The 121,896-nt window shown below is 36.5% G+C and overlaps 1 protein-coding gene across 2 annotated transcripts; it reads left to right on the top strand.

Moving 5' to 3' along the window:
- The first annotated feature begins 1,042 nt into the window (after positions 1-1,042).
- LOC144450437 (microspherule protein 1-like) lies at positions 1,043-98,220 on the top strand. 2 transcript variants are annotated; one of them, XM_078141037.1, is made up of 14 exons: positions 1,043-1,144; positions 4,422-4,559; positions 20,548-20,819; positions 22,266-22,322; positions 28,143-28,217; positions 32,132-32,241; positions 40,858-40,966; positions 54,257-54,395; positions 62,860-62,935; positions 68,993-69,021; positions 74,181-74,273; positions 78,854-78,936; positions 88,050-88,265; positions 97,453-98,220. In XM_078141037.1, the coding sequence occupies exons 2-14, from the start codon at positions 4,439-4,441 to the stop codon at positions 97,537-97,539; spliced, it is 1,467 nt and encodes a 488-aa protein (XP_077997163.1). In that variant the 5' UTR covers positions 1,043-1,144; positions 4,422-4,438; the 3' UTR covers positions 97,540-98,220. The 2 variants fall into 2 exon arrangements, with proteins under 2 accessions (XP_077997163.1, XP_077997164.1); XM_078141038.1 differs by lacking the exons at positions 32,132-32,241; positions 40,858-40,966.
- The last annotated feature ends 23,676 nt before the right edge of the window (positions 98,221-121,896 follow it).

The following is a 121,896-nucleotide window of genomic DNA, read 5'->3' as shown; positions in this document are numbered from 1 at the left end:
TAGGACTGGCCAGTTCACTGTCAAGTATGCAGGTGCTAAACTATGGAATAGCATCCCTTACAACTTAAATAGCAGAAGTCATTTCCAAACAGAGTTCAAAAACTATCTCCAATCATTGTAAACTAGTTCATAGAGATTGATTACCGTTTTCTGTATATTTAAGTAGGTCATTTGTTGTTTCTTTGTGTTTGTGTATTTGTTAGTCCCCGCCGGACGAAGTCCGGGACGGGGACCGTATAGATTGGGCTCCGTCTGTCCGTGCGTCCGTGCGTCCGTCCGTCCGCAGCTGTTTCTTGGAGATGCCTGGACCGATTTTTTTCAAACTTGGTACAGGGGCAACATACAATGGCATACATATGCACGTCAATTTGTTTCATGATACGATCCAATATGGCTGCCTGGCAGCCATTTTGTTTGCGAATTTTCCATGTCCAAAGCCATAACTCAGACATGCTTGAAGAGATCTCATTCAAAGTTGGCATTAGGACAGTGTTCTATGACATACATGTGCATATTTATTGTTGTTGTGATATACGATCCAATATGGCAGCCTGGCAGCCATTTTGTTTGCAATTTTTCTATGTCCAAAGCCATAACTCAGACATGCTTGAACAGATCTCATTCAAAGTTGGTCTTACATGTCCATGTCCATTTTCGTCGTGATACGATCCAATATGGCTGCCTGGCAGCCATTTTGTTTGTGAATTTTCCATGTCCAAAGCCATAACTCAGACATGCTTGAACAGATCTCATTCAAAGTTTAGATAAAACGGAGGAAAAAAAGGCGCGAGCGACTGTCGACAGTCTACAGTAGCCCCAGTAATTAGTAATTCCTAATAACTAAGATTGTAAAAGGGACGGACTCGACTATAGTTGCAAAGACAACTATTTTTCGTCTCCCTTTCCCAAGTTGAATACTTCATATATTGTAGAATTGTTATATATGTATATATATTTCTGGGAATAAAGAAGATTATTATTATTACTAAAGGTGAGCTTCAGGAGCGTCAAGTTCGGGGATCGAGCTTGGATTTATTTTAAACAGCGCCACCATACGATAGACGTATATACATTGGCAAAAATAATCACGAACAAACAAACAAGCGTGTTTATTGCGGAAGTGTGTGTGTTACACGAAAATAAGGTGAGATTTGTTTATCCTTACTTATATAGATGATCTTTATATTTTAACGAGAGAAGCCCAACTAAATCTATATAAAGTAAAATATACATGTGTACATTGGCAAGAGAATACTGATACCAGCGACTCTACCGTTCACACAATGTATTTTCCACTGCATTACCTAGTTACTCTTTAATCCACTAGGCACTAGTCCTTGCCACAGGCATTTGTTTCCCGAGTTATGGCTCAGAATATTTGTATCAGAATACAATAAAATGATGATAATATCGTTAATATTGACGTATTAAACCAACACTATATGAAAGGGGTAAAATTACACTTGTTTCTGTGATCGTGCAGTTTCACTAAATGCGAAGGAGTGTCTTCCTTCGCATTTAGTGAAACTGCGCGATCACAGAAACAAGTGTAATTTTACCCCTTTCATATAGTGTTGGTTTAATACGTCAATATTAACGATATTATCATCATTTTATTGTATTCTGATACAAATATTCTGAGCCATAACTCGGGAAACAAATGCCTGTGGTCCTTGCATACGGAGTAAGTCGTCCCTTCTTTCTCCGTCCTGCGAAGAGCCAGCCGCGAAACCTCGGCTTACCAGAAATGCTGGTAACCTTGTGGTTAAATATCATCAATAAATCGTCCCACCTGAAATTACAACCGGAACTGGAAAAGTTCCGATTGCGACTCTTTTTTGGATCTTACGAGCGACTACTATCGTCAAAGAGCTGTAAAATTAGTACATATTCGACCGATTGCTAATATTTGATCGGTGGGGATGTAATTCTTTGGTAATTGGTTGCTTCCGCACTCGAAATAGGCTGAGTACATTGTTTTTCGTAGGACGGTGTTGAGGGTCATGTCAGTAATCTAGACCTGTGCACTGTCTTCGAGCAGGACTACCACAAACCCCCAAAACCTAAACTCAAATAAACGTTGTGTCGCAGCATTGTGTATAGATTTTTTATATTTCCATTTGTCTATGGATTGTAAACAAACGGTGAAGACTCGGACAGTGTTCGATGGGAGACTGAGTGTGGGTCGCCCTAACCAGTTTACATGGCTATTACTATTGGTAGACTACCGTAAGTTGAACGGTGACGCGTCTACCATAGCTGGTACTATGGTAGATCACCTAGATTACCTTGTCTCAATTTCAGTAGATCAGATTTGTGGGCTGATTGCTTGTTTTTATTTTTCATTATGCGTTTAACTTAAAAAAATCTGGTTTTCTTACCAAAACAATGATGGGATAATCCAAATTGACAGTAAATATAGTGTGGACGCATAATGCTTCTACGTCTACTGTACATCATACATGTAGGCTTCTATCTATGCATTCCTGATTTTCATACATGTACCTGTACATGTAAATCATATCGCAAAGATTTGCTAATTACTTTACTATGTGGTTTTGAAAAGGAATGAGATGAGTTGAAAATAGTTAATATTGGGACGAGTTAAAATGGGACAGTTTAAAATGGGATGAGCTGACAATGGAAGAGTTAATATTGGGAGGAATTGAAATTGGGGCAAAGTGAATTGCAATTGACTTTAATACTACCATAGCCCTGTTGGCGGATGGAGACAAGTACAGAATTTGATTGTGACAATGTCCCTAAAGAAGACAAGAGAACTCGGCCAGTAGGAGAACTCGAGGCAACTGTGTTAACTTAATAGTATTTATTAATCCAAAGTATCCAGAATCTGTCAAGATATCTATATCATGTACATTTATGATATTTGTCACTTTTGGTGAAACTCTGTACCAAGACAATTCAGAATGTCTGGATCTGTGTTTTGTCTCTGCCAGCATATTGCTATGTACATGTATCAACGTAATGCTTTGAGTGTACAGTTCTGATAACATCAAATTGCCATGTAAAAGAAACAACAAATTATATATCTTGTCTTCAGAACTTTTTGCTTGTTTACATTTATGACAATCGTCAATTTTCCGGTTCCAAGATACATTGTGCTAGATGATGTTAATTATGTTGTTACATTTAGTCTTATTTTGTCTATGTAGTATGTACATGTGAAATAACATTTTCATCAGGAAATTATGGAAACACGTTGACCTCTTTGATTATGAGTGATTTTAAAGAATAAAGACTAAACACCATCACTGACATACACTATGATTGTACAGGTAAACCCAGGGTACGGTCAGGTCACAACCATCTCCCTGAGTAGTGCGTGCAAACCCCTCAACACACACATACACATTACATGGCATTGTGTGGGGAGACACGCAATACATCTTGGAACTGACAACAGGTCTATTGTATTGAAATAATATACAGTACAATTGAATGTATATTCATTTGCATTACTGGCTGAGTTCTCTTGATACCTCCCGAATTACCAGACATTGTAAGAATCATTTATATTTAACCAGTTAATGTTCATTAGAGGATTTTGACAAATAGCGTCGCGAAGACCAAAATTAAAATGAATGACAATCTATGTATATTTACAACACCAGTCTTGACAATATAATCGATCAAAAATCTAGCTGAGTCACCTCCTGGGGAAAAGCAAACATCTCAGTAACAGCACATGTCAGTAGAAATCTATCACACTCTCACTGACAGATGGTTGTAATTTGTTGCTTCATTGAGTTTACTGCAAACTCAACCTCCAGTCTGAAAGTCATGTGAGGACGTCACATGATAATGGCACATTGGCAGTTATATGAATGCTTTAATTACATTAAACTACTGCTGTCAGCGGTAAAAACAGAATTTTGTGCCAGATAAAGGTATTAGTCTATAAAATTGAGAAAGATCATCAAGCCAAACCTATAGAAACAGTCTTACGTTAAATACTTAGTATTCACATGTAGCAATAATAACTACATATGACTATCTAGTAAATTAAATAAGGACAGTGGTGCATGACCAACAAAGTCATACCTCAACTTTTATGTTTCCCATCTCAGTGTATACTTAAAGGGGAACTACACTCCAGGAAATAGTCATTTTCAAAAACGATGGGTTCTGGAGAGTCATTTCATCATGTTACATCATCTACTATTATTTGCGATTGTGCATTTATTACAGTATCTTTACTATGGACTATTGTATCATGGTAGGTGGAAGTAATATATTCAAGTTGAACACTAAATATTCATGAGTCCCTGAGTGCCTATACCTTTTAGTGTAAAACATCTCATGAATAGTCCTTTCTCGACATTTCCTGGAGTGGTGCTCACCTTAATTCTTTAAGTAAACTTACCACAAAGAATTGTTCTTGTTTTGTTTCCCCATCTCAGTCAATACTTAAATTATTATGGCTGAAGATATGTCAAGGAATACAGGATTGAAAACAGAACCACAGAAGTCCAGCACCACTACAACAACTACATCAATACTGAAACCAAACACCAGTACTGTGGTACACACAGTTGCAGGTAATGTTGTTTTTCTACATGTGCAGTGCTAACACTGACTGGGCAGCCACTAACACCTCACCAGAATGTGTATGCAACTGGCCACCAACCCAGACTAGCTAAGTTGTAACATTAGGCTGGCATTTACTACCTCACCAGAATGTGTATGCAACTGGACACAAATCCAGACCAGCTCATTTCCAACATTAGGCCATAGGGTAAAGGACAAATATTCAATTTTCTTCTCATGGTTTCAAATATTATTTTGACTATATTTCATATAAAGTTTTAAAGCCCAAGGTGCAACCAGGCTATGTGCCGACGCTATGGAAGTAGGTTTATGCATGTGCAACAGAATATGTTTGTTTATCTGGGAGGACCAAATGTCGACGCTAGTGTGTACGTGTGGAACTGTAATCTAGTACCTTGTACAAATGATACAAGTAAGTTAGTTCGTACCCAAGAATATCAGTTTACAATTTGAATTATACAAATTGTCACTGTGTAATAGTGTTTGGATTGTGTTAGAACAGGTCCCTCAAATTATAATTGTTCGGGCTATAATTTTTATGTATAAGTTTATAGAGATACGTGTTTCACCCAGACTGGGTGTCTGGTCGTACGTATGCACCGGAAAAAAACGTAGCAGAAACACTGCCACTTGAAAAAAATATAACAAGGGACTCTTCAGATTAGGCAAGAACTACATGTAACCAATATGTGTGAACAGCCACTAATATGTTGATAAACTACCTGGGTCAGATTTACCAAATGCTCCTCCCAGATAAACAAACGTATTCCGTTGCACATGCGCAAACCCACTTCCATGGCGTGGGCACATAGCCTGGTTGCACCTTGGGCTTTAAATATTGTTTCCTCTCACCTTTTTTTCCCTATTTTCTTTTGTTATCACTGTCTTATCAGAGTTTACTAACTTTGCATTAATTAGTAGTTGCTAATCCTAGAACAAACTGAAGGGCTAATTGCCCAATCAACACATTGCACAGTGAGTGTAAACATCTATTGAGCTGAATAATGACATGGAAAGGGATGCAACTCCAAAATGACGTGTCCAGAAATTTGCAAAGAAATCAACTTTCAAATGTTATTATGATGACTTTATAACCAGAAATCCTAAAGCACAAATGAAGGGAAGCATTGATGAAGTTACAGTATTGAAGCTTGTCTGTAAGTGTCCTACAAATGTAACACTAAGCCAGGCCTACACACTGGCTATGAACCGATCATATCCATAAAGCTGGAAGTCAGAAGTTACAACTGTATATTGTTATACTTCCATGATCCTACTGAATGATACATTGTTTTGTCTACACTACAGACTTTTGGGTTTTCAGTGTGTCGAAAATGTCTTCTCCTCCAGCATTTCTTCAAATATGTTGGGTTTTTAATTTGAGAAAAAAAATAACAATAATAATACTATTTCCAGTAACAAGGCCTCATAGAAAAGGGTAGGTAGGTCGGGATTATATTTTCTTTCATCTTTTTAATTGAAAAAATGTTGGTCAGAATACCCCCTCTGTGATAGTTTGTACACATGCATCACTGGGAAAATAAAACAGACATGTATGAAGGTCATGAAGACAAAGAATAGCTGCACAATTTCATTTCTTTTACACGATAGAAATATTATGTTTTCCATCGTACCAAAAATGACTTTAAATCATGCAAGCATTTCTTCATATACGTCACTTTTTTAAATATCATTCAGGCTGCATGATTACATTTTTTGTCAACACCTAAAATGTCTATCTGCACGTATTTCTTGGACTACATCAGCTTTTTAAACATGTCAACCAGGCTGCACGATTACATTTTTAGCACTACTGAACCTCTCTGTCTGTGTGTGTGTGTGTAAAAAACTTAAAGTCAAAAACTGCTGAACCGATTGCCATGATATTTGGTTGGTCCATTACCTTGGGTGTCTAGTTGGGAAATTGTTCAAATCAAAATGATCGCATCACGGGTGTGTGATTTGGGTAAAAAAATGTGATTTTTGGTCAAAAAACTTAAACTCAGAAACTACTGGGCAGATTGATGTGAAATTTGGTGAGAAAACATTCTTAAAGGGGTGTAAAGTAAGATTTGTTCATGACGGGATGATTCCATCAGTGATATGCAAATTAGGGCTAAAAATGTGTCTTTTTGGTTAAAGATCTATAATTCCAAAACTGCTGAGCAGTTTGGGCTGAAATTTAATGGGAATGCATTGCAATGCAATGTTACATTGCTTTGTCTACAAGATAAAACATGTTTGATTTTCATCTGTGCCAGAAATGTGTATCAAGCATTTCACAACTTTGTCGCATTTCAAAAATGCCAACCATGCTGCTGTATTATTACATTTTGGCATAATCCCTCTATGACTGTCAAATAATTAAGAGGATTTACGGATATGGTCAGGACACATCCTTTTGAAGTTGCTCCCTTTCTGTGTACTTCCACAGACAAGTAAGAAGGCAGATTGGTAATGGCTATGGGTCAAAGGTCTGATAGTGTTATTTTCAACCGGAAGCCTACAATTTCTGAGGAAACAGCTTGAAAATCATGTGAGATTTAGCAGAGTTATTGCCTTGTAAAACTTGTTTGTTTGGGCAGTCAAAATTATGAACATATTTGATTTAAAAATTCAGAAATATGGAATTGGTTGCACACTGTACAACCCACTGGGATTTTTGTAAGAAAACTACATATTTTATTCAATAGTCGTAACATTTCCGATGTTTACATGAGGGTCTATGCATTCATCACCCATGCCAAAATGAACACACAGGCTGTTAAACATACAACATACAACTGGCGGCGCCTGGGACCCTATTTTGCATATGACTGACTGTATGTTTGGCGGTGGAGAACTTGTGATGACTCACTGGCAAGTAATCACCAAAATATAAACATTCCCTATATCTGGGTTTTTCACATGCAAATGCCGCATATTTGAATAATCCTGAATGACACACAATCAAAGCAGCTGTTTGCAGGGGAATTTGTTTCATTTGGAAAGTTTTTTTCATTCTATGAAACAAAGAGACTGATTTTCAACTAATTTTTGTATCAAGTTACCATCCTACGACATTCACAAACAATTTGTACATGATACATGACCTGTGTGTTTCTCGGAGCACAGAACAAATGCTGAAAACAAGACCCAGAAGCTAGTGCTCTGTACAGCAGTTTGAATTTCCCGCATTTGCATAGGTTAGCCATAATCCTCTTTATATAGGGCAGTTTTGTCTTTAACAGGTTCCCCAGTGTTCTCTCCAGAGGGTTTTCACGTATCGGGCCCGATATCCTTTAACTTTCATCGATACGCTATCAGATTGCTTAGGGTTCGATAAATTGCACGTTACATTGTTCATCTGTTATTCTGTCAGCTGACGCCTTTGTTGTTTTCAATGTATACTCGCAACCATTGTATTGATCCTTCACACATAAGCGACAAGTAAAACTAAAGAGTTTCTAATTAGTTCAAATGACTATTCCACCCTCTACCACTCCCAGACAGATTTCATTGAAGTTTGCCATGAGTATTATTTTCGATAGGAATAAAATGCTTAAACCCGCTAACGGTTGTGTGATTCACACTACGGTACAAACAAAAACCAGCCTATCCGTAATGTCGGTTCAGTTGTAGAAGCATGTCTGAACTACCAAATTTTCACAAACAAAGGATGCCGTGCCATTTTGCTATAATAAAGTATAAAAGTTAAACAAACACATGAAGTTGGCATTCAGTGTCTCGTTCGAGTCTGTCTCAACCCAATAGCGATTTGTGTTGTTGGTTTACTCCCATGTCGTGAAAAGAGTTGAACAGACTAATGTACCTTTCGATAAAGTGGTGATGTTATCTCCGATTATCAGTTTCATGTTCAATTTTACTCCGAAAACACTTTTAGTTTGTAGTTTGACATTGTAGACTGGTACATCGTACGACTACGATGAATGCATGAATTTTCCAATATGGTGGCCATGACGTCACAAACTATCGCAAGTTTTTGAAGTCCTCAATGGGGAAGTATAGTAAGTCTCATGTATCACGAAATTTCAGACTAACACGATGTCTGCAGGTAGCTAGCTGTACACAAACTTTTCGTGTTTCAAAAGTCTTATTTATCTGTGGACGTTTAGATTGAAATAATTTCAGCTTTCCTAAGAATAATAATCAAAAACACTGGTTTTAAAAAAACTGTTGGGAGTTTCTCATTGGTGCTAATATTTTGTAGTAATAAATTGGCCTTCAACTTTCCTTTGGCCACATATACATGTACTACTTGTTTGATATTATGATTTACTTTGATTTTATCATTATGCTACTCAGGAATATAATTATTTTGTCATTTAAATTTATGCTAATTTATGCTAATGACCCAATATCCTATCAACAAATCCTGGGGAGAACACAGGTTCCCTGGTTAATTTACCGGAGCAGAGTTCCCACTGATCCCACAGTGGTAAAAGTGTCGCCATGATCAAAGTGAAACTGTAAAATGGAAAACATACAAAATGCTTTGAAGATGATGTTTTAACTAATAAAGAAGGCACGCTAGCTTCACATCATAAAATATCTTCAGTATGATTGTAATTTGTCTTGGAAAACAATGCATTGTCTTATTGTATGTTTTGCTTTCCAGTATGGTACTGAGAATTGATTGTTTTTATTTTGATTCATAACATGCATGTACCCCTGTCACAATCAACGTAAAAAGCCTCAACACTAACTTTTGTTGCAACAGTGTTGTGTCTACTGTGACCTGGAAAGTTACCTGCATCATGCCAAACACATGTATATAATGTCAGTCGACAGCACAAGATGGTATGTGTTTATATGTCAACGATAGTTGATCTGAGTCAGCTTCAAGTTTGTATGAGAGTTCAAGTGCCGATATTGATTTGATGATTCTATCAGTAGGATAGCAAACTTAATATCGTGTAGTATCGTGTGGTTTGTTGATTTATGTGAGACTATGTTGAATAAAGTATTCTCCGTCTTGCGGCTGATCTCACGAGATATGCAAATATGCCTAACAACAGTTGTCAAGGAGGTCTTGCCATATTGTTTACATGAAGGTCAATGCATTTGTCTGAAAAAAATACTCCCTTTTGTGACCATATACAACCGTAAGTTGTCATGGAAAACATTGACAAATTGAAAGTATCAGAACTAAAGAGCATGTTATGAAAATATGGTGTGTCAACAACAAGTCACACCATCATGTGTCAACAACAAGTCACACCATCATTTTCAAATTGACTGTCATTTCTGGGAATACATTGTCAGTGTCAAACTTATGCAGCATACTAGATGGCTATAATATTTCAATCTTGAGAAATGGTAATTAATGACAAGCAGAATCGAGTTTTGATTATTAGTACACATGTACATGGTGGAAGCATTTCCTGTCACCAATTTTCAGTAGTACTTGTAGTATTTAGTACGCTATGCACATGAATTGTAAATAAGCCTTAAGCCCTTATGTACCGTTGACATTTACACTGTTGAAAGCTAAAAGTCTTACACATTTTTTAGAGAACAAATGTCCTGTTTTGGTCTTAGAGTTCAGAATTGAAAAGTTCTTAATTATTGAGACAGGTCGGGAAATCATAGTCAGTTCTTGACAATCGTATTCTGATTTTACCATACATTATCTTCATACAATACCAGTCTAGTTCCTGACGACCGTATTCCGAATTCCGAGGGGAATAGGAGCAGGTAAATTTTTTCTAACTACCTATTTTGCATATTGTCCCTAGACCTTTATATAACAACAGTACACATATTACATGTTACGGCCGATAGCGACTCTCCATTTACCATGTAAACATCGATATCCAATGATGTTCTCGGAAGGTAGTTAGAAAAATTTATTTGCTCCAATTCTCCTACATGGCATCAGAAATCGGTTGATATCTTTGGTAGGTATGGTCCAATTGTAACAACGACACGATTTATCGAAAGATTATTAAATTTGGGAACAAGGAAGTGACGGAAGGTAAAATCTTTGAAATGTTTGCTGATTAAAACAGCCGGTTGAAAACTCATGTTTAGGTACGGTAATGGTGGCTGCCGTCCAAACCTTGTGTCTTCTGAGTTATATTCTGAGACATAACTCGGGAAACAAATGCCTGTGGGCAGGAACTAGAATAGGAAATCACGATATGTGAAACACGTGTCAGCAGCCATGTTTATACTTGAATTCGATGAATGTGTTGTAGAACTCAGTCCAAATTCGTAAAAGAAAACGACATGGTATCTCTAAATTTTAATTTGAAAATACATATATATATATAGCTGATTTATAAATTATATGATAAAATCAAAGACAGTGAAAACATTTTTCACATGTTTTCAATGTTTTTAGTGGACGCGGACAATTTAGCTGACGAATTACAGACTACAAATTACATCATTGTTAACTATTTAACTGCTCGTTAAAGTGAAGTGACCGTGTCCTCTTTGTTATGTGTTGGTTTTGAGATGATGCTCCGTGACATATAAAGTCTTAGGAAAAGTTATGACATTGTATCAAATTTTAGATGTTGTTTAAAAATAGGAATACAATACATGTACAACAATTTCGCTGCCTGGCATGCAAGATTAACCATAGGGCCTGCAATCCCTCGAGTGGATCCAAGTCTAATTCAAAATGTAATATTTTAAAGTTTGTGTTCAACCGATTTCAAAGGTAACACTGTCAATTTCAACCACTCTTCATCTGCACCCAGACGGCCAAAAATCACCGTAGTAATGCAGGGGGGGGGGGGGGGCGCATGCCGGCAACTTTTACATACGCACATCGTTTTTACAACCATACTTTAAAAGTTTGATTCCCTTGATCTATCATACTGTTATACTGCACTGTACGTACGATTACGTTGATAACAATGGTGTTGCTAGCATTTGACACTACAGCTTGACCACTCTAACGTGGTTGCTGTGGTGTCTCGTGGGATCTCGTGAGATCTTCCACGAGATGGATTATGCTTTATTCTTACTTATTCAACTTATTCGTCAATCCAAAAAATCATACTATACTTCACTAGTGGAAGACAACAGCAATGACCAAAAAGCTCTGTTCAAAATCTTTTCCACACTTTCAGGATCTTCAAAGCATAACAGTAGTCTACCGAGTCATGACTCACCACAAGAACTCGCTGAACATTTTAGTGCTTACTTTATCGACAAAATTGCAGATATATGCCGTAACTTGAATTCATTTGATTTTGGTGAAACCCAGGCTACATTTAACATCACGACCAATGTAACCTCCACATTCAACGAATTCCAACTTTTCAGCCCAGATCATGTACACAAGATCATAACCAAATCGCCGTCTAAGTCCTGCAGTATTGATCCTATCCCAACATCTTTGTTCAAGAAATGTATCACAGAACTGGTACCGATTCTTACAGAAATCATAAATTCTTCTCTCCAGCAAGGCATTGTCCCTGATTCATTCAAATCGGCTGTCGTCACACCATTACTGAAGAAATCATCGCTTGATTGTAATAACTTGAAAAACTACCGTCCAGTATCTAATTTACCATTCTTCTCCAAGATCCTTGAAAAGGTTGTCGCAGCACAGTTAAATGCATACCTCTCAGACAATGCCTTGTGTGAACAATTCCAGTCCGCTTATAGAAAATACCACAGCACCGAAACAGCGTTGCTCAAAGTCCATGATGATATCTGCACTTCACTTGATGCCGGCAAGAGTGTTCTGCTTGTCCTCCTCGATCTATCGGCGGCCTTTGACACTATCAACCATGATATCTTACTATCACGATTATCTGACATCGGCATCAAAGGTACCCCCCTGAACTGGTTTGCATCATACCTCTCCAATCGTCAGCAATCTGTTCTAGTTAAGGATACTGTCTCTACCCCAACTCTTCTTCAATCAGGTGTTCAACAGGGATCGGTACTTGGTCCTCTACTCTTTTGCATTTACATCTCCCCACTTTGTCAGTTAATTCGGCAGCATAATCTTAACTTCCACCTATACGCAGATGACAGTCAACTCTACAATGCTCTTACTCCATCAGACATCTCTCTATCGGTTAGAAACATGGAAGCTGCTGCTAATGACATCAAGATGTGGATGACCAAAAATAAGCTCAAACTCAACAACGACAGAACTGAAGTCTTACTCATTACATCGAAAATCAGTCGACCTCAAAGTCCAACTATTGATAACATCCATATTGGCGAAAGTACAATTCAACCAGCCGAAACAGCTCGTAATATTGGTGTAACTTTCGATTCTCATCACACGTTAAAAAAGCACATATCCACAACATGTCAATCAATCTACCATTATCTCAGGAAAATTGGCTATATCCGTCCTTACCTCTCCAAATCTACTTGTCAGAAACTCGTCCAGGCATTAATATCAAGCAAACTTGACAATGGTAATGCCCTACTCTATGGCTTACCCAACGATCATATCAAACCACTCAAACATGTTCAAAACGCTGCAGCAAAAATCATCATGCGAGCCAGGAAATATGATCATGTAACACCACTTCTAAAGGAACTACACTGGCTACCAGTTCAGGACAGAATAAAGTTCAAACTTTTGCTCATGACATACAAGTCCCTCAATGGACTCGCTCCAAGATACTTATCAGACCTTCTTCACTGGAAAACAGCTACGAGAACACTGCGATCAACAAATAAACATCTCCTATATGTACCTAAGTACAAGCTGGAATCTTATGGAGGAAGATCGTTTTCTTCTGCTGCGCCTCGTCTGTGGAATGAACTACCAATTGAAATTCGCGAACAAGTTACAATTAGCACATTCAAAAAACACTTAAAGACTTACCTGTTTTCTAAAACATTTTGACTGTACAGCGCCTTTGAACTCTTGTCATAGTGGAATTGGCGCTATATAAATTGCATCGATTGATTGATTGATTGATATTCGGGCAGATTCACGCGTTGGAAAGTTATTTCAATGACAATAGAGTAATGTTTACCCGAGGCTATGATCGAACAATGGGAGGAGGTTTGTGACCAATCTGTCTATACTTGTCTGTGGTACTTCCATTAGTCAGATCAGTAGATGTTTACAAATGGTACATTCACTGTGCAATGTGTTGATTGGGCAATTAGCCTGTGAGTTACAAGGTCTAATTACGATCCCAAATTTCGAAGGGCCAGGCCAGACTACATTACAACATGTCACGTGCAAGGAGGGTACTACATGTACATACATAAACAAACTGGTGTGTGGGAATGTGAAGAAAATTACAGGCCTTCGCTAGTTTTCTGTTAAACATTACATGTAAAAGCCTGCAACCCTTAGCAATAATGACAGCATAACACAGAAATAAAGATATACTGTGTGAAATTACGATTTAATACAAATTACTCAGCTTGGAAATACAACCCCATCTTGACATATTCTTGTCCTTTTCAGTTGCGCTGACATTTACAAACATGTACATGAGCTCTACATACCTTTTGCTATGAACTATGAACAAAGTTCAACTTTCCTTTCTTGGCAGTGTAAATCATATTATATATATATAATACATCCGGGTACCAGTTCTTCTGCGAGTTCGAATTCCATCACTTGAATTTCCGTTAAAATTTAGTCGTCCGAAGATCGCATTCAAGTGTGAAACTCTGAGTAACGGCTCCGTACCATAACTTGTGTATTTTGTGTAATACAGCTCTACTTCTCAGTATTGAGCGCTTTTCCTTCAGTTTATGACTTACCTCTTACACTGAATTAGTATATATATATATATATATATATATATATATATATATATATATATATATATATATATATATATATACAGTAAAACGTCGATTATCCGAACGTCGAATATCCGAATTGATCGGTCATCCGAACTGACTACGTGTCCCCCGAAAAAATCTATTGTTCCGATGTCAAAGTAATGTTTCGGTAAAAATGTGAAGTTTGATGAATGACGATTGACATGTGAATGAGCGCGGTTTGTCTTGGAGCTACAGTGTGTATTGTTTGTAAACAATCACTGTCCACCACTTGAATGACGTGATGTTAATGACGTACGGTAAAACAAAAGACGACTACATTGAGTGTGTTGGAACGAAACACCTTCAATAACATCTCAATAAAGTTGTTCTCCTATTGACCGCCCGTTGTCTTTTGTCTTTTGTATGATTCATAAAAGATTTGAAATGATTGTGAAATGGTGAGAACGGCATGTCACACTCTGACTAAAGTGATGACTTTCAAACAACTTGTCGGCATGAGATGTAACGCAACCGTAGTTGCGGCATTGCTACTTAGACCATTGACTGTGATACCGAAAAGATGATTGTCGGTCAGAAGTGAAAGGAGTTTCGTTTCTTTTTCCAATAAAGATTTTCAAAGGTGTAAAACTTTTTCAGCTTTGGCCTACCTATAAATCTGCGATGTCTAGGAAGGAATCCTCACTTGATCGTGAAACTGAAGATAAAGAAAACGATGTCCCGTGTGAACCAGTACCATCGCACGGCGAATCGGCAGCTATGTTTTCTCCGTGTTTGTTATGGCTAGAGTCGCAGCCTGATTGTGAATCTACCCAGTTGTTATTGCTCCGTAGTTTACACAGAAAAGCAGCAGACAGCCGTGCAATGAAACAGAAACCCCTGACTTCATTTTTCTGAACTTTATTTTTTTTCTAATTGAGTGGCTAAATTGCGGACACATCGTTTGTACACATTGATACAATTTGATTACATTTACATGTCAGTGAACACTATTTATAGATGCAACCATGACAACAGTGCGTTCTTATCAGCTGTCCACCACGTCGTCGTCTTTCTTGTAAATACGTCTTTTGATTTCTTCTACACACATTCAATTCACAATGTCGTTTTCCTATCATATTCAACTCTTTATTTAGTTTTAGTATTAAATAAGTACAGTTCATTAAAAAGGTTTCTATGGAGTACGGTACGTTTCATTTGTCTGAGAGTGCATGTAACATGTGTAAGTGTGATATGCAGCGTACGTGTACGTTCATTCTGTATGAGTGCGACCTTTTGACCCCGCCCCATCCCATCTCGATGCAGATCGCATATCCGAACTGACCGCATATCCGAACTAAATGCATGTCCCCGTAAGCGTTCGGATAATCGACGTTTTACTGTATATATATATATATATGACGAGTGATTTACTCACGAAACAGGCTTGTAGAGACGAAAAACCCGACTTGATTTTCTTCTACCCTCAACATATATATATATATATATATATATATATATATATATATATATATATATATATATATATATATATATATATATATATATATATATATATATATATATATATATATATATATATATATATATATATATAATAATAATAATAATAATCAGGGCTCGAAATTAACTTTTTTAGTTGGTAGTCACTTTGACTACCACTTTTTAAAACTGGTAGTCAACAGGGAAGATTTGGTAGTCATTCCTTTTTTCAGCATTTAATAATTTATGCATAAACAAAACATTAAGTAATAAACGTTCTGATAACACCTTTTTTTTCATGAAATTAGTGACATTCATATTATGCAAACATTTGACCTGTCCTAAAATAATACATGTAATATCATACTAGTATCATAGTAAGTAAATATCATATAAATGATTATTGTGTGTACCAAGCTGTTATTTAGCAATGTCCACTTGGAAACCTCAAACTGACAGTGACACAAATTTTGGTATAACACGTAAATAATAAATATACACATATTTTACATTCATTCAGTCACACACACATATATACATGTACAAACATCCCAAACCACCACCCCCCCACCCCCACCCACCCACCCACACACACACACACACACACACACACACACACACACACCAAACAGTTACTGGCCTCAAACATATATACAGGACGTGACTGAGAGATTGACAGAAATAAACTTCAAACACTAACTAAATCGCTAGTCACACAACAAAAGTACGCACTTTCCATGTTGTAGTTTATTTCACTGAATCAATAACGGTGTGAGGTGTAGAGTTACATGTAATGATTAGTGGCTCATTCCATTTCAGGTGTGTGGGTTGCTTGTCAAACATATAACACAAATGGTCTCAAATCTGAGCATTTATGCTATTTATTATTATTTACTTTGTAAAAGATAAAACGTCATATGATAAAAAATACACACGGTCACCATCCATTTCAGTTTCCCTTAAATTAAAAAATAACATGCTATGACCCAACCCTAGAGAGAAATGGTATGTGCCAAGGCACGTCCCTCAAATCTTATCTGTTACTAATACTATCTATAAACACAGGAAGTCATTCTGATTGTGTCTAGGATTTGTCTCCTCCGCTAAGGGCTTCGATAAACGACATAAATTTTCATCCTTCCACTAAAGTGAGGTATCCTAGTATTGAATGACTAGTTGTAAAATACTATTACATTCGCGATTAGTGGTGGGAGAATGATTTTATTCCGTATATTTTCCTAAGTTTTGTATCATTTTGATCGCAACTGTGTGACATGGAAAAGACAATGAAACAGTCATTAAATCAATAGAGTGTTGCGTTTGAGTAGACGTTATGGCGTTTGTAACATCACATATCTGTCCACAACCATTCTAAACCTGTTATACATATATATATATATATGTACACGTATTACATAAAATTCAATTGAATATATATGACATGGTCGTGATGGATAAAGCGATGTAACATTCGATTATGTAGGTCTTTGAGTAAGGTCCGGTTTGACACAACATTGACACTCGTGTACCAAAATATCCATCCTAAGTTGCGTTCAAGGAAACCGTTAGTTGCGTTATGATTGAACACAGTGCCGCTGCATATAGTTGAGGATGAGTAGCCTTCCATGCCTTCCATTTTTAAGGGAATATTGATAAATTATCCATGATTTCACAGTTGTGTCACCTTCAAGGTTGTGACCGTTTATTTGCATTGTTTTAGTATGCACGTGCTATGCAGATGCACATGTAAACACCTTGTGAATGTGATACAATGTTACACAGTGTAACAATATCATCATGCCTGGAATGACACATGTATATCACGTGCTCTCCACCACATGTATGCCATACATTTCATAATTTCACATACATTTTAGCATTCGGATTAATATATTATTACATGTTATCGGCTATTCATGAAAGTGCCAGCACAATGACACTGCATTTTCGATTGCTATCAAAATCAAATAAAAAACCATACGATTTTAGAAGAGATTCAAATGACTTAAAATCTCAAAATTGTATCGCAAGTAACGCGAAGATAAAAAAATTTAAATCAAGCGATTGTAGGAGTGCGAATTTGACATTTAATTGTGAATGCTATGTCAGATTTCCCATAGAAAAACAATGGCTGTGTTCTTTTATAACAACTGAACTTTGCTCACGTTCAACTTTTTCAAATGCACACCAATCGGTCTGAAAATTCATAAATAGAGATCTGAGGGGTTATGTAAAAAATCTCTTGGTTTTAGGTTTGTCATTGTTTAAATTCTTTTCTGGAAAATGATGTGCTATCGCTGACTATGTTGTTAAAACTCATTAAGAAAACTATTGTAATTTGTAAACCGGCACATTATACCATGTGTACATAAATACAGACCTCTAACTTCGTTTTTCTGTAAGTAAATTACACGTAATATATACAGACTGACCTTGCATTTGCTTTCACAAAAATCAGTCTTTTAATTAGTCCCCGCCGGAAGAAGTCCGGAACGGGGACTTATGGAGTGGGTTCCATCTGTCCGTCCGTCCGTCTGTCCGCAGCCGTTTCTTGGAGATGCCTTGAACGATTTTTTTCAAACTTGGTACAGGGGCAACATACAATGGCATACATATGCACGTCAATTTGTTTCATGATACGATCCAATATGGTCGCCTAGCAGCCATTTTGTTTGCAAATTTTTCCTGTCTAAAGCCATAACTCAGACATGCTTGAACAGATCTCATTCAAAGTTGGTATTAGGACAGTGTTCTATGGCATATATGTGCATATTCATTGTTGTCATGATATGATCCAATATGGCCGCCTGGCAGCCATTTTGTTTATGAATTTTCATGCCCAAAGCCATAACTCAGACATGCTTGAACAGATCACATTCAAGTTGGTATTAGGACAGTGTTCTATGACATACATGTGCATATCCATTTTCATCGTGATATGATCCCCCATACCCGACCAATCCTTTATTGTTGTAGGCATGTCCATCAAGCAGACACAACATATCTAAGTCTGTTTGATTTAGGTTCACAAGTGTTGTTCCGTGATCAGAGTAGTGATAATTCCTTAAAACCCAAACATAGCGGGTACTATGTCATTCTCAATGACTTGTTTCATGAAAGCTGTGTGGCAAATAAAATCGAGAGTTTCGAGTTATTCCATATACTTTAGATTAATACCCTTCAGCAAATAATGCTATCAACAGGTCAGCCATATGTGTTTTACGGACACTCACCACGGTCAGTTCAGTACAACTGTATCCATATCAGAAAAACTTGAAATCGATATTCTTTTCACTAAACTTTGCAACATTATTTTATGACAACTAAACTTCTCTTAGCTCATGTTCAACTTTTTCAAATGCACACCAATCTGTGTGAAAAATCTTAAGTAGAGACCAAAGGGGTTTTGTGAAAATCTGAGTCATCGCTACCGCTACCGCTACCGTAGTTGTCAATCAAATATTAGTGCCAAAATGCTTTGGGAAATATTGGACAATTGAGATCTTTGCTGGGATGCAGTGCTAGTGCCAATTTAGTCATAAATAAAATAATATTGTTATACTTTTATTCATATACATCAAGTACCAAGCTCCCAATTGTTACGACTTGAAGCTTGAATGGGAAATGTTGCACAATTAGTTGTGGGTGTAAAACGTCAACCTTTACGTCTCATACACAACAACCATAAATGATAATCCTCTAAAGTCCTCCCAAAATTGTTCATTATTTAAACAATAATGTACGCCCTCCCAGCCCATAATGGACGAAAGTAAACGAGGCGACAGCCAAGCCCATTATGGAGTGCAAAGTTTGCTTGAGTCCATTATGGACTGGGAGGGCGTACATTATTGTTATTATTTTATAGTTTTGCCAATTCCAGTGAATTTGTAGACCGAGAAACGCAAAACAACGTATAATATACATAGCGCTGAACATCGTCTGCCATGTTCGGCCCGGAAGCTGAATACTAATCATAGCAACACACGTATGTCACGGTACACGTACACACACACATATACACTTCAATGAACTGCTGTGTGAACACAAATTTGTTTCATGAATGCCGATGCGTTGTATTTTTAAACAGTGGAAATGACAATCATAAGAAACATACATTTCGAAATAATACCTAGTCGTATGAAGAAACAGAACAAATAAGCTTGTATTGTTATGCTCGTTTCCGGGGCCGCGATGCCCAATATAACGGAGTACATTATCAGTAATAATGTAAAGCGATGACGTCACAAAATTCACTGGAATTGGTAATGCTATAATATAATATATAATATTTAAACCCCTTCACTAATAATAATAATAATGATAAATTCTTATCAGCACATTACGCATCAGCCTCAATGCGATTTACAAAACTAAAAAAAGGTTAAACAGTGAAAGTGTCCAATAAAAACAGAAAGACCTGTTAAAACCTACTATCCTAATATTTTTATCCAATGCATATACTTGTATATTATTACCAAGCCATCGGTTCTCAGGACTAACAGTCTTCAAGGAGAATGTCACGCCCTGTATTTTCATAAAGTATGGGTTCTGGAGAGTCATCACCTACTTTATGAGAGATTTCAGGGAAATACCAATTTGAACTTCTACATCAACTGGGGATTTGAACTGTCACATCTCCTCATTGCCACATTGCCTTGTTGGGAGTAAACAGAAATGCATATGCAATTATAGGTAAAGTGAATATTTATGATTATTACCTTCTGTACATGATATTGAAATGTTGTCTTGTTTGAATCACAGGGAGCAGTTCATCACACAAGACATCAAAACTACCAGCACCTCTTGCCCCACCCATCAGATCAACTCCTTCTAGACCCCCGTCAACCAGACCAATTTCTGTCCCAAGTCCAGCTGTCACACCTAGAAGAAGTTCTTCTAGGTCAATAAAAAGAAAGAAGTTTGATGATGAGGTTGTGGAAAGTAGTCTAATCAAGTCTAACAGAGGGAGGTTACCAGTACCACCACTTGAAGGACAGGGACAACCAGAAACACAACAACCAGAGAAGAAAAAGGTAAATTTTAGTATGATCTCTTCAGTCAGGGACAATATACAGTTTTAATGGCTGGAGACCAATAGTAGGAACACAATTATAGTTGGGTTGGGGGGGGGGGGGATTTATAGCTTTAGTGATTAGAACCAATACAGTCATATATTTCAGTCAGGGGCAATATACATGTACAATTTAATGACCTCATACCCCAGTCAGCCATGGGTAATAAAAATGAATTAATGACCTGATACCTCATTCAGCCATGGGTAATAAATGAATTTATGACCTTATACTTCAGTCAGCCATGGGTAATAAATGAATTTATGACCTTATACTTCAGTCAGCCATGGGTAATAAATGAATTAATGACCCGGTACCTCAGTCAGCCATGGGTAATAAATGAATTTATGACCTGATACCTCATTCAGCCATGGGTAATAATTGAATTAATGACCTGATACCTCAGTCAGCCATGGGTAATAAATGAATTAATGACCCGGTACCTCAGTCAGCCATGGGTAATAAATGAATTAATGACCTGATACCTCAGTCAGCCATGGGTAATAAATGAATTAATGACCTGATACCTCAGTCAGCCATGGGTAATAAATGAATTAATGACCTGATACCTCAGTCAGCCATGGGTAATAATTGAATTAATGACCTGATACCTCATTCAGCCATGGGTAATAATTGAATTAATGACGTGATACCTCAGTCAGCCATGGGTAATAAATGAATTAATGACCTGATACCTCAGTCAGCCATGGGTAATAAATGAATTAATGACCTGATACCTCAGTCAGCCATGGGTAATAAATGAATTAATGACGTGATACCTCAGTCAGCCATGGGTAATAAATGAATTAATGACCTGATACCTCAGTCAGCCATGGGTAATAAATGAATTAATGACCTGATACCTCAGTCAGCCATGGGTAATAAATGAATTAATGACGTGATACCTCAGTCAGCCATGGGTAATAAATGAATTAATGACCTGATACCTCAGTCAGCCATGGGTAATAATTGAATTAATGACGTGATACCTCAGTCAGCCATGGGTAATGATTGAATTAATGACCTGATACCTCAGTCAGCCATGGGTAATAAATGAATTAATGACCTGATACCTCAGTCAGCCATGGGTAATGATTGAATTAATGACCTGATACCTCAGTCAGCCATGGGTAATAAATGAATTAATGACCTGATACCTCAGTCAGCCATGGGTAATGATTGAATTAATGACGTGATACCTCAGTCAGCCATGGGTAATAAATGAATTAATGACCTGATACCTCAGTCAGCCATGGGTAATGATTGAATTAATGACCTGACACTTCAGACAGCCATGACTAATACATTGTAAATGAATTACCCAGAAGTCAGTGAGAGTCATTACTTGAAATCTGTTATAGCTTTTGTACACATATATTTATTTGAAATTTATTGTTTGATTTGAAGCCATCATCAAAGTCTTCTTCATCATCATCATCAGCTAAGAGAGCCAAGAAACAAAAAGTAAGTAACACTTTGGCATTAATGTAAACACAATGTCTACCTATTGCACCATAATGTTATCTATGTACGGTTACAATGATCTCCCTAGAGTAGACTATAAACACAATGTCCACCTATTGCACCATAATGTTATCTATGTACAGTTACAATGATCTCCCTAGAGTAGACTGTAAACACATTGTCCACCTATTGCACCATAATGTTATCTATGTACAGTTACAATGATCTCCCTAGAGTAGACTGTAAACACAATGTCCACCTATTGCACCATTATGTTATCTATGTACAGTTACAATGATCTCCCTAGAGTAGACTGTAAACACAATGTCCACCTATTGCACCATAATGTTATCTATGTACAGTTACAATGATCTCCCTAGAGTAGACTGTAAACACAATGTCCACCTATTGCACCATAATGTTATCTATGTACGGTTACAATGATCTACCTAGAGTAGACTGTAAACACAATGTCCACCTATTGCACCATAATGTTATCTATGTACAGTTACAATGATCTCCCTAGAGTAGACTATAAACACAATGTCCACCTATTGCACCATTATGTTATCTATGTACGGTTACAATGATCTCCCTAGAGTAGACTGTAAACACAATGTCTACCTATTGCACCATTATGTTATCTATGTACAGTTACAATGATCTCCCTAGAGTAGACTGTAAACACAATGTCCACCTATTGCACCATTATGTTATCTATGTACGGTTACAATGATCTCCCTAGAGTAGACTGTAAACACAATGTCCACCTATTGCACCATAATGTTATCTATGTACAGTTACAATGATCTCCCTAGAGTAGACTGTAACCACAATGTCCACCTATTGCACCATTATGTTATCTATGTACGGTTAGAATGAGATCCCTAGAGTAGACAATAAACACAATGTCCACCTATTGCACCATAATGTTATCTATGTACGATTAAAATGATCTCCCAAGAGTAGACTGTAAACACAATGTCCACCTATTGCACCATAATGTTATCTATGTACGGTTACAATGATCTCCCTAGAGTAGACTGTAAACACAATGTCCACCTATTGCACCATAATGTTATCTATGTACAGTTACAATGATCTCCCTAGAGTAGATTGTAACCACAATGTCCACCTATTGAACCATTATGTTATCTATGTACGGTTACAATGATCTCCCTAGAGCAGACTGTAAACACAATGTCCACCTATTGCACCATAATGTTATCTATGTACGGTTACAATGATCTCCCTAGAGTAGACTGTAACCACAATGTCCACCTATTGCACCATTATGTTATCTATGTACAGTTACAATGATCTCCCTAGAGTAGACTGTAAACACAATGTCCACCTATTGCACCATAATGTTATCTATGTACAGTTAGAATGATCTCCCTAGAGTAGACTGTAAACACAATGTCCACCTATTGCACCATAATGTTATCTATGTACGATTACAATGATCTCCCTAGAGTAGACTGTAACCACAATGTCCACCTATTGCACCATTATGTTATCTATGTACGGTTACAATGATCTCCCTAGAGTAGACTGTAAACACAATGTCCACCTATTGCACCATTATGTTATCTATGTACGATTACAATGATCTCCCTAGAGTAGACTGTAACCACAATGTCCACCTATTGCACCATAATGTTATGTATGTACGGTTACAATGATCTCCCTAGAGTAGACTGTAACCACAATGTCTACCTATTGCACCATAATGTTATCTATGTACAGTTACAATGATCTCCCTAGAGTAGACTGTAAACACAATGTCCACCTATTGCACCATAATGTTATCTATGTACAGTTAGAATGATCTCCCTAGAGTAGACTGTAAACACAATGTCCACCTATTGCACCATAATGTTATCTATGTACGATTACAATGATCTCCCTAGAGTAGACTGTAACCACAATGTCCACCTATTGCACCATTATGTTATCTATGTACGGTTACAATGATCTCCCTAGAGTAGACTGTAAACACAATGTCCACCTATTGCACCATTATGTTATCTATGTACGATTACAATGATCTCCCTAGAGTAGACTGTAACCACAATGTCCACCTATTGCACCATAATGTTATGTATGTACGGTTACAATGATCTCCCTAGAGTAGACTGTAACCACAATGTCTACCTATTGCACCATAATGTTATCTATGTACAGTTACAATGTTCTCTCTAGAGTAGACTGTAAACACAATGTCCACCTATTGCACCATAATGTTATCTATGTACGATTACAATGATCTCCCTAGAGTAGACTGTAACCACAATGTCCACCTACATGTATTGCACCATAATGTTATGTATGTACGGTTACAATGATCTCCCTAGAGTAGACTGTAAACACAATGTCCACCTATTGCACCATAATGTTATCATTGTACGGTTACAATGATCTCCCTAGAGTAGACTGTAACCACAATGTCCACCTATTGCACCATTATGTTATCTATGTACAGTTACAATGATCTCCCTAGAGTAGACTGTAAACACAATGTCCACCTATTGCACCATAATGTTATCTATGTACAGTTACAATGATCTCCCTAGAGTAGACTGTAAACACAATGTCCACCTATTGCACCATAATGTTATCTATGTACGGTTACAATGATCTCCCTAGAGTAGACTGTAAACACAATTTCTCACGTTCCTGCTAGCTGAGAATGTGGCACAGCTGTTTTGCTGCTTTATCCCCGGTGACCTTGAAAATGGAATGTAAACTTGATATTTTTTAATCATGGTCATGATGTTTGAGAGTGCACCATCGCATTGTGTGCCTTGGGCTCTGGTACGGTAACAACAATAGAATTTTCGGTCATACATTGCAACAAATTATTAAACTAATGTTTACAAATTTAGCTTGTCTAGTACCACAAGTAGTTATGTACAATAGAGTATTTTCCGTCTCGCGGCAGATCTCGCGAGATATGCAAATAACCTAGCAACGGTTGCTACGGAGGTCAAGCTTTGCGGAGTGGCCATGTTGTTCATATGAAAGTCAATGCATTAGTCTGAAAAAAATACTACCGTTTGTGACCATCTACAATCCTAAGTCATCATGGAAGACATTGAAAAATTGAAAGTACACGAACTAAAGAGCATGTTGCGAAAATATAGCGTGTCAACATCAAGTTAAAAGAAAAATACGCCAGTGTCACACTGTCATTATATTTCCGAACTGACTGTCATTTCTGGGAATACGTTGTCAGTGCCAAACTTATGCAGCATACTAGATGGCTATAATATTTCAATCTTGAGAAATGGTAATTAATGACAAGCAAAATCGAGTAGTTTTGATTATTAGTACACATGTACATGGTGGAAACATTTCCCGTCACCAATATTCAATATAAGTATATTAGAATGCAATGCACATGAAGTGTGGCGTAGTACTACTACACATCCACCAGCCGTAAGCCCTTATGAACCGTTGACATTTACGCTGTTGACAAATACGGACGAAAGCTAAAAGTCTTACACATTTTTAGAGTGCCAATGTCCCGTTTCGGTCCTAGAGTTCAGAATTGAAAAGTTCTTAATTATCGTCACAGATCGGGAAATCATAGTCAGTTCCTGACAATCGTATTCCGATTTTACCACATGTTATCTTCATACAACAATATCTACCAGTCTAGTTCCCAATGACCGTATTCCAATTTTACCATACCTTAATAACGTAGAGTAAAATCGGAATACGGTCGTCATGAACTAGACTAGTACTGTATGAAGATAACTTAGAGTAAAATCGGAATACAATCGTCAGGAACTAGAATTGGGAATCACCGGCGATGCGTGAAACACGTGTACGTGTCAGCCATGTTTATACTTGAGTTCGATGAACATGTTGTAGAACTCATAGTCCAAATTCGTAAAATAAAACGACATAGTATCTCTAAATTTTAATTTTAAATGCATATATATAGCTCATTTATAAATGTATATGATAAAATCAAAGACAGAGAAAAAAAATCTCAACCGATTTCAAAGTTTTTAGCGGACCCTGACGAATTTAGCTGACGAATTACGGACTAAGAATTACATCATTGCCAACTATTAACAGCACGTTATACAGTAAAGTGATCGCGTACACGTTGTTGTGTTGGTTTTTAGACGACGCTACGCGACGTATAAAAAGTCTATGGAAAAGTTATGACATTGTATCAAATTTTAGACGTTGTTTAAAAATAGGAATACAATATTCGCGACCTGACATGCAAGTTTTCAACCATAGGGCCTGCGATCCTCGAGTGGATCCAACTCTAGTAATATTTTCAAGTTCATGTTGAAACTGTCAATCTCAACCGCTCTTCATCTGCGCCCAGACGGCCAAAAATCACTGTCACGTCTGACGGCTAGTTATGAATTTCACATACGCACATCGTTTTTACAACCATACTTTAAAAGTTTGCTTCCCTTGATCTATCATACCATGGAAGTATACTTCCATGATCATACGTATTGCACTGTACGTGACGTCGAGAACAATGGTGTTGCTAAGCGGTTGACACTTCAGCTTGACCACCCGAATGTGGTTGCTATGCACTCAATGGCGTCTCCCGCGAGACGGGTAATGGTCTATTGGTCAATGTATTGTACATCTGACAATACAAACTTTATACAATTGGTGAATGTATTGTAAATCTTACAATACAAATTGTGTGTGTACAATTGATGTATTGTACATCTTACAGTACAAATTGTGTGTGTACAATTGATCAATGTATTGTACATCTTACAGTACAAATTGTGTGTGTACAATTGATCAATGTATTGTACATCTTACAATACAAATTGTGTGTGTACAATTGATCAATGTATTGTACATCTTACAGTACAAATTGTGTGTGTACAATTGATCAATGTATTGTACATCTTACAGTACAAATTGTGTGTGTACAATTGATCAATGTATTGTACATCTTACAGTACAAATTGTGTGTGTACAATTGATCAATGTATTGTACATCTTACAGTACAAATTGTGTGTGTACAATTGATCAATGTATTGTACATCTTACAGTACAAATTGTGTGTGTACAATTGATCAATGTATTGTACATCTTACAGTACAAATTGTGTGTGTACAATTGATCAATGTATTGTACATCTTACAGTGCAAATTGTGTGTGTACAATTGATCAATGTATTGTACATTTTACAGTACAAATTGTGTGTGTACAATTGATCAATGTATTGTACATCTTACAGTACAAATTGTGTGTGTACAATTGATCAATGTATTGTACATCTTACAGTACAAATTGTGTGTGTACAATTGATCAATGTATTGTACATCTTACAGTACAAATTGTGTGTGTACAATTGATCAATGTATTGTACATTTTACAGTACAAATTGTGTGTGTACAATTGATCAATGTATTGTACATCTTACAGTACAACCTTCAGACTGACCTGGTATTTTGCTACTGAATGCTACATGTATAACCTCTCCAGCACATGTTTGCAATATGAATGTTAAATGCCAGTACTAGTTGAGTGTTAACACTTTGGTAGTACAGTAACATTGTTAATACAGACTGGTGCCGGGGTAGTAGTATATTGGAAGGGAATTCCTTTGCTGCACTACAGTCAATAAATTAAAACATAAATACCATCCATGTAGTGATGTACATTCATGTTGCTGTGTGTTGATCTGATAGCTATAATGTATATTGAGTCATTGAGTTTTTAGAGAGTTCACAGTAGAGCCATTCTTGTCACAATGAAAGAGGCACAGTGGGATACTGTAAATCAACAGAATTCTTAATCATTGACTTTGTTTGTTGCAGCTGCCACCAGCAATCAAAGATTTAGGAAGGTGGAAACCTCAAGATGATCTAGCCTTAATTTGTGCTGTACAACAGGTTAGTCATACATGTTGTAATACTGTGAACCCTCTCTGCAGTACACCTTGCTAAGTTGCAGTTACTGCTATGTTGTAAATGCCACTTTGGTTCCATTTTTAGCACAACTAAACTGATAGGTTCAGCAGTGCTATACATTGTGCAGTGTCAATCTGATTAAAATCTGATGTGGTAAAAGTGGCTAGATGTCTTTACTTACCTTTATTTCAATTGATTTGTGTTGTTTGTTTTGTTATGGCTTGATCATCGCCTACTGGGCAGATTGGTCTGAAATTTGGTGGGAACATTCCTAGGGGTGTGTAGATTAAGGTTTGATCATGACATGATCATTCCATTAGTAAAATGCAAGTAATGGCGAAAAATGTGTCTTTCTAGTCAAAAACCTTTAATTCCAAAACTACTGATTGGGCTGAAATTTAATGGGGATGCATTTAGGAGTGTATACTGATCTCAGCAGTGATATGTAAATTAGGTGTAATCACACAATAATTGCTGGAATGCAACAGAACATAATGTGATTAGTTGTGTTCAAAGTATGCTCCATATTTAATTGAATTTGCAGAGTATTTTTTAGCACAACTGAACTGATACTGGTTCAGTAGTGTTATAGACATGGTGCAGTGTCTGTCTGTCTGTGTGTCTGTATGTATGTATGTGTGTGTGTGTGTGTGTGTGTGTGTGTGGACAACTTAAGGTTGAAAACTTTTCTTTATTGTGCGTCTTCACTGTGCACGTAAAAGAGTGTTCAAACCTAGAGTAGTGAGTACGCGTTCACTTGTGGACTGTACGCATGTACAAATATGGTTTTACATACCTTTGACTGTCTGGCATTCACTATTGTTTTAGCCTACATCTGAAGAAAAATGGTCTGTAAAGGGGCTGCTTTATTTGTTGCAGTGTTCATATGGATTTATAAATCGATTTATGACAGTGAGTTTACCTAACATTTTTCAGACCTGGCCAGTCAGGGAGAGCGATACACCAATCACTGTGTATTGATCTTGGCATACACAGAGTATGGACATAGCAAGTTTTGGGACTGAAAAATCAGTAATTGTGGGTTAGAATTATTGTGTTTTGATTAAATGTATTCTGGGGTATGATTAGGAATTTTCAGATATTGGGCTGCGGGATCTAAATCTATGGTTTTACCTCGGAAAGGCTATATTTTTGCCTCAGACAATATAATATAATTAGAACTCTCCCCAACACTACTGGTATCTCAATGATTACAAAGTTGGCGACTCCAACTTCGAAATGATCTGAAAGTTAGCGAGAGGCCTGTACGTTGAATTATAGAACTTGATGTTCTTGCCGAGAAGTTGGAGAGGCACAGTGATTGTTATTTAAGACTGACTCTTACAAACTATGTAACGGAGACTTAAACTTGGGGCATGCCAGTCAATTTTATCTCAGACCACTAAAAATACAGACTAGAAACACAGCTTTTCCCTTGATGTGATGTTGTCACTTATTTGCTGTAGCTATAATCTTTTAATCCTAATTAGGGGCCATTGTTTATGTATGAAATTGCGATGTTACGTTTTATCACGTAAAGTAACGCAATATTTGGGCATGAGTAACTGCAATAAATTGTAGTGTTTGATTTGATTTTGAAGATTTTTTCTTCTGTGTTTGTACTTTTTTGATTTCGATGTTTAAATGGAAGCAAAGCTACAATTCCTGCATAAAACGTAAACGTAATTAGACAGAAGCTATTCAGATCTGAATCGCAAAGTTGGGTGATAGAGGGACTGTGGTTGGGTGGATTATTCTGCTAAATTATGCTTTGCCTGCCAAAAATTCAGACATCTCCTAACTCCAACATTAATTACGAAGCCTCCAAGACCCAAGAAGTGTTCAGAGGTACCCCAATTTCTGTCAAAATCGGCAAATGTAGCACCCCAATTTCCATACGGCAAATGTAGCAACAAATGCAGCAGGCAGTACACTGACGTCCCAGGACTGACATATCGCCCACGTTTTCAGCATGATCTTGTCTATTTGGGTTTAAATAACATTACAGGAATTTGTAGCATTTGCTTCCTGTTAAACATCAGTACGAAAAAATGGGCACAAAAACAAAAAAATTAGCTTTCAAAATCACAGCAAACCCTACACTCAGCTAGGGCCAAAGATACGTCCCACCCGGATGTTTGCTTGGTGTTTTAGTTCATATACTTGTACTCTGACATCATTGTTAGAAGCTTGGTGTTTTAGTTCATATACTTGTACTCTGACATCATTGTTAGAAGCATGGGTGTTTTAGTTCATATACTTGTACTCTGACGTCATTGTTAGAAGCATGGGTGTTTTAGTTCATATACTTGTACTCTGACATCATTGTTAGAAGCTTGGTGTTTTAGTTCATATACTTGTACTCTGACATCATTGTTAGAAGCATGGGTGTTTTAGTTCATATACTTGTACTCTGACATCATTGTTAGAAGCTTGGTGTTTTAGTTCATATACTTGTACTCTGACATATCATCACTATATATGACATGCTACTTTTTAGTCCCCGCGGACGAAGTCCGGAACGGGGACTTATGGATTGGGTTCCGTCTGTCTGTCCGTCCGTCCGTGCGTCCGTCCGTCCGCAGCTGTTTCTTGGAGATGCCTGGACCGATTTTTTTCAAACTTGGTACAGGGGCAACATACTATAGCATACATATGCATGTCAATTTGTTTTATGATACGATCCAATATGGCCGCCTAGCAACCATTTTGTTTGCGAATTTTCCCTGTCTAGAGCCATAACTCAGACATGATTGAACAGATCTCATTCAAAGTTGGTATTAGGACAGTGTTCTGTGACATACATGTGCATATTCAATGTGTCATGATACGATCCAATATGGCCGACTAGCAGCCATTTTGTTTGTGAATTTTCATGTCCAAAGCCATAACTCAGACATGCTTGAACAGATCTCTTTCAAAGTTGGTATTAGGACAGTGTTCTATGACATACATGTGTATATCCATTTTCGTCGTGATACGATCCAATATGGCTGCCTGGCAGCCATTTTGTTTGTGAATTTTCATGTCCAAAGCCATAACTCAGACATGCTTGAACAGATCTCATTCAAAGTTGGTATTAGGACAGTGTTCTATGACATACATGTGCATATCTATTTTCATTGTGATACGATCCAATATGGCTGCCTGGTAGCCATTTTGTTTGTGAATTTTCATGTCCAAAGCCATAACTCAGACATGCTTGAACAGATCTCTTTCAAAGTTGGTATTAGGACAGTGTTCTATGACATACATGTGTATATCCATTTTCGTCGTGATACGATCCAATATGGCTGCCTGGCAGCCATTTTGTTTGTGAATTTTCCATGTCCAAGCCATAACTCAGACATGCTTAAACAGATCTCATTCAAAGTTGGTATTAGGACAGTGTTCTATGACATACATGTGCATATCCATTTTCGTTGTGATACGATCCAATATGGCTGCCTGGCAGCCATTTTGTTTGCGAATTTTCATGTCCAAAGCCATAACTCAGACATGCTTGAACAGATCTCATTTAAAGTTGGTATTAGGACAGTGTTCTATGACATACATGTGAATATCCATTTTCGTCGTGATACGATCCAATATGGCTGCCTGGCAGCCATTTTGTTTGTGAATTTTCCATGTCTAAAGCCATAACTCAGACTCCATTTTCATCATGATATGATCCCCCATACCCAACCAATCCTTTATTGTTGGAGGCATATTCCATGTCCAACAAGCACACACAACATATCTAAGTCTGTTTGATTTAGGTTCACAAGTGTTGTTGCGTGATCACAGTAGTGATAATTCCTTAAAACCCAATTATAGCGGGGACTATGTCATTCTCAATGACTTGTTTTATGAATATGTTAACAATTCTCTCTACTCCATGTCAATTTAACTTTCAGACTAATGATCTGAAGTCTGTTCACATTGGTGTCAAGTTTAGTTGTCGATTTACATTGAATGAAATAGAAGAAAGATGGTATGCATTGCTGTATGATCCAGCGATATCAAAGTAGGTTATCATTATCACTCTGTCTGTACTCGGAAAAAAATAAAGTTTTTGTTTTGACAGAATAACACATACAAAACAATACAATACAATACACTATATTACAATACAAAACATAACAATACAATACATTACAATACAATACATACATCTTTATTGTCCGAAAATGGGCAATTCTTTGTGTGATAGTAGAGAATACCAGATTTAAACAATGCCTCCTGTAAGGGCAAATCCATAGATATTTAGGCCTACACACATTGTTGGAATGCAAACCTCTGAACAATAGCTATTATACAAATGTACATGATGTACCACTTAATTGGAAAATTAATGATACGAAACTGTATGAAGTTTGAAGCTTACATAGTTAACATATTGTCTAATTATAAAAACATCATTCATTATGCAAATTAACCAGTTAGCTTATAATTTACATCATCAAGCTTTAAATGGCGCACACATGGCTTTAGCATAAATGCATGTACTAAATTATCTGAAATTTCAAGTTTGCATTCTAAAGATATTGCCCAGTTGTGGAAATGATTACTTATGGAAATTACACATCGCAATTAAAAACTATACAAGCAACTACATCAAAACGTATGATTTTTTATGGTTGATGAATGTATCACGTTAAATGAAATTTGAAGTTTGCATTCTTAAGATATAGCCTAATTACCTAAAATCATTACCGGAGTTTTCCGAAAACAAGCCCATCCGTAAAGTTGCCCATGGGCTATCATTTGGCAGGTGGGCGTCTATTGGGTTTTTCAGATTCACTACGGCAAGAATTTTGCCTTGTTATATTGGTAACGTTAGTTTTTATTTAGTTCGAATGTTCCGTTGAAAAAAACCCCATAAACTTAGAATGTCAATAAAAAAATGGGCATTTTTTGCACGAGAAGAAAGTGATCGTGAAGGTAGGTAGGTACAGACACCTTTGTGCTGAGCCTGGTCGGTCAACAAGCCGGCAGATGACTCATGGAGATCCGCAGACGTCACTGTCAATGCGACACACTGCGCCTTTGGCAAATATCACATTACAGTGCTAAAAAAAGATACTTCGTTGACTATCTGTAACTCTAGAATCAGACTGTTCATTTTGTGTCATGCTGGTCAGTTGTTTTCCTATAAATCCATAGCTCAAAAGATTGATCATTTTCCGTGTTGTCCATTTAAAAGTTTACAGCCGTTCGCATTTCAGATTATTTACGAGATGGGTAGCCACACCGCAAATGTACTCGAGAAATGGAACACTGTAGCTTATTTGAGAGGTAGTGTGGACGTCCTATGTTTACAGATAGTAACCATGGTAACATAAGATATGGTGGGAAATGCCTTGCGCATACCATTTCTCTCTAGGGTTGGTTTTAGCACATTAATTTTAGTTACACCTTAATTGCATGTAAGGAGAAAATAAAACAGGTGGTGTATATTTTTGATCGTGTAATGTTTTATATATTACAAAGTAAATGATAATAAGCAACATAAATGCTTAGATTTGGAATGCATTTTTGTTATGTGTCTAACAAGCAATCCACACACCCGAAATGGAATGAGCCACTACAAGCCACTACACACATGCATTGGTGGGAGACTTCATTTCATGATAAATCATTTGATTGAAAGGTATTCTACTATAAATCATTTGAAGCTCCTTTATGAATAAAAGCAATAATACAATCAACACTGATAGAATGATAGCAAATAAAATGTTTCATTTGATATATTTGAATTATTATAAAATGGAATTATTATTCTTGTCTTCTTAATTGTTGTGTCCCTAAACTGGTATGTCCCTATTAGTAATGATATGAGCCACATGGCTGTTGAGTGTTGACTGCCAAATAATCGCCCTGAGCTTCGATTTAGTTCCTCTGTTGTGGTATCGAATTTGCCGATTTTCCGAATAGTGGCCCAGGGCTAGTTTTCGGAAAACTCCGGTAATTGTGCAAATTACCCATTAAGGTTGAGATGCAGGTTCGTTAGCTCATTTTTCCTCCATCACATTTCACAGTAAAGACAAGATAAATACACCATTTTTTTCATTAATTATGTCGAGTCTTTATATGAAGTTGTGGTTTCTGTGGTGATTTTTTACATTTTTAACCATATTATTGATCTGTACCCAAAAACTGTGTTTTTTGATGATTTTCACTTAAAGCTATTTAACTTTTACAAACAGTTGAATATAGTCCTCTTTTCGACTTTAAATGAAAGCTATGTTCATAAACAAAAAAACGTTCCTCCGGATTTTTTATTTTGTCTCTCATTGTCTTGTTATAATCATCCAAAGTTGTATTTTTGTGTTTTTTGCATAAATTACCGCTTTTCACACTTCTCACCGCAATATCTCTTGATTCCCTCAAAAACTAAACAATCCGGAGGAACCTTTTTTCAACACACTGTCTCCGAGTATTGTCTCCAAATTTGACACAGCTGGGACGTTCTGACGCAAAGTTAAATAGCTTTGAACTTCACACAGTATACAAAATAAAGAACGTAGAAAAATGCTAATTTACACAATTGGACTCCTTCCGCCCGACAAAAGCTTTCAAATTCGACAGACATTTCCTTGCCATTTGGTTGTGTACGTTGCTTTGCTACAGACATGAAGAAAATCGGGTATTTTAGGAGTCTCATGAAATGCTACAGATAGAAACGTGTTTGTTTCCCGCGATAAAGGTGTCATGTCATCTATTATTCATCTACTGGTGGAGACTTTGGTTTAATCTTTTAATACGGTACGCGTGCCATTCTCGACATTACATAGTATACTTTCTGGTTTGGATTTGAAGCCCTTGCTCTACGCAGTTGGTGTTCGTGTTTTGATTCGAATATGGGCTACGTTCCATATTCCTGCTCATGTATTAGGCATTGCTACGTTGTTGGTGTTTCGTTGAAGACACACAATAAGAAAAAGTTAACCGTTTCCCTGAAATCAAATTTCCACACCACGACACCGTACGACATCGGGAATGTTATACAAATTGTAAGGAGTGTTACAAAACTACGGTATAAATAATGGTACTTGACGAACTCACGTCAACAGTTTTTCTTCCACTGCGAGTGACGTTTTATGATACTCGGAGTCGTAGTAGACATTACCTCATTTATTTAAACTACTTGTACCTTCAAAATCTCCGTTTTATAACTTTAATAGCCTTGAGGATCGCTCGGTGCCAAATTCTTTGCCGTTTACGTTCAGACAGCGTCATCGTAGACGCAAATAAACAACGCTACGCACGTATACTACTACATAGCTGCAATAATTGTAGCGCCTTGTTGTGGTTTTGTGGGTTTTTTCGTCTGTTTTGGTGACTATTTAAGTTTTAGTGTTCAACCCGCACCTAACGCTACAATTCCTAGTGCAGGAATTCCAATCAGCTGATGCGACGCGGATCTGCATCGCACGTATCAATCCCTATTTTCGCCAAAATATCGACCTACCTACGGAAAATCTGACATTTCCTAACCGCAACACTTCTTAGGAAGGTCGTTGATCACGCGATACATTTGCCGAGATCTCGTAGCCGCGAAAGTTTTCAAAATTGTCAAGTCTCGCATGTTCAGCGGCCGTTTTTGATGGGGGAAAGGGCAGATCAGGGCGTCGATTGTGCTGCGGGGGATTCCTAAGAAGTGTTGCGGTTAGGAAATGTAAGATTTTCCGTAGGTAGGTCGATATTTTGGCGAAAATAGGGATTGATACGTGCGATGCAGATTCGCGTCGCATCAGCTGATTGGAATTCCTGCACTAGGAATTGTAGCGTTAGGTGCGGGTTAAACACAAAAACTTAAAAAGTCACCAAAACAGACGAAAAAACCCACAAAACCGCAACAAGACGCTACAATTATTGCTGCTAACTACTACAGTACATGTGACTCGGTGTCGACGTGCCTCGAAAGTTCACGAAGGATCGGGCCGTGATAAGCCGATCGTTAGAGTGTGGTTGCCACACTCAATTTATAGGACCTTAACCCTAATAATATAATATAGTATGTGAAGAGGACGTTGTCAAAATCCACCAACACGAAAGTTCAAAGCTAGTCTACAGCCACGTTCTGTGAATCTTACAGAAACAGAAATGTAATACCCGGAAATTGCCGATGCAATGTCACGCATCTGACGTGAACTCTCAAGTCTCGAAGATAGCGTGGTTCATTTTCGATGCGCCAACGTGTTGATTAAATCGTTTTATTTTTGTAAACATCAATTTTGGTTTCATTTTATGTCATTCTATTTCAGTAATAATGTATCATTTTTATGTACCGTTCGCACATGTGAGCTTGATTATAGGCAAAAGATCGGGCTAATAGAGTGCACACAGACTCTTTTGTTAGCTTGTATTGTTTGCATTTGGTATTTGGCATTTCACACCGTTGTTTATTTGCACCATTCACAGTGTCTTATCATGCTTTGTGCATGGAAGTATAACCCACAGGAAGAACAACTGAGTTAATCCCTTTAAAAATCCTTTGTTTAGAGTTAATCCCTTTATATCCATTGTGTGATATCCCTCTGACCTTAGGTTGAATGTCGCGCTGGCAGTGGGTGACGTTGGTTACCAGGGCGTGGCTTTTTCATGTGAGCGTTGCTAAGCCGTCTCTGTTACGGGCAAAGGTCACTGCATATGCGCAGAACGTTTCATTGAAAAGATAGCGTCTTCCTGAGGTAAACAGTGTTTGTTGTAACGCGATCGAGTAAGATTGACGGAAGTTACACCAATTTCTAGTTTGCACACTCGTCTTTGTGAATGTTTTTCAACTCTCGATTTCAATATGTGGAACAAATCAGAACAAAAACTGTCTTTGAAGAAAATGAACCGCAGATTACATGCTTTCCAACGGTATTTTTGTCTACATGTTCCGGTTTGTTCCGGAGTGTGCAGACGCGAGTTGAAAATTTTGATTTCTTGACATCACCACGTACGCTCGTGTCCCCTTTTTTGTCATTACAAATGCGCTGTGTGTTGCACAGGGAAGCATTTCCTTACTTTTTAGGTGGTTTTGGTGTCAGTAAGACTATTATTTGACTGCTGTAGTGGTTGCTAAACTTGTTGACTACAATGCGACTCTTCATTTCCCTTACTTTCTATCCACAGGCATTTGTTTCCCGAGTTATGTCTCAGAATATTTCTATCAGAATACAATAAAATGTCGATAATATCGTTAATGTTGACGTATTTAGCCAACTATATATGAAAGGGGTAACATTACACTTGTTTCTGTGATCGCACAGGTTCACTCGCCGCGAAAGAAGACACGAGGTTTGAAAGGCAGCCACCATTAGTACCGTACATAAACATGAACTTTCAACCGGCCGTTGTAGTGGGCAAACATTTTGATTTTACCTTCCGTCCCTTCCTAGTTCCCAAATGTAACAATCTTCCGATAAATCGCGTCGTTGTTACAATCGGAGCATGCCTACCAAAGATATCAACCGATTTCTGACGCCATGTAGCTAGGGAATTGGATCGGAGCAGAATGTTTTTCTAACTACCTATTTTGCATATTGTCCTAGCCCTTTATGTAACAGCAGCACATGTTACGGTCGATAGCGGCTCTCCATTTACCATGTAAGCATATCCAATCACTTTTTGGGAAGGTAGTTAGAAAAAAAATATCTCCTCCAATTCCCCTTATAATTTTATTCTGATAGAAATATTCTGAGACATAACTGGGGAAACAAATGCCTGTGTTTCTACCTCAGACTTATGTGTAACGAGTATCCACGACAACACCTGAACTACGTCATTAATATGCTAAGCTCGTTCCGGACACCCGGAAGTTGTTCACACATCGTTAGGAAAGCCAGCTTATCAAGCTTAAAGTAAGCGGTTAATGATTGCAGTGCAAACAGCGGCATTCAACATGTGCTGTTTGATCCCTCCCCAGTTGTTCTTCCTGTGGGTTATACTTCCATGCTTTGTGTAACTTGTAAGCCTAATTGACAAGTGGCCAACGGTTTTTACTAGACAAATTTGAAACAAATTTTGATGGTAAACCTGCTATATTGGCTACCAAACTTAGTTCAAGTCAGTTATTTCTACTGATGTTGCATCACTATATATTTACAAACAGTATATATGAAATATGAGAGCCATGTGAAACTTTTTCAGTGCAAAATGGGATGAAGATATGAGGGCAAAGTTAGTGCTCCTTACAGCAGTTTGAATTTCCCGCATATGCATACATTACCCATAATCCTCTTTATATAGTGGACATCTGCCTTTAAGTAAGTTATTTCTCTGTGACATAAAATTGTTCCGGGTTGATTCTGGCCATTGTGAAAATCAGTTATTTATGCAAATGTATTTAAATATTCAACTGGACTCCAAGACAAAAATCAAAAGTAGGTTCCAAAGAAAGTGAATGCCACATTTGCTCATTTTGGTGCCTTATTTCCGAGAAATGTGGGATTTCTCAAGGGTGTTGGTGGCCATTTCTAATTTAACCGATTTCTGCAAATTGATGTAAATATTCAAGAAGGCTCCCATTCTAAAATCAATCAGTAGGACCTAAGGAACATTCATGCCAAATTTGGTGCTTTTATCTGGCGTGTAACAGTAATCTTCAAAACTGGTGTTCAGCCACCTGACTAATACCGGTAATGTTGATGAGAGAGTAAAACTTCAAATTCCTGCTGAAGGGAATGCTGATTGTCATGTTCCTTAAAATTGCCTTTGCTTAGCTCAAAACTTGACAAGATCAGTCTGTTGCACCCCAATAATAGTGTTACAGCTACAGAGTATGTATAGTTTAGATGAGTTACATGTTGATAATTCCACACAGTGTAAATGGTAGTTTAGATGAATTACATGTTAACAATTCTACACAGTGTAAATGGTAGTTTAGATGAGTTACATGTTAACAATTCTACACGGTGTAATTGGTAGTTTAAATGAGTTTCATGTTAACAGTTCTACACAGTGTGAATATGGTAGTTTAGATGAGTTACATGTTAATAATTCTACACGGTGTAATTGGTAGTTTAGATGAGTTACATGTTAACAATTCTACACAGTGTAAATGGTAGTTTAGATGAGTTACATGTTAACAATTCTACACGGTGTAAATGGTAGTTTAGATGAGTTACATGTTAACAGTTCTACACAGTGTAAATGGTAGTTTAGATGAGTTACATGTTAACAATTCTACACGGTGTAAATGGTAGTTTAGATGAGTTACATGTTAACAATTCTACACGGTGTAAATGGTAGTTTAGATGAGTTACATGTTAACAATTCTACACAGTGTGAATGGTAGTTTAGATGAGTTACATGTTAACAATTCTACACAGTGTAAATGGTAGTTTAGATGAGTTACATGTTAACAGTTCTACACAGTGTGAATGGTAGTTTAGATGGGTTACATGTTAACAATTCTACACAGTGTAAATGTTAGTTTAGATGGGTTACATGTTAACAATTCTACACAGTGTGAATGGTAGTTTAGATGAGTTACATGTTAACAATTCTACACGGTGTAAATAGTAGTTTAGATGAGTTACATGTTAACAATTCTACACAGTGTGAATATGGTAGTTTAGATGAGTTACATGTTAACAATTCTACACAGTGTGAATATGGTAGTTTAGATGAGTTACATGTTAACAATTCTACACGGTGTAAATGATAGTTTAGATGAGTTACATGTTAACAATTCTACACAGTGTGAATATGGTAGTTTAGATGAGTTACATGTTAACAATTCTACACGGTGTAATTGGTAGTTTAAATGAGTTTCATGTTAACAATTCTACACGGTGTAATTGGTAGTTTAGATGAGTTACATGTTAACAATTCTACACAGTGTAAATGTTAGTTTAGATGAGTTACATGTTAACAATTCTACACAGTGTAAATGGTAGTTTAGATAAGTTACATGTTAGCAGTTCTACACAGTGTAAATGGTAGTTTAGATGGGTTACATGTTAACAATTCTACACAGTGTAAATGGTAGTTTAGATGAGTTACATGTTAACAATTCTACACGGTGTAAATGGTAGTTTTAATATAGATGAGTTACATGTTAACAATTCTACACAGTGTGAATATGGTAGTTTAGATGAGTTACATGTTAATAATTCTACACGGTGTAAATGATAGTTTAGATGAGTTACATATTAACAATTCTACACAGTGTAAATGGTAGCTTAGATGGGTTACATGTTAACAATCCTACACAGTGTGAATATGGTAGTTTAGATGAGTTACATGTTAACAATTCTACACAGTGTAAATGGTAGTTTAGATGGGTTACATGTTAACAATTCTACACAGTGTGAATATGGTAGTTTAGATGAGTTACATGTTAACAATTCTACACAGTGTAAATGGTAGTTTAGATGAGTTACATGTTAACAATTCTACACAGTGTGAATATGGTAGTTTAGATGAGTTACATGTTAACAATTCTACACAGTGTGAATGGTAGTTTAGATGAGTTACATGTTAACAGTTCTACACGGTGTAAATGGTAGTTTAGATGAGTTACATGTTAACAATTCTACACAGTGTGAATATGGTAGTTTAGATGAGTTACATGTTAACAATTCTACACAGTGTGAATATGGTAGTTTAAATGAGTTACATGTTTATATATGATTTATTTTGACAGAATAGCTCAGCAGGCTATGAAGAACCTCCACCCAGATGTCAAACAATCAATATTGAGTAAAGCTTTATTAAGTAAAGAAGAAGAAACATTAATAGGAACAGTGACTTCAGTAAGTGAAATGTTGGTATGGAGATCTGAGCAATGTTGACATGCACTACATCACCCTACGAGTAGCTCCTAGTAGCTCCAATGTACTACATGAAAGAGGAGATGAGGTGTTCAAGTTCATGAATAACTGACAATAGATAATCAGTTCACTTTTCATTGTTAGCTCCGCTGTCAACGAAAGCTGAAAGCGTAGCTTTAGGTATATGTGGGTATTGAGGTGTAGAGTATTGAGGTGAATCATTGGTGTCCGTCAACTTTTTAGCACAATTGAACTGAGATTCAGTAGTGCTATAGGGATCGCCCGGCGTCTGTGTGTGTGTGTGTGTGTGTGTGTGTGTGCGTGTGTGCGTGTGTGCGTGTGTGTGTGTGTGTGTGTGTGTGTGTGTGTGTGTGTGTGTGTGTGTGTGTGTGTGTGTGTGTGTGTGTGTGTAAACAACTTAAAGTAAAAAACCGCTGAACCGATTGCTATGATATTTGGTGGGTCCATTACCTTGGGTGTCTAGTTGGGAAATTGTTCAAATCAAAATGATCGCATCTCAGATGTGTGATTTGGGTAAAAAAAATGTGATTTTTGGTCAAAAAACTTAAATTCAGAAACTACTTGGCAGATTGGTGCTAAATTTGGTGGGAACATTCTTAAGGGGGTGTAAAGTAAGATTTGTTCATGACATGATGATTCCATCAGTAATATGCAAATTAGGGCTAAAAATGTGTCTTTTTGCTTAAAAATCTATAATTCCAAACTACTGAGCAGATTGGGCTGAAATTTAATGGGAATGCATCTAGGGATGTATAGACGAAGAAATATTAAGCATACAATGATTCCATGAGTGATATGAAAATTAGGTGTATAAATGTTCATTTTTGGTCAAAAACTTTTATCTCAAAAGGGACTTGGTCACTGAGTCTGAAACTTGGTGAGATGTTTCTGAAAGTGTTATTCTGCAGATTTTCTTCAAAACATTTTGACAAAATTGGCCCTAGCAACCATGACCACGCCCTTAGCAACAACCAAATGGCAGTATATTTTGGTCAAATAACATCATCTGCTAGGCAAATGAGTAAACATTCATGTGTATGCAAATACCCTAGCAACCATGACCACGCCCATAGCAACGGCCAAACGGTCTTGTTTTTCACAAAGATAACAACAGGGATTAATACAATTGAATAAACATTCAAAAAACGTATGTAAATTTGCCTAGCAACAAGACCACGCCCATAGCAACAGCCAAATAATTACATATATTGCAAACATAACAACGGGGATTAATAGACAATATTGAATAAACTTTCAAAAAATGTATGTAAATATGCCTAGCAACAAGACCACGCCCATAGCAACAGCCAAGTGATCACGTATATTGCAAAGATAATATCAGGAATTCATACACAGGTGAACAAAAACATACAAAAATGTGTGCAAATATATCTAACAACATGACCATGCCCATAGCAACAGCCAAATGATAGCATATATCATAAAGATAGCAACATGGTTGGCTAGGCAACTGGATAGTCATTCACCAAATGAACACTTATTGTTAGCATGGACTACCATATGGATAAACATTTTTAAAAACTACAGTTGTGCTGGAACGCCATTGGTGGTATTTTTATATTTTCATCATCTTCTCTGAAAGTGACAGTCAGAATTCTTCGATATTTGGTGTGCATGTTCCCTGAGGGGAGGCTATTCAGATTTGTTCATGCCAAGTTGATTTGTGCCATTTTCAATTTTTTTTGAATTTTTTCAAAAAATGATATTTTCATCATCTCCTCAAATACTACATGTCAGATTGCTTTGATATCTGTTGTGTTGATGCGCAGGGGCTAGCTTACTCCGATTTGTTAATTTCAAGTCAGCACATCTTCTTTTCTATTTTTATGATTTTTTTTTTGTAATTTAACAAAAAAATTAATATGTTAATGAGCATTGTGACCGACGCCATATTGGAAATCAGTCCACGAGACTTTAAGTAAACTGCCACTTTTCAAAAGACACTATTGACGTCAAACAAGCAATGTAATATGTGCTATAGTCATAATTGTGCGCCCAAATGACAAGTGTTTGTTCGAAACAGGGTTGTAAACTTCAAATCCAAATTTTGCACCCCTTCTACATAATCAGCCAGTCCGCAATACCCTCATTTGCATACAATCTATCCTCCAGATTAGCGACCCTTAGGATCGTTGGATCGTAGGATCGTTGTGTAACAGTCCGGACCGTTCAAAATTTTCGATAGAAAACGACTGATTTGACCCGGAAGTTGAAGCTGGCCTCGTTTGACCTGGCTATTTTCCACAGCCAGCAGCAACGCGGTGTTCTTGGTACTTACTAAAATCACACTTCAGACCCACTATGAAAGTTTGATGTTTTCAAATAACATGTAACTTGTGATTAATTCTATATTGTCATGCAATTTGGAGTGACAGTGAACTAGAATGACGACAACTCGCGTAAGCAAGGCATGGCATGCCTCAGCCATAAAGGAGTGCGGGTGAAGTTATGAGCAGTACGTACAGTGAATCGACCAAACTTTGTTTATTGGCCGACAGTTTACATGTAAACACAGATAACTAGTGTTAGTTATCTGTGATGTAAACGACATGAACATGTCTTGCCATTTCCAAAATGCAAATATTTGGCAAGTAAAAATAATTAAAATAATTACAACTTTAATTTGGCTTCAGACTTTGCATTATGTTTTGCTTATCTTTCCCCGTTTTACATATAAATCCGAAAAGGTTCTCTCTAGTCATGTCAGTGATCATACCGGGGCTGCTTTGAGTACGAGCGAGGTGAAGCATGTTGAGGTATTTTGTTGAGAATTATAAATATTGCGAAATGTCAAGTACAAGGTTTAAATACAATGGAATGATGCAAAAAAATTGGCCGAGTCTGCTGACAGGTGCCGGTCACAAGACACTCCGTAAATTTAAAAATTAGACGATGTTATGGCTACTACAAGTTGAATGTTGTTGACAATTAAGCTTATGGACAGTGTTTTTGGTAAATTTGTTAGAAAATTGAAATTCGAATGGCCTCAAAATTTTTTTAGATCCCTAGTTTATTTCATTCATTATTGAAATTTTCCAGGGTTAAAGCTGTAAGACACTGGAATTATTTATACTATAGCCAACCTCAAAAATCCTCTGTGTGTGTGTGTGTGTGTGTGTGTGTGTGTGTGTGTGTGTGTGTGTGTGTGTGTGTGTGTGTGTGTGTGTGTGTGTGTTCGCGCGTGCGCATTTCCCAGTCATCATTTTTCTGAGATTTTGTGTAATTTTCATAACAGTAAATTTTTTTATAAAATGGTGACTATGGTATAAAAGTACAATATTTTACCAACTTTCTGTGTAAAATGTGTTTCATAGTGAGACATCATATGAAACCACTAACCACTTTATTACATTGCTACCAAAATAAAAACTGAAAAGAACAGCGGAGCTATTCTGACCGATAGGTTGCTTGTTTCCCGTAAAGATGTCATCTTTGAGCATAGATTTTTGATCGCCAACACACAATAGGTAGTGATTCTCACCTTCCGTGTTTCCAATGATGACATCTATCGGAGTTGGTCGTAGTTTGTCATAATTTTCGATATGGCCGCCTAGCAACCATTTTGTTTGCGAATTTTTCCTGTCTAAAGCCATAACTCAGACATGCTTTAACAGATCTCATTCAAAGTTGGTATTAGGACAGTGTTCTATGACATACATGTGCATATCCATTTGTTGTCATGACACAATCCAATATGGTCGCCTAGCAGCCATTTTGTTTGTGAATTTTCCATGTCCAAAGCCATAACTCAGACATGCTTGAACAGATCTCATTCAAAGTTGGTATTAGGACAGTGTTCTATGACATACATGTGCATATCCATTTTCGTCGTGATACGATCCCCCATACCCAACCAATCCTTTATTGTTGGAGGCATATTCTATGTCCAACAGGCAGACACAACATATCTAAGTCTGTTTGATTTAGGTTCACAAGTGTTGTTGCGTGATCAGAGTAGTGATAATTCCTTAAAACCCAATCATAGCGGGGACTATGTCATACTCAATGATTTGTTCCATCATACATCATGAGACATCACATTGACCTCACACTTCGCTTCGCGCTTCCTTCAACGTCCTTATGCATGAAACTAGTTAGAAGGCTTTCGCTAGCGATACCGTGGCCAGTCTTTTGTACCGCGTAATCATCAAATGTTTTCCAAATAATTATGAATTTATTTCTTTTTTTTACACTTTGGGTATTTTACGTGCTATACTACTTCTGGGCAACTGATATTTAATTTTCCGACCTTAGAATTGTTTTCAATGATCGTCAGGTTTTAGTACTTTCCTAAGCCCGTCCCACAACTAAACTGTTGTGGTTATACTTATAAGTTATAGCTGGGCGTTGTGACCGGTAGCTAGGTATAGGTACGTCAACGACACAACTACTTGACAGAAAACACTTGTTGCGCACATTAAAAAGTTGTTGAAATTGTGATTTTACTAAGGAGCGCAGCAACCCATAAATGTACATCGATCAAACTGAGAAACATTTTGATTTCATTTTATGTCATTCTGTTTCAGTAACAATGTATCATTTTCACGTACCGTTCGCACATGTGAGCTTGATTTTAGGCAAAATATCGAGCTAATAGATTGCACACACTCTTTTGTTTGCTTGTATTGTTTGCATTCGGTATTTGGCATTTCGCACGTTGTTTATTTGCACCATTCACAGTGTCTTATCCTGTTTTGTGTAACTTGTAAGCCTAATTGACAGCTGGGCCAACGGTTTTTACTAGATAAATTTGAAACAAATTTTGCGTCAGTTTGAGGGTAAACCTGCTATATTGACTACCAAACTTAGTTAACGTCAGTTATTTCTACTCATGTTGCATCACTATATATTTACAAACAGTATACATGAAATATGAGAGACGATGTGAAACTTTTTCAGTGCAAAATGGGATGAAGATATGAGGGCAAAGTCAGTGCTCCTTACAGAGTTTGAATTTCCCGCATATGCATGCATTACCCATAATACTCTTTATATAGTGGACATCTGCCTTTAATTCGTGAACTTAATGATGTTGGTAGAAAAGCTATTACATGTGACAGTCAGCTGGAATGAAAACAAACTACGTTTGCACTTATCGTCATTTTTAGACTAATTTTCCTGAAAATTCACAAAATTTGGTATTTTTGTCACATTTTAAAGCTGTCTGTCTCTACGTTTTTCAAAATCCATGAACGAAGAATTGTAGTACGTGTGAATACGAATTGAATGATATACAGGGGGCTTAGGCACATAGTAAAATGTGTGCGTGCGTGCGTGTGTGCGTGTGTGCGTGCGTGCGTGCGTGCGTGTGTGTTTAAAGTCAAAACCATTAAACCGTGATTGCACCTGCAAGGAGCTCCATAGACTGTTAAATTAAAATATCAGACGATGTTATGTCTACTACAAGTTGAATGTTGTTGACAAATAAGCTTATGGACAGTGTTTTTGGTTAATTTGTTAGCAAATTGAGATTCGAATTGCCTCAAAATTATTTTAGATCCCTAGTTTATTTCATTCATCATTAAAATTTTCCAGGGTTAAAGCTGTAAGACACTGGAATTATTTATAGCCAACCTCAAAAATCCTTTTTTGTTATTTTGTGTGCATTTCCCCAGTCTTTATTTTTCTGAGATTTTGTGTAATTTTCATAACAGTAGATTTTTTGTAAAATGGTGACTATAGTATCAAGTTCAATATTTTACCAACTTTCTGTGTAAAATGTGTTTTATAGTGAGACATCATATGAAACCACTAACCACTTTATTACATCGCTAAAACAAAACTGCATAGTGAAGAGCTGAAGAACTGAACCACTTCTACATGTTACTAAAATAAATAATTAAATTAAAAACAACAGCAGAGCTATTCTGACCGATAGGTCACTTGTTTGTTTTACAGCTGGCTATTATAGCATGTACCTGTGGCTCAGTGGTCATTCACTTCACATTGAGTTTGCCATTTTAAAGTAAGCATGGTCCTACCTACCAAACCTAATATAACCAATGCAGTCATGTTCAAAAAATAGAGAGATATAGAATTGTTAATTTCACTTTTAAACAAATATCAGCTTGTTCTTTATCGCTAATTGTTCATGTTTTTTAAACAATTTTTCAATGGAGGTGCAATAAATGATTATTATGTATTATTTGCATGATTTTATCAGGAGAACTTAAATTCATACTGACAAAGTGGCATTGACATCCTTAACAATAATTTCAAGTTACAGTATCCAATTTGAATTTTAGTAACACTTGGGTGATTGTCATCACTGTGCTCAAGGAATTATCATTTTAAATGTCATTGATCGAAAATCATTACCTCTATGAAAGATTTTTCTTCTCTGTGAACTTGTCAAAATAATCCAGAGAATATGTAAACATTTCTAGACCTCACAGTACTCCTTTGAGATTTACTGTAAGAAGTGATACTGTAAACATTTCTAGACCTCACAGTACTCCTTTGGGATTTACTGTAAAAAGTGATACTGTAAACATTTCTAGACCTCACAGTACTCCTTTGAGATTTACTGTAAAAAGTGATACTGTAAACATTTCTAGACCTCACAGTACTCCTTTGAGATTTACTGTAAGAAGTGATACTGTAAACATATCTAGACCTCACAGTACTCCTTTGAGATTTACAGTAGAAAGTGATACTGTAAACATTTCTAGACCTCACAGTACTCCTTTGGGATTTACTGTAAAAAGTGATACTGTAAACATTTCTAGACCTCACAGTACTCCTTTGAGATTTACTGTAAAAAGTGATACTGTAAACATTTCTAGACCTCACAGTACTCCTTTGAGATTTACTGTAAAAAGTAATACTGTAAACATTTCTAGACCTCACAGTACTCCTTTGGGATTTACTGTAAGAAGTGATACTGTAAACATTTCTAGACCTCACAGTACTCCTTTGGGATTTACTGTAGAAAGTGATACTGTAAACATTTCTAGACCTCACAGTACTCCTTTGGGATTTACTGTAAAAAGTAATACTGTAAACATTTCTAGACCTCACAGTACTCCTTTGGGATTTACTGTAAGAAGTGATACTGTAAACATTTCTAGACCTCACAGTACTCCTTTGGGATTTACTGTAGAAAGTGATACTGTAAACATTTCTAGACCTCACAGTACTCCTTTGGGATTTACTGTAAAAAGTAATACTGTAAACATTTCTAGACCTCACAGTACTCCTTTGGGATTTACTGTAAGAAGTGATACTGTAAACATTTCTAGACCTCACAGTACTCCTTTGAGATTTACTGTAAAAAGTAATACTGTAAACATTTCTAGACCTCACAGTACTCCTTTGGGATTTACTGTAGAAAGTGATACTGTAAACATTTCTAGACCTCACAGTACTCCTTTGAGATTTACTGTAAAAAGTAATACTGTAAACATTTCTAGACCTCACAGTACTCCTTTGGGATTTACTGTAAGAAGTGATACTGTAAACATTTCTAGACCTCACAGTACTCCTTTGGGATTTACTGTAGAAAGTGATACTGTAAACATTTCTAGACCTCACAGTACTCCTTTGGGATTTACTGTAAAAAGTGATACTGTAAACATTTCTAGACCTCACAGTACTCCTTTGAGATTTACTGTAAAAAGTAATACTGTAAACATTTCTAGACCTCACAGTACTCCTTTGAGATTTACTGTAAGAAGTGATACTGTAAACATTTCTAGACCTCACAGTACTCCTTTGGGATTTACTGTAAAAAGTGATACTGTAAACATTTCTAGACCTCACAGTACTCCTTTGAGATTTACTGTAAAAAGTGATACTGTAAACATTTCTAGACCTCACAGTACTCCTTTGAGATTTACTGTAAGAAGTGATACTGTAAACATATCTAGACCTCACAGTACTCCTTTGAGATTTACAGTAGAAAGTAATACTGTAAACATTTCTAGACCTCACAGTACTCCTTTGAGATTTACTGTAAAAAGTAATACTGTAAACATTTCTAGACCTCACAGTACTCCTTTGAGATTTACTGTAAGAAGTGATACTGTAAACATTTCTAGACCTCACAGTACTCCTTTGGGATTTACTGTAAAAAGTAATACTGTAAACATTTCTAGACCTCACAGTATTCCTTTGGGATTTACTGTAAAAAGTGATACTGTAAACATTTCTAGACCTCACAGTACTCCTTTGAGATTTACTGTAAAAAGTAATACTGTAAACATTTCTAGACCTCACAGTACTCCTTTGGGATTTACTGTAAGAAGTGATACTGTAAACATTTCTAGACCTCACAGTACTCCTTTGGGATTTACTGTAAGAAGTGATACTGTAAACATTTCTAGACCTCACAGTACTCCTTTGGGATTTACTGTAGAAAGTGATACTGTAAACATTTCTAGACCTCACAGTACTCCTTTGGGATTTACTGTAAAAAGTAATACTGTAAACATTTCTAGACCTCACAGTACTCCTTTGGGATTTACTGTAAGAAGTGATACTGTAAACATTTCTAGACCTCACAGTACTCCTTTGGGATTTACTGTAGAAAGTGATACTGTAAACATTTCTAGACCTCACAGTACTCCTTTGAGATTTACTGTAAAAAGTAATACTGTAAACATTTCTAGACCTCACAGTACTCCTTTGGGATTTACTGTAGAAAGTGATACTGTAAACATTTCTAGACCTCACAGTACTCCTTTGAGATTTACTGTAGAAAGTGATACTGTAAACATTTCTAGACCTCACAGTACTCCTTTGAGATTTACTGTAAAAAGTAATACTGTAAACATTTCTAGACCTCACAGTACTCCTTTGGGATTTACTGTAAGAAGTGATACTGTAAACATTTCTAGACCTCACAGTACTCCTTTGGGATTTACTGTAGAAAGTGATACTGTAAACATTTCTAGACCTCACAGTACTCCTTTGGGATTTACTGTAAGAAGTGATACTGTAAACATTTCTAGACCTCACAGTACTCCTTTGGGATTTACTGTAAGAAGTGATACTGTAAACATTTCTAGACCTCACAGTACTCCTTTGGGATTTACTGTAAGAAGTGATACTGTAAACATTTCTAGACCTCACAGTACTCCTTTGGGATTTACTGTAACAAGTGATACTGTAAACATTTCTAGAAGTCACAGTACTCCTTTGGGATTTACTGTAAAAAGTGATATTGTAAACATTTCTAGACCTCACAGTACTCCTTTGGGATTTACTGTAGAAAGTGATACTGTAAACATTTCTAGATCTCACAGTACTCCTTTGAGATTTACTGTAAAAAGTAATACTGTAAACATTTCTAGACCTCACAGTACTCCTTTGGGATTTACTGTAGAAAGTGATACTGTAAACATTTCTAGACCTCACAGTACTCCTTTGGGATTTACTGTAAAAAGTGATACTGTAAACATTTCTAGACCTCACAGTACTCCTTTGGGATTTACTGTAAAAAGTAATACTGTAAACATTTCTAGATCTCACAGTACTCCTTTGAGATTTACTGTAAAAAGTAATACTGTAAACATTTCTAGACCTCACAGTACTCCTTTGAGATTTACTGTAAAAAGTGATACTGTAAACATTTCTAGACCTCACAGTACTCCTTTGAGATTTACTGTAAAAAGTAATACTGTAAACATTTCTAGACCTCACAGTACTCCTTTGAGATTTACTGTAAAAAGTGATATTGTAAACATTTCTAGACCTCACAGTACTCCTTTGAGATTTACTGTAAAAAGTGATACTGTAAACATTTCTAGACCTCACAGTACTCCTTTGAGATTTACTGTAGAAAGTGATACTGTAAACATTTCTAGACCTCACAGTACTCCTTTGAGATTTACTGTAAAAAGTGATACTGTAAACATTTCTAGACCTCACAGTACTCCTTTGAGATTTACTGTAAAAAGTAATACTGTAAACATTTCTAGACCTCACAGTACTCCTTTGGGATTTACTGTAAGAAGTGATACTGTAAACATTTCTAGACCTCACAGTACTCCTTTGGGATTTACTGTAACAAGTGATACTGTAAACATTTCTAGAAGTCACAGTACTCCTTTGGGATTTACTGTAAAAAGTGATATTGTAAACATTTCTAGACCTCACAGTACTCCTTTGGGATTTACTGTAGAAAGTGATACTGTAAACATTTCTAGATCTCACAGTACTCCTTTGAGATTTACTGTAAAAAGTAATACTGTAAACATTTCTAGACCTCACAGTACTCCTTTGGGATTTACTGTAGAAAGTGATACTGTAAACATTTCTAGACCTCACAGTACTCCTTTGGGATTTACTGTAAAAAGTGATACTGTAAACATTTCTAGACCTCACAGTACTCCTTTGGGATTTACTGTAAAAAGTAATACTGTAAACATTTCTAGATCTCACAGTACTCCTTTGAGATTTACTGTAAAAAGTAATACTGTAAACATTTCTAGACCTCACAGTACTCCTTTGAGATTTACTGTAAAAAGTGATACTGTAAACATTTCTAGACCTCACAGTACTCCTTTGAGATTTACTGTAAAAAGTAATACTGTAAACATTTCTAGACCTCACAGTACTCCTTTGAGATTTACTGTAAAAAGTGATATTGTAAACATTTCTAGACCTCACAGTACTCCTTTGAGATTTACTGTAAAAAGTGATACTGTAAACATTTCTAGACCTCACAGTACTCCTTTGAGATTTACTGTAGAAAGTGATACTGTAAACATTTCTAGACCTCACAGTACTCCTTTGAGATTTACTGTAAAAAGTGATACTGTAAACATTTCTAGACCTCACAGTACTCCTTTGAGATTTACTGTAAAAAGTAATACTGTAAACATTTCTAGACCTCACAGTACTCCTTTGGGATTTACTGTAAAAAGTAATACTGTAAACATTTCTAGACCTCACAGTACTCCTTTGGGATTTACTGTAAAAAGTGATACTGTAAACATTTCTAGACCTCACAGTACTCCTTTGAGATTTACTGTAAAAAGTAATACTGTAAACATTTCTAGACCTCACAGTACTCCTTTGAGATTTACTGTAAAAAGTGATACTGTAAACATTTCTAGACCTCACAGTACTCCTTTGAGATTTACTGTAAAAAGTAATACTGTAAACATTTCTAGACCTCACAGTACTCCTTTGGGATTTACTGTAAAAAGTGATACTGTAAACATTTCTAGACCTCACAGTACTCCTTTGGGATTTACTGTAAAAAGTAATACTGTAAACATTTCTAGACCTCACAGTACTCCTTTGGGATTTACTGTAACAAGTGATACTGTAAACATTTCTAGACCTCACAGTACTCCTTTGAGATTTACTGTAAAAAGTAATACTGTAAACATTTCTAGACCTCACAGTACTCCTTTGAGATTTACTGTAAGAAGTGATACTGTAAACATATCTAGACCTCACAGTACTCCTTTGAGATTTACTGTAAAAAGTAATACTGTAAACATTTCTAGACCTCACAGTACTCCTTTGAGATTTACTGTAAGAAGTGATACTGTAAACATTTCTAGACCTCACAGTACTCCTTTGAGATTTACTGTAAAAAGTAATACTGTAAACATTTCTAGACCTCACAGTACTCCTTTGAGATTTACTGTAAGAAGTGATACTGTAAACATATCTAGACCTCACAGTACTCCTTTGAGATTTACTGTAACAAGTGATACTGTAAACATTTCTAGACCTCACAGTACTCCTTTGGGATTTACTGTAACAAGTAATACTGTAAACATTTCTAGACCTCACAGTACTCCTTTGGGATTTACTGTAAAAAGTGATACTGTAAACATTTCTAGACCTCACAGTACTCCTTTGAGATTTACTGTAAAAAGTGATACTGTAAACATTTCTAGACCTCACAGTACTCCTTTGAGATTTACTGTAAAAAGTGATACTGTAAACATTTCTAGACCTCACAGTACTCCTTTGGGATTTACTGTAAAAAGTGATACTGTAAACATTTCTAGACCTCACAGTACTCCTTTGGGATTTACTGTAAAAAGTAATACTGTAAACATATCTAGACCTCACAGTACTCCTTTGAGATTTACTGTAAAAAGTAATACTGTAAACATTTCTAGACCTCACAGTACTCCTTTGAGATTTACTGTAAAAAGTGATACTGTAAACATCGGTAACATGCAATGCATGTGTACAAAATTAAGACTGTCCTAATTGACCTTGCAGTACAGTATACATTACACATCTCATGTAACTTGTAACAGGCAACACCAACAAACTTCCATTCAAACATTCCAACATTGAAACTATTTAAATGATGAGCTATCACTTTTTTTTTTGAGTCATTTTGTATGATTTTTGTAACATTCATGCAAGAAATATTATGACACAATTGAAGCTTGTAACGAACATTGTATCACATTTAGCCCCATGCTGCCTGACACTCTGATAATGAACAAAGAACTTCTTCCAAGGTCATGGGTCTGAGCTAATATTGCAGCAAAATCTACCTGTCCAGTGGGGCTGGTCTTTCCAAAATCTTCCTGTCCAGCCTGAAGATTTTAATAGCTGCCGCGGGCCGCTGACTACTGCCGACGCTAATTTCAAGCCCTGGACAACACTGAACAACAACTTGTGTTGATGCTTTCATATCAACAAAGTTACCTACATCCAATGAATTCCATTTTCTGTTAAACAAAGTCAGTGTTTGCCGCCTTCAGAGAGTTTTATTTTTTATGGCAAGTTACAAAATTGTGGTACGAAGCCTAAATTTTGACCCCATTTAACCTAATTTGCATTGTTGTTGTTTTCTCCCCATCTCTCTCAATCCTAGGCACGCACTGACATCAAACAAAGAGTTAAATTTTCAAGGCCTTACCAAACTTTAGCAAACTAGAATTTACCATCTGTTACCAAGGTTACCAAACTTAGCAAACTAGAGTTACCCCTCTGTTACTAGCAAAGTAGAGTTTACCCCTCTGTTACCAGGGTTATCAAACTTTAGCAAACTAGAGTTTACCCCTCTGTCACTAAGGTTACCAAACTTTAGCAAACCAGAGTTTACCCCTCTGTTACTAAGGTTACCAAACTTTAGCAAACTGGAGTTTACCCCTCTGTCACTTAGGTTACCAAACTTTAGCAAACTAGGGTTTACCCCTCTGTTACTAAGGCTACCAAACTAGTTCTCAAAGTGACTTACCCCACAATCTATTAAATTTTATAAATATGTATTTGGAGTCTAAAATAATTCATTTTACATTCCAGACATGTCAACCAAATCAAGACACTTTCCAAGAATTACTCAACAAACATCCAATGGTATTCCACCCATGCAGATCAGCAAAGTCAATATTTAGTCATTGGTTACTCATGAAACAATATCACCTGTTACCTGACCAATCAGGTAAGTCAATATTTAGTAACCAGTTATTCATGAAACAGTATCACCTTTTAACCGACCAATCAGGTAAGGTAATGTTTAGTCATTAGTTAGTCCCCGCCGGACGAAGTATTAGTCCCCGCCGGACGAAGTCCGGGACGGGGACTTATGGATTGGGTTCCGTCCATCCGTTCGTCCATCCGTCCGCCCGCCCGCAGCCGTTTCTTGGAGATGCCTGGACCGATTTTTTTCAAACTTGATAACATACAATGGCATACATATGCACGTCAATTTGTTTCATGATACAATCCAATATGGCCGCCTAGCAGCCATTTTGTTTGCAAATTTTCCCTGTCTAAAGCCATAACTCAGACATGCTTGAACAGATCTCATTCAAAGTTGGTATTAGGACAGTTTTCTATGACATACATGTGCATATTCATTGTTGTTGTGATATGATCCAATATGGCCATCTAGCAGCCATTTTGTTTGTGAATTTTCCATGTCCAAAGCCATAACTCAGACATGCTTGAACATATCTCATTCAAAGTTGGTATTAGGACAGTGTTCTATGACATACATGTGCATATTCATTTTCATCGTGATACAATCCCCCATACCCAACCCATCCTTTATTGTTGTAGGCATGTTCCATGTCCAACAAGCAGACACAACATATCTAAGGCTGTTTGATTTAGGTTCACAAGTGTTGTTGCGTGATAAGAGTAGTGATAATTCCTTAAAACCCAATCATAGCGGGGACTATGTTATTCTCAATGGCTTGTTACTCTTGAAGCATGCAATATCACCTGTTGCCTGACCTATCAGGTAAGTTAATATTTAGCCATTAGTTACTCACATAAAACAGTATCACCTGTTATCCGACCAATCAGGTAGGTTAATATTTAGCCATTAGTTACTCACATAAAACAGTATCACCTGTTATCTGACCAATCAGGTAGGTTAATACTTAGCCATTAGTTACTCGCATAAAACAGTATCACCTGTTATCCAACCAATCAAGTTAGTTAATATTTAGTCATTAGTTATGCATGAAACAGTATCACCTGTGACCTAACCAATCAGGTAAATGGAATAGCTGTGGCTGTAAAAGCTGTCTTAACTATTAAAATGAAAATATTTAATTTATGTTCCAAGCATGCATCACTGTTATAAGTGTAATATTTAGATATTATGACAACTTTCAAGGGCGAAGTCATGGCATACAATTCAGAAACAATGTTTGACATCTCATCTAGTACTAGATATCATAACTTACTATCTTAGGGGTCCAATATGCAAATATTGAAAATTAGGGGGTCCAGTGTGCTATTATTGCACGTCAGCGCACGCCTACGTAAATCCGAAAATTCATGAATACAAACAAATATGTAAATGAGGTCAAATGGGGTCATATGTCGTCACATATCTGTTCGTCTCAGCATCTGCCGAGTCCTCGTGCGTGACATTGTCGAGTGGTAAAATCTAGAGGCTAGGACGTGTTGTCTACTGATTTATTTAGGGGTGTCTGTGGGTAAATGGAGGAAGATGGCAAAAGACGTTCAGAAAACAACGGGAATACGCGAAATTATAACTTGCCGAGTGACACAGAACAAGAAGGTCGCAATGGATTGGTACGCATTCGAAGTCAGTTCATCCGATAGCTTCGCTGCACTATACAAAGGGCTGGTTCTCGCTAGTCACAACAAACATGGTCCATTCAAAACAAAAATTGCAAAAAATGGCAGAACGTCTTGTTTCCTGTTACATTCGGAAAAAAGTGGTGAAAGTGAGAAGATAGGGGTGAGTCCGGGGTTGACTATTGCAAAAACGTGTGATCGGTTCCAAAAGTATTACATTCTTTTCGATGTTCAATTGAAGGAAGACAATAATAACAACACTGATGATGTACAACCTCAGAATGCCTTTTCCGTAACCCCGGGTTCCGTAATGATTGAAGCTCATTGCCCCAGCAGAAAGGGACGGGTACTTGATGCAGCAAACTTCAACTTCAGACTGAGTGGTGAAACAGTTAGAGCTGTGGTGTCCTGCATAGATTGCAAAAAGCCCAGGTAAGGCATACATTAGTACGTAGTACATTTGATATTATCCACTGTACATTAGATATTTCTTTTCCCATTTGTAGTCTCCTCCAAACTATACAATGTAGTAAATACTGTGCAGTGTGAATGAAGGGAAGAGAAAGGACAGAACCTAGTACACTGGGGACATTTACAGTCTTGTTATGTGTATTTTCTATGCTATGTATATGTAGTATATGTTATACCAGTATATGTCAAAAATAATACAAATATGAATTTCTCTGTTTTCTATTTCTCTTTGATAGGTGTATTTATTCTGCAAAGAGGCTTGATTCACAGCAAAAACAACAACTTCAGGCACTCCTAGATGTGTGTCTTTATACCTGTGGTGGGTTACTAGTACAATCAGGTCATCCTCTGTATGGAACATGTGTAGTGAGCCAGAATCAGAGTTGTTGCAGTGAAATCTCAACACATTACTACTCATCCAAACTCAGTCTACCAGATGTCTGTTACAGCTGTGGTGATGAAGACGTTTTCCCTGTGACTGAGGAAATGAAAGCTACATACCAGACAGTCCATCCAGTGTGTGTCACTTGTAAGGCCAACTCTGTGAAAGAGTGTACGAAATAAAGCCAAAAAGAGAAAGTTTGCCCAGTTCTGACTGTTTGTGGTTGTCACACCCATTCTCCATTCATGTGTTTGATACACGGAGTTCACAAACTTGATCATTTTGCAAGAAAACTTGTTTTGACTATGCATTTGAAGTACCTCGCATGTTGTGCAGTATAAATATGCACATTAAACCAGTATTGTTCATTGCTAGTTTATTCCAACTGTTCAATTTTTTTGCCATGAAATTTTTGACTGTTGTCATGACACTGTACCATGCATGTTGTGTAGTACAGATGAACTTCATCAAAATGACATTTTAACTTTCAAGGTGTTTGACAGAAGGCCAGTATATCTGGTCCAAACTGGTTCAATAAAATGTTGTTCAACTTATATGCTTGAGTATATTATTTCATTGAAATTGTCTGTTGTACACACAACCTTTGTACGTACATGACACTGTAAACATCTGATGTATGAAATCTGCTTAAATGCGAAAGATAAGGGCTTTCTATTATGGATATTTGCTTTCAATTTTCTTATATTATCTCATTTGCATATTTTGGAATATATAATTAGTTTGTTTTGTAAACCCCCCCCCCCCCCCCCCCCCTCCTAGGTTTTAGGGTCTTGGGGTGACGTCAAACATAATTTTGAATTTGCGCAGCCTTATAAGATGGTACAATGTATGCCTAGCAACTGAGACAATAGTCATAGCAACAATAAAAAACCAATACCCTTAAATTTGCTAAGATAACTATAGACACTGGTGGAAACGTAACCATGGCTCCACATTGTGTACTTACACCCATCAAGTTCACAGGATGGCATGATTAGCCCATCTCATCCTTGCTAGACTAGATGAGGATAAGGTACAAACTGTGTCACCCCTTGCCAGACTGGGTGATGATAAAAGTGCACACATTCAGATGGCGACACACACAACATGCACAGACATACCTTATAGTTTAGTTCATATGAAGACCTGTGTAAAATTCATTTTTAGCATAACAGAACTTCTTAGCTTCATTAGTGCTACAGGCGTGGCAAACTGTCTGTCTGTCAGTGTGGATGTGTGTAAACAACTTAAAGTCATAAACCGCTGGACCGATTGCCATGACATTTGGTGGGTATATTACATTTGTTGTCTAGTTGGGAAATTGTTCAAATCAAAATGATCTTAACAGCAGTGTGATTTTGGTCAAAAGATGTGATTTTTGGTCAAAAAACCTAAACTCAAAACCTACTGAGTAGATTGGGCTGAAATTTGATGGGAACATTCTTTTTAGGGATTTTTGGATTAAGAATTGTTCATGACATGATGATACCATCAGTGATATGGAAATTAGGGCTAAAATGTGTCTTTTTGGTCAAAAATATATAATCCCAAACTACTGAGCAGATTGGGCAGGATGCATCTAGGGATGTGTAGATGAAGCTGTAATCACAATGTGATAATCCTATCGACAATGTACAAATTAGGTCTAAAAATCTCAATATCGATAAATCGTATATCTATTGAAAACTGCATGGTGAATGGGGTTGAAACTTGGTGGAGATGTTTCTGGTGTTATTCTGCAGTTATTGTTAAAAATTTTTGACACAATTGGTCTTAGCAACCATGACCATGCCCTTAGAAACAGTGAAATAATGATGCATATTACAAAGATAACAGCAGGGATGCGTAGGTAAGTGAATAAATATTCAAAGAATGTATGCAAATATGCCTAGCAACAGGACCACGCCCATAGCCATGGCTAAATGATGGTTTCTATTGAAAGATAAAAACTGGAAAGGGTAGGCAAAATAATTTTTTTTTGAATACTCACTCCAACTATTTTTCACCTTTTTAGTCCCCGCCAGATGAAATCTGGGACGGGACTGATGGATTGGGTTACGTCCATCCATCCCTCCATCCGGAGCTGTTTCTTGGAGATGCCTGGACCAATTTTTTTCAAACTTGGTACAGGGGCAACATACTAAGGCATACATATGCATGTCAATTTGTTTTATGATACGTTCCAATATGGCCGCCTAGCAGCCATTTTGTTTGCAAATTTTCCATGTCCAAAGCCATAACTCAGACATGCTTGAACAGATCTCATTCAAAATTGCTAGTAGGACAGTGTTATATGACATACATGTGCATATTCATTGTTGTCATGATACGATCCAATATGGCTGCCTGGCAGCCATTTTGTTTGCGAATTTTCCATGTCCAAAGCCATAACTCAGACATGCTTGAACAGATCTCATTTAAAGTTGGTATTAGCACAGTGTTCTATGACATACATGTGCATATCCATTTTTATCGTGATACAATCCGATATGGCTGCCTGGCAGCCATTTTGTTGGCGCAGTTTTCATGTCCAAAGCTATAACTCAGACATGCTTGAACAGAGTAGTGATATCAAAAACAACCATATGAGGACAAACAACATTAACCAGGTTTGAAAATGACAACATAAACTGCCAGTTCCATAAAACCCAATCATAGCGGGGACTATGTCATTTTCAATGACTTGTTTCATTTTGATAAGGGAATACGGCGTATGCCGGTTATCGAACTTCCGGTTGTTTCGCAGGAAAGTATCGCGAGAGGGCGCACCATATCTGACAAAGTGAGGGCCAGAATTTTCGTCATGGCATCTAATAGTATGGCGATGTATGAAGCTGTCAACAAAATGGGTGTAAAAGAACTCCGTGCATTCATAAAAGAGTGGAAAATTACTACTTCTAAATCTACTAGATATCGCCAGAAATGCTGTCAACCTTGGTCTTGAAACACTAGAAAATGATAATTTTCTGAGAGAACGGAAGAGGAGACGAATAGTGGCTGTCAAGCATCAAACGATAGAACTAATCGACAGCGGAAACATTGAAAGTTGGACGGAGGACCTTCGAAATATACCCGATGTAGACATGATAAACATATTTCTTTACCTTACTGGTGTCTGTTGCTTGACAAAAGAACGATTAGAAAATTACAAATCTGACAACAGCTTCCAATCTGATTAAAATCCGATGTAGATGTTGGCTGATCGTTCATTGCTATTACCTTCGTTATTTTGCCTGAATTGACCTTCTTGGTACATGTTTACATTTTTTAGCTTGCCTGATCGCCTCCTCTACGATCAGGCTAAAAAATGTAAACATGTACCAAGAAAAATAATATCAGGCAAAATAACGAAGGTAAAATAGCAATGAACGATTAGCCGACATCTACATCGGATTTTAATCAGATCGAACAGCTTCCAGCTACAGTCATTGCAATATTGAGAGTTCGGTCGACAATTACCAAGCCACATGTTTATATTGTAACTGATGTCGCCGCATACTTAGGCCTTTCTTGTTTATTAGAACAGTGGTGTAGCACCACGGGTGAAATCATAAAACTTTGTCCGGAAAAAAACATTTCATGTACTGGTTATAAGTTGGCATAAACATATTTGTATTGATATACTCATCTTTACTATCACACTTTGGTTAGCTTGCTATTCTTCATTCAGGACCATCAGTGTATAAAAAACCCCATTGAAGTCGGCAACGAATCATAAATATTGTTATTGTGATTGATGTACCACACCGCCCACCCCTTCAATGAATCGGCCTTCCATGTAACGTTTACGTGGTTCACTCATCATACCATGTCTTATACCGATCTGATTAAAATCCGATGTAGATGTCGGCTAATCGTTCATTGCTATTTTACCTTCGTTATTTTGCCTGAATTGACCTTCGTGGTACATGTTTACGTTTTTATCCTGATCGGTAGAGAGGTGATCAAACATGTACCACGAAGGTCAATTCAGGCACAATAACGAAAGTAAAATAGCAATGAATGATTAGCCGACATCTACATCGGATTTTAATCAGATTGGTTTTATACATGCTGCAATAAATGTAGCGTATATTGTGATTTTGAGGGTTCTTTCCTCTGTTTTTGTACCTTTTTCCGTTCCGATGTTTGACTGGAAGCAATCGCTACAATTTCTCCAACGGTAACGCAAATGGACGAGGTCACACTGAAAACGTGAGTGAGATGTCAGTGTACTACCCGTTTCAAAATGTTGCTACTTTTGGGTTTTCCTCACGGTCGAATTGCAGAGCCAAACTTACGCGAAATATTAGGAGAACAAGAGGTTAATTTGCTATTTCGTTATTTGATGGGCGATAATGCAATATTATAGTAAAGTTACGGGGAATGACAGAAAATCTTTAGTCAGTGGTTACGATGACTATAGAGACTCTATGCTTTGCAACAATGCTCTACAAATTCTGGCCCTCACTTCCGGTTCTAAAACAGCGCCCCTAGTGGCCAAACAATCATATCTTTTATCTTTTCGGGGCTTCTTCGATAACCGGAATACGGCGTATTAGAATATATCATTCCTTCATTTCAATGACATTTTACTGAGTGTCACCTAAGTAGTGTTGGTTGACAACACAGCGGTATGTATTTACATGTAAATGATCTTTGATCTTTGGGGTAGACTAGTCAAAGTTTGATACTAGATTCACAAAAAGTGCAATATCTCACTTTCATTCAGTGATGAGCATAGCGTATCACATGGGATTCACAAAATAAATGGACAAAAGTGACAAAAAGTAATATATTATAACTAACGTTATTGTCACCTACAATTTACATTGACAACTGTATACATGCAATAAAAAAAATACAAAGTCCTGTTATTCAGTTTTTGTGTTGAGGTAACAGTGAGACTGACTGGCAGCTGTTTTCCACTCTCATCAAGACATTGAATAGTTGTGTCAACATAGGATACTGATAACAGTCTTCACTTTATGTAACCAAACCTTAAACAATATAATGGATGGTCCATGTTGCGGTACAAGACAGCAAGGCATAGTCAGAAAACAAACATTAAACTTGCGTGATGGACATTTAAACACAGGTATACCATTATATATAATGTGTACTAGCCATGACTACATTTTGCAGTGAAATTTACGAAAAAATCCTTATCAAGTAGTGTCAATCTTTGTGGTTGACCACCATCTTCCCCACTCCATTCATTGCCAGAGGAACTATCGTTACTGCTAGCGTCCGATTCAAATGAATATGACTGAATCACACCATCACATGTTAAAGCTGGAGTGTATTGCTCTATGCTTGAGGCATCTGACCAATATATTCAACGTCGTGTTCTGGCCATAATTGCTTTACATGTAAAGATACACTGAAGAAGACGATTGTGTTCCTCAAGTGATGTCACGATGTCCAAAATCTGGTTGATCTATATGCAAATGAGAAGTATTTCTTGAGGTGCTCTGTGGCGGGGCCTAGAGTGGCTCATTTTTCATGCAATTTCTCATGTCAGAGTCATTTTACACTATGACAAAACTCAATTTCCTTTATTTTTATGGCAAAATAATCGTAATAACAAAAAAAATTATCACCCTTTTGCATGTACACTTATATTAGCTCCAGTAGAGGACTGCTAATCCTGTACATGTCAAACTCTGAGTCAACATTTTGAGGGATAGCCATGCATTCAAATATAAATACTTATACCTAGCCACATGGACACACCCAAAACAACAACCTAGCAACTGTAGTGCAAAGATAACAACAGCAAAATGGGTATTAACTAACTGTTAACACATCAGACTAGTCTGAACAGGATTTTTGTATTTTATGTGTAGACAATACAGATTTATGAACTTCATTTTATTTAATTTTAATACATGTACTAATCAACTTGTCAAGACAGAATGATGTCAATAAAACATGATCAAATATTGGCCATACCGTACAGTTATACTACAATACCTATCCACCTTGTAAACTTGAGTACTTTATTTATTTTCAGTGCAACCAATGCCAAGAGGTGACCATGTCCTCAACTTTTCAGATACAGAAGAAATGATAGATGACAGTCAGTTACAGTAAGTTGTAATATTGTTAATAATAATAATAATGTTACTTTTTATGTAGTGCTTTCCCACACTGGCATGGACCTATAGCTGCACAACTGCCCTTTATTTTTCCTCAATTCCCTGGAGAGCGCACAGTCCATTGCAGTCTCTCAAGCATAAAACATTCACATTGCATCCTCTAATCCAAACAAGGTCAACGATTAATGTACAACTTTTTAGCACAGCTGAACTTTAAGGTTCAGTAGTGCTATAGGTATGGTGTGGTGTCTGTCTGGCTGTCTGTCTGTCTTTGTGCATGTGTGTGCATAAGTGTGTATGTGTGTGTGTGTTTGTATGTGGATGATTTAAACTCGAAAGCCGCCAGACTGATTGACTTCGTATTTGATAGGGACAGTACTTGTGGTCTAGTTGCAATTTGATCATTTTGACAAAATGATCACATCACGGGTAAGTGATTTGGGTCACAAAATGTAAATTCAAAAACTACTGGGCTGAGTGGTCTGAAATTTGGTGGGAACGTTCTTAAGGGTGCTAGTGTTGCAAACAATGCAAAGTGTTGAAGAGTCGGCTTCATATCATTGAGGTCCTCATACATCTACAATCACACAAAAGTCAACTTACAAATAACATACAAAATACACACATTGTGACATTACATGTATATCGCCAGATAAATAAAGTAACTGTTAGGCAGATAAATAATAATTAAATAATAGTATATAATGATAATAAAAATTATAATAATTGGGTTTATTTGAATATTAACCACCCTACCTCGGGTAGTTTTGTATGCTGAGTTCAAAAAAGGGGGTCATTTTATGAACATCTGTTGCCATGGTAACCAAAATCACCATAATATGTTAATCATTTTTCCAAAATGTGACATAAAGCATTGAAAAAAAAGATAATACAGTGAAAAAATATCCTTGTATTAGACATGTATGAGTTAGTGCTACCTGGTGTAACATAAATTGTATAAAATTGGATGGCTGTTTCCATGGAAACATAAGTTAGACGTGAAAATTATGTTTTCATTACATACACATACATCTCACAAATAACATTATAAATCTGATAAATATCTTTTTATTTGCACATTGACCCCACTACCAAGGGTAGTTTGTCATGCTGAATTAAAAAAAAATGGTCATTTAATGAACATCAGTTGCCATGGTAACCAAAATAACCATATTATGTGATTTTTTGAAAAATTAGACATAAAACACTTTAAAAATTTCAAATTTAGGAAAAAACATCATTGCTGTTTGAATGTATGGGTTGGTGATATATGTTATAACAAGGTTTCATGAGTTTTGAAATTATCTGTATCAAACCTATGCAATTCTGGCTAAAACTCTAAAATCACCAGAATAAATTGTAAATACCTAAACAGCAGTCCTTGACAATACCATTTACACAGCTTGGTTCAGTCTTTTATCACAAAATCTTCAAAGTAAGTGTACACACACATTTGAGTACAAGTTGACATGATCGTTGACTCCATACTGTATATTATTGTTTGTACTTGGATTTTATCCAACAAAATATCGTCTGCTTTTAGATTCTCCAACTCAACTAACAACGTGATGTGCGTATGCATATGTACATATTTCCGGGTCCCAGTGACACATGCCAAATTCAAACGATAAGGACACAATATAGTTGGGATCGATCACAGTATCACTACATCGATTGTTACAGGAATATCAATATTATTATCCAGAATTTCTCAGTCTTGAAGCTTGTTGACAAGTGCGGTGTTATAAAGATGGCGACTGTTATATTTTGCGCGTGCAAGTCGACTGACGTCACTAGAATGTATTACAATGTAGCTATAGTTATCACGCGAATCACACATGTCATGCACTGCATTTATGTGTGTATGCAATGGTACACGTGTGCCATACACATATGATATACACAAGCAAGATATAGGCAGTAAAAGCAACCAGGACACTACTTTATTGTTTACATGACTTTGCAGAACGACTAGGAATAATCAGTAATTTACAAGTTGCTAAAATTTACACGAAGTTGACTTAAAAACAGAAATGGGCATTGCAAATATTTTGTAATGCATGCGTAGTCCGGATTGTTTGTCTTGCCATTGTTGCGTCTACCTGGAAAATTACATACATCTCGGCGAACACACGTTCATATGGACAAAGCACAGTGCAGTTCATATGCCACGCTCCCATGTCAAAAATCAAAACAAAATAAATAAATAAAACAAAAATTTGCACTGTAAGACATGCCTAGCCATAGTTCTCTTCATCATGTTCAAATTTTATTTTATTTTGGGAGACAGGAATGTCGATATTATTATTTTATTTTACGAGACAAAAATAGTCGTAGACGATATATACGGCACCATGACACACTGTGTAAGCACGGGTAGTTTTTTGAAAGATGACAAAACTGCTGCTGTGTGGATGGTAATGAACCCAATTAATAGAAAATGAAATAATCAAAAAAAAAGGGAGTACATAGTTATCAACAGAGATAGTACATCCGACAACATTTCCGATGACTTTGCTATTTGTGAGGCTAGCTAGCCACTTCGCTGTAACACTGTGAGTATTAATCTTAGTATATTGTTATTTGTACTGCGACGACACATGATACTGACGTGGCCATTGAAAACCAGACTGCTGTATTTTTCTCAAAAGAAACAAATCAAAGAGATACAGCAACTTTGAAAACCATATATTTTGGAGTACATACATGTACACATAAAAAAGGACACTTCCGAGACAACCCATCCATGAGCAGTGAACTCGCCCACGTTATTGTACATTGCCTCATGTGTTGTCTTCTCGTGAAGCCCTTTCTCATCCGATTTCTGTAAGTTCGCGAGTACGAAAATATCAGATTACTTTCGATTAGAATACAATAATCGGGAATTAGAATGTTCCATTTGGTTCATTTCAGTGACATTTTATATTTAGAAAGTATGATGTAGGTAGAAGACACGAGACAGGGTGTGTCTACATGTACATATGGCCCTAAATTCATATGCTACGACAAGGTTCGACGTATAAACTTCATCCTTCTATTTTTTTATCGTCATTATAAACTCTTTCACTTTTTTATTTTCCTGACATGCAATTTTGAAATTACTTTTATTATATTTTAGGGCGGCCATTTTTATTTTTCTGTTTCTCATCTCCCGACCAACCCTAATTTCCATCTCCGATATCAGAAAAAAAACCTGTTTTAATTTCTGACCAACTCCTGAGTTCAACACAGCAAGATTAGATTGTAAGGTTTGAACGCACATCAAACGTTCCACATGGCGTCTTAGACCAGTGTTCCATTGTAAGACAGATTATCTAAAATTGGAGAGTGGCTTCCATGGAAACATAAAATATGCTTACATTACAAATGCCATGTTTTAGTAAAGAAATACATCTGACATACACCTAGTACAAACGTAGTCCTGCTTGCATGCGGAGTAATCCGGGACTCGATTCTGACAATTGTCCCTCCTACCTCAGAGTCAAGTCAGTAATATAGACTTGTGCACCGTCATGTAAGCAGGACTAGTACAAACGAACCCCATCTTGACATATTCTTGTCCTTTTCAGTTGCGCTGACATTTACAACCATGTACGTTAACGAAGTCATCAGCTCTACATACCTTTTGCTATGAACAAAGTTCAACTTTCCTTTCTTAGCAGTGTAAATCATATATACATAAATTATATATATGCACATGTAGTACATAAACTTCAGTTGAATATATGACATGATCGTGATAGATAAGCGATGTAACATTCGATTACGTAGGTCTTTGAGTAATAAGGTCCGGTTTGACACAACATTGACAGTCATGTACCAAAATATCCATCCAAAGTTGCGTTCAAGGAAACCGTTAGTTGCGTTATGATTGAACACAGTGCCGCTTTATATAGTTGAGGATGAGTAGCCTTCCATGCCTTCCATTTTTAAGGGAATATTGATAAATTATCCATGATTTCACAGTTGTGTCACCATCAAGGTCGTGACCTTTTATTTGCGTTGTTTTAGTACACACACGCTGTGCAGCTGCAGATGCACACGTAAACACCTTGTGAATGTGATACAATGTTACACAGTGTAACAATATCATCATGCCTGGAATCACGTGCACTCCACATGTATGCCATACATTTCATAATTTCCGGTACGTTTTTTGCATTCAGATTAATATATTATTACATGTTATCGGCTATTCATGAAAGTACAATTTGTAATAAATGAAACAATATTCTTACAACGTTTTACAGTAGCAGAAGACACAGGTCAAGTCAACTTTATGGCATGCTAGCACAATGACATCGCATTTTCGATTGTGATCAAATCAAATCAAAACAATACGATTTTAGAAGAGATTCAAATGACTTAAAATCTCAAAATTGTATCGCAAGTAACGCAAAGATGAAAAAAATTAAATCAAGCGATTGTAGGCTGAGTGTGAATTTGACATTTACTTCCGAATACTATGTCAGATTTCCCATAGAAAAACAATGGCCGTGTTCTTTTATGACAACTGAACTTTGCTCACGTTCAACTTTTTCAAATGCGCACCAATCGGTCTGAAAATTCATAAATAGAGACCAAAGGGGCTTTGTAAAAAATCGCTTGGTTTTAGATTTGTCATTTTTTAAATTCTTTTCTGGAAAATGATGTGCTATCGCTGACTATGTTGTTAAAACTCATTAAGAAAACCATAATGTTGTAATCTGTAAACCGGCACATTTTACCATGTACATCTACATAAATACAGACCTCTAACTTCGTTATTCTGTAAGTAAATTACATGTAATTCATACAGACTGACCTAGCATTTGCTTTCACAAAAATCAGTCTTTAATTTCATGAAAGCTGTGTGGCAAATAAAATCGAGAGTTTCGAGTTATTCCGTATATTTTAGTTTAATACCCGTCAGCAAATACATGTAATGCTATCAACAGGTCAGCGATATGTGTTCCACGGACACTCACCACAGTCAGTACAGTACTACTATACTGCGCTCATATCAGAAAAACTTGAAATCGATATTCTTTTCACTAAACTTTGCAACATTATTTTATGACAACTAAACTTCGCTCAGCTCATGTTCAACTTTTTCAAATGCACACCAATCTGTCTGAAAAATCCAAAGGGGATTTGTGAAAATCTGAGTCATCGCTACCAATACCGTAGCTGTCAATCAAATATTAGTGCCTAAATGCTTCGGAGAATACTGGACAATTGAGATCTTCACTGGGCCGCAGTGCTAGTGCTAATTTAGTCATAAATAAAATAATATTGTCATACTTTTATTCATATACATGGCAAGTACCAAGCTCCCAATTGTTACGACTTGAAGCTTGAATGGGAAATGTTGAACAATTAGTTATGGGTGTAAAACGTCAACCTTTACACCTGCTACGTATACACAACAACCATAAGTGATATTCCTCTAAAGTTCCTCATTTTTCATTATTATGTACTATTTAAACCCCTCCACTTGTAATAATAATAATAATAATAATAATAATAATAATATGATTTATTTCCCAATATTTAAACATGATCAATTCACCACCTAGCTATGTCTGCCGGGTCCTCCCCAGGTAGCTACGGTTACAGACACCTGCCGGGTCCTCCTCAGGTGATCTTTTCAGTTTACTTATGTTTTACATTCAGGAGCACACATACATGTAGGACCTATCTGCCGGGACCTCCCCAGGTAGCCTATACTCCTTACACCTGCTGGTGATCTTCCCAGCTGCAAGTGGTGCTGAGTAGCCCTCACAATAGCCAAAGTTTGTGTTTTGTGTTTTTGTTTATTGATTAAACAGTTAGTTTGTTACCAGGACATTAAAGCTCAAGTTTTTCTAGACATACTTGCCAGTCTCACTACTTCATTCTACATTAACACAGAAACAGTAACAGGTACCCAATATGTGGGTATAAACTGCTGAAAAATAGCAAAACATAGCATAATACATATTAGGTGAACAATGTTATTGTTGTGAATAAAATTACTTTTATTATCAGAATTCAGGATAATACTTCTGTGTGTTTGTTTCATTGCAGAGACCCTAAAGATGAAATCTTGGAACATGGTAAGTTAATGGTTATTTACTATTTAGCATTTTATGCATTGTATTTGTACGGTGTATACATTGTATTTGTACGGTGTATACATTGTATTTGTAAGGTGTATACATTGTATTTGTAAGGTGTATACATTGTATTTGTACGGTGTATACATTGTATTTGTAAGGTGTATACATTGTATTTGTAAGGTGTATACATTGTATTTGTACGGTGTATACATTGTATTTGTACGGTGTATACATTGTATTTGTACGGTGTATACATTGTATTTGTACGGTGTATACATTGTATTTGTACGGTGTATACATTGTATTTGTACGGTATATACATTGTATTTGTACGGTGTATACATTGTATTTGTACGGTGTATACATTGTATTTGTAAGGTGTATACATTGTATTTGTAAGGTGTGTACCGGTACATTGTATTTGTAAGGTGTATACATTGTATTTGTAAGGTGTATACCGGTACATTGTATTTGTACTGTGTGTACATTGTATTTGTACGGTGTATACATTGTATTTGTACGGTGTATACATTGTATTTGTACGGTGTATACATTGTATTTGTACGGTGTATACATTGTATTTGTACGGTGTATACATTGTATTTGTACGGTGTATACATTGTATTTGTACGGTGTATACATTGTATTTGTACGGTGTATACATTGTATTTGTACGGTGTATACATTGTATTTGTACGGTGTATACATTGTATTTGTACGGTGTATACATTGTATTTGTACGGTGTATACATTGTATTTGTACGGTGTATACATTGTATTTGTACGGTGTATACATTGTATTTGTACGGTGTATACATTGTATTTGTACGGTGTATACATTGTATTTGTAAGGTGTATACATTGTATTTGTACGGTGTATACATTGTATTTGTACGGTGTATACATTGTATTTGTACAGTGTATACATTGTATTTGTACTGTGTATACATTGTATTTGTACGGTGTATACATTGTATTTGTACGGTGTATACATTGTATTTGTACGGTGTATACATTGTATTTGTACGGTGTATACATTGTATTTGTAAGGTGTATACATTGTATTTGTACGGTGTATACATTGTATTTGTAAGGTGTATACATTGTATTTGTACGGTGTATACATTGTATTTGTAAGGTGTATACATTGTATTTGTAAGGTGCATACATTGTATTTGAAAGGTGTATACATTGTATTTGTAAGGTGTATACATTGTATTTGTAAGGTGTATACATTGTATTTGTAAGGTGTATACATTGTATTTGCAAAGTGTGTACCGGTACATTGTATTTGTAAGGTGTATACATTGTATTTGTACGGTGTATACATTGTATTTGTACGGTGTATACATTGTATTTGTAAGGTGTATACATTGTATTTGTACGGTGTATACATTGTATTTGTAAGGTGTATACATTGTATTTGTAAGGTGTATACATTGTATTTGCAAGGTGTGTACCGGTACATTGTATTTGTAAGGTGTATACATTGTATTTGTAAGGTGTATACCGGTACATTGTATTTGTAAGGTGTATACATTGTATTTGTAAGGTGTATACATTGTATTTGAAAGGTGTATACATTGTATTTGTAAGGTGTATACATTGTATTTGTAAGGTGTATACATTGTATTTGTAAGGTGTATACATTGTATTTGCAAGGTGTGTACCGGTACATTGTATTTGTAAGGTGTATACATTGTATTTGTAAGGTGTATACCGGTACATTGTATTTGTAAGGTGTGTACCAGTACATTGTATTTGTAAGGTGTATACATTGTATTTGTAAGGTGTGTACCGGTACATTGTATTTGTAAGGTGTATACATTGTATTTGTAAGGTGTATACATTGTATTTGTAAGGTGTATACATTGTATTTGTAAGGTGTATACATTGTATTTGCAAGGTGTGTACCGGTACATTGTATTTGTAAGGTGTATACATTGTATTTGTAAGGTGTATACCGGTACATTGTATTTGTAAGGTGTATACATTGTATTTGTAAGGTGTATACATTGTATTTGAAAGGTGTATACATTGTATTTGTAAGGTGTATACATTGTATTTGTAAGGTGTATACATTGTATTTGCAAGGTGTGTACCGGTACATTGTATTTGTAAGGTGTATACATTGTATTTGTAAGGTGTATACCGGTACATTGTATTTGTAAGGTGTGTACCAGTACATTGTATTTGTAAGGTGTATACATTGTATTTGTAAGGTGTGTACCGGTACATTGTATTTGTAAGGTGTATACATTGTATTTGTAAGGTGTATACCGGTACATTGTATTTGTAAGGTGTATACATTGTATTTGTAAGGTGTATACATTGTATTTGAAAGGTGTATACATTGTATTTGTAAGGTGTATACATTGTATTTGTAAGGTGTATACATTGTATTTGTAAGGTGTATACATTGTATTTGCAAGGTGTGTACCGGTACATTGTATTTGTAAGGTGTATACATTGTATTTGTAAGGTGTATACCGGTACATTGTATTTGTAAGGTGTGTACCAGTACATTGTATTTGTAAGGTGTATACCGGTACATTGTATTTGTAAGGTGTATACCGGTACATTGTATTTGTAAGGTGTATACATTGTATTTGCAAGGTGTGTACCAGTACATTGTATTTGTAAGGTGTATACCGGTACATTGTATTTGCAAGGTGTATACCGGTACATTGTATTTGTAAGGTGTATACATTGTATTTGCAAGGTGTGTATCGGTACATAGTATTTGTGAGGTGTGTACCGGTACATTGTATTTGTAAGTTGTATACATTGTATTTGTAAGGTGTATACCGATTCATTGTATTTTTAAGGTGTGTACCGGTACATTTTATTTGTAAGGTGTATACATTGTATTTGTAAGGTGTATACATTGTATTTGTAAGGTGTATACATTGTATTTGAAAGGTGTATACATTGTATTTGTAAGGTGTATACATTGTATTTGTAAGGTGTATACATTGTATTTGTAAGGTGTATACATTGTATTTGCAAGGTGTGTACCGGTACATTGTATTTGTAAGGTGTATACATTGTATTTGTAAGGTGTATACCGGTACATTGTATTTGTAAGGTGTATACCGGTACATTGTATTTGTAAGGTGTATACCGGTACATTGTATTTGTAAGGTGTATACATTGTATTTGCAAGGTGTGTACCAGTACATTGTATTTGTAAGGTGTATACCGGTACATTGTATTTGCAAGGTGTATACCGGTACATTGTATTTGTAAGGTGTATACATTGTATTTGCAAGGTGTGTATCGGTACATAGTATTTGTGAGGTGTGTACTGGTACATTGTATTTGTAAGTTGTATACATTGTATTTGTAAGGTGTATACTGATTCATTGTATTTGTAATGTGTGTACCGGTACATTTTATTTGTAAGGTGTGTATCGGTACATTGTATTTGTAAGGTGTATACATTGTATTTGCAAGGTGTGTACCGGTACATTGTATTTGTAAGGTGTATACCGATACATTGTATTTGTAAGGTGTATACATGTACATTGTATTTGTAAGGTGTATACCGATACATTGTATTTGTAAGGTGTGTACCGGTACATTGTATTTGTAAGGTGTATACATTGTATTTGTAAGGTGTATACCGGTACGTTGTATTTGTAAGGTGTATACCGATACATTGTATTTGTAAGGTGTGTACCGGTACATTGTATTTGCAAGGTGTGTACCGGTACGTTGTATTTGCAAGGTGTATACCGGTACATTGTATTTGTATGGTGTATACCGGTACATTGTATTTGTAAGGTGCATACCGGTATATTGTATTTGTAAGGTGTATACCGGTACATTGTATTTGTAAGGTGTATACATTGTATTTGTAAGGTGTACATTATGTATACCGGTACATTGTATTTGTGAGGTGTATACATTGTATTTGTAAGGTGTACATTATGTATACCGGTACATTGTATTTGTAAGGTGTATACATTGTATTTGTAAGGTGTATACCGGTACATTGTATTTGTAAGGTGTATACATTGTATTTGTAAGGTGTACATTATGTATACCGGTACATTGTATTTGTAAGGTGTATACATTGTATTTGTAAGGTGTATACCGGTACATTGTATTTGTAAGGTGTATACATTGTATTTGTAAGGTGTATACCGGTACATTGTATTTGTAAGGTGTATACATTGTATTTGTAAGGTGTATACATTGTATTTGTAAGGTGTATACCGGTACATTGTATTTGTAAGGTGTATACATTGTATTTGTAAGGTGTATACCGGTACATTGTATTTGTAAGGTGTATACATTGTATTTGTAAGGTGTATACCGGTACATTGTATTTGTAAGGTGTATACCGGTACATTGTATTTGTAAGGTGTATACATTGTATTTGTAAGGTGTATACCGGTACATTGTATTTGTAAGGTGTATACATTGTATTTGTAAGGTGTATACCAGTACATTGTATTTGTAAGGTGTATACCGGTACATTGTATTTGTAAGGTGCATACATTGTATTTGTAAGGTGTCACATAGTCTTGCTGCTAGACGTTCAGGCTTTCTTTCAATACTATAAGTGAACAAAGTTTGCAGTGAGGGCTTGCCCGAACAGTCTAGGAAATGTCATTTTCAGACCGGACATTCCATTGAGATTACATAAAGTGGTGGGTTGGCCCATGTATGCATATATATACTTTAATATATTCAATCTCTGCATGCAGGTGTTGACAAGCACACTTATGTCATTACTATGTCTTATCGGTTTATGGTAATTGTGAGTTTGATGAGTGTGTAGACGTCATTCCGACATTTCAGTTAACGCATTGGTGGTTACTAACCCTAACCCTAACCCTAACCCCTAACCCTAACCCTAACCCTAAACCCTAACCCTAACCCTAACCCTAACTAGTGGGTAGTTTTAGCACAACTTGTGAGAGACAAACTGTATGTTAGAATTCAGTTGTAATTTAACATTAACATGTAATTACATGCACAACTCATCAAATATGGCAGTCTGTCATATTCTGTTTGAAAAAATCAAGAATCCAACACAATGTTGTCATCAGATTTATTAACCTACCCAAAGTACATGCATACATATTCCTGTCTCTAGAGGGCACACTTTATATTATACATATCACATGTTATTGCTTATACTTCAGAATTAGCTATAGCAGACAGAAGGCAAAAAAGAGAAATTCGACATTTGGAAAATGAGATTCCAAAATGGCAAGTTTTAGTTGACAGTGTAACAGGTAAGAATCTTTTGAGACTGATTTCAATCACCTTGTGGTCACACTAGACAACCTTTCACTTCCACAGAGATGAGGAAATCTTTGAGACTGATTTCAATCACCTTGTGGTCACACTAGACAACCTTTCACTTCCACAGAGATGAGGAATACAATTATAGAAATAGGAATAATTACTGTCTATCCTATTAGACCTGCTGTTGATTTGAGTGGCAAAATTTGGCATTCTATCCTGGACACTTTTTCAGGCCGACTGACAACCTAGTGACATGTGGTTGGTCACATGTAACAGAATAGAAGTGCCATGTGGTAATGAAAACTGACAAGCAATCATACCAACATACAAGAGTGTGTTCATTTGGCTTGGGGACTGGGCTATGTACATTGTATATATGCACCTTGTCAGTGTGAACTGCTTTGACAATGAGGATGTGGTTATATTGGACAAAGCACAGGTAGTTTGAAAAAGAGGGATGAAGGAGGCTATAACTAGCAACGTTTTCATTATCACACAACAATTTAATTTCGTGACTTGTCATCTGTCACAACCTGTCATAAGATCATTAGTAGGCCTGAAGAATCGACCAGTATAAGACATGAAAACTGTGCCACTCAAAACAACATCAAATCCAGTACAATACCTGGATGTTTGAGAACATCCATATACACAATAACATAGTGTTTGTGTATTGTACATGTATTACATTGGTAGTTCAACTTTAGGCAAACTAACACAGACACAAACTATAATACTTATGTTAATATAAGTTATCAGTTGACATTGATGTACAAATTCTACAATATAGTCACACTGGCAGAAGGACAGTATTTCTGATACCAAGTTTTTTCTCAAGTTGATGGCACATTCATCTTCGTTCAGTGTTAACAGTATCAGTCTGTATTACAGGGTGATTATATACCACTATCACCTCCATGTGTAATATACCACATAGAACAACAAAGATACCACTATTACCCAATGTGTAATGTACCACATAGAACAACAAAGATACCACTATTACCCACATGTGTAATATACCATATAGAACAACAAAGATACCACTATTACCCACATGTGTAAGATACCATATAGAACAACAAAGATACCACTATCACCGACATGTGTAAGATACCACATAGAACAACAAAGATACCACTATTACCCATGTGTAATGTACCACATAGAACAACAAAGATACAACTATCACCTATATGTGTAAGATAATATATAGAACAACAAAGATACCACTATTACCCAATGTGTAATGTACCACATAGAACAACAAAGATACCACTATTACCCACATGTGTAAGATACCACATAGAACAACAAAGATACCACTATAACCGACATGTGTAAGATACCACATAGAACAACAAAGATACCACTATTACCCATGTGTAATGTACCACATAGAACAACAAAGATACAACTATCACCTATATGTGTAAGATAATATATAGAACAACAAAGATACCACTATTACCCAATGTGTAATGTACCACATAGAACAACAAAGATACCACTATTACCCACATGTGTAATATACCATATAGAACAACAAAGATACCACTATTACCCACATGTGTAATATACCATATAGAACAACAAAGATACCACTATTACCCACATGTGTAAGATACCATATAGAACAACAAAGATACCACTATAACCGACATGTGTAATGTACCACATAGAACAACAAAGATACAACTATCACCTATATGTGTAAGATAATATATAGAACAACAAAGATACCACTATTACCCACATGTGTAATGTACCACATAGAACAACAAAGATACCACTATTACCCATGTGTAATGTACAACATAGAACAACAAAGATACCACTATTACTCATGTGTAAGATACCATATAGAACAACAAAGATACAACTATTACCCACATGTTTACATGTAAGATACCATATAGAACAACAAAGATACAACTATCACCTATATGTGTAAGATAATATATAGAACAACAAAGATACCACTATTACCCACATGTGTAATGTACCACATAGAACAACAAAGATACCACTATTACCCATGTGTAATATACAACATAGAACAACAAAGATACCACTATTACTCATGTGTAAGATACCACATAGAACAACAAAGATACAACTATCACCTATATGTGTAAGATACCACATAGAACAACAAAGATACCACTATTACCGACATGTGTAAGATACCACATAGAACAACAAAGATACCACTATTACCCACATGTGTAATATACAACATAGAACAACAAAGATACCACTATTACCCACATGTGTAAGATACCATATAGAACAACAAAGATACCACTATCACCCACATGTGTAATATACAACATAGAACAACAAAGATACCACTATTACCCACATGTGTAAGATACCATATAGAACAACAAAGATACCACTATCACCCGCATGTTTACATGTAAGATACCATATAGAACAACAAAGGTACCACTATCACCCACATGTTTACATGTAATATACCACATAGAACAGCAAAGATACCACTATTACCCACATGTGTAAGATACCATATAGATTAACAAAGATACCACTATCACCCACATGTGTAATATACCATATAGAACAACAAAGGTACCACTATCACCCACATGTTTACATGTAATATACCACATAGAACAGCAAAGATACCACTATTACCCACATGTGTAAGATACCATATAGAACAACAAAGATACCACTATCACCCACATGTTTACATGTAAGATACCATATAGAACAACAAAGATACCACTATTACCCACATGTGTAATATACCATATAGAACAGCAAAGATACCACTATTACCCACATGTGTAAGATACCATATAGAACAACAAAGATACCACTATTACCCACATGTGTAATATACCATATAGAACAACAAAGATACCACTATTACCCACATGTGTAAGATACCATATAGAACAACAAAGATACCACTATTACCCACATGTGTAAGATACCATATAGAACAACAAAGATACCACTATCACCCACATGTGTAATGTACCACATAGAACAACAAAGATACCACTATTACCCACGTGTAATATACCATATAGAACAACAAAAGTACCACACCCACATGTGTAATATACCATATAGAACAACAAAGATACCACTATCACCCACATGTGTAATGTACAACATAGAACAACAAAGATACCACTATTACCCACGTGTAATATACCATATAGAACAACAAAAGTACCACACCCACATGTGTAATATACCATATAGAACAACAAAGATACCACTATCACCCACATGTTTACATGTAAGATACCATATAGAACAACAAAGGTACCACTATCACCCACATGTGTAAGATACCATATAGAACAACAAAGATACCACTATCACCCACATGTTTACATGTAATATACCACATAGAACAGCAAAGATACCACTATTACCCACATGTGTAAGATACCATATAGATTAACAAAGATACCACTATTACCCACATGTGTAATATACCATATAGAACAACAAAGATACCACTATCACCCACATGTTTACATGTAAGATACCACATAGAACAACAAAAGTACCACTATCACCCACATATTTACATGTAAGATACCATATAGAACAACAAAAGTACCACTATCACCCACATGTTTACATGTAAGATACCATATAGAACAACAAAAGTACCACTATCACCCACATGTTTACATGTAAGATACCATATAGAACAACAAAGATACCACTATCACCCACATGTTTACATGTAAGATACCATATAGAACAACAAAGGTACCACTATCACCCACATGTGTAAGATACCATATAGAACAACAAAGATACCACTATCACCCACATGTTTACATGTAATATACCACATAGAACAGCAAAGATACCACTATTACCCACATGTGTAAGATACCATATAGATTAACAAAGATACCACTATTACCCACATGTGTAATATACCATATAGAACAACAAAGATACCACTATCACCCACATGTTTACATGTAAGATACCATATAGAACAACAAAAGTACCACTATCACCCACATGTTTACATGTAAGATACCATATAGAACAACAAAAGTACCACTATCACCCACATGTTTACATGTAAGATACCATATAGAACAACAAAGATACCACTATCACCCACATGTTTACATGTAAGATACCATATAGAACAAGTCATTGAGAATGACATAGTCCCCGCTGTGATTGGGTTTTAAGGGTTTTTACAAATATACCACTATTAACATGTCAAAAATCAAAGCTTTAATGATTAACCACATAGTGACATCACATTCTGGCCACATCCTCTACAGGGCTAGCTAACAGCATAAAGGCAGAATGACATCACCAATCAATGTCCATAGTGTAAACTTTTAATACAACACTGTCTTATCTGTATTTGTACATGTACATGCAGGTATAAGTCACAATACAACACTGTCTTATCTGTATTTGTACATGTACATGCAGGTATAAGTCACAATACAACACTGTCTTATCTGTATTTGTACATGTACATGCAGGTATAAGTCACAATACAACACTGTCTTATCTGTATTTGTACATGTACATGTAGGTATAAGTCCACCTGACTTTGATAACCAAACATTGGCAGTACTACGTGGTAGACTGGTCAGGTACCTGATGAGATCTAGAGAGGTAAGGACACATTATTAGTTGAATTCTGTACACATATTACACAATTACTAACTGACATGGTGAGAGTTAGTTGAATTCTATACACATATTACACAATTACTAACTGACATGGTGAGAGTTAGTTGAATTCTATACACATATTACACAATTACTAACTGGCATATTGAGAGTTAGTTGAATTCTATACACATATTACACAATTACTAACTGACATGGTGAGAGTTAGTTGAATTCTATACACATATTACACAATTACTAACTGACATGGTGAGAGTTAGTTGAATTCTATACACATATTACACAATTACTAACTGACATGGTGAGAGTTAGTTGAATTCTGTACACATATTACACAATTACTAACTGACATGGTGAGAGTTAGTTGAATTCTATACACATATTACACAATTACTAACTGACATGGTGAGAGTTAGTTGAATTCTGTACACATATTACACAATTACTAACTGACATGGTGAGAGTTAGTTGAATTCTATACACATATTACACAATTACTAACTGACATGGTGAGAGTTAGTTGAATTCTATACACATATTACACAATTACTAACTGGCATATTGAGAGTTAGTTGAATTCTATACACATATTACACAATTACTAACTGACATGGTGAGAGTTAGTTGAATTCTATACACATATTACACAATTACTAACTGACATGGTGAGAGTTAGTTGAATTCTATACACATATTACACAATTACTAACTGACATGGTGAGAGTTAGTTGAATTCTATACACATATTACACAATTACTAACTGGCATATTGAGAGTTAGTTGAATTCTGTACACATATTACACAATTACTAACTGACATGGTGAGAGTTAGTTGAATTCTGTACACATATTACATAATTACTAACTGACATGGTGAGAGTTAGTTGAATTCTGTACACATATTACACAATTACTAACTGACATGGTGAGAGTTAGTTGAATTCTGTACACATATTACACAATTACTAACTGACATGGTGAGAGTTAGTTGAATTCTATACACATATTACACAATTACTAACTGACATGGTGAGAGTTAGTTGAATTCTATACACATATTACATAATTACTAACTGACATGGTGAGAGTTAGTTGAATTCTGTACACATATTACACAATTACTAACTGACATGGTGAGAGTTAGTTGAATTCTGTACACATATTACACAATTACTAACTGACATGGTGAGAGTTAGTTGAATTCTGTACACATATTACACAATTACTAACTGACATGGTGAGAGTTAGTTGAATTCTGTACACATATTACACAATTACTAACTGACATGGTGAGAGTTAGTTGAATTCTGTACACATATTACACAATTACTAACTGACATGGTGAGAGTTAGTTGAATTCTGTACACATATTACACAATTACTAACTGACATGGTGAGAGTTAGTTGAATTCTATACACATATTACACAATTACTAACTGACATGGTGAGAGTTAGTTGAATTCTGTACACATATTACACAATTACTAACTGACATGGTGAGAGTTAGTTGAATTCTATACACATATTACACAATTACTAACTGACATGGTGAGAGTTAGTTGAATTCTATACACATATTACACAATTACTAACTGACATGGTGAGAGTTAGTTGAATTCTGTACACATATTACATAATTACTAACTGACATGGTGAGAGTTAGTTGAATTCTATACATGTATTTTACAATTACTAACTGGCATATTGAGAGTTAGTTGAATTCTATACACATATTACACAATTACTAACTGACATGGTGAGAGTTAGTTGAATTCTATACACATATTACACAATTACTAACTGACATGGTGAGAGTTAGTTGAATTCTATACACATATTACACAATTACTAACTGACATGGTGAGAGTTAGTTGAATTCTATACACATATTACACAATTACTAACTGACATGGTGAGAGTTAGTTGAATTCTGTACACATATTACACAATTACTAACTGACATGGTGAGAGTTAGTTGAATTCTATACATGTATTTTACAATTACTAACTGACATGGTGAGAGTTAGTTGAATTCTATACATGTATTTTACAATTACTAACTGGCATTGTGAGAGTTAGTTGAATTCTATACATGTATTTTACAATTACTAACTGGCATAGTGAGAGTTAGTTGAATTCTATACATGTATTTTACAATTACTAACTGGCATATTGAGAGTTAGTTGAATTCTATACATGTATTTTACAATTACTAACTGACATGGTGAGAGTTAGTTGAATTCTATACATGTATTTTACAATTACTAACTGGCATATTGAGAGTTAGTTGAATTCTGTACACATATTACACAATTACTAACTGACATGGTGAGAGTTAGTTGAATTCTATACACATATTACACAATTACTAACTGACATGGTGAGAGTTAGTTGAATTCTATACATGTATTTTACAATTACTAACTGACATGGTGAGAGTTAGTTGAATTCTATACACATATTACACAATTACTAACTGACATGGTGAGAGTTAGTTGAATTCTATACATGTATTTTACAATTACTAACTGACATGGTGAGAGTTAGTTGAATTCTATACATGTATTTTACAATTACTAACTGACATGGTGAGAGTTAGTTGAATTCTATACATGTATTTTACAATTACTAACTGGCATTGTGAGAGTTAGTTGAATTCTATACATGTATTTTACAATTACTAACTGGCATAGTGAGAGTTAGTTGAATTCTATACATGTATTTTACAATTACTAACTGGCATATTGAGAGTTAGTTGAATTCTATACATGTATTTTACAATTACTAACTGACATGATGAGAGTTAGTTGAATTCTATACATGTATTTTACAATTACTAACTGACATGGTGAGAGTGTTGAATTCTATACATGTATTTTACAATTACTAACTGGCATAGTGAGAGTTAGCTGAATTCTATACAGACAAATACCCACCTTTTAGCTTACTTTTATGTGCCCCTCTGCTTCCCCTTGTTTATTGCCAGATATAAATTAATGCTCACAGCACCCCATGGCCTTTCCCCCTAGTGGTCACATGACCCTGACTAGCCAAGCCCCAGTATACCTTGGCAAATTGACGAATTTCGTAGAATAGTTAAAGGACTCTGCAAGTTTTATCCTCTTGTGCCAAGATTAACACGAGTTATCCCCTGTTAAGTGGTGAACACTTCGCTGAATACCTCAGGATTCCAGCCAAGTCGTTCCCTTTTATTCTCGTGTGTTGCGTCTACGGTTTTGTGGACACTTATTAGTCCCCGCTGACGAAGTCCGGAACGGGGGCTTATGGATTGGGTTCGGTCTGTCCGTCCGTCCGTGAGTCCGTCCGTCCGTCCGTCTGTCCGTCCGCAGCTGTTTCTTGGAGATGCCTGGACCAATTTTTTTCAAACTTGGTACAGGGGCAACATGCTATGGCATACATATGCACGTCAATTTGTTTTATGATACGATCCAATATGGCCGCCTAGCAACCATTTTGTTTGCGAATTTTCCCTGTCTAAAGCCATAACTCAGACATGCTTTAACAGATCTCATTCAAAGTTGGCATTAGGACAGTGTTCTATGACATACATGTGCATATTCATTGTTGTCATGATACGATCCAATATGGCCGCCTAGCAGCCATTTTGTTTGTGAATTTTCATGTCCAAAGCCATAACTCAGACATGCTTGAACAGATCTCATTCAAAGTTGGTATTAGGACAGTGTTCTATGACATACACGTGCATATCCATTTTCATTGTGATACGATCCAATATGGCTGCCTGGTAGCCATTTTGTTTGCGAATTTTCATGCGCAAAGCCATAACTCAGACATGCTTGAACAGATCCCATTCAAAGTTGGTATTAGGACAGTGTTCTATGACATACATGTGCATATCCATTTTTGTCGTGATACGATCCAATATGGCTGCCTGGCAGCCATTTTGTTTGTGAATTTTCCATGTCCAAAGCCATAACTCAGACATGCTTGAACAGATCTCATTCAAAGTTGGTATTAGGACAGTGTTCTATGACATACATGTGCATATCCATTATCGTCGTGATACAATCCAATATGGCTGCCTGGCAGCCATTTTGTTTGCGAATTTTCCATGTCCAAAGCCATAACTCAGACATGCTTGAACAGGTCCCCCCCCCCCCATACCCGACCCATCCTTTATTGTTGAATGGTTTATTTCATCACTTCATCTAGAAGAGTAGGCATGTCCCATGTCCAATGAGGAGACACAACATGAGTAGGCATGTTCCATGTCCAACAAGCAGACACAACATATCTAAGTCTGTTTGATTTAGGTTCACAAGTGTTGTTGCGTGATCAGAGTAGTGATATCAAGAAAATGACAACAGAAACTGCCAGTTCCTGAAAACCCAATCATAGCGGGACTATGTCATTCTCAATGACTTGTTCACTCAGTAGCGATGAGCGTGACTGATCTCACGGACTCGTCATTACATCAGCGGACATTGTTCATTTTGTCAGAATGTGATGCCTTCCTTGAGCGACTAGCACTGAAGTACACCCCCGAACTAAAACTAGAAGCTACAGCTAGCAAGACGAGTAATGCTAGATTTTTATTTGGGTGCTCGCTGAGCGAGATGGCTAAGCAAGTACCGGCCGCAGCTGAGAGGGGTCCAAAATATACACCAGATTTAAACTGAATGCCTTCCGTAAGGGTATAGTCTTGCAATTTCATGATTTATGCAAGAAATTTAGCTCTATATCTGTGATTCGTCAAGTCCCGATGAAAGTTAGTTGTCAAAAATGTTGTTGAAATGCTTGCCTCCAATTCTCAGCACAGGAAAGCTTGCCATCCTCGACTTCACTCGGCTTTCGTGATCCCCTACATACCCAGGAAGTCAGTCTGTCTACTCATTGCATGTAGACTATTTCACTACAGGAAATTTGTTAAGATTTTGTTGAGTGGTGCGCCCTCACTGTACACTAATTATATAGATGTCAATGTATAGGTCACCATTATTGATATATTGTCGCGAAATTTTCTTTGTAGGCTAGGCGAGGCTTGGTCTATTTTCCATATTTTGACCACACACATTTGGGTATCAATTATAGAATATTACACTTGATAAATATGTGAAAGTGTATTTATATCCTGAGATACAGAGCTAGATAAAAGATTATGTACAAGCCTTGCAACAAACAGCGGTAGTTTGTTATCGAGAGAAATCGGAAAAGAACACAGTAAAAAGGAGACGTTTTGAGGTCGATAAATACTTACTAATATCGAAAATCTAAAAAAACACAATTTCTCTTTATTCATCTGCACATTAGTGTGTGAAATTTGAAAATGATATGTCCATACTTGACGAAATTGAAACGATGATAAATATTTCACCTGTTTTTGAACTCCGCGCTCATTGTAAACCTATTTTAAGGCCAAGAAAAAAAATGTTTTCTGGTGAGTTTGAATCACTTAAATACCCTGCCTCAGCCTTCTTTTTTTCGTGTTTGTCCAGCCAATGCAGAGTGCAGATCCAAGGGAAACACAAAATAAGGTTAGCATGAAACCCCTGAAAACGGAGTCTTTCTCAGTGTAGAGCAGCTTACTGTAGCTTCCTGGTTGACCTTACATCGATGTTTGTGGCGCACTTTCGACACGAAGTGCATGTGCGACCAGACGTTCGATCGATTAATTACTCAAATTGGTCATTAATACTCGTCGGATTATTACCAAAACCTAATCAGTTCTTGCCATTACCCTACGGAACATGCCTATTAAATTTTGTTTGAATTGATGCAGCTGTTTGTTCGGAAATGGTGATACAGACACAGACACACAGACTTCATCCCTATTATAAAACCCCCTCAATTCCATGCCACTGCTATGCCTCAAGCATCTACGTCTACTCGACTACAAGACAGCAACCACAAACTAGTGGATACAAGCGTCGAAGTCAGAGTAAGAAACGCAGCCGTAAACCCAGACAAGTTCAGGGTCAGGCTGTGTACACTAGGCACACGAGTCAGCCGAGTAAGCCGTCCACTTCCTCGACCAATCAAACACAAGGGTCAGGAAGTTGTCAGCTGTTCTCCTGACTTCCTTCCCGACAGGACCATGAACCTCATGGACACATGCAGTCCAGTTGGGGGCGTATAAGTTTATACGCAAAACATTGGGAATGCATTACGTCAGACGAATGAATTTTGTCTACCATAAGAGAGGGTTACCACCTATCTTTCGTACATTGCATACATCACATACGAAAGATTGGCTACATTCTGTATGGAAGATAGGTGGCAACGCTCTCTTTCGGTCGTACCGTTCGTTACTCCAGTTCCAAGACCTGCCAGTCAGCGAACGGCATTTCTGGAAGCTATCGACTCCCTAATAAGCAAAAACGCAATAAGGGAAATCAATGCCCAGTCATCGGGACCTGGCTTTTACAGCCACTTTTTCCTGGTTCCAAAAAAGTCCGGGGGATGGCGACCCATACTGAATCTGTCCACGCTCAACAAGTATCTATGAGTGCCCAGATTCAAGATGAAAACAGGCTGATCCGTTCTCGCCTCTATTCAGCCAGGCGAATGGATGTCGTCCATAGATTTGAAGGACGCCTACTTCCACATTCCCATTCACAAGTCGTGTTGTCACTTTCTGCGCTTTGCAACCAACGGTCGAGTGTTTGAATACGTAGCACTACTGTTCAGCCTCGCAACAGCACTGAGAGTCTTTACTCGGGTAGTTTCCGCACCGGTGACCACTCTCCATGTGCTCGGTTTTCTACTAAATCCATATCGAGACGACCAGTTGCTACATGACAAGAAAGTCAAACAGATACGTCGCTTTGTTCAAGACACCCAGATTACTCTGAGGTCTCTTGGATTCCTTCTGTGAGTCCCAACAAATCGGTTCTAGTTCCTACTCCGGACATGATTTTTATCAGGATGTGTTTTATGACCAAACAGGGAATAGTCTGTCCACCGCAAGAGTGAATAGACAAGATTGTAGTACTGGTAAGGCTTGTTGCGAAACAACTCTGCATACAAGCCAAACTATTTCTGTCCCTGTTGGTTTTGATGAATTCCATCATCGACATTTCACCATGGGCACGCCTCAGAATGCATCCAATTCAGCTCTACCTGTTGGCTCACTGATGCCCCAGTATCCAATCAGCAGAGTCTACGATTCCCATCCTACCACCCCTTTTTCCACACCTACAGTGGTGATTGGCCAAAGAGGCAATGTTGGAATTAAAACCATCATCGAGTTGGAAAACAGATCTTTCCCTTTTTACTGATGCGTCCACGGTGGGATGGGGATCTGGACCACCACTGGACTTCAGGTACTTAGGATCCTACCATCCAGCCTCCGTCATATCAACTGGTTAGAATTGCAGGCAGTTGTTCTAGCTCTTCGCCAGTTCAAACACCTGGTGTCACACCACTGTGTGCTAGTCAATACTGACAGCGCAACAGTGGAGGCTTACATCAACAAAATCGGGGGACCAGGTAGAAAATACTAAGGGCACGGCACCTTCCGGGGAAGCACAATGAGATCACAGACGCACTATCGCGCTGCATCCAAGTTAGCCCCACAGAATGGGAGATTCCACAGAATGTAGCCAATCAAATCTTCATCAGGTGGAACAAGCCAGTAGTTGACCTGATCGTGACTTTTCTTAATCGCAAACTGCCTCTCTTTGTATCTCCAGTACCACATCTCAGAGCAATGCCCTGTCTTTCAATTGGGAGGGGTTGGAGGCCTACGCCTTCCCACCTCTACCCATGCTACCACTAGTTCTCAGAAAAATTCAAGAGGAAAAGTGTGTACTATCTTTAGTTGCTTTACTGTGGTCGAACCGCTTGTGGTTCCCAGTGTTACTCTCTCTCCTAATAGATCTCCCGTGCAAACTGCCCCAGAGGGAGGATCTGTTGTCACAGGAGCATCCTTCACCCGCATCCAGAGATGTTCCATCTACACGCATTCAGATTGTTGCACGATCTCTCATTGCAAAGGGCTTTTCTCGCAAGACTGCCACGATCATCGCAAGACCCCAGTGAGCGAGTACCCTTGCCACTTACGGGGAAAAGTGGAGGAGATTCTCTAGTTGGTGTAATCAACGATCGATTGATCCACTCCAAGTTACTACACAACAGTTAACTGCCTTTCTGTTTGAACTGTTTGATGTACAGAAGTTAGCTGTCTAAACCTTAATGGTATACCGCTCAACTATTTCTAGTACCATTAGGAGTGTTGGGGGCCCGGACTTTGGAAAAAATAAGATCTTATCTAGTTTGATAAAGAACTTCCACATTAAGAGACCGCCACAGCCCATTTCAGCTCCCCAGTGGAGTCTGTCTCTAGTGCTCAACGCACTACAATCTCCCCCTTTTGAACCTCTATACCAGATTTTGTTGGAATTTCTCACACGTTTCTGCTAGCTCTTGTTTCAGGCAGTCGTAGAAGCGAGATCCACGCACTAGATATTGGACAGGGTCGAATCCAGTGGTTACAACACCAGGTTGTACTTCGGACTCATCCTAAGTTCATTGCTAAAAATCAGGTTTTAGGTTCCTTGGCTTCTCCCATTATCCCAAGGTTTAGCCACGCTGGTGGGAAGGGACCGAAAAGAATGTCTTTTATGTCCAGTCAGAGCTCTCAAGTGGTACTATAATCGCACTAAGGACTGTTCATCCCTTGGAAATCGGACAAGTTGGATTGTACAACGGCCGAAGTGGATAGTTAATACTAAGTGGATAGTTAATACTATTAAAGTGGCATACAGTTCTTCCATGGCTAACACACAGGCACTTTCTAAAGTTAGTGCTCATGAAGTTCGGGCAGTGGCTACTTCCTGGGCACTCTGGTCTGGCATACCCATTAAGTCAGTCATTGAGGCAGGAACCTGGCACTCTCAGAACTCATTCATCAGCTTTTACTTGCGGGACATGGCCCAAGAGGCAGTCAGGATGTCTGCTCTAGGTCCTATCAGTTCAGCTCAAAATGTTGCTATGCCTTTCAGTAGAAATTACAATTCTATAGATAAAAGTATTTTACAATTACTCACTGGCATACATTTACTTTTAGTACAACATAGAATGCTTACATATATTTTGAATTTATATTTGTCAGATTACACTAGGCAGGGCAACTAAAGACAACAACATAGATGTTGATTTGTCCTTGGAAGGACCAGCATGGAAAATCTCACGAAGACAAGGCGTTATCAAACTTAGAAATAATGGAGACTTTTTCATTGCAAACGAAGGAAAAAGACCAATCCATATAGATGGTAAACCAGTTACGAAAGGAGAGAAAGCCAAACTGAGTAACAATTCAGTTGTAGAGGTATGTTCTAGTTTGACATAAGGGTTGTCTGCAGCAGAGTGGTTAAACCACTTGCCTCTTACCAATGTGGTCAGGGATCAAACCCATTTAAGGTTTGATTAAATTTGCCACACCGTATTATAAAGTAAGAAGAGTGTAGTTCAGTTTGACTCTACCAAGCAACACAGGTTTTTCCACCTGGTAATCTGGTTTCCTCCTGCACTAACACTGAACCTTCCTTCTGTTATTAGGCAATACCCGTTGGACGGTTTATAAATAAATATTGAATAAATATTATTTAATAAATAAGCAGAGACTGTTAAGATAATGTTAATCTATGACTTACCGTATCCATGGTTACAGTTTGGAAAGGCTAAGAATACTCAGGACTCAGTGTGTGCGCCCACGTCTACTTCTATACTTTGTAAACGTCCAAAAAGGATTATTATCACACTGGTGTAACACTGGTGGCGTCCTTTAGTTCTCACCATATTCAGCAAGCTCCTACTCTACATTTATTGTTGCCATATAAAGTCACCCTCCACTACTTCTGGTTGATTTTTCAAGGTGAATTCAGTACTCCCGTCTTGGACTTGTCATAAGACCATAATGTTCAAATTGAAATACTAAATCAAATAAAAATTGTATTTAAGGGCAGATTTGTTCATATATGATAGAAATAGGAATAACTATTTCTGTTTGGTGAAATTTCTATATCAATAGAACAAATTTTGAGAAGGTATGTACAGGAAGACTAGTCACTGGTTGACATACAGTAACTCTATTTGTGGTATGTGCAGGAACACTAGTCACTGGTTGACATACAATGACTCTGTGGTATGCACAGGAACACTAGTCACTGGTTGACATACAATGACTCTATTTGTGGTATGCACAGGAACACTAGTCACTGGTTTACATACAATGACTGGTATGCACAGGAACACTAGTCACTGGTTGACATACAATGACTCTATTAGTGGTATGCACAGGAACACTAGTCACTGGTTGACATACAATGACTATTTGTGGTATGCACAGGAACACTAGTCACTGGTTGACTACAATGACTCTATTTTTGGTATGTACAGGAACACTAGTCACTGGTTGACATACAATGACTCTATTTATGGTATGTACAGGAACACTAGTCACTGGTTGACATACAATGACTATTTTTGGTATGCACAGGAACACTAGTCACTGGTTGACATACAATGACTATTTTTGGTATGCACAGGAACACTAGTCACTGGTTGACATACAATGACTCTATTTGTGGTATGTACAGGAACACTAGTCACTGGTTGACATACAATGACTCTATTTGTGGTATGCACAGGAACACTAGTCACTGGTTGACATACAATGACTCTATTTGTGGTATGCACAGGAACACTAGTCACTGGTTGACATACAATGACTCTATTTGTGGTATGCACAGGAACACTAGTCACTGGTTGACATACAATGACTATTTTTGGTATGCCCAGGAACACTAGTCACTGGTTGACATACAGTGACTCTATTTGTGGTATGCACAGGAACACTGGTCACTGGTCACTGGTTGACATACAATGACTATTTTTGGTATGTACAGGAACACTAGTCACTGGTTGACATACAATGACTGGTATGCACTGGAACACTAGTCACTGGTTGACATACAGTGACTCTATTTATGGTATGTACAGGAACACTAGTCACTGGTTGACATGCAATGACTGGTATGCACAGGAACACTAGTCACTGGTTGACATACAATGACTATTTTTGGTATGCACAGGAACACTAGTCACTGGTTCACATACAATGACTCTATTTATGGTATGCACAGGAACACTAGTCACTGGTTGACATACAATGACTGGTATGCACAGGAACACTAGTCACTGGTTGACATGCAGTGACTCTATTTATGGTATGCACAGGAACACTAGTCACTGGTTGACATGCAATGACTGGTATGCACAGGAACACTAGTCACTGGTTGACATACAATGACTATTTTTGGTATGCACAGGAACACTAGTCACTGGTTGACATACAATGACTCTATTTAAGCAATAAACCATCCCCTGGGGATGGTATACCAAGAGGTTTTGACCAGTGAATGAAATATATGCACGAGCTATAGCGAGTGCATATATTGAGTTCACTGGTCAAAACCGAGTGGTATACCTTCCCCAGGGGGTGGTTTATCGCTATTATATTATACTAGTATATTGAAAATATCGGAAACAAGATAAGAACTAACTTTTTCTCGTTTCATATGCGCCTCTGTGACTAATTTGCATAACAATAATGCTGCTTCCAAGACAGCTGATCTTGGCCTCAACGTGAACATCGTGCAGCGACTGGATTTATTTTATCTGCTAGTCGTTTCTAGGGATAATCTGTACATTGATCAGCTCAATAAAAGTGCCCAGTGATGAATAAACAACCTGTTTGACTCAAGGTATAAACTTTATTGAATACAGCGTGCTTCAATCGTTCCCGGCCGAATTCGCGACTCGGTGAAGTGATAGACAGGTTGATATTTACAATTGTATTTATATTACTGGAAGTTACGTCAGTAGATTTTCGGGTTTGAGGATTTCCCTCTCGGATTGATGACTGATACTCTAGGACAGGATCCCAGACAAATTGACAGACTGATAGTGTCTTTATTTTCATTTCCAACCTGGTATGGTAGAAGCAATAGACAGACTGATAGTGTCTTTATTTTCATTTCCAACCTGCTATGCTACAAGCAATAGACAGACTGATAGTGTCTTTATTTTCATTTCCAACCTGCTATGCTACAAGCAATAGACAGACTGATAGTGTCTTTATTTTCATTTCCAACCTGCTATGGTAGAAGCAATAGACAGACTGATAGTGTCTTTATTTTCATTTCCAACCTGGTATGCTACAAGCAATAGACAGACTGATAGTGTCTTTATTTTCATTTCCAACCTGCTATGGTAGAAGCAATAGACAGACTGATAGTGTCTTTATTTTCATTTCCAACCTGGTATGGTAGAAGCAATAGACAGACTGATAGTGTCTTTATTTTCATTTCCAACCTGCTATGGTAGAAGCAATAGACAGACTGATAGTGTCTTTATTTTCATTTCCAACCTGCTATGGTAGAAGCAATAGACAGACTGATAGTGTCTTTATTTTCATTTCCAACCTGCTATGGTAGAAGCAATAGACAGACTGATAGTGACTTTATTTTCATTTCCAACCTGGTATGGTAGAAGCAATAGACAGACTGATAGTGTCTTTATTTTCATTTCCAACCTGCTATGGTAGAAGCAATAGACAGACTGATAGTGTCTTTATTTTCATTTCCAACCTCCTATGGTAGAAGCAATAGACAGACTGATAGTGTCTTTATTTTCATTTCCAACCTGCTATGGTAGAAGCAATAGACAGACTGATAGTGTCTTTATTTTCATTTCCAACCTGCTATGGTAGAAGCAATAGACAGACTGATAGTGTCTTTATTTTCATTTCCAACCTGCTATGCTAGAAGCAATAGACAGACTGATAGTGTCTTTATTTTCATTTCCAACCTGCTATGGTAGAAGCAATAGACAGACTGATAGTGTCTTTATTTTCATTTCCAACCTGCTATGCTAGAAGCAATAGACAGACTGATACTGTCTTTATTTTCATTTCCAACCTGCTATGGTAGAAGCAATAGACAGACTGATAGTGTCTTTATTTTCATTTCCAACCTGCTATGGTAGAAGCAATAGACAGACTGATAGTGTCTTTATTTTCATTTCCAACCTGCTATGCTAGAAGCAATAGACAGACTGATAGTGTCTTTATTTTCATTTCCAACCTGCTATGCTACAAGCAATAGACAGACTGATAGTGTCTTTATTTTCATTTCCAACCTGCTATGGTAGAAGCAATAGACAGACTGATAGTGTCTTTATTTTCATTTCCAACCTGCTATGCTACAAGCAATAGACAGACTGATAGTGTCTTTATTTTCATTTCCAACCTGCTATGCTACAAGCAATAGACAGACTGATAGTGTCTTTATTTTCATTTCCAATCTGCTATGTTAGAAGCAATAGACAGACTGATAGTGTCTTTATTTTCATTTCCAACCTGCTATGGTAGAAGCAATAGACAGACTGATAGTGTCTTTATTTTCATTTCCAACCTGCTATGCTACAAGCAATAGACAGACTGATAGTGTCTTTATTTTCATTTCCAATCTGCTATGCTAGAAGCAATAGACAGACTGATAGTGTCTTTATTTTCATTTCCAACCTCCTATGGTAGAAGCAATAGACAGACTGATAGTGTCTTTATTTTCATTTCCAACCTGCTATGGTAGAAGCAATAGACAGACTGATAGTGTCTTTATTTTCATTTCCAACCTGCTATGGTAGAAGCAATAGACAGACTGATAGTGTCTTTATTTTCATTTCCAACCTGCTATGCTACAAGCAATAGACAGACTGATAGTGTCTTTATTTTCATTTCCAACCTGCTATGGTAGAAGCAATAGACAGACTGATAGTGTCTTTATTTTCATTTCCAACCTGCTATGCTAGAAGCAATAGACAGACTGATAGTGTCTTTATTTTCATTTCCAACCTGCTATGGTAGAAGCAATAGACAGACTGATAGTGTCTTTATTTTCATTTCCAACCTGCTATGGTAGAAGCAATAGACAGACTGATAGTGTCTTTATTTTCATTTCCAACCTGCTATGGTAGAAGCAATAGACAGACTGATAGTGTCTTTATTTTCATTTCCAACCTGCTATGCTACAAGCAATAGACAGACTGATAGTGTCTTTATTTTCATTTCCAACCTGCTATGGTAGAAGCAATAGACAGACTGATAGTGTCTTTATTTTCATTTCCAACCTGCTATGCTACAAGCAATAGACAGACTGATAGTGTCTTTATTTTCATTTCCAACCTGCTATGGTAGAAGCAATAGACAGACTGATAGTGTCTTTATTTTCATTTCCAACCTGCTATGCTACAAGCAATAGACAGACTGATAGTGTCTTTATTTTCATTTCCAACCTGCTATGGTAGAAGCAATAGACAGACTGATAGTGACTTTATTTTCATTTCCAACCTGGTATGGTAGAAGCAATAGACAGACTGATAGTGTCTTTATTTTCATTTCCAACCTGCTATGGTAGAAGCAATAGACAGAATGATAGTGTCTTTATTTTCATTTCCAACCTCCTATGGTAGAAGCAATAGACAGACTGATAGTGTCTTTATTTTCATTTCCAACCTGCTATGGTAGAAGCAATAGACAGACTGATAGTGTCTTTATTTTCATTTCCAACCTGCTATGGTAGAAGCAATAGACAGACTGATAGTGTCTTTATTTTCATTTCCAACCTGCTATGCTAGAAGCAATAGACAGACTGATAGTGTCTTTATTTTCATTTCCAACCTGCTATGGTAGAAGCAATAGACAGACTGATAGTGTCTTTATTTTCATTTCCAACCTGCTATGCTACAAGCAATAGACAGACTGATAGTGTCTTTATTTTCATTTCCAACCTGCTATGGTAGAAGCAATAGACAGACTGATAGTGTCTTTATTTTCATTTCCAACCTGCTATGCTACAAGCAATAGACAGACTGATAGTGTCTTTATTTTCATTTCCAACCTGCTATGGTAGAAGCAATAGACAGACTGATAGTGTCTTTATTTTCATTTCCAACCTGCTATGCTAGAAGCAATAGACAGACTGATAGTGTCTTTATTTTCATTTCCAACCTGCTATGGTAGAAGCAATAGACAGACTGATAGTGTCTTTATTTTCATTTCCAACCTGCTATGCTAGAAGCAATAGACAGACTGATAGTGTCTTTATTTTCATTTCCAACCTGCTATGGTAGAAGCAATAGACAGACTGATAGTGTCTTTATTTTCATTTCCAACCTGCTATGCTACAAGCAATAGACAGACTGATAGTGTCTTTATTTTCATTTCCAACCTGCTATGGTAGAAGCAATAGACAGACTGATAGTGTCTTTATTTTCATTTCCAACCTGCTATGCTACAAGCAATAGACAGACTGATAGTGTCTTTATTTTCATTTCCAACCTGCTATGGTAGAAGCAATAGACAGACTGATAGTGTCTTTATTTTCATTTCCAACCTGCTATGCTACAAGCAATAGACAGACTGATAGTGTCTTTATTTTCATTTCCAACCTGCTATGGTAGAAGCAATAGACAGACTGATAGTGTCTTTATTTTCATTTCCAACCTGCTATGCTACAAGCAATAGACAGACTGATAGTGTCTTTATTTTCATTTCCAATCTGCTATGCTAGAAGCAATAGACAGACTGATAGTGTCTTTATTTTCATTTCCAACCTCCTATGGTAGAAGCAATAGACAGACTGATAGTGTCTTTATTTTCATTTCCAACCTGCTATGGTAGAAGCAATAGACAGACTGATAGTGTCTTTATTTTCATTTCCAACCTGCTATGGTAGAAGCAATAGACAGACTGATAGTGTCTTTATTTTCATTTCCAACCTGCTATGCTAGAAGCAATAGACAGACTGATAGTGTCTTTATTTTCATTTCCAACCTGCTATGGTAGAAGCAATAGACAGACTGATAGTGTCTTTATTTTCATTTCCAACCTGCTATGCTAGAAGCAATAGACAGACTGATAGTGTCTTTATTTTCATTTCCAACCTGCTATGGTAGAAGCAATAGACAGACTGATAGTGTCTTTATTTTCATTTCCAACCTGCTATGGTAGAAGCAATAGACAGACTGATAGTGTCTTTATTTTCATTTCCAACCTGCTATGCTAGAAGCAATAGACAGACTGATAGTGTCTTTATTTTCATTTCCAACCTGCTATGCTACAAGCAATAGACAGACTGATAGTGTCTTTATTTTCATTTCCAACCTGCTATGGTAGAAGCAATAGACAGACTGATAGTGTCTTTATTTTCATTTCCAACCTGCTATGCTACAAGCAATAGACAGACTGATAGTGTCTTTATTTTCATTTCCAACCTGCTATGCTACAAGCAATAGACAGACTGATAGTGTCTTTATTTTCATTTCCAACCTGCTATGGTAGAAGCAATAGACAGACTGATAGTGTCTTTATTTTCATTTCCAACCTGCTATGGTAGAAGCAATAGACAGACTGATAGTGTCTTTATTTTCATTTCCAACCTGCTATGCTACAAGCAATAGACAGACTGATAGTGTCTTTATTTTCATTTCCAACCTGCTATGCTACAAGCAATAGACAGACTGATAGTGTCTTTATTTTCATTTCCAACCTGCTATGCTACAAGCAATAGACAGACTGATAGTGACTTTATTTTCATTTCCAACCTGGTATGGTAGAAGCAATAGACAGACTGATAGTGTCTTTATTTTCATTTCCAACCTGCTATGGTAGAAGCAATAGACAGAATGATAGTGTCTTTATTTTCATTTCCAACCTCCTATGGTAGAAGCAATAGACAGACTGATAGTGTCTTTATTTTCATTTCCAACCTGCTATGGTAGAAGCAATAGACAGACTGATAGTGTCTTTATTTTCATTTCCAACCTGCTATGGTAGAAGCAATAGACAGACTGATAGTGTCTTTATTTTCATTTCCAACCTGCTATGCTAGAAGCAATAGACAGACTGATAGTGTCTTTATTTTCATTTCCAACCTGCTATGGTAGAAGCAATAGACAGACTGATAGTGTCTTTATTTTCATTTCCAACCTGCTATGCTAGAAGCAATAGACAGACTGATAGTGTCTTTATTTTCATTTCCAACCTGCTATGGTAGAAGCAATAGACAGACTGATAGTGTCTTTATTTTCATTTCCAACCTGCTATGCTACAAGCAATAGACAGACTGATAGTGTCTTTATTTTCATTTCCAACCTGCTATGGTAGAAGCAATAGACAGACTGATAGTGTCTTTATTTTCATTTCCAACCTGCTATGGTAGAAGCAATAGACAGACTGATAGTGTCTTTATTTTCATTTCCAACCTGCTATGCTACAAGCAATAGACAGACTGATAGTGTCTTTATTTTCATTTCCAACCTGCTATGCTACAAGCAATAGACAGACTGATAGTGTCTTTATTTTCATTTCCAACCTGCTATGCTACAAGCAATAGACAGACTGATAGTGTCTTTATTTTCATTTCCAACCTGCTATGGTAGAAGCAATAGACAGACTGATAGTGTCTTTATTTTCATTTCCAACCTGCTATGCTACAAGCAATAGACAGACTGATAGTGACTTTATTTTCATTTCCAACCTGCTATGGTAGAAGCAATAGACAGACTGATAGTGTCTTTATTTTCATTTCCAACCTGCTATGCTACAAGCAATAGACAGACTGATAGTGTCTTTATTTTCATTTCCAACCTGCTATGGTAGAAGCAATAGACAGACTGATAGTGTCTTTATTTTCATTTCCAACCTGGTATGGTAGAAGCAATAGACAGACTGATAGTGTCTTTATTTTCATTTCCAACCTGCTATGGTAGAAGCAATAGACAGACTGATAGTGTCTTTATTTTCATTTCCAACCTGCTATGGTAGAAGCAATAGACAGACTGATAGTGTCTTTATTTTCATTTCCAACCTGCTATGGTAGAAGCAATAGACAGACTGACAGATAGATATTGGCACCTTTAATGTATAATGTGGATATAAAGTACAAATGTAATGGTAATAATTACTTACTTTCACATTTGTCTCAACTGAATGTTTTCTATGTAAGTCTTATGAACTTTACTTGTGAAATGTGAAGTATCAAAGAAACACATGGAATCACTCATACGTACAAGTATAAAACACCTTTACCAAGATACCAAACATTACCACTCGTCAAACACAGAAGCTAAACTAGAACACCATTCGCTCCACCAAAGATTTATCATTACTTACTCTGTCCACAGACTATACCTTTATGGAACGCATTACCACCATGTACAAAAGGAGCAAAAGATGTGGCTAATTTTAAATCACTGATAAACCTTGAAACTAAACAAGTAAATTTTAGTTGTGATGCATGATGGACTATATGTATATAGCCACATCTGATGATGTTTTGTATAGTACTAGACAAGACAAGACAAATGTGTAAACATATGGCTAGTATTATGCAGTCATCAAACCTTACTATCTTTAGATAATGTTCCCTTTTTGTCATATTTTCTGTCCATAGATCACAGGATTGAGATTCATCTTTTTAATTAATCAAGACCTTATTAGTGTTGTCAGAGCTGAAGCTGCTAAGATGGGAGTACAGTGATTGGCCACCCCTATAGATACATATGGAATATTCTTGTGAGTAAATTGGAAGATATCATTCCTTTCTGAGAGGTCAGGTGTTGCAGAAGCTGCTAAGATGGGAATACAGTGATTGACCACCCTTGTAGATACATATGGAATATTCTTGTGAACTGGATACCATTCATTTTTCTTGGCAAAGTCAGGTGTTACAGAGCTGCTAAGATGAGAGTGCAGTGATTTACCACCCCTGTAGATTTATGTTGGATATTCTTATGAGTGAACGAGAAGATAACATTCCTTTCTCTGAGGGAAGTCAGATGTTGTCTAAATCATACATATTGACAGGATTTTGTGAAAAGTACCAGGACAAGCCAGAAGTGACTGATCTAATTCTAACATCTTAGATACAAATGTTCTACAGTTGATAAGTGTGAAAAGGCATCAGTAGAAGTTTTGAATTTGACCACTTTTATGTTTGTGCTGTGATAGAAACAAAAACCAATTCCCTGATCTAAGATAAGTTTAAAAATTCTAGTTTCTTCAGATAAAGAATTCATATTTGTTTTATGTACACAGGATATTGTGGAAAAAGGCTATTTTAAGAGATTATTTAAAGTTAAGACTAGTTTTCTGATGGAAGGATATCCCTTAGTAATATATGTTGTTTGAAGTAAACCTTTTTTGTAACATTTCATGACTGCCGAAGTGAAATAAAATTTTTGTTTGAAGTTTCAGCTACATGTAAAAAGTGTCTTGTGTTTTGTTACTCAAACTGAGACTATAGTCAGAAGGGTAGGTGCTGTATAAGTGTTCATGAATATTTCCGATATTCTATAATGAGATCCTAGAGATGGCACATTTGTAGAAGGTTTCACTTTCAGATTAAATATACTCTGAAATTGTGCATATAACACCTAACAAATATCTATACTAAACCATTGTCAACTATCTACTCTGAAACGAGTATAAAGTTGGCGTCAGATTCAGATTCAGGTAGCGTCATATTCAGCGTCAGATAGCCTCAGATCCGAAGACACCCGACGGACTCAATCAAAGCTGAAATAATACTGTTGAGACTACAGGGAAAGATCCTTTTTAAATTTTAAATTCAAATTTTTAAAAATGACCAACATATTACATACGTAAACTTAGCTTTTACTGACATCATGTACATTATTGGCAAAACGTATCAACCAACGAACATACAGTGGCTGAACTTGGGGCTATTAATGTCTCGGTTGCAAGTATTTCAACTCTATTTCACATATTTTTCCCAAATAAAAATTGTGCAAGCAGAGACATTCAAACTTCCATCAAAAGGATGTGAAACGGAATCTTTCCATGTAGTCTCAACAGTATTATTTCATGTTTGATTGAGTCTGTCGTGTGTCTTCGGATCTGACGCTATCTGATGCTGAATCTGACGCTCAATATGACGCTAGCTGAATCTGACGGCAACTTTATTCTCATTACTCTGAAGTGGTCAAAACCACCCCTGAGAGACGATCTCTCTCTCTCTCTCTCTCTCTCTCTCTCTCTCTCTCTCTCTCTCTCTCTCTCTCTCTCTCTCTCTCTCCCTCCCTCCCTCCCTCCCTCCCTCCCTCTCTGTTTTGAATGTTGAATTAAATAGTTCAAGTATTGGCCATTTCTACTACATTAATTTTTTCACAAAAATGATTCCACATATCAAGCTTATTAACAGTGACGTTTTTTTTATTACATGAAATATGCTATTTGAATAACAAGTGTTTGTCACAAAATCAAAACAAGTGTCTGCAAATATTACAAGTGGTGGTTGTGCATCAATCCCTAATCTATGGTTGAAGTAAGCTGGTACCAGAATGTCAATCCTACATACTACATACATTAATAATCTATGGTCATAGTAAGCTGGTACCGGAATGTCAATCCTACATACTACCTATGTTAATAATCTATGGTCATAGTAAGCTGGTACCAGAATGTCAATCCGACATACTACCTACGTTAATAATCTATGGTCATAGTAAGCTGATACCAGAATGTCAATCCTACATACTACATACGTTAATAATCTATGGTCATAGTAAGCTGGTACCAGAATGTCAATCCGACATACTACCTACGTTAATAATCTATGGTCATAGTAAGCTGGTACCAGAATGTCAATCCTACATACTACCTACGTTAATAATCTATGGTCATAGTAAGCTGGTACCGGAATGTCAATCCTACATACTACCTACGTTAATAATCTACGGTCATAGTAAGCTGGTACCAGAATGTCAATCCTACATACTACCTACGTTAATAATCTATGGTCATAGTAAGCTGGTACCAGAATGTCAATCCTACATACTACCTACGTTAATAATCTATGGTCATAGTAAGCTGGTACCAGAATGTCAATCCTACATACTACATATGTTAATAATCTATGGTCATAGTAAGCTGGTACCGGAATGTCAATCCTACATACTACCTACGTTAATAATCTATGGTCATAGTAAGCTGGTACCAGAATGTCAATCCTACATACTACCTACGTTAATAATCTATGGTCATAGTAAGCTGGTACCAGAATGTCAATCCTACATACTACCTACGTTAATAATCTATGGTCATAGTAAGCTGGTACCAGAATGTCAATCCTACATACTACCTACGTTAATAATCTATGGTCATAGTAAGCTGGTACCGGAATGTCAATCCTACATACTACCTACGTTAATAATCTATGGTCATAGTAAGCTGGTACCAGAATGTCAATCCTACATACTACCTACGTTAATAATCTATGGTCGTAGTAAGCTGGTACCAGAATGTCAATCCTACATACTACATACGTTAATAATCTATGGTCATAGTAAGCTGGTACCAGAATGTCAATCCTACATACTACCTACGTTAATAATCTATGGTCGAAGTAAGCTGGTACCAGAATGTCAATCCTACATACTACCTACGTTAATAATCTATGGTCGAAGTAAGCTGGTACCAGAATGTCAATCCTACATACTACCAACATTAATAATCTATGGTCATAGTAAGCTGGTACCAGAATGTCAATCCTACATACTACCTACGTTAATAATCTATGGTCATAGTAAGCTGGTACCGGAATGTCAATCCTACACACTACCTACGTTAATAATCTATGGTCGAATTAAGCTGGTACCAGAATGTCAATCCTACATACTACCTACGTTAATAATCTATGGTCATAGTAAGCTGATACCAGAATGTCAATCCTACATACTACCTACGTTAATAATCTATGGTCATAGTAAGCTGGTACCAGAATGTCAATCCTACATACTACCTACGTTAATAATCTATGGTCATAGTAAGCTGGTACCAGAATGTCAATCCTACATACTACCTACGTTAATAATCTATGGTCATAGTAAGCTGGTACCAGAATGTCAATCCTACATACTACCTACGTTAATAATCTATGGTCATAGTAAGCTGGTACCAGAATGTCAATCCTACATACTACCTACGTTAATAATCTATGGTCATAGTAAGCTGATACCAGAATGTCAATCCTACATACTACATACGTTAATAATCTATGGTCATAGTAAGCTGATACCAGAATGTCAATCCTACATACTACCAACATTAATAATCTATGGTCATAGTTATCTGGTACCAGAATGTCAATCCTACATACTACATACGTTAATAATCTATGGTCATAGTAAGCTGGTACCAGAATGTCAATCCTACATACTACCTACGTTAATAATCTATGGTCATAGTAAGCTGGTACCGGAATGTCAATCCTACATACTACCTACGTTAATAATCTATGGTCATAGTAAGCTGGTACCAGAATGTCAATCCTACATACTACCTACATTAATAATCTATGGTCATAGTAAGCTGGTACCAGAATGTCAATCCTACATACTACCTACGTTAATAATCTATGGTCATAGTAAGCTGGTACCAGAATGTCAATCCTACATACTACCTACGTTAATAATCTATGGTCATAGTAAGCTGGTACCGGAATGTCAATCCTACATACTACCTACGTTAATAATCTATGGTCATAGTAAGCTGGTACCGGAATGTCAATCCTACATACTACATACGTTAATAATCTATGGTCATAGTAAGCTGGTACCGGAATGTCAATCCTACATACTACATACGTTAATAATCTATGGTCATAGTAAGCTGATACCAGAATGTCAATCCTACATACTACCTACGTTAATAATCTATGGTCATAGTAAGCTGGTACCAGAATGTCAATCCTACATACTACATACATTAATAATCTATGGTCGTAGTAAGCTGATACCAGAATGTCAATCCTACATACTACATACATTAATAATCTATGGTCGTAGTAAGCTGGTACCAGAATGTCAATCCTACATACTACCTACGTTAATAATCTATGGTCATAGTAAGCTGGTACCAGAATGTCAATCCTACATACTACCTACGTTAATAATCTATGGTCATAGTAAGCTAGTACCAGAATGTCAATCCTACATACGACCAACATTAATAATCTATGGTCATAGTAAGCTGGTACCAGAATGTCAATCCTACATACTACCTACATTAATAATCTATGGTCATAGTAAGCTGGTACCAGAATGTCAATCCTACATACTACCTACATTAATAATCTATGGTCATAGTAAGCTGGTACCGGAATGTCAATCCTACATACTACATACGTTAATAATCTATGGTCATAGTAAGCTGGTACCAGAATGTCAATCCTACATACTACATACGTTAATAATCTATGGTCATAGTAAGCTGGTACCAGAATGTCAATCCTACATACTACCTACGTTAATAATCTATGGTCATAGTAAGCTGGTACCAGAATGTCAATCCTACATACTACCTACGTTAATAATCTATGGTCATAGTAAGCTGGTACCGGAATGTCAATCCTACATACTACCTACGTTAATAATCTATGGTCATAGTAAGCTGGTACCAGAATGTCAATCCTACATACTACCTACGTTAATAATCTATGGTCGTAGTAAGCTGGTACCAGAATGTCAATCCTACATACTACATACGTTAATAATCTATGGTCATAGTAAGCTGGTACCAGAATGTCAATCCTACATACTACCTACGTTAATAATCTATGGTCGAAGTAAGCTGGTACCAGAATGTCAATCCTACATACTACCTACGTTAATAATCTATGGTCGAAGTAAGCTGGTACCAGAATGTCAATCCTACATACTACCAACATTAATAATCTATGGTCATAGTAAGCTGGTACCAGAATGTCAATCCTACATACTACCTACGTTAATAATCTATGGTCATAGTAAGCTGGTACCGGAATGTCAATCCTACACACTACCTACGTTAATAATCTATGGTCGAATTAAGCTGGTACCAGAATGTCAATCCTACATACTACCTACGTTAATAATCTATGGTCATAGTAAGCTGATACCAGAATGTCAATCCTACATACTACCTACGTTAATAATCTATGGTCATAGTAAGCTGGTACCAGAATGTCAATCCTACATACTACCTACGTTAATAATCTATGGTCATAGTAAGCTGGTACCAGAATGTCAATCCTACATACTACCTACGTTAATAATCTATGGTCATAGTAAGCTGGTACCAGAATGTCAATCCTACATACTACCTACGTTAATAATCTATGGTCATAGTAAGCTGGTACCAGAATGTCAATCCTACATACTACCTACGTTAATAATCTATGGTCATAGTAAGCTGATACCAGAATGTCAATCCTACATACTACATACGTTAATAATCTATGGTCATAGTAAGCTGATACCAGAATGTCAATCCTACATACTACCAACATTAATAATCTATGGTCATAGTTATCTGGTACCAGAATGTCAATCCTACATACTACATACGTTAATAATCTATGGTCATAGTAAGCTGGTACCAGAATGTCAATCCTACATACTACCTACGTTAATAATCTATGGTCATAGTAAGCTGGTACCGGAATGTCAATCCTACATACTACCTACGTTAATAATCTATGGTCATAGTAAGCTGGTACCAGAATGTCAATCCTACATACTACCTACATTAATAATCTATGGTCATAGTAAGCTGGTACCAGAATGTCAATCCTACATACTACCTACGTTAATAATCTATGGTCATAGTAAGCTGGTACCAGAATGTCAATCCTACATACTACCTACGTTAATAATCTATGGTCATAGTAAGCTGGTACCGGAATGTCAATCCTACATACTACCTACGTTAATAATCTATGGTCATAGTAAGCTGGTACCGGAATGTCAATCCTACATACTACATACGTTAATAATCTATGGTCATAGTAAGCTGGTACCGGAATGTCAATCCTACATACTACATACGTTAATAATCTATGGTCATAGTAAGCTGATACCAGAATGTCAATCCTACATACTACCTACGTTAATAATCTATGGTCATAGTAAGCTGGTACCAGAATGTCAATCCTACATACTACATACATTAATAATCTATGGTCGTAGTAAGCTGATACCAGAATGTCAATCCTACATACTACATACATTAATAATCTATGGTCGTAGTAAGCTGGTACCAGAATGTCAATCCTACATACTACCTACGTTAATAATCTATGGTCATAGTAAGCTGGTACCAGAATGTCAATCCTACATACTACCTACGTTAATAATCTATGGTCATAGTAAGCTAGTACCAGAATGTCAATCCTACATACGACCAACATTAATAATCTATGGTCATAGTAAGCTGGTACCAGAATGTCAATCCTACATACTACCTACATTAATAATCTATGGTCATAGTAAGCTGGTACCAGAATGTCAATCCTACATACTACCTACATTAATAATCTATGGTCATAGTAAGCTGGTACCGGAATGTCAATCCTACATACTACATACGTTAATAATCTATGGTCATAGTAAGCTGGTACCAGAATGTCAATCCTACATACTACCTACGTTAATAATCTATGGTCATAGTAAGCTGGTACCAGAATGTCAATCCTACATACTACCTACGTTAATAATCTATGGTCATAGTAAGCTGGTACCGGAATGTCAATCCTACATACTACCTACGTTAATAATCTATGGTCGTAGTAAGCTGGTACCAGAATGTCAATCCTACATACTACCTACGTTAATAATCTATGGTCATAGTAAGCTGATACCAGAATGTCAATCCTACATACTACCTACGTTAATAATCTATGGTCATAGTAAGCTGGTACCAGAATGTCAATCCTACATACTACCTACATTAATAATCTATGGTCATAGTAAGCTGGTACCGGAATGTCAATCCTACATACTACATACGTTAATAATCTATGGTCATAGTAAGCTGGTACCAGAATGTCAATCCTACATACTACATACGTTAATAATCTATGGTCATAGTAAGCTGATACCAGAATGTCAATCCTACATACTACCTACGTTAATAATCTATGGTCATAGTAAGCTGGTACCAGAATGTCAATCCTACATACTACATACATTAATAATCTATGGTCGTAGTAAGCTGATACCAGAATGTCAATCCTACATACTACATACATTAATAATCTATGGTCGTAGTAAGCTGGTACCAGAATGTCAATCCTACATACTACCTACGTTAATAATCTATGGTCATAGTAAGCTGGTACCGGAATGTCAATCCTACATACTACATACGTTAATAATCTATGGTCATAGTAAGCTGGTACCAGAATGTCAATCCTACATACTACCTACGTTAATAATCTATGGTCATAGTAAGCTAGTACCAGAATGTCAATCCTACATACTACCTACGTTAATAATCTATGGTCATAGTAAGCTAGTACCAGAATGTCAATCCTACATACTACCTACGTTAATAATCTATGGTCATAGTAAGCTAGTACCAGAATGTCAATCCTACATACTACCTACGTTAATAATCTATGGTCATAGTAAGCTGGTACCGGAATGTCAATCCTACATACTACCTACGTTAATAATCTATGGTCATAGTAAGCTGATACCAGAATGTCAATCCTACATACTACCTACGTTAATAATCTATGGTCATAGTAAGCTGATACCAGAATGTCAATCCTACATACTACCTACGTTAATAATCTATGGTCATAGTAAGCTGATACCAGAATGTCAATCCTACATACTACATACGTTAATAATCTATGGTCATAGTAAGCTAGTACCAGAATGTCAATCCTACATACTACCTACGTTAATAATCTATGGTCATAGTAAGCTGGTACCAGAATGTCAATCCTACATACGACCAACATTAATAATCTATGGTCATAGTAAGCTGGTACCAGAATGACAATCCTACATACTACATACATTAATAATCTATGGTCGTAGTAAGCTGGTACCAGAATGTCAATCCTACATACTACATACGTTAATAATCTATGGTCGTAGTAAGCTGGTACCAGAATGTCAATCCTACATACTACCTACGTTAATAATCTATGGTCATAGTAAGCTGGTACCAGAATGTCAATCCTACATACTACATACGTTAATAATCTATGGTCGAAGTAAGCTGGTACCGGAATGTCAATCCTACATACTACATACGTTAATAATCTATGGTCATAGTAAGCTGGTACCAGAATGTCAATCCTACATACTACCTACGTTAATAATCTATGGGCATAGTAAGCTGGTACCAGAATGTCAATCCTACATACTACATACGTTAATAATCTATGGTCATAGTAAGCTGGTACCAGAATGTCAATCCTACATACTACCTACGTTAATAATCTATGGTCGAAGTAAGCTGGTACCAGAATGTCAATCCTACATACGACCAACATTAATAATCTATGGTCATAGTAAGCTGATACCAGAATGTCAATCCTACATACTACCTACGTTAATAATCTATGGTCATAGTAAGCTGATACCAGAATGTCAATCCTACATACTACCTACGTTAATAATCTATGGTCATAGTAAGCTGGTACCAGAATGTCAATCCTACATACTACCTACATTAATAATCTATGGTCATAGTAAGCTGGTACCGGAATGTCAATCCTACATACTACATACGTTAATAATCTATGGTCATAGTAAGCTGGTACCAGAATGTCAATCCTACATACTACATACGTTAATAATCTATGGTCATAGTAAGCTGATACCAGAATGTCAATCCTACATACTACCTACGTTAATAATCTATGGTCATAGTAAGCTGGTACCAGAATGTCAATCCTACATACTACATACATTAATAATCTATGGTCGTAGTAAGCTGATACCAGAATGTCAATCCTACATACTACATACATTAATAATCTATGGTCGTAGTAAGCTGGTACCAGAATGTCAATCCTACATACTACCTACGTTAATAATCTATGGTCATAGTAAGCTGGTACCGGAATGTCAATCCTACATACTACATACGTTAATAATCTATGGTCATAGTAAGCTGGTACCAGAATGTCAATCCTACATACTACCTACGTTAATAATCTATGGTCATAGTAAGCTAGTACCAGAATGTCAATCCTACATACTACCTACGTTAATAATCTATGGTCATAGTAAGCTAGTACCAGAATGTCAATCCTACATACTACCTACGTTAATAATCTATGGTCATAGTAAGCTAGTACCAGAATGTCAATCCTACATACTACCTACGTTAATAATCTATGGTCATAGTAAGCTGGTACCGGAATGTCAATCCTACATACTACCTACGTTAATAATCTATGGTCATAGTAAGCTGATACCAGAATGTCAATCCTACATACTACCTACGTTAATAATCTATGGTCATAGTAAGCTGATACCAGAATGTCAATCCTACATACTACCTACGTTAATAATCTATGGTCATAGTAAGCTGATACCAGAATGTCAATCCTACATACTACATACGTTAATAATCTATGGTCATAGTAAGCTAGTACCAGAATGTCAATCCTACATACTACCTACGTTAATAATCTATGGTCATAGTAAGCTGGTACCAGAATGTCAATCCTACATACGACCAACATTAATAATCTATGGTCATAGTAAGCTGGTACCAGAATGACAATCCTACATACTACATACATTAATAATCTATGGTCGTAGTAAGCTGGTACCAGAATGTCAATCCTACATACTACATACGTTAATAATCTATGGTCGTAGTAAGCTGGTACCAGAATGTCAATCCTACATACTACCTACGTTAATAATCTATGGTCATAGTAAGCTGGTACCAGAATGTCAATCCTACATACTACATACGTTAATAATCTATGGTCGAAGTAAGCTGGTACCGGAATGTCAATCCTACATACTACATACGTTAATAATCTATGGTCATAGTAAGCTGGTACCAGAATGTCAATCCTACATACTACCTACGTTAATAATCTATGGGCATAGTAAGCTGGTACCAGAATGTCAATCCTACATACTACATACGTTAATAATCTATGGTCATAGTAAGCTGGTACCAGAATGTCAATCCTACATACTACCTACGTTAATAATCTATGGTCGAAGTAAGCTGGTACCAGAATGTCAATCCTACATACGACCAACATTAATAATCTATGGTCATAGTAAGCTGATACCAGAATGTCAATCCTACATACTACCTACGTTAATAATCTATGGTCATAGTAAGCTGGTACCAGAATGTCAATCCGACATACTACCTACGTTAATAATCTATGGTCATAGTAAGCTAGTACCAGAATGTCAATCCTACATACTACCTACGTTAATAATCTATGGTCATAGTAAGCTGGTACCAGAATGTCAATCCTACATACTACCTACGTTAATAATCTATGGTCATAGTAAGCTGGTACCAGAATGTCAATCCTACATACTACATACGTTAATAATCTATGGTCATAGTAAGCTGGTACCAGAATGTCAATCCTACATACTACCTACATTAATAATCTATGGTCATAGTAAGCTGGTACCAGAATGTCAATCCTACATACTACCTACGTTAATAATCTATGGTCATAGTAAGCTGGTACCAGAATGTCAATCCTACATACTACCTACGTTAATAATCTATGGTCATAGTAAGCTGGTACCGGAATGTCAATCCTACATACTACATACATTAATAATCTATGGTCATAGTAAGCTGGTACCGGAATGTCAATCCTACATACTACCTACGTTAATAATCTATGGTCGTAGTAAGCTGGTACCAGAATGTCAATCCTACATACTACCTACGTTAATAATCTATGGTCATAGTAAGCTGGTACCAGAATGTCAATCCTACATACTACCTACGTTAATAATCTATGGTCGAAGTAAGCTAGTACCAGAATGTCAATCCTACATACTACATGTACCTACATTAATACTTTTACAATATAATAAAACCTTGATATTCACAGAGTACACTTGATTGTTTATTGAATTATAATGAAAGAAATTGCTCCTCAAGATATATTTAGCCAAAATCTGAGATTTTTCAAAAGTAAATCATCATTCTGGAACTGTGTGTTATCATTGACCTTTGTCCAGAATGTAATCTATTACAGAGTTATAACATTCCAAGTAGAAATGTGACTCAATATTTGACTTAGGATCTTCATCAAAACACACTAAATATGCAATTATTAGTAAAGACAAAACTCAACATTACTGCATCAATTACAATATCAATTGTAATATTACAAATTTGATAGCCTATCAAAGTATAATTGATATTAGTGTGTGATTTATATCATATTGACTTGGTCAGGTAGAAGTCTATTTGTAAAAACATTAAGTTGAATGCATTGTCTTCCAAAGACAGTCATTAATCTTCAAGCATGTCTGAGTTATGACTTTGGACATGAAAACTGCACCAACAAAATCGCTGCCAGGCAGCCATATTGGATCGTATCATGATGAAAATGGATATGCACATGTATGTCATAAAACACTGTCGTAATACCAACTTTGAATGAGATCTGTTAAAGCATGTCTGAGTTATGGCTTTGGACATGAAAATTCGCAAACAAAATGGCTACCAGGCAGCCATATTGGATCGTATCACAATGAAAATGGATATGCACATGTATGTCATAGAACACTGTCCTAATACCAACTTTGAATGAGATCTGTTCAAACATGTCTGAGTTATGGCTTTGGACATTTGCAAACAAAATGGCTGCTAGGTGGCCATATTGGATCGTATCATGACAACAATGAATATGCACATGTATGCCATAGAACAATGTCCTAATACCAACTTTGAATAAGATCTGTTCAAGCATGTCTGAGTTATGGCTTTGGACAGGGAAAATTTGCAAACAAAATGGCTGCTAGCGCCGATATTGGATCGTATCATGAAACAAATTGATGTGCATATGTATGCCATTGTATGTTGGCCCTGTACCAAGTTTGAAAAAAAACGGTCCAGGCATCTCCAAGAAATGGCTCTGGACAGATGGACGGACGGAACCCAATCCAAAGTCCGGGACGGGGACGGGGACTAAAAACAGTGCCAAGGGCTTGTAGCACAACTGTATTTGGCTGTTGCTATGGACATGGTCTTGTTGCTAGGGATATTTGTATACATTTTTTGAATCTTTATTAACTTGCCAATCCTTCCCACTGTTCATTTTTTGCAATATTAAACCATCATTTGGCTATTGCTATGGTTGTGGCCCTGTTGCTTGGCATATTTGCACAAATTTTATGAAGCTTTAGTCACTTACCAACCCATCCCTGTTATCTTTGTAATATGCATCAACTTTCCACTGTTGCCAAGGACATGGTCATGGTTGCTAGGGCCAATGTATTGAAATGGTTTCAACAATAACTGCAGAATAATACCTGCAGAAACATCCCCACCAAGTTTCAACCCCATTCACCATGCAGTTTCAAGATATAAGTTTTTGACCAACATTGAGATTATGGGATCATCACGTGGTGAATACAGCTTCATCTACACATCCCCATTAAATTTCAGCCAAATCTGCTCTGCAGTTTTGGAACTATATATTTTTGACAAAAAGACACATTTTTACACCTAATTTGCATATCACTGATATGTGATGGGATCATCATGTCATCTTAATCTAAACACCTCTAAGAACGTTCCAACCAAATTTCATACTGATCTGCGGAGTAGTTTTGGAGTTTAAGTTTTTTGACCAAAAATCACATTTTTTTACCCAAATCACACACCGGTGGTAAGATCATTTTGATTTCAACAATTCCCAACTAGACACCCAAGGTAATATACCCATCAAATATCATGGCAGTCTCTCTGGTGGTTGATGACTTTTAAGTTGTTTACATTCACACACACATCCACACAGGCAGACAGACACTTTGCCATGCTTATAGCACTACTGAACCTTATCAGTTCAGTTGTGCTAAAAACAGCACTTATTTCAGGATTTGCAGTGAGATTTTTTAGTCCCGTCATGGTAGTGATATCAAGAAAATGAAAACATAGACTGCCAGTTCCTTAAAACCCAATCATAGCGGGTATTACAATGTATGTCATTCTCAATGACTTGTTCATTACTATATGAACTTTATGTTAAATATGCTAATATGCCTACTGTACAGATGATATGATTCAATATTTTCAAGTGTCAACAAAATGGTATAGCAGCATAGTTAATTTTCCAACTTCTCCGTTAAAGTGTGACATTTTCTTTATCAACTTAAATCTGCTCTTAGAAAGACTATTCAAGTGCATTATATACATTCTAACACAATTTCTATGTAATATGTTTTACACTCTGAATATACTGGTACCAGAATGTTTAACAACTGGTAAATCCATATAACATTACCATGTTCTCATAGAAGTCTTGTCTAATTGGACTGACATATTGATTGATGTCACTGATATAATGTACTCACACTCCAAACATTGGTGGCGCGCTTTACTATATACCTGTAGAGCACATAGATGTGCATTCAATTACATAGTCAGGGCGCCAGGGCTGAAATTTTGAAAAAAAATTGCCCGGCTTGAAGTACAAATTTTGGCAGTATATTCGGTTAGAGTAACATCTGGGGCCCTCTGGATTCTCTTGTGCAAACTCACAGGAGATGGTTTCCATGGTAACATTGACATTGATTTGAAGGATGCTAAAACATTAAAAATGTCATATCTCGCGACCCAGAAATGATATAATCATGATTAAAGTATGTTTAATATATTTTAGGGGACAGGGAACTCAATGATTACATGATCCTTTCGATCCAAGGTCATGGTTATTGTCAAAATTCAAGGTCATCTTAATTTTTTTTAATTATTAAAATACCGTCGGAATCTTTTCTATAGCTAACATCAGACATGATCTTTACAGATGAAAATTATATAGTCTTTCAGGAAAAATACAACAAAGGCATATACTGAGCTGCTTTTATTACAAACTTTTGTTACGAAGACAACTGGTATCAGGATCACCAAAATATGAAGGTACTGAATATCGCAGCATACTGAAGTGCTACAGATATGATGCAAGTGTCTATATATTGGTTTATGGGGACAGGCAACACGTATCACATGATCTTTTCAATCCAAGGTCAAGGTCATAGTCTAATTACAAGGTTACCTAAATTTTTCACTTTTATCGAAACACCCACATAAAGTACTGCAGACATCAGATAGCAAATTATGTAGTCTGTCATAAATTTTGTAGCAAAAGCATATTCAGGGTCAGCTTACTATGGGGTAAGGGAATTGTCTAGAAAGGGGTTCTGAAAGGGACACCTGTACAACCAAGTACTATAAAGATAGCTACTCCTACTTTATTGACATCCAACAAAAAACTACAGATCACACAGAAATGAAGGGTTTCCTACATTCCATACATATTGGCTCAAATTTGATATTGACGTTCATTTGATTGGTCAATTAAGAAAATATAGGATTGCTTAGTAGAGATTGTTTAGACTTGAGATTGACTAATTTGACATAACTTGATTGGTTATGTAAATTGCAGTCAGGATCCTACATTTGACTCAAGCTCGATGTATATTCAAGCTCAGTGTATATTTCATTCCCGATACTTACTTACTAAAGGACTAAAGTCGAGATACATAATTACATGTATGTAAAAAATGAAAATGGTGTATTTCTCAAGGTCTCAAAGCTCTACTGGCAACTCACTGAATACATACGGTTTTAGATAAAAGGTGATCACATCGCATTTTGAGGCTTTACATGTATACTGTTAAAGGAATTTTTACAATGCTTCTCCTGCCGTTGCTTCTAGATAGTATATGTGGTGTCCATAGATTTTAGTCTATTAAAGGACGTTTTTTTCATATTTTATTTCTTACTACAGATATTTCAGACGGATTATGCACGAGAAGTTATTCATCTTTCTGATTAGTTACATTTCTTTAATTTTTGTTGGGAACTTTTGTATGGGAATGAATGCCAACTTTTAACCAAGTGCTTTTATTTTATATTAAAGCTATTTCATTATTGGTAAGATGACATGTTATTGACAATTTGGATATTCATGGTACAGATTAAGTTAATTGTCAGTATTTTCAAATTCCTGGGTATTCATCTTTCACATCGACTATCTTAGTGGCAAACAAATACTGAACACTTCGTAAAGAAAGCACAACAGCGTCTTTATTTTCTGAGACGTTTAAAGAAATTTGAAATGAGTCGTGGTTGTATTTTAATTAATGTTTACTGCACTGTCATAGAGAGTCTGGTTTAACAACATCACCTACGATGAGTTATTGCACTTGAGAGAGTCGTCCGGACAGCACAGAGAATCATCGGTACAGAATCACCATCCTTACAATCAATCTATCAAATGATTCCAGATCCATTCGTGTAGCTACTACATCCATCATTAAGGATTCCAGTCATTAAGCACATACATTTTTTGAACAGTTACCCTCGGGTAGGTGGTACAGGAGTATCAAAATGAAATCAGAACGTTTTAGAAAAAGCTTTTATCCATCTGCGATTTGCATTTTAAACCAGTCCTAGGATATTTTACCATTTGTTTTAATTTCATGTTATTTGTCTCTGCATTTGTATCTTTAGCATCATGTGTATTTTAAATCATTTGATGTGTTACATTAATTTTATATCTTGCTTTTATATTTCACTTGCATTTTGCTTTCCAATGTTTTATTCAATTATTGTTTTCTTTCCAATCTTCAGTTTTCAATTTTATTCATGTCTTTTTTATGAGTGCACGTGGAAAGCCAATTTCCAATGCAATTTAAGCAAATGGCAATACAGTTATATATTATTCTATTGTATTATTATTAATTTTGTTTTGTTTTATTTTGTTCTTTATATCTTTGAATAATTTTGATAATTCTGTCTCTTGTGTTTAGTAGATTTCTTCCCTTGTAGTAATAAGTCGTTTCTGAGATATGTTTGTCTCTTTATTTACCGATACTGGGTGATTAATTTCAAGTTGGTTGTGATTCTTCTTCTACGTTGACTTTGTAGCCGTTTACAAGATATCTGATAGGATTCATGATGTACCTTCCTCAGCGGTGATATGCCAGTATCATTTTCATATTACTGTATACCCCCCCCCCCCTTTTGAAATGCCTGCCCTCAGATTTGACTTTGACCTTATACGTAAAATATCACGTAACCAATGTGTAGCCCATCCCTCAAAACCAATGTAATGACAATTGCATCATACTCATAGCTCTTTCAGACACCAAGATATACAACATTAAACTATTTGAGAATTATTCAAGATATCTAATCAGTTGACGAACTAACATCATTTTGTTGACCCGGTAATTTCATTTGTGTAATTTCAATGCAACGTCCAATATTTTTTGTCATAATCTTTATTATGACCTTTTTGTAGCATATAACACTCTTTTAATTGTAATTACTGTAATGTTTTGGTGATTTGTTGATAAAAACTAAAACATTACCATGACTTTGAATTTTGGCGATGACCTTGACCTTGGATCAAAAGGATCATGTGTTCAGCGAGTTGCCCTAAAACCCATGTACAGACACTTTGGTCAAACCTATAGCACTTGGGGACCTTGAGATCTTCAGTATTGTCGTATTTTTCACAATTGCAGATCTAATTGATATCAGTTGTCTTGGTAACAGGATTTTGTAATAAAGCATCTCCAAATAGGCTTTTACTGTATCTTTCCTGAAAGACTATACCATTTGCTATTTTTATGACTGGTTTTCAGCAATAACAACTATGCCTGATGTTTGCTATATAAAACTTCCCGCCAGAGGTTTAATAAAAATATAGAAAAAATAAGATGACCTACTATGACTTTGACTTTTGATCAGAAAGGTCATGTGATCAATGAGTTGCCCGTCTCCCCAAACATCTATACACATATTTTGATTATGTGAACATTTAGCATCCTTCAAAATTGTGTAACCATTACAATGGAAACTGCCTCCTGTGAGTTTGCGCAAGAGAGTCCAGAGGGGCAGTTTTCTGAAGGCCCAGATATTTAAATCCAACCAAATATGATGTCAAAAATTGTACTTCAAACCATGTTAGGTAACTCCTGTTTTAATCCACTTTTTGGACCTTGGTGTCCTGACTAATAACTGTTATAAAATAATAAATATGTTTACCATAAACTATTGGTGTTTGGTTTATATCTGTGGTGCAAAATGTAGTCACGGTACTTCTCATAATATTTTCGCTATCTACCAGTTCATTAGTAGAGATTGATAGTGTAAATGCCAAAAGTTGGTGATTTAGATCATTACATGCATCATCACATATATTTCCATGATACATGCCAGACATCCACACTTAACTTTATTCCATAACTCACTATGTGTTTATCAGTGACCTTCTGCGTGGCATTTCAGGAGTATTGTAAATTATCTGACTTGATGAAACACTCCCTGGCAGGTTGACGTCTACTTGTTCAATGAGATGCTTGACTTTCTTCAGATTATCAATTGAATCTTCTACATGAGAAGAAGACACTGAATGTAATGACAGATTCAAGTCAGGACTTGATTCCCATCGTTCATTTTGTGTTTCCTCTTCACTTACAACTGGCCAATCAAGTTGCTCCTCATCATCATTGTCATAGAAACGTGACCGAATCGAGTGTAAGATCTGATGAAGAAACAACAAGTGAACTTTTTCTGCACAGAAGTCATCAAAAGTGTCTTGGGTCAAATGAGAAAACATCTAGCCTAGTGTATGGTGTTTTACAGGAGAAATGAAGTTGTCTTGGTCACAGTGTTTCACTCATGGGGCATGATAAGATAAGATAAGATAAGATAACACTTTATTTTAGCCGTTTAGAAAATTTTACATTTCTAATTTGGTATTTAAACAAAATAAAGTTAATAATGATCTATGAAATATAAATATTAAAGTATACAGTAGTTCTAGTGTGTGTCTATTGACTACATGTATCATCCAGGTATATGTAGAGAGCGGTTATAATATCCTTATGTTTTGATTGTAGTATATATCTAAATTGCTCTCCTCTATCTAAGTTTATAAAGTTTGAGTTGAGGGTAGTGATAATACTAAACATTTTTTCTCTTTGTTTTGTATATAATTTACAATGAATTAGATGATGTCTTTCATCTTCTATTTCTTTACAATGTGTACATAGTCTGTCTTCTACTGGTGTTTTTGGTTTTGTATATCTACCCTTCTCAATGGCAAGTTGATGGCATGATGTTTTAGACTCAAAAGATAGACACATTTCAACTCTAGACTAATAATAACAGAGACACCCAAACACACAGCAGGATCCTTTGCCCAACCACATTGTAGAGTGATAAAGCATTGCTATTTCTTTACACTTCAGAAGAAACAGGCTTCTGCTTAAAAAGTTATACATGGACTTCATGATTTTAATGGCTTCAATTGTTTACTTTTCAACTGATAATTAACATGGTCACTTTACGTCTACATCCCCTATATAATTTATAATTGTTCATGTTGCATTTATTTGAATCTCTCTCTCTCTCTCTCTCTCTCTCTCTCTCTCTCTCTCTCTCTCTCTCTCTCTCTCTCTCTCTCTCTCTCTCTCTCTGTGTCTCTCTCTGTCTCTGTCTGTCTGTCTGTCTGTCTGTCTGTCTGTCTGTCTGTCTCTCTCTCTCTCTCTCTCTCTCTCTCTCTCTCTCTCTCTCTCTCTCTCTCTCTCTCTCTCTCTCTCTCTCTCTCTCTCTCTCTCTCTCTCTCTCTCTCTCTCTCTCTCTCTCTCTCTCTCTCTCTCTCTCTCTTACACCAATACATCTTTATTTCGCTTTGTGATAATTTACACATTGAGACCTGCACAAAACCAATGTTTTGTGAATCCAGTCACAGCAATAAGTTGATTATCACTTAAAAACCACTGTTCAAGCAATTGCTTGTTACAGCTCAATACATTTTCATAAGGTACCTACCCTCTTGTTCGTTGCAAAGAAAGTCAGATAGACAATAGACCCCTGCCAATAGAAATAAAACATATGTAAATGACAATGTAACAATTTGTAATATTATTCTAAATATCTATGTCTAAATTAAAAATTAAGAAGACTGGTATAAAAATTAAACAGACAAACACATGTATCTATAATGGACTGCCACCCTTATCATAGCTTCAAGTTGATCCCGTGGAGTCAAGCATTACACTATCTTCGCATAATCTCTACGGACGAACATAATACATTAAACCACCAAACTGAAGACTCATCTCACCAATCGACACTACAAAGAATCCACAATCTCTAAATCCATAAATAAAACAAGAAACACTTATCAACAAGTCATTGAGAATGACATAGTCCCCGCTATGATTGGGTTTTAAGGAACTGGCAGTTTATGTTGTCATTTTCTTGATATCACTACACTGATCATGCAACAACACTTGTGAACCTAAATCAAACAGACTTAGATATGTTGTGTCTGCTCGTTGGACATGGGACATGCCTACTCATGTTGTGTCTCCTCGTCGGACATGGGACATGCCTATTCTTCAAGATGACGTGATGGAATAAACCATTCAATAATAAAGGATGGGTCGGGTATGGGGGGGGGGGGGGGGGGAGACCTATTCAAGCATGTCTGAGTTATGACTTTGGACATGGAAAATTCGCAAACAAAATGGCTGCCAGGCACCCATATTGGATTGTATCACGACAAAAATGGATATGCACATATATGTCATAGAACACTGTCCTAATACCAACTTTCAATGAGATCTGTTCAAGCATGTCTGAGTTATGGCTTTGGACATGGAAAATTCACAAACAAAATGGATCGTATCACGAAAACAATGAATATGCACATGTATGTCATAGAACACTGTCCTAATACCAACTTTGAATGAGATCTGTTTCAGCATGTGTGAGTTATGGCTTCAGACAGGGAAAATTTGCAAACAAAATGGCTGCTAGGTGGCCATATTGGATCGTATCATGAAACAAATTGATGTGCATATGTATGCCATTGTATGCCCCTGTACCAAGTTTGAAAAAAATCGGTCCAGGCATCTTCAAGAAATGGCTCTGGATGGATGGACGGACGGACGGATGGAACCCAATCCATAAGTCCCCATCCCGGACTTTGTCCGGCGGGGACTAACAACATCTTATTCAACTGACGGCTGACTGAAAATCCAAACCCAACAGTCGCACACCATTTGTTGTCACCTACAACCTGACTTTACCACATATACCCACTATCATAAGGAAACATTGGAGCACACTCCAATCCAACCAGATAACAAGCAGGACATTCAAGGAATTCCCAGTCGTCGCATACTGCCAACCAGCGAACCTCAAAAAGCTCCTCCTAAAGCCAGAGTCACCACTACAATGCGAAACTTAGGTGCAGTGGGAACAAGTGTGCCATGTGACAACTGTAGTCAATGCAAATATATTATTTCTCCAACCAACGGCCAGATCACCAATAAAGTGATCAATAAATCAATTCAAATTACTGGGAACAATGTCCTATGATACTGCCATCATCTGTAATAAATGCAACAAAATGTACATAGGCGAAACAAAACGTGAACTTCATAAATGCATCTACGAACATGTATATAAAGTCTAATAAGGATACTTGGTAGCAGATCATTTTAATAGCATTGGACACCATATCAATGTTTTATCTATGTATACTCTCTCATTTCGTTCATTTTTAGATTCCCTGAAGAAGGCCATCTGTGTATGGCGGAAACATTGGATAATAAAGCTATTTTAAACCATAGACAAACAGACTTGTTTTCCTTTCTAACCCATTACAATTATTTTCAACTCCATGTCTCCTCTCTGGTACATCAATATTGTAGCTTTTATCACCAAGATGAACAGAGTATAGAAATATTACAATCATACAGGATTATAACCATTGTAACAGTAGTACAGTGAAAAACTTACTACCAATCAAGGTATAAAGACAAGTATTTTCACTTATAATAAGTAAAAAGCTTATAAAGTCAGCTTATGCAACTGTAATTGTTGTCTCTTTTATCAGCTGTAAACCTTTCAGTTACTTACCAATGTGATAATTGATCCAGTGTAAAAGTATTCTAACATGACATTATCAACAATATTACACATCCCTAGAAAACAACATAGCAAGTGAACTGGTAATACCATAGCAATGTGAGTCATCTCATCCCTGAAACAAATTAAAGAGGTAATCACATCAAAAATAGTGCCAATGGTCTTGCAGTACAACTGTACAGTTTTTAAAATTATTTATCCACCTGCTGATCCATACTAGGTATAGGTGTTCATTTGCTGAATGATTATCCAATTGCCTATCCAACCCTGTTGTTATCTTTGCAATGTATGTAATCATATGGCTGTTGCTATGGGCATGGTCATGTTGCTAGACATATTTGCATACATTTTTGAATGTTTATTCAGTTGTCTATTAATCCCTGTTGCTGCAATATATGTGATCATTTGGCTGTTGCTATGGGTGTGGTCTTGTAGCTAGGCACATTTACATATACTTTCGGAATGTTTATTTAGTTGTCTATCAATCCCTGTTGTTATCTTTGTGAAATACACAATTGTTTGGCTGTTGTTATGGGTATGGTCATGGTTGTGAGGGATATTTACATACATTTTTGAATGTTTATTCACTTACCTACCAGATGTTGTTAATTTAGCAAAATTTACTGGCATTTGGTTGTTCCTAAGGATGTGGTCATGGTTGCTAGGGCCAAGTGTGTCAAAATGTTTTGAACAAAATCTGCAGAATATGACTTTTAGAAACATCTCACCAAATTTCAGTCTCATTCACCAAGTACTTTTTGAGATATAACTTTTTGACCAAAAATTACATTTTTACACCTAATTCGTATATCACTGATGAGATTATTATATGCTTAATACTTCATCTATACATCCCGAGGTGCATCCCCATGAAATTTCAGCCCAATCTGCTCAGTAGTTTTAGAATTAAAGATTTTTGACCAAAAAGACACATTTCTAGCCCTAATTTGCATATTACTGATGGAATCATTATGTCATGAACAAATCTTAATTGACACACCCCTAAGAATGTTCCCACCAAATTTCAGACCATTCTGCCCCATAGTTTTTGAGTTTAATTTTTTCCCCAGAAATGACATATTTGTGATGCAATCATTTTGCTTTGAACAACTTCCCAACTAAACACCAAGCGTAATCATCCCCACCAAATACCAAGATAATCGGTCTGGCAATTTTTGCGTTTACGTCGTACACACACACACACACACACACACACACACACACACACACACACACACACACAGACGGACAGACACCACACCATGCCTACAGCACTATACTGAACTGTGCTAAAATCATATTACTTTATACTACAGCAATACTCAGGCTATCTTAGATTATATAGCATCTATGCAGTTAATTTAATAATACAACTTGTAACAGTGGTTGTTTTAAAGTGTACATGCAAAGAGTGATAATCTTTAGCATTATTATGTTTATTTTGCCATAAATGAAATTGAGTTTTGTGATAAAATAACTCTGACATGAGAAATTGTGTGAAAAATGAACTACTCCTGGCCCAGCCACAGAGCACCTCAAGAAGTACTTCTCATTTGCATATAGATCAACCAGACTTTGGACAGTTATGACATTACTCCAGGAAAATAATTGGCTTTCTTCAGTGTATCTGTACATGCAAAGCCATTATGGCCAAGCCAGAAGGTCAACTTAACAACTGGTTTTCGCCAGAACACGACGTTGAATATATTGGTCAGATGCCTCAAGTGTAGAACAATACACTCCAGCTTTAACATGTGATGGTGTGATTCATTCATATTCATTTGAATCGAACGCTAGCAGTAACGATAGTTCCTCTGGCAATGAATGGAGTGGGGAAGATGATGGTCAACCACATGCAAAGATTGAATGACACTGCTTTATAAGTTTCTTTAATGTAAATTTCACAGAAAAATGTAGTCATGCCAGTGTCCTTTGTTGACAGAACTACCTATTTATAATATGGGCCGTCGCAGGCAGAAAGGGCCCTTATGTCGAAAATTTTCGATTTTGACTTTTTTGCATTTTTAGATAGTTTATATGGCTAATTTTCAGTGTTTGAAAGGATTCTGCTGAAAACGGCCTAAAACTACCATTTTGGCCCATCCAAAGATGTGACCTCTGACCTTTGTATTTTGACAAAAGCTTTTGCTATTGCCTTGTGTAAGCACTGTATAGTGAATGTATAGGAGTGTCAACTGATGATAATACTATAAGTTGAAATCATTCTTATGGATTATTTTATTTACAATGAGAAATATGTGGGCTGATAATTATTGTTTTTGTCTTTGGGTCATTCCATTACTTTATGGGGGGGAAGGATTCACTAGCACACATAGGAATACCAAAAAATTAGTTTATTGAATAATTACTAACGAAAACTGCACAATGTTTCCACTTGAAATAAATCACACCACTCCTATGTCGCCATGGCAATTAAATTGTTGCCATGGTAACCATATACATTGCACCTGAGTTCAAACATGTAAAGGAAACCTTATTAATACATTCTAATCATTACTTTCGTGTGTACATGTACATTGTATCATAAGTTTAAAAAAAAATTCATATGTACAAGGAATCTTAAATTTCATAAACTGTCTCAAACAAAATAAATCTACAATTGAAATGGGAAATTTATCTCATGGCTATATATTTGTGTATTGCAGTCAACATATGAGAATAGGTTGAGGGGGAAAGGTTAAATGATGATGACAATAAAAGTAACCCTGTCGTATAAATATTGAACGTCAAAATTAGATATCCTACTAATATCGTTCCTCACTTTTCAATTGTAAATGAACTAAATGGCTATATGGATTGAAAGTGACAATATATATTGAATGTTTATAAATGCTATGACTGTAATACAGAGTATACTTCATTTCTGAATAGGAGAACCACATGTACC

This window comes from Glandiceps talaboti, chromosome 20 (assembly GCF_964340395.1).
Source record: "Glandiceps talaboti chromosome 20, keGlaTala1.1, whole genome shotgun sequence".
Lineage (NCBI taxonomy): Eukaryota > Metazoa > Hemichordata > Enteropneusta > Spengelidae > Glandiceps > Glandiceps talaboti.
This window is presented reverse-complemented; position numbering and strand designations above follow the sequence as displayed.

Excerpts from the sequence above, each read along its gene's own strand:
- LOC144450437 (XM_078141037.1), top strand. The coding sequence starts at position 4,439 with ATGGCTGAAGATATGTCAAGGAATACAGGATTGAAAACAGAACCACAG. Across the intron at positions 4,560-20,547 it reads TGTGGTACACACAGTTGCAG|GGAGCAGTTCATCACACAAG; the intron begins GTAATGTTGTTT and ends TTTGAATCACAG. Across the intron at positions 62,936-68,992 it reads ATAGATGACAGTCAGTTACA|AGACCCTAAAGATGAAATCT; the intron begins GTAAGTTGTAAT and ends GTTTCATTGCAG.